General features: G+C 38.5%; 11 protein-coding genes and 1 non-coding gene across 15 annotated transcripts; 5 read left to right on the top strand and 7 right to left on the bottom strand.

Annotated features, from left to right (window-relative positions):
- Positions 1 to 3,192: 3,192 nt before the first annotated feature.
- Positions 3,193 to 10,635, top strand: LOC103946582 (autophagy-related protein 18f). 2 transcript variants are annotated; one of them, XM_048564138.1, is made up of 8 exons: positions 3,193 to 4,094; positions 6,593 to 7,057; positions 7,144 to 7,575; positions 7,835 to 8,062; positions 8,167 to 8,982; positions 9,092 to 9,258; positions 9,414 to 9,782; positions 10,453 to 10,635. In XM_048564138.1, exons 1-7 carry the CDS (start codon positions 3,816 to 3,818, stop codon positions 9,778 to 9,780), a joined length of 2,754 nt encoding a protein of 917 aa, XP_048420095.1. In that variant the 5' UTR covers positions 3,193 to 3,815; the 3' UTR covers positions 9,781 to 9,782; positions 10,453 to 10,635. The 2 variants fall into 2 exon arrangements, with proteins under 2 accessions (XP_048420095.1, XP_048420094.1); XM_048564137.1 differs by having other exon boundaries at positions 3,194 to 4,094; positions 10,387 to 10,635.
- Positions 10,636 to 37,093: 26,458 nt separating this feature from the next.
- LOC103946660 (disease resistance protein At4g27190-like) lies at positions 37,094 to 40,182 on the bottom strand. The gene is made up of 2 exons (XM_048564076.1): positions 39,359 to 40,182; positions 37,094 to 39,224 (listed from the first exon to the last, which is right to left on the bottom strand). The coding sequence occupies exons 1-2, from the start codon at positions 40,147 to 40,149 to the stop codon at positions 37,094 to 37,096; spliced, it is 2,922 nt and encodes a 973-aa protein (XP_048420033.1). The 5' UTR covers positions 40,150 to 40,182.
- A 7,942-nt stretch (positions 40,183 to 48,124) lies between these two features.
- LOC103946581 (probable galacturonosyltransferase 12) lies at positions 48,125 to 52,525 on the top strand. Its single transcript, XM_009357305.3, has 6 exons — positions 48,125 to 48,446; positions 50,337 to 50,389; positions 50,482 to 50,637; positions 50,807 to 51,397; positions 51,503 to 51,805; positions 51,918 to 52,525. The coding sequence occupies exons 1-6, from the start codon at positions 48,236 to 48,238 to the stop codon at positions 52,200 to 52,202; spliced, it is 1,599 nt and encodes a 532-aa protein (XP_009355580.2). The 5' UTR covers positions 48,125 to 48,235; the 3' UTR covers positions 52,203 to 52,525.
- Positions 52,526 to 52,568: 43 nt separating this feature from the next.
- Positions 52,569 to 53,954, bottom strand: LOC103946578. The gene is made up of 2 exons (XM_048564116.1): positions 52,893 to 53,954; positions 52,569 to 52,741 (listed from the first exon to the last, which is right to left on the bottom strand). Exons 1-2 carry the CDS (start codon positions 53,882 to 53,884, stop codon positions 52,738 to 52,740), a joined length of 996 nt encoding a protein of 331 aa, XP_048420073.1. The 5' UTR covers positions 53,885 to 53,954; the 3' UTR covers positions 52,569 to 52,737.
- Positions 53,955 to 54,556: 602 nt separating this feature from the next.
- Positions 54,557 to 57,514, bottom strand: LOC103946579 (transcription factor ILR3-like). Its single transcript, XM_009357304.3, has 5 exons — positions 57,226 to 57,514; positions 55,953 to 56,015; positions 55,409 to 55,486; positions 55,151 to 55,313; positions 54,557 to 55,054 (listed from the first exon to the last, which is right to left on the bottom strand). Exons 1-5 carry the CDS (start codon positions 57,342 to 57,344, stop codon positions 54,788 to 54,790), a joined length of 690 nt encoding a protein of 229 aa, XP_009355579.2. The 5' UTR covers positions 57,345 to 57,514; the 3' UTR covers positions 54,557 to 54,787.
- A 9,712-nt stretch (positions 57,515 to 67,226) lies between these two features.
- LOC103946577 (photosynthetic NDH subunit of lumenal location 3, chloroplastic-like) lies at positions 67,227 to 68,290 on the top strand. The gene is made up of 3 exons (XM_009357302.3): positions 67,227 to 67,598; positions 67,682 to 67,968; positions 68,045 to 68,290. Exons 1-3 carry the CDS (start codon positions 67,322 to 67,324, stop codon positions 68,141 to 68,143), a joined length of 663 nt encoding a protein of 220 aa, XP_009355577.2. The 5' UTR covers positions 67,227 to 67,321; the 3' UTR covers positions 68,144 to 68,290.
- A 117-nt stretch (positions 68,291 to 68,407) lies between these two features.
- LOC103946576 (kinesin-like protein KIN-14N) lies at positions 68,408 to 73,241 on the bottom strand. Its single transcript, XM_048564235.1, has 16 exons — positions 72,981 to 73,241; positions 72,675 to 72,819; positions 72,488 to 72,597; positions 72,285 to 72,404; positions 71,994 to 72,176; positions 71,437 to 71,646; positions 71,275 to 71,349; positions 71,000 to 71,146; positions 70,792 to 70,930; positions 70,593 to 70,702; positions 69,946 to 70,107; positions 69,600 to 69,814; positions 69,273 to 69,354; positions 69,046 to 69,150; positions 68,855 to 68,959; positions 68,408 to 68,765 (listed from the first exon to the last, which is right to left on the bottom strand). The coding sequence occupies exons 1-16, from the start codon at positions 73,170 to 73,172 to the stop codon at positions 68,586 to 68,588; spliced, it is 2,280 nt and encodes a 759-aa protein (XP_048420192.1). The 5' UTR covers positions 73,173 to 73,241; the 3' UTR covers positions 68,408 to 68,585.
- A 9,427-nt stretch (positions 73,242 to 82,668) lies between these two features.
- On the bottom strand, positions 82,669 to 82,741 carry TRNAA-AGC. The gene has a single exon. It is a non-coding gene; the product is annotated as a tRNA-Ala (tRNA).
- A 136-nt stretch (positions 82,742 to 82,877) lies between these two features.
- On the bottom strand, positions 82,878 to 85,547 carry LOC103946575 (21.7 kDa class VI heat shock protein-like). The gene is made up of 2 exons (XM_009357297.3): positions 84,699 to 85,547; positions 82,878 to 83,355 (listed from the first exon to the last, which is right to left on the bottom strand). The coding sequence occupies exons 1-2, from the start codon at positions 85,021 to 85,023 to the stop codon at positions 83,060 to 83,062; spliced, it is 621 nt and encodes a 206-aa protein (XP_009355572.2). The 5' UTR covers positions 85,024 to 85,547; the 3' UTR covers positions 82,878 to 83,059.
- A 3,174-nt stretch (positions 85,548 to 88,721) lies between these two features.
- Positions 88,722 to 96,205, top strand: LOC103946573 (formin-like protein 5). The gene is made up of 8 exons (XM_009357295.3): positions 88,722 to 89,503; positions 90,068 to 90,788; positions 90,878 to 90,946; positions 91,042 to 91,582; positions 91,672 to 91,874; positions 93,170 to 93,405; positions 94,537 to 95,440; positions 95,587 to 96,205. The coding sequence occupies exons 1-7, from the start codon at positions 89,339 to 89,341 to the stop codon at positions 95,419 to 95,421; spliced, it is 2,820 nt and encodes a 939-aa protein (XP_009355570.2). The 5' UTR covers positions 88,722 to 89,338; the 3' UTR covers positions 95,422 to 95,440; positions 95,587 to 96,205.
- Positions 96,206 to 97,866: 1,661 nt separating this feature from the next.
- On the top strand, positions 97,867 to 101,385 carry LOC103946572 (probable U3 small nucleolar RNA-associated protein 11). 3 transcript variants are annotated; one of them, XM_018647312.2, is made up of 10 exons: positions 97,867 to 98,062; positions 98,333 to 98,421; positions 98,526 to 98,616; positions 98,738 to 98,829; positions 98,913 to 99,006; positions 99,096 to 99,175; positions 99,883 to 99,963; positions 100,787 to 100,886; positions 100,972 to 101,068; positions 101,156 to 101,385. In XM_018647312.2, the coding sequence occupies exons 2-9, from the start codon at positions 98,366 to 98,368 to the stop codon at positions 101,062 to 101,064; spliced, it is 687 nt and encodes a 228-aa protein (XP_018502828.2). In that variant the 5' UTR covers positions 97,867 to 98,062; positions 98,333 to 98,365; the 3' UTR covers positions 101,065 to 101,068; positions 101,156 to 101,385. The 3 variants fall into 3 exon arrangements, with proteins under 3 accessions (XP_018502828.2, XP_048420165.1, XP_009355569.2); XM_048564208.1 differs by having other exon boundaries at positions 98,311 to 98,421; XM_009357294.3 differs by having other exon boundaries at positions 97,870 to 98,062; positions 98,365 to 98,421.
- A 435-nt stretch (positions 101,386 to 101,820) lies between these two features.
- Positions 101,821 to 103,388, bottom strand: LOC103946571 (histone H2A.6). The gene is made up of 2 exons (XM_009357293.3): positions 103,136 to 103,388; positions 101,821 to 102,376 (listed from the first exon to the last, which is right to left on the bottom strand). The coding sequence occupies exons 1-2, from the start codon at positions 103,322 to 103,324 to the stop codon at positions 102,158 to 102,160; spliced, it is 408 nt and encodes a 135-aa protein (XP_009355568.1). The 5' UTR covers positions 103,325 to 103,388; the 3' UTR covers positions 101,821 to 102,157.
- Positions 103,389 to 125,805: the final 22,417 nt, after the last annotated feature.

Raw genomic sequence — 125,805 nt, 5'->3', positions numbered from 1 at the left:
AAATTGCAGGGCAACTTACAACTTGTTGGCTTTGCAACTTGCAAAGTTTGATTAGCAGGCAAAAAGTTAATTGAAAATAATTGGATGTAACTTGTGCAAGGCAAGTTGGCCAAAGATCAAATTTATATGTTTCCTTCTGTGCACACTTTTTTTATTTTTGTCGCTTAATTTACTTTGATTTATAATTTTTTTTAAAGGATAAAATAACTTACAACGAGGATCCTTACGCATCTGATTTTCAAACTTATCAAAAAAATTAATCTATGAACTATTGCTTGAGAAAAATTATTAAATCAAGTACAAGATATTGACTATAGATTATGTTGCCAAATTAGCTAAACCATCGGTAATCTTTTTTTTTTTTTTTCAAACGATAGAAAATTCATTAAACTCAAATGGAAATGTTTACATCAGACACCAAAGTATCAAACAATCATTTTGACTCAAAATCGATCCCATCTATATATGAAGGCCTCATTTCCTGAAACAAAAGAAGCCACTAGATGCACTGCCCTATTACAAACACGAGGAGCAAAAGGAACTTCTACTAACCTCAAATGCTTTCTATAAACACTCACTTCTCTAAAAATATGATTAATAATGTAAAATTACTTTGAGTTTGTTATCCAAAATATATAGATGTAAGTATGAAGAAAAAAAAATTAATATGGGGGTGGGGGGGTGTATGGATTTTCATGTATTAAATCAAATACTAAAATTTCATACGTAAGGTAATTATTTTAAAGAAAAGAAGGATAGGCAATGGTAATTAACACAACAAAATTAAGATATTAAATGGTAAAAGATGTGAAAAGAATCTTTTTTTGGGGGTGGGGGGCAGGAGAGAGAGAGAGAGAGAGAGAGAGAGAGAGAGAGAGAATTTGAACTGGTATATTATTATGCTTGACCTCCACGAAAAAGAATTGATCAACGCCTATTTTATGCTTGACCTCCAAGTAAATGAAATACAAACGGGTCATTCCCTTCCTAAAATGTCTTGCTCCGTTGGATCACGTCAACTTCCAATTTAGGATACGTTTCTTTATCCACTACGTTTACCAGAACACAAAATACTATAAAGTATTAATTAGTTAACATATTCATTAGTTTATTGTAGGGAAAAAAAACTAATATAAAGGATTTGAAAACTTTGAGTTTTAACAATAAGCACAAAATAAAGGGTAAAGTGAATAATACCAGAATTGATTTTTTAGTGTAAAAATGTGATTTTTTGTTAAAGTGAACAGTACCGTGGGCTTTTCGTTAAAACTCTCATTTTAACGAAAAACCACATTTTTACACTAAAAAGTCAATTCTGATACTATTCACTTTACCTTTTATTTTATCCTTATCGTTAAAAGTCAAAGTTTTCAAACCCGTTTCATTAGTTTTCCTAAAAAATAATGTGAGACATCAATATGTTATTTCAGTAGTTTTCTCCCCTTATAATTTCATTAGTTCACGTAAGAGAGAAAGTATGAAGAACAATACTTTGCTACTTACATGATGAGTAAGAATTTCTACTTAAAATTGTATGTTACCGATTCATAAAACTTTATGTTTATGATCAAAACCGTTCAACTACTTTGCTATACTTATTCATGTTTTTCGTGATATTTTTAAAAAATGTAGAATAAATAATGTGGCTCACAATTTCCATGGAGTCCAAACTCCAGAGGCTGCTAACAAAACATATACGTATTCTTCATGATATATTTCTTTTGTTCCCTGAATACAAGAAAAGAAGGGAACGAAAGTTAAAAAATAAATACAGAATTGATTACAGATTATTAAGTATTTTAATGATATCTTTATTATGATTGTGTAGCGCGTGCATGCATGAGATTTTTACTTATTTAACATGGAAACCACAATCACAATGTGATAGCATCTAATATAACATTTAATATAATAAAATTTATCGTTTGAACTTTTACATGATAGCGTGAGTTTGAACTTCATCAATGACTAATGTAACATTTAATCTAATAAAATCTATCATTGGACAATGTGAGCAACTCAAGTTTCAACTCCATAATAAAGATGAGGTCAATCAATGTCCCTTGGAGTATGCAAGGCACCTTCTCTTTCTTGCAAACAAGGTGATCAATATCTTAAAATTAAATAAATGCTTAATGTGTAGGACTAAACTTCCAGCGGGGTTTGAAGAGGCTAAAGACATTTTAGCCATCTCTGGCCAGAATCAAATGACATATGTCCTCTTAAAATTTTCAATCAGAACATTACTCGTGTTTTTACCTGCTTCGTGCCTCAAACCCAAGGCTTTTTTTATTTTTTATTGAATAATGTATTTATATCGGTTTTTCTTCTTCCCTATTACATCAATATTTCATTTTAAAGAAATTTGGGTTAGGCCATAGACAAAATGCTATGTATGTGATTCAAAACCTTACACATGAGGGAAAATACCAACACGTAGACACAATGCTAGTTACAATGTACTTTTATTGGTTGAAAAAAAAAAATCAATCTAACTAATGGGGAAGTTTAACAAAGTGATTTAAACCAATAATATTTAAAATAACAGATTTATACGTTCATCCCTTTCATATTCTCCAACAACATCTAGATACACTTAAAGCCACGAGTATTGCAGCCACACCTCTAACTAACATAGTTTCAAGCAAATGAACATTATGTGTCATCACAATTCCACAATTAACTCACAAAAATGAAAAGAAATCCTACAAAAAATGCAAAACAAAAAAGAGCAGTCTCGTTCTTTTGAAACTAAGTGATCATTTAAGTTTGAAAATGGATGAAAACCGTTTGACCAGAATTATAAAGTTCGTTTGGAAATACTTTTAAAATGACTTAAAGCACTTTTGTTGAAATTAAATTTGGATGGTTCCAAAAGTACTATAAATGTTTTTTTTTATTTTTTTTATAAGAAACATCGTCTATGTACTTTTTGCAGGAAGTACTTAAAGTATTTTTTCAAGATTTACTCGAATTTTTATTAAAAATTGATTTAAAATACATCTTCACCAAAACACTTCCACTCATTTTAAAAACTTTCAAATGAAGGGGGGCTGACTTGTAGAGGAGGTTGCAGTTGTTTTGGTTCAACTAAAACCTAACTTTGAAATGCCTTGCATGGATAGAGTCGTAAACGAATAGTCTCTTATTTTTATTATTTTATTTCCGAAAACAATGTAAAACAAAACAAAAAAAATACACACAAAAAAACATTGCCATTATCCGATCTCTTTTTCTCTCTACACCTTTCTCTCTCCTCAGACCTCCCACGGTTTTCTGGCGATTTCTTGGCGGATTTCCCTTCAAAAACCCTAAAATCCCTCCTTTAATCCTCTGTACAAATTCTTTCCATTTCAATTCCACCCATTCTTTTCTTATCTTTTTTTCAAATTTCAAATTAGAAAAGCCCGTAATTTTTTTATTTTTTCATTGTAGGAGTATAAGGAACCCCTCATTCTTCAGCAAAATTGTACATTTTTCCCATTTTTATTGTTATTTTTTTCAAATTTCAGCTTCTGGGTATTGAAGATAAAGTCCGTTCGGGGCTCTTTGTTTGTATTTGAAAGCTGTTACATAAGAGTTTCTTTGTCTTTTTATTGAGGAGACGACGTGGAATCAGAGGCGAAGGCCCTGTGTCTGGGTGTTTCCAATTTGGTTTGATTTGGGGTTTTATAATTTTGAGTTTTTGTGAAAATTTGGATGCCTTTTGGTGTAAGGAGGAGATGGGGACACTTGGGACCTAAAGCTTGTGAATTTGGGGCTGTTTCTTATTTGGGTTTTGCCTCATAAGTTCAAAGGGAAACAGCTCTGGGGTTATGATTAAGGCAGTTTTTGAAGAATCATCGGTTTTCGTGATCTGGGTATTGACTAGTTTGATCTCTCTGGTGCTGGGGATGAGGAATGATGACGGTCAGAAGCAGCAGCAGGGTGGTGTTCCTCGCCCCGCTCGGTCCAACAGCTTCATTCCCAACTCTTTTCGGGCCATTTCGAGCTACTTGAGGATCGTTTCGTCCGGTGCTTCCACCGTTGCGAGGTCCGCAGCTTCGGTGGCTTCCTCGATTGTGGAGAGGGATGATGATACCAACATTGATCAGGTATGAGTTGCTGAATCTTTGGTTTCTTAATTTGAAATTATAGGACTCCGGTTGAAAATTAGTTCAGAAGTGTAGAATTCAGTTCATTTGTTGTGTATATGTACAAGTATATGTTCATATGATGGTGTAATCTACTTTAGATGTTGCTACCTTTTGTGGATAGATAAATTAAACTTATTATGAAAATCTGGGAATAAAGTCTGGATTTAGTGTAAATTGGTTATTTTATTTTTATGAATACAAACTTTGAAATGCAGATTGAACTTGAAATAATATGTGCAGTACTTAAGTTGCCAAAATTGTTAGCTGTGAATACTTAGTTTCAATAGGTTGCATCTGAAGTTTTGAGCCTGAAAGAGAATGCAAAATAGGTTTGTGAATGATGAAAATTGTTTATGGAGTTGATGATTATTTCCTCAAATAATCAAAGGGATGAAAATTGTTTAAGAATGCTTGATTTGGAAGCTGATTGAATTAGGACGGTATTAATGTTTATACTAGTTGTGGAGCAGTTGCAATTCATTGGGAGGGTGATTGTAGTGGTCGAGGTTGTTCGGCATGCATTGCAAGATTTGATTCTTGTTGGCGCAATTTTTTTAAGGGTTTGTCGTTTTCATGTCGGGATACTGGATAACCTAGTAGATTATTTTGTAAATGTATCACAAGATTTGATTCTTGTTGACGCAATATTTTTAATGAATATTGTCGTTTTGGTGTTGGCATACTGGATAATCTAGTAGATTGTTTTGTAAAAATAGGATTCACACATATTCAAGATAGTGGCAGTTTGGGTTCATAGGTAGTTCAGATGCGGTGTTCGCAACAAGCTAATGTGATTTGTCGCTTGTTTAATGTCGGATAGCATAGGTGTGTTAGTCTGTTCAGTTGCGTAATGAGGCTCTACACGTGTATGTTTTGATATACATGTGCCTTATGGGAGGTATGGTGGGTACCTTTTGTCGGATTTGTGCTACATATTCCACGTGTTTGATTTCAAATGACATTAATTTTCTATTTGTTTAAGCTCTTTTCTTTGCAATTAATTATATTAATTTGGAAATATTTGGTTAAATTATTGAGCTTTGATTGCATCACTTCAATTAGATCATGTTTTCCATCCTGGTTGTGACAAAAGTTTGTGAATCTGGTCAGATGTAAAGGAAATTTTGTTGAGTAAGTCTGTTACAAGTGCACATCCTAATTTCGAGATTCAATAGAAAAACATTTAGTGAAGCATTTTTGTTCAATGCATGGAGTGTGGGATTGTGTGACTTAAGTGGTGTTAGATTATAGTTGTCATGGAGTTTTTTAAAAGATATTTTGCAACTAGCAATAATGTTTAGTGATTGGTGTAGTGGAATTCATGATAAGTATAATTAATATTATTTTATTGTAAACTAGATTTCATAATTCAATTGACGTAGCGGCTAATTATTTCAGTAGAAATGGAAATGCATCTGAAGTGATCATTCCTTTAAAGTAACATTGATCAGGAAAATGTCATTTTAAGGTAGTGATAATTGCAGCCAAACAGAGCCTCTATTTATCTTTTTGACGTAAATGATTTGTTTACAAAAATTAAGCCTTTCTGATCAGTATACATTTTATGATTTTTTTTTTTTTTTGGAAACATTATGATGAAGATGACATGCATATTTTTTACAAGGTGTAATAGTGATTCACTGATGGAGGAGTTTTGAACATTATACTTATATCTACTGTATTGAATCCAGAAAACATTATACTAACGGGTTTTTGCTCGTTATTTTTGTGCAATGCTACTCTGGAAACAACAAAGCAGTTGCATAATGAAAATATTTGATGCAAATTTCAGTGCCTTTTTTAGCGTTTGACACCCAATTTAATAGTTATTTCACATCAAACATGCCTGTGCACTAGAACTTGGAAGGAGCAATTGAGGTGCATTTGTTGTTAAGAAGTTTTGTGATTCTAGCGTCTATATAACAATTTAGAAAGTTTAATGTTTGTATAAAATAAATGAACAAAACATGAATCTCTGAATGGAGGTATGTAATTGATTGGAAATTTTAGCTTTTTGTTTATATGTTAGAAGTGGTAAAATGATATTTTGTTGGCACTTTAACCATTACATGTTTCCCATTCAACAGGGATACACATGATCATATTTTTTATTCTTGAATTCGATGTTACTCCATCAAGGTCTTTCTTTCTCTTTCAACATTTTTTCCGCCAAGGGTTATTTAAAAAGAAAATTATATAAGGCCTAAGAGTTGGTGTTAATTGTGCACTTTCAGGTTGATGACTCTTTATCTTGTTTTCTATAAATTTTTTCCATTTGTTTTAAACTTGGTTTTGTTACATTTTTCCTGTATTTGATTTTTTCATTGAACATTAGGATACTACATTCTTTCTTATGTTGATATGGGCATGACTTTAAGATGTACTTTTCCCATCTAGAGTCTTCAAAGTAGTAGAGAATGGAGTTGACTTTTCATATATCTTTTGAATAAATAAAGGTGAACTGGGCTGGCTTTGACAAGTTAGAAGGTGAGGGGAATGACACTCATCAAGTTCTCCTTCTGGGCTACCGTTCTGGATTCCAGGTTTGGGATGTTGAAGAAGCAGATAATGTCCGGGACCTGGTTTCCAGATACGATGGTCCTGCCTCATTCATGAAAATGCTACCTAAACCAATAGCATCAAAGAGATCAGAAGACAAGTTTGAAGAAAGCCGTCCATTGATGGTAGTTTGTGCCGATGGGTCCATTTCTGTGGGTAATATCATACAGGATGGCACTGCCACTCCTCACAATGGTGTTACTGCATACAGCCATGACACAGCGAACAGCAGTTTTGTGCCTACTGTTGTTCGGTTTTATTCTTTGAAATCTCAATCTTATGTTCATGTTCTAAAGTTCAGATCAGTTGTTTATTCAGTAAAGTGCAGTTCTCGAGTTGTTGCTATTTCTCTAGCAGCTCAGGTAGATACCTGTTTATGTAACGTTTCTCCATTATTTCTTATCTTCTGCTTAACCGGTATTTGAGTATCTAGTCTTGTGTATTGCAGATTCACTGTTTTGATTCCATGACATTGGAGAGAGAATATACCATTCTTACCAATCCGATAGTTACGGGATTCCCTGGTTCTGGAGGTATAGGTTGTGGACCTCTTGCATTAGGCAATAGATGGCTGGCTTATAGTGGAAGTCCTGTTGCTGTATCTAATTCTGGGCGTGTCAGTCCACAGCATCTGGAACCTTCTGCAAGTTTTTCTGGTTTTCCTTCAAATGGAAGCCTGGTTGCTCACTATGCAAAAGAGTCAAGCAAGCAACTAGCTGCTGGGATTGTAACCCTGGGAGACATGGGATATAAGAAGCTGTCCCGGTACTGCTCTGAGCTTATACCTGATAGTAATACTTCTCTTCAATCAGCGAATCCTGTCTGGAAAGTTAATGGTACTGTCAATGGCCAGTCCACAGACACTGATAATATTGGAATGGTATGGTACATATTGTTGACCTCAATTCTGTTTTCACTTGTAGTTGTAAGTTCACTTTTTCTTTTTTAGACTTTGACTGGAGTTCGTATATTTAGTGAGTTACCTTTCTAACTTTGCATGAGTAAATGCATGCGCATGCTTTGTTATATTGTATTTTTTTTTACCAAATCAAGTTTGTTATAAGGGTAAGTGATACTGTTCTGATCCTTTCATGCGTTATTTAGGTCCCCTGTGCTTATCATGTTCTTTGGTTTGTCAGGTAATTGTCAGAGATATTGTCAGTAAGGCTGTTATTGCCCAGTTCAGGGCGCACACGAGTCCTATTTCTGCATTATGCTTTGATCCTAGTGGCACCCTTTTAGTGACTGCATCAACTCAGGGGCATAACATCAATGTTTTTAAGATAATGCCTGGAAGCTTTTCTTCAACTGATGGTGGTGCATCATATGTACATCTTTACAGGCTCCAACGTGGATTAACAAATGCAGTAGGAGCCATTCTCATGTTTCAGAATTCCTTGTTGGGTATGCCATTTGTTTCAACAATCACGTGTTTGATATTAATTTCCTCTTTTTCATTTTTCAATTCCAGATTATACAGGACATCAGTTTTAGTGATGACAGCAACTGGATCATGGTTAGTTCCTCTAGGGGAACAAGCCATCTGTTTGCTATAAATCCTTGGGGAGGATTAGTAAATCTCCCAACTGCTGATGCTGGTTTTACCACCAAAAGTACAGGATTGGGAGTTACTAGATCGTCAGTTCGTTGGCCAGGTTTGCAAACACTTAATCAGAGAAGCCTTTGCTCAGCTGGTCCCCCAGTTACACTTTCTGTTGTTGGTAGAATAAGAAATGGAAATAATAGTTGGAGAGGCACTGTAAGTGGTGCTGCAGCTGCTGCAACAGGCAAGATGACTACCCTTTCTGGGGCAGTTGCTTCTTCATTCCACAATTGCAAGGGCAATGCTCATTATGTGGATCGCAACTCTTCGAAGGCTAAGTACCACCTCTTGGTTTTTTCTCCTTCTGGTTCCATGATACAATACGCATTGCGAATATCAAACGATCTAGATTCGACAGCTGTGGCTGGATTGAACACTCCTTATGAGTCGGGCCTGGAGGATGATGCAAGATTAGTAGTTGAAGCTATCCAGAAGTGGAATATATGTCAAAAGCAAAACCGAAGGGAGCGTGAGGATACTTCTGACATATATGGTGAGAATGGAAATTTTGACAACAATAAGATATATCGCGAAGGGAAGAAGAAGGGAAACACCATTTACCCTGAAGCTTGCAGTACTGTTACAAAAGCAAAGATCAGCCCTGAGGAAAAACATCAGTTGTATATTTCAGAAGCTGAACTGCAGATGCATGAAGCTCAAAGTCCAGTGTGGGCAAAACCTGAGGTATTTTGGGAGTTGGAAAATGCAAAATTGTGGTTATGCTTTCTTTTCATAAAAATTCTGTGTTTGTGATGTTCGACATGCTCTTTGCTTTTGTAAAATTGTTTGCCAGCTATACTTTCAGTCGATAATAGTGGAAGGTGTCAAAATGGATGATGAAACTGCTTCAGTAGGGGAAATTGAGATCGAGAGAATTCCAACTCACATGATTGAAGCAAGATCAAAGCATTTGGTCCCAGTTTTTGAATATCTTCAAACTCCCATATTTCACCAAACAAGGTGAGCTGAGGTTCTATGCATCCATTTATTATCAGCCCCTGGTCATGTCCTTGTTGCTTATGATCACATGCTCTCTCCATATATTATGTATGCTTCATCATGTACAACATACTGCTAATAATAATGTGTATGAATTACCGTCTTTTCTTATGCAGGGTTGCTTCTGTAGATAGCAATTTTAGTGGGCAACTTTCGCATCAGAGGTCTGGTGTATCTGAAAATAGCGGGCTTTCGTGCAGAAACAGTTCAAGCTCGCTTGACACCATGACTGAAAGTGGTGCTGGAGTGGCACAACTTGCTAATGGGATTGAAGAAACTGGACGGGGTGGTTCTCAGACGCCCATAGAAAGAAAGGGCTTTGTAAATAACAATGACAGCCCGAAGACAGAGACTCAGCTTGAGACTGTAAATAATAGAGAGAGCAGCTTAAACTTGGAGGCCCAACTTAAGTTTGTAAATAATGACATAGAAGGCCTGGGATTGGGGAATCTGTTTGGAGACAAAGGCGATGAGTTTGATTAGAGGTATGTTCCAATTACTGTTGTAGATTTGTTTGTTGAATATATTAGTAAGATTACTGAGTTCAGGATGATGATTTAGCCTGGGTGATCTTCTGCAAATGTCTTCATTGAATGAAGCGAGAATGATATAGTCAGTGAGGTGTCGTAATTTGAAATTAACGACCTGTTTACAAGCATGATATTCTAGGCATGACATTCATTCTCTCCCACTTGGTATTCTGTTTTTTTTATTCCTTCTTAAATTTCAAATCTTCTACGAAAATGGTTTACATATATTCTCAGTGCGTCACAAATTCTCCTGCTCAAAGGAAAAAACTATCCATCACGGTTTGTCATATCCTTAAACACACTGCACACTTTGTACATAAGGCGAGCGAGGCACTTGCCTACTTATGTACGCAGGCATTTACCGTGGCAATGCTGAGCTGTTGAATTACTGTTGGCTTTTGTAAAAATGAAATGTTTAACAAGCAAATTATATGCAGAGAAGCATGATTTTCACTCTTTCCCTTGCAACTTCTCACTTTTCTCCTTAGTCTATGGGTTTTTCATCGGTACCTTTCTGTGTGCTATTTTTCAGTCTGTCTTTGTTTTCTTTTGTTTTCAGGTGTGCAGATTTTCTTTACTTGTACTGGGAGATTAACACTGTTTATATAATGGGGGTGGCCTGCAGAGAAGCATGAGCAACAGGGGCTTTTTACCGATGCTGAATTGTGGATACTCTGTTGCGGTTTCATCTTATGTTGACGTTGTAAATAAGTGATGGTATGAATATATATTTCCATAATCAGTCATAATTTGTAAATAACAGCGTTAAGTTGGTATGTTCATTTCAATCTTGCCTTTTATTCGGCTAGTTTTACACTTTCCTACAGCTATTATTCTTGCTTGTTCTACTTGTGGTTTGCACTTGCAGGGCCCAATTTGTTAACTTAGGACAACAAACTGGGACTCAAAGCCTAACCAATCCCTTCCAATCCAATCCTATCCCTAACGTCAAATTCCATCTAGCTCACCAAACGAGTCCTTGGGACATTGGTCTGGCCAGCTAGGGCTTGTGAGGTTTTCAAAGAGGCCAGGACCAACCCTGTATCCTCAAATGGTTTGGAAGGTTGTCAAGTCCTTGATAGGGGATCACTTAAAGTAAAAGCTTTGAAGAATGCTTAGTACAACCTTTGTTAACTTCCAAGATTTCTCTAAGGAAAACCGTTGTGGCTGGCCGCTCCTTGGAAATTCTCTCGCCTGAACAAGAGAATGTGCCCTACTCATGCGGAGTTGGGAGTGTGCAAAAGATGTAGTGGTACGTGCCCCGAATTTCAGAGGGCTCCTAAAATTTTTCATCCTCCTATATATGACATGTGAGTATAAATATATCGTTAAAAGAAATTGGAGATAATTCAATTATTAAGAGTGGAAGGTTGATTTCAATTAAATTTGAATATTGACGGTTGAATTTTATATTAATATATCGTTAAAAAAATGTTAAAATTTGTATGAATATATTGCTAAAAAAATTATAATTTTTCAAACAAGGAGAGCTTTTTTATTAAATTCGCACAATGCCTTCGAAATGTTAGAGACAACCATGATGTAGGATTAGGAGCTTGTGCTTTTGTAAACGAAATAAAACCAACTTGTGATCGAGACAGTATTATTTTCAAGTGCTACGCCTGCCTAGTGTCACGGGATGACTCTTTAAGCCTTCCGCCCGTGCGGCACTTAGACTTGAATCCCTCGATGAACAAGCTAAGTAAGCCTTCGAAGCCTCGCTTCCCCGGATTGAATCACTAAGAAAGCTAAGATAGCTTGGAGAATGCTAAGATCACTTAGAAGATGGGAGAAAGGAAGCTTTGTATTGAAACTTAGGAGAGCTTTACAATTGCTTACGACTCTTGGATGCTTTGGCCAAATGGCCTTGCCTCCTATTTATAGGCCTAAGTCACCTCCTCAATGGAGGGTTCTAGAATTCCCTACTTACATCCAAAAATATCTAGTATAGTTCTAGATACATCTTGCCTAATCTAGATTATTCTAGGTGAGGCTTGAATATGTACACTTGTGTGGATTCTTCCGGAATGCCCTAGATTATCTTGAATGCTCCACCATGTTCTTGATTTCTCCGGGATGTTCCGGAAGCTTCCATGAAGACAAGGCTTCATGGGCTTAGATATATGATGTCTTGGGCCTTTTCTTTGTTTGTAACATACGGCCCGTGACATCCTCCCCCACTTAAGCCGTCGACGTCCTCGTCGACTCTTGCCTCTCGAACGTATCAATCAAGTCCTTATATTGCCATAAGGATGTCTCCTTCTCCCATGACGCTTCGGAGTATGGTAGCCCCTTCCATTTGACAAAGTACTCCACATGCTTTGGTTGTCTTGGTCGTACCACGACACGCTTGGCTTCAATGCTCTCCACTTCTTTGTCAAATGCCTCTGTCATCAAAGGGGGTGCTCGATGAGACTCACCTCGGCTTGGTTCCTCATTGTCTGCATGATAAGGCTTCAAGTTGCTCACATGGAACACCGGGTGAAACTTGAGACGGGGTGGGAGTTCCACGACATAAGCGGCCTTGCCAACCTTCTTGATGATAGGGAATGGTCCCTCATATTTCCGCAACAAGCTCTTGTGCAAGCCACGAGTACTCTTGTGCTGAGACGCGTTAAGCTTCACAAAGACTTGGTCGCCGGTTTGGAACTCCACATTCCTTCGTTTACGATCCGCCCATTTCTTCATCTTCTTTGAAGCCTTCTCCAGGTGAGCTCGAGCAAGTTCGTGGGCTAATTGCCACTCCTTAGCGGTTTTGAACGCGGCTGGACTATTCCCCGTATAGCCAGTCGCGACCGTGTTCGGGGTCAAGGGTTGTTGCCCTATAGCCAACTCGAACGGACTTTTCCCCGTCGACTCCGAACGTTGCAAGTTATAAGAGAATTGGGCAACATCAAGTAGCTTAGCCCAATCTCGTTGATTGGCACTAACATAGTGCCGCAAGTAAGTCTCCAACAATGCATTGACCCGCTCCGTTTGTCCATCAGTTTGGGGATGAAAAGCGGTGGAGAAGTCTAATTTTGAGCCAAGTAGCTTGAAGAGCTCCTTCCAAAATCTACCCGTGAAGCGAGCATCTCGATCACTGACTATGCTCCTCGGAACTCCCCAATACTTCACCACGTGCTTTAGAAACAAGCGTGCAGCTACTTCGGCTGTGCACTCCACGGGTGCAGGTATGAAAGTGGCATACTTGGTGAATCTATCGACCACGACGAAGATAGATCCACATCCATCAGACTTGGGCAAATGTGTGATGAAATCCATGGTTAAACACTCCCATGGTCTTGATGGGGTGGGAAGTGGCTCCAACAGACCTCCCGGTTGCCTTTGCTCCACTTTGTCTTGTTGGCACACAAGACAAGTCTTCACGTATGAATCTACGTCGTCCCGCATTTGTGGCCAATAATAAGCATCGCTCACCAAGGCCAACGTGCGGTGAGTGCCAGGATGTCCGGCCCACATTGAGTCGTGGCATTCCTTCAGGATTTCTTTTCTTAAGCTACCCCACTTTGGGACGTAGATTCGCTTGCCCTTGGTGTACAGCAAGCCGTCCTCAAGCCAAAACCTTCTTGTCTTCCCATCCTTGACAAACTCCACAATGTTTTTGGCTTGGACGTCATGGGATAACCCTTCTCGGACACGGCCCAGGAGAGGGCTTTGCGGCTTGAGTACCGTAGCCATTAACTCTGCTCGCCTACTTAGAGCATCGGCCACCACGTTCTCCTTTCCTTGCTTGTACTCTAGCTTGTAATCAAACTCTGCTAAGAACTCTTGCCACCTTGCTTGCTTAGGTGTGAGCTTTTGTTGGGTTTGAAAGTAGCTAGTGGCAACGTTGTCCGTCTTGATAATGAATGGAGTACCAAGCAAGTAATGCCTCCAAACTCTAAGGCAATGGACGATGGCGGTCATCTCCCTTTCATGGGTTGTGTACCTCCTCTCGGCGTCGTTTAGCTTGCGACTTTCATAGGCTATCGGATGTCCTTCTTGCATCAACACTCCTCCTATAGCAAAGTCGGAAGCATCAGTGTGCAACTCGAATGGCTTACTAAGGTCGGGCAACCTTAGTACCGGCTCCTCCATTAAGGCCTTCTTCAACCTCTCAAAGGCCTCTTGACACCGATCCGTCCATTCCCATGCCTTGTTCTTCTTAAGAAGGTCTGTTAAGGGTGCCGCTATAGCTGAATACCCTCTTATGAATCTCCGATAGTAGTTGGCTAGCCCCAGAAAGGATCGTAGTGTGGGTACTTTGGTCGGCGGTTCCCACTCTTGAATGGCCTTGATCTTGCCCTTTTCCATCATAAGTTTCCCTTCCTTTATCTTGTGGCCAAGAAATTCTACCTCTTCTGTGGCAAAGGAGCATTTCTCCTTCTTGACATAGAGTTCATGCTCCCGAAGGGTCTTGAACACTATGCGCAAGTGCTTGACGTGCTCCTCCAATGTCTTGCTATAGATGACAATATCATCAATGTAAACCACAACAAACTTGTCAAGATAAGGATGGAATACCTTGTTCATCAATGTGCAGAATGTTGCAGGGGCATTGGTCAGACCAAATGGCATGACTTTATACTCGAATGATCCATATCTGGTCACCATCGCCGTCTTCGATTCGTCTCCAGGGGCTATCCTCACTTGGTAGTATCCCGATCGAAGATCCAACTTTGTGAAGTACCTTGCTTCACCAAGTTGATCGAATAAGTCGGCGATCAACGGAAGTGGGTACTTGTTCTTGATGGTGATCTTGTTCAAAGCCCTATAGTCGATGCACAACCTTAGGCTACCTTCTTTCTTTCGTTGGAACAAGACGGGTGCACCATATGGGGACTTGGAGGGTTGGATGTAGCCAGCATCAAGTAACTCGTTGAGTTGCTTCCTCAATTCCTCCAACTCGGGTGGCGACATCCTATAAGGTGATTTGGAGGGAGGCTTAGCACCAGGCTCCAACTCAATCGCATGGTCAACCTCTCTCCTTGGTGGCAACTTCTTTGGCAGTTCCTTAGGCATCACGTCCGCAAATTCCCTAAGGACGGCCTCCACTTGTTTCGGCAAAGGCTCGTACTTCTCCTCTCCTTCATTCAACATTAGGGTTGCGAGAAATGTGGCCTCGCCTTTCTTCCAGGACTTGGCAAATTGCATTGCCGACAAGTGCTGGGTACCCTTCTTGGCTTGCCTTTCCAATGGCACCAGGCACGGTTGTCTCCCGTCGTCCAAGATACAGAAAATATTGTAGAAGGGAATGGGAAAGGCTCGTACCTTGTCCATGAACTCTAACCCAATGACTACGCCATAGTCGTCCATCTTGACTACAGTGAAGTCGATCTTTCCCTTCCATGCGCCAATGTCCACCTGTACATTGCGCGCAACTCCGACAATGGGGGTGGCAGCGGAATTTACCGTCTTCACGCTACCGGGCTCCTTTGTGACTCGGAGGCCAAGCCTTTTGGCTTCCTCCGACGTCATGAAGTTGTGTGTTGCTCCCGTGTCCACCAACACACGCGTCGTCTTGTCACCAGCCTTGACGTCGACGAACAATGATCCTCCCTCAACTTGAGCCTTGGGTTGTGAGAGGGTTGTTTGGATGGCATTCAGCAGACGGATGCATCCCATCCTTGCATCGTCACTCTCCTCGGGCTTGTCCTCCTTGAAGGCCATGGCCTTAAGGGCCTTCTTTTGTGGGCAGTCTCGCATCAGGTGAGGGCCGTCGCATAAGTAACAAGGGCGTTGCCAAGACTTACCCTTGCTTTTGTCCTGCTTGTCGGCTTTCTTCTCCTTCGGTTTGCTTGTCTCGGCCTTATCCCTCGGCTTATGTTCTCCCCCACTTTTCTCATGGTTGCTCCTCTTCCCCGTAGACTTGGATTCACCTTGGTGGCTTGATTTAAACTCAATCAAGGATTCGGCAGCGGCAATGGCATCAGACAATGTTTGCACATGTCTCCTTTGTAGTTCGAGTCTTGCCCAATTTTGTAGTCCACTCATGAAGTACATGAGCTTGTCTTCCTCCAACATGTTGGGCACCTCGAATAGCAAACTTACAAAGGCGTTAACATAGTCTTTGACGCTCCCCGTTTGTTTAAGCCACCTTAGTTTCTCCTTGGCTTCGTACTTGGCATTTTGGGGATAGAAGTGCAACATAAGATCTTTCTTAAATTCATCCCAAGTGTTGAGGGAGAACGTACCTTGTTCAATCTCCATGCTCCGACGACGCCACCACATAAGGGCATTGTCCGCTAAGAACATGGTTGCCGTTGAGATTTTGGACTCGTCATCTTCAAGCTTCAGGTACTTGAAGTATCGCTCCACGTTCCACACGAATGTGTCGAGCTCCTTTGCTTCCCTCTTCCCATTATAGGATTTGGGTTTGAAGGAGTCGACTACCTTGGAGTCCAACGCCTTGATTTCCCTCTGCCCTTGCACGAATTGCTTCACGACTGCTTCTTTACAAAACGCCACATCTCCCTTAAGTTCCCTTGTCTCCTTTATCTCTTCTTGAAGCGCCACAAACCTCGCCTCCATGTTGTCAAGGTGAACCTGGACTTCCCTCCGCATCTTGTCTGCCATGGTGTTGAGGGCGCCAAGGAGCTCATCTCGTAGCTCTTCCACCAAGCCACGCAGTTCATCCTTACCATTGTTCACCATGGTTTGGATTTCCTCCTTGCCGACAACGTCCTCATCAAGTCGAGTATCGAACTCGAGTATGGCTCCTTCCACCTTCTCGAGTCGCTCCCCCATGGTCTCCATCGATGCTTGCAAGTCCTTTAACTTTGGCTTGCTCTTGGCAACGTCTTGGACCTCGGCAGTACGCTCCCTTGGATCGGAGACTCCGGACACCATCTCTCCACTTGCCATATCTTACTTTCCTTCAAGTGATTCACGAGCTTGGCTCTGATACCAGCTGTCACGGGATGACTCTTTAAGCCTTCCGCCCGTGCGGCACTTAGACTTGAATCCCTCGATGAACAAGCTAAGTAAGCCTTCGAAGCCTCGCTTCCCCGGATTGAATCACTAAGAAAGCTAAGATAGCTTGGAGAATGCTAAGATCACTTAGAAGATGGGAGAAAGGAAGCTTTGTATTGAAACTTAGGAGAGCTTTACAATTGCTTACGACTCTTGGATGCTTTGGCCAAATGGCCTTGCCTCCTATTTATAGGCCTAAGTCACCTCCTCAATGGAGGGTTCTAGAATTCCCTACTTACATCCAAAAATATCTAGTATAGTTCTAGATACATCTTGCCTAATCTAGATTATTCTAGGTGAGGCTTGAATATGTACACTTGTGTGGATTCTTCCGGAATGCCCTAGATTATCTTGAATGCTCCACCATGTTCTTGATTTCTCCGGGATGTTCCGGAAGCTTCCATGAAGACAAGGCTTCATGGGCTTAGATATATGATGTCTTGGGCCTTTTCTTTGTTTGTAACATACGGCCCGTGACACTAGGTTGGTCGAGGTAAATGACCACTGCCGCTATGGCAAGCGAATAGGTTGCATCCCTTAGGCCGGTTGTGGCACTTGATCCGATCCCTCTCTCGACTCACAAGCAAAATCACCCTTCCCTTGTAACCTCGGCCAAGCAACAAGGACTCAATCATATTATCCTTGTAACCAATCGGTGAATCAAGCTATCCTTTCCTTTCAACCAAACAAGCCACCTTGAGTCCTCTTCTGCAGCGGCTACCTTGATGCCTACACTCAGTTTGCATTTTTTTTTCCACTGAAGGAAATAATCCATGAAAAACTTCCGATGTCCGTGCTGCCGCTGAGAAGCAACGCAAGTACGAAGAAGAAGAATAAAAAGCCATGCAGAAACAACAGGCGAAGGCGGGCGTACAGCAGCATGGATATTCTTGCCATGACTGGAAAGCAAGACAAAAGATTGGTAACGACGCTCGTAAGAACTTATGAAGGAGAAAAATAAAAGACATTTAGAAACAACTCTACATGTACGTATGGTTCTACATGTTTGCGAATTAGATAGTACAAAGTAACATGTTTCTGTAAATCTGCGTCGTTATGAATTTAGAAAGTTGATGCTTCTTAATTAAGCGTACGCGAAATTTATCATATCTGTTGAGCTTTTGAAATCCACATTCTTCACTTTTTCTGTCCGTCTTTGGCTTCTGGGAAACTCCTAGCCTTACTCTGCAGGATTTCGATCTCCCTGAGCAATCTCGTCGCTTCTCCAGCGGCCTTACACCGCTTACCGCAATTACGAAAACACCCACAAAATTTCTTCTTGTTATCGTTCATCACAACCACTCTTGCTTGCAACAAACTTACTTTACGCTCAAGCAGTTCTACTTCTCCAAACCACACTTCTCGTTCTGCAGCAGGTACCTTTCCATCTTTCTCCGTTTCTGATACGAACATCTCTTGCCGGAAATCGTTCCTAAGATCCTTAAGATGTTTCATCTCCTTCTCTAACTCGTCGAGGTTCTTTCAGAATCTGGCAGTGTCTATGCCGGCAGGACATAGACAGCCGCATAATATCGAGGCAGTTTCTCCGACAAAAGCACCCAAAACATCACCCACAATTTCCATGGCAGATGCTTAATAAAGTTCAGTAGGCAAGAACATGAGAAAATGATGCTTTGGATTCAAGAAATCTGAGCCAAAATTATACAAATACGTATCCAGAGTCGCCATATCTTCACCTAAACCACGGGAATAGAAATTCGTGCAGAAGAAACAAACCGCTCTAATCACTAAGCCATTTGCCGTTTTCCATTTGAAGTTTGACTATTCATGCAATCTGTTTTGTCATTTTTGGACCAAGGGCTTTACCATATGCCACTTGTTCAAGCTGCATGAGATTTCTTTTTCTTGGATGTTCAAGTTCATTACTGGAGAAGGATTCACCTTTGAACCGGAATCTCTATAGAGTATGAGTGGACTACTCTTTTTTCAATTTGACTAGAAGGTACCTGAAGTTGAAGTTTCTTACCTTTTTGTGTTGTTGTTTGGGCCCAAAATAATATTGTTGGGCCGAGTGTAGGTTTGTGCTTGGCCCAAAGCTGGGTCAAAATACTATGGGCCGCCTGATGATCCCGGGCTGTTTGGCAGGGATGGTCGAGTCCTATCGCAAGGAGTACTTCCAGATAAACAAAGAAGATCGAGGGAGTCCTGGTACAATTAGGATTCTCAATCAGCAATGAATAAAGCCCCAAAGGGGGGTGAGTTCAAAGTCCTAATGGGAGTAGGGTTGTTTGAAGCAGAGTTGGAACAAAGCAAGGACTCCCAATCTAGGTAGAGATTTAATTTGATCTCAAGGAGTTGGTGCTATAAATATAAGAAATCATGCAACAATGAGTGACCTTCAATTCAACATGCAATTGCCCTGCACAAAACCTCTCAAAACACCTTGAGATTTTTCCCTTTTCTTTTTCCGTTGACACACCTTCAGTTTGGATAAACAGCATTGTGGAGGCAACTGGCGAACACCTTCAATTTGGATAAACAGCACTGTTGCCGTAGAATCAGCCGACCAAGGAGCACCTTCAGTTTGGATAAACAGCACTGCGTCAAGGCCGACTGGTTACCTATCCAAGTCTCGGCCGAAAAGGGTTTTCGAATCCTTATTGGCAGGGGTCACCTTATCAGCCCTCTCGGCGAAGTAAGGTGTTATGAGTTATGACATTCGGCGTATCGGGCGTCGAGTGATTTTATGATTGGATATTCATAAGTGAGTTGTAGAGTTCGGCATTCTGATGGCCGAACCACGTTCACCATCAAGATATACATCGCCTTTGAATATTTGTGTCTATATAGTCTGGTGTCGATTCGACGTGCTTATACTCTTACGAATCATGGTGACCGAATCGGGCACCGACGATTTGTGAACTTCGCAGAACTAGCAGCCTCGTCTTCAGGCTCTAGAACCCAAAGACCGAGAGTGTTCCTTCCTTGGTCGCAGTCGCAAGATTAAGAAGTCAGCAACGCGCTCAACGCGATAACAACAAATTTTACTCCTCGGTCGAGCTCGACCGACGAGTTGGCACGCCCCGCATTCGACCGAAGGACTTAGTTAGCTTATTAGTTATTTGGCCTGCGTGCCGCGTAGGCTTTGTAATTTTTAAGGTCAACATTTTGGCACACCCGGTAGGACCATTGTACTAGACCTTCGGAGTTCATGACCATTGAGACACGGTCCGTAAAAAAGAAAACAATCATGGGAAAGTCAACTGACTTACCAATGCAAGGCCTCGGGCAGGATTTGCATCAAGCGAAAAATCTGATCATTGTTGCGCCGCCCGAAGCTACAAACGCGACACGCTGAGATAATGAAATCTGTCTAGGTGGACAACCTCGCAACCCAGAAGTTCCTAACCAAACAGCAGGCATTTTCGTTGAAGGAATAGTGGAAGATTGCGATGAAGATGGTGGGGAGGGTTATGATCCACCAACTAGGTCGTTTCTTCGGAGACGACTCGATGAACAATATCGACAGATCGAGCAGTCGATTGGTCAAAAGATGAATGATTTACTAGACGCAATACGAAGCAATAGTGACACACAGACCAGGATGCTTGAACTATTGGTTAGTAAAGCTTTTGAAGATGGCCAAGTCGGCCAACCTCGGCAGCCTTCTTTTACAAATGTTCCAGTACAAGCCGAGAAAGGGTCCGCTCGGCTACAACCAATCGACTTAGAGAAAAGAGGCGGACCAGGCAACAGATCTGATGGACCAAGCTAGAGAGAAGAAGCATCATCCATCAACTTGACCGAGGTCCAAAGAATGATCGACTCAGCCCTAAAAAAGGGACCGAAGTTTTCAAAATTCATTCATCCATACCCGGCTTATGTAGAAAGGTTCGAATACCTGCGAGGCTTCAAGATCCCCGATTTTAGTCTGTTTGCTGGAGAATCGTTTTTATCCTCGTTAGAACATGTGGCTCGATTCACGGCGCAATGTGGAGACGTCAATAGTGACTTCCATAAACTACGGCTGTTCAACTTTTCACTAACAGGGTCAGTTTTCGTTTGGTACATTAATCTCCCACCAAACTCTATCCATAGTTGGGAGGAATTGGTCGAGAAATTCCATGAACAATTCTATCGACCAGGGATAGAAATGTCCGTTTTATCGTTGGCTAGGATGGCTCAAGCGTCTGACGAATCTCCAATGGAATACTTAACAAGGTTTAAGTCGGCCAGGAATTGGTGCCGAATACCTCTCCCTAAAGTTGAATTCGTCAGAATTGCCCTAAACGGTTTGGATGTGGAATATGAAAAGAAGTTTCTGGGGGCAAATATCCAAGATATGTACGAACTTGCTCAACACGTTGAACAGTATGATTATTTGCTCCGAGAAGAGACGATATCGAAGTCACCATCCCAGGGAACATTATATAAGAATCCCACAGTTAGCTATGCGTTGGCCGAAAGCGAGGACCCCCAGTATGCCAGTGTGGACGCGGCCGAGATAGTGATAGATAAACCTTACGTCTACAAGGCATTAGCTCAAGTTAGTCCCAAAGATGCCAAAACCCACTCGGCCACCAAAGAGATGAGTAAAACATTGAAAGTTTACACTTTCGATATCACCAAGGCTGACCAATTGTTGGTAGCAAAAATCATCAATCTTCGGCCAGGACACAACATCCCCAAGGCCGAAGAATTGAAGGGTAAAACATATTGCAAGTATCATAATTCCAACAAGCATGCCACAAATAATTGCGTTGTATTCCGGGACACGATTCAAAATTGGATCGAGAAAGGATAACTAAAATTCCCGGAGAAACAGATGGCGGTTGAGGTCAATCCCTTCCTCTCAACAACAATTGGTATGGTGGATACTCATCTCCCTAAAAACAAAGGAAAAGGGAAGGCCGAATACGTCCCGGTGCAGCATGTCCATAAGCAGAATGGTCAACCAAGACTGAAGATTGATTTGTTTTCAAATGCACCACCTACAGAGCCCTTAGGGCTGACCATCAATGAACCTATGACTAGTTCGAGTTCCAAAGAAACTCATGAATCAATGGTTTTATGCGACCATTGTAAAACACCAGTTGAACCTAAAAAGAAGACATTTTCGACACCAACTTCAGGCCCACCATCCACGACCTTTACAAAATCGCCAAAGGAACTCAGTAATGGTCCACGACGCCAAGTGTTTGAGAGACTCGGCCCATAGGTACAAACAAAAGACCAGGCCCCGGTCAGGCAGCGTTTTAACTTTGATGCATCTTTCTATAACGAGGATTATTACTCACACAATGCCAACAGTTCGGGCTCGTCAATCGATCGAAAAACTTTCAAACCGCCCAGGACACCAGACCAACATTGGTACAGTTACAATTCTCCAACTGGCCTATATACGGTGTTGTCTAAATCTCAAAACGTCATCGCCAGCGGATAGATTGCATGGCTCCGCGACAAGAAGCACATGCCAACCCTGCAACCCGGTGGCAGCCAAAAGAGGTCGTGGGAAGCATTGACGATCGGCCGACCCTGACTATCATGACCGAATTACTTGAAGGGAAAAAGGTAGCGGCTCGTGACTTTGAGACCACCATTGAAGAGTCCGAGAAATGCATCAAGCTCATTCTCTGGCCTAGGGAGACGAGAGCTCGTCTCAAGCATTTTAGACAAGAGGCCGAAAGGAAACTTTCTCTGTTACCACCGCTAGAACCGTTCATCAAGATACAGCACAATCTACACCCTTCATTCTTCGGTGAATTCTTGGAGTACATGCGGGAGTTTCATAAGAAATATTCCGCCAATGACTTATACGGATTACCTAAGGCGTGTTAGGAAGCCCTCAACCTAGCACTAACTTGCCCCGATGCTGAGCAAATTATCCAAAAAACCTCCGACCCAGCAATGAAAGCTAGATTCCAGCTTATACGGTTGGCTCCGGTCCTCGGCTTTGAGGTCGATCCCTACACAGATATCGACACTGCCGAATTACCTTTTTCACTCGAGGACCTTCAGCATTTGTGATATCATTTCAAAGTGTTTTTGGCTGTATCTCTTTTTGGCTTTACAGCCGATGAGGAAAAACGGGTGGCGCATTGAGACGCATATCTGGACATAAGGAACGCTCCCATCGCAACGAAGAACGAGCCCGTAAAGTACTACAAGAACGAAATAAGTCTTCGGCAGTAAATACGTTCGAGGAAGATAACCAGAATAAGATAAACTCAGTCAATACGCCTCAAGAGCCGGTTTGTGCCGAGGCACTAAAAAGTCCGATTGAAGATGCTTCAACGACTGATACTATGATTACTTCTGTGGAAGACGACGACCACGACCTGATAGGTCCCTCGGTCCTCGAACATATGGAGATCAGTATGGTCCATGTCCTAACGGCTTAGTTCCAACCAAGCACCCATCAGTCAAATTTCTTAGATGAGGACGTAGTTGTCGAAGAAGCAAGACAAGTGGATTTCGTCGCAAACGACGACGATGGGGAAGTTCGAAAAGGAAAAAACCTTAAGGCAGCCTTGGCCGAACTATTTCCCCATTCCCCCTCGATTAATCTCCAACATCTAAAGCCGTTATACGTCACTGCTTATATTGAAGGGTTTTTCATTTCTAAGGTGCTTGTCGACTGTAGAGCTACAGTCAACATCATGCCGATGTCCGTCATGAAAGCATTACGCCGTTCTGATGACGAGCTTTTTCTGTCAAGGATAACAATGAGCAGCTTCATCGGCGACAAGTCTCAGACTAAGGAAGTGCTTTCGTTGGAAGTCAGAGTTGCCGGTCGTCACCACATGACGGTGTTCTTTATAATTGACTCCAAGACTGACTATAATGCATTGCTCGGTCGCGATTGGATCCACCAAACCAGTTGCATTCCTTCATCCCTATACTAAGTTCTCATTTTTTGGGACGGCAAATCGGTCGTGGTGCACCTAGCCGATAATCAGCCATTTGAGACCAACATGATTCAGGCTCACTATTACGATGATCACGTCGGCTATATCACCTTCTAGGGTTTTAACGAGGATGGATGGCCGACTAGAATTTCAGTACAGAAAGCTATCGAGGTAGGCGCCAAGACTGTCCAACAGGACTTGGCGAGACTAGGCTTGGCAGATTTAATTATCGATGCTGATGATTGACGCCACCAAACGAGAAATGCGTCAGGCAGCAGTTTCGTTGACCATGGAACGTTTGCTGGCCCATTGGTATGCTATTGCTAAGCAGCCACATTCCGGTACAAACTTAATCGAACTTTTGGCCAAAGCGGATGACGACCCTGTTCTATCTTTCGACAAAGTTCAGGCCGCACCGACCGAACTCAAAGACAATCAGCCCAAGGTTAACGACCCATTGGAAGAAATCAATGTCGGCACAGCCGATGATCGTTGACCATTGTTTATCAGCGTGTTACTACCACCTTCTATGAAGGTCGGGCTTTGCAAATTGCTTCATGAGTTTAAAGATCGTTTCGTGTGGAATTATCATGAGATGCCAATCCTTGACCGTAATCTCGTCGAACATGAGTTGCGCATCAAGGATGGGTGTAAGCCTTTTCGACAACCTCCACGCCAATTCTCGACCGAAGTACAACTTGGTATAAAGGACGAATTAGTTCAACTTCTAAAAGTCAGGTTTATTAGGATCGCTCGATACATCGAATGGTTGGCCAATATCGTCCCGGTGTTAAAGAAAAGTAAAGCCCTCTGCATTTGCATCGATTTTCGTAATTTAAATCTGACCACTCCCAAGGATGAATACACAATGCCAATCTCAGACTTACTAATTGATGCTGCAGCCAATCATAAACTGCTGTCCTTCATGGACGGCCATGCCGGTTATAACCAGATCTTTATCGCTGAAGCCGACGTCCACAAGATCGCCTTCCGCTGCCTAGGGGCACTCGATACTTACAAATGGGTTGTCATGCCATTTGGCCTCAAAAACGCCAGCGCCACATACCAACGAGCCATGAATACGATATTCCATGACTTGATCGGTACGATCGTAGAAGTTTATATCGATGATGTGGTGGTAAAATCGAAAAGCCACCGAACGCACCTAGATGATCTGTGGCAAGCGTTCCTCCGCATGTGCAAGAATAATCTAAAAATGAACCCGGCCAAGTACGCCTTCGGTGTATCGACCGGTAATTTTTTAGGGTTTTTGGTGCACAATCACGGCATTAAAGTCGATGAAAATAAAGCTCGTGCAATCATTAGCGCTCCAACCCCAATAACCAAGAAGCAGCTCCAGTCGTTGCTCGGGAAGATAAATTTTCTTCACCGTTTCATCGTCAATTTGGCCAGCAAAATGAAGGCATTCTCTACGCTCCTCAAACTTAAGGATTCCGACAAGTTTGAATGGTGTGAAGAACATCAAACGGCATTTACGCAAATCAATGTGTCCCTTTCCACACCACCCGTACTAGTTCCACCTTATCGAGGCAAACCTCTCAAACTGTACATTTCGGCAGCCGTTGAATCCATTGGTTGTCTCTTCGCGCAAGATAACGATGTTGGACGTGAACAAGCTATCTTTTATATCAGTCATAATCTGAATTCGCCGGAGCTCAATTATTCACCCGTCAAAAAACTTTGCTTAGCTTTGTTTTTCGCTGCATCAAAACTTCGGCACTACATGCTCCTATCTGTTACGTAGGTTATTGCCCAAACAGATGTGATTTGTTACATGCTTACTCGGCCTATCGTCAAATGCCGAATTGGGAAATAGACACTAGCTTTATCCGAGTTCAGTCTACAGTACGTACCCCAAAAGGCCATCAAAGGCTAAGCTATCGCCGATTTTTTGGCCCAACACCCTTCTCCTTATGGTTTTGGGGGCAGCGACGTCGAAATCGGCTTAATCACAACACGCGATAATTGCTGGACTATGCATTTCGATGGTTCCAGTACTTCGACCTTGACTAGTGTTGGTATTGCCATTTAATCACTCGACCACAACCGCTAGTATTTTTCTCTCAAGTTGATTTCAGCTGTACAAATAATCAAGCCGAGTATGAAGCTCTTATCATCGGCATCTACTTCTTACACGATTTACGAGCATCCCGCGTTCTCGTCCTTGGTGATTCTAAACTAGTGATTAACCAACTCAACGGTGTTTTCCGTTGCATGAGTTGTACTTTGGCACCCTATCACATGGTCGCCACCTATTTGGCCGAGTCGTTTGAACGGATCACATTTGAGTATATTTCGCGTATTTGGAACACGGATGCCGACAAACTCGCCCAAATCGCCTTCGGAGCACAATTCACGGGGGGCAAGCTAAGCTGGGTAACACCCACAGTCCTGCGATCGTACCAGCCTTGGTCAATCAGCAAACTCTCCAGTGCAATCACGTGATACGCACGAGGGTGATGTCGTTATCGTCGTTACTATCGTTACTGGAATGGGGAGACCCCGTAGAAATATGTACTGTTGAGACACTACCAGACGATTGGAGAAAGACGATTTTACGATATCTCGATAACCCCGATGGGAAACACAACCGGAGAACGAGGGTCCACTCCACGAATTACGTGTCATACCAAAATGAATTATACCGAAAAGGTGAGGATGGGTTACTATTATTATGCCTCGGAGCACAGGAGGCTGCCCAAGCGATAGCCCAGGTACATGAAGGAATTTGTGGAGCTCACCAATCTGGATGCAAAATGCACTGGTTGCTTCGTCGACACGGTTACTTTTGGCCAAGTATATTAAAGGATTGCATCGAATATGCACTGGGATGTATAGCGTGCCAGATTCATGGACCAGTGTAGAGAGCCCCGGCCGAATTACTCCACTCAGTTACTAAACCACGGTCGTTCAGGGGATGAGACGTAATCAGCAAAATCACACCATCGTTGGGGGCGGCAAAACACACGTGGATAATAGTAGCAACCAACTACTTCACTAAGTGGGTCGAGGCAAAATCATACGCCGAACTAACAGCCAAAAAAGTATGCAATTTCGTAAAGGAAAATATTGTGACCAGATTTGGTGTTCCAGAAACAATCATAACCGACAATGGCACAATCTTCACGGCCGACAGGTTTAGGGAATACACGGCAAATCTGAATATCCGACTTGAGCAGTCTACTCCGTTTTACCCATAGGCAAATGGGCAGGCTGAAGCAAGCAATAAAGTATTGATCGTCATTCTCGAAAAAACGATAAGAGAGAGGCCTGGGATGTGGCATTTAAAGTTAAACGAAGCATTATGGGCATATCGAACTTCACCCCGGTTGGCCACTGGAACGACTTCTTACGCGTTAACTTACGGACACGACACTATGTTACTAGTCGAGCTAAGTATAAACTTATTACGAGTGATCGAGCAGAGTAGTTTGTTTAGTGCCGAATATAGTCAAGCTATGTGACAAGAATTAGAAGACTTAGAAGAAAATCGGATCGACGCGGATAATTTATTAATAGCACAGAAGAAAATTACCGAGCGAGCTTATAACCAATGCGTTAGTCAAAAAACGTTCGGGGAAGGAGAATTAGTTTGGCAAACGGTGTTGCCTGTTGGGATTAAAAACCCCAGGTTTGGCAAATGGTCGCCAAATTGGGAAAGGTCATTCATTGTTCATAAAGTTCTCGGCAAGGGGGCATATCATATCAGAGATCGAACCAGTTTAATTCATAAATTGCCGATTAATGGAAATTTTTTTAAAAAGTACTATCCAGTCATGTGGGAAATGCAAGAATGAATACCATTATATTAATGAAAAGGGGTGAACAGATACATTCAAAAGGCTCTTCAAAATAACAAAAAATTTCTAGGGGGTCGAAGGGAGGAAAGTCTTGAGGGCAGCTTTCAACTTCAGCCACTTCACTTCGCTCAAAATTATCTCAGCCTGCCTCGTCTTCTTATTAAGCTGCAATTGCTGAATATGCCTTACGCCGGCAGCGAAGGCCGTAAGCTGAGCCCTATTCACCACGAAGTCTCTCTCAAGTTCTGAGAGAGCAGCAGCGGACCTTTGCTATTGAAGCTTAGCAATCTGACGCTGAAGATCGGAGATCCGGCGATCAAACTCGGTCAACTGCGCCTTCTTTGTTTTTATCGACTCCACCTCTGCCCGACCAGCCTCATGCGCAATCTTGGCCGCCTTTAAGCTGTCCTCGGCCCGTAAAGCTTGTTCAAAAATAGTGAAGTGTTGCCGAGTCCGCTCCAGAAGATCAGTAAGATAAGCGATATTTGTCGGCAAGGTCGTTCAAGCACTCCTCAACGGAGTCAAGACCCTTGCATTGGAGGACTTGGGAGGCAGAGAGGGACATCAGCTCTTGTAGCTTAACAAAAGCTTGGGCCTCGGGCACGGCCTCCACTGGTTCGGCAAGGGCAGCAGATGAGCTGACCACACCAGTCGTGCTCTGAAGAACAGCATCGAGCTCTACTTCCCACGAAGACTGCACATAGAGAAAAATTCGTAAGGAAAAAAGGAAAATAAGATGTGAAATGCATAACAAAGGGAATGTGTTTCTAGATAAAGTGCATGACAAAGGGAGTGTGTTTTTAGACTCACCACGTCTTCGGCCGAGACGACGAAGAAGTCACGGGTGTACTCTTCCCACCAGTCCCCAAAGGTGTCAGTACCCAAAGATTCAGAAACGGTTGGTTGGAGCTAAATTTTTTTACACTTGTCCTAAAACTCTTGTTTCGTTGTCTTGCACTCCCACTCGGAGGAACCAGAAAGACGTCATCGACTTAAGAGGGAGCGAGAAGTGAGCAAGGGTACTGGGCAACCTTGGAGGTAGCCGAGTTGTCGAGCGGCGAAATGGGGATGGTAGACCTCCCAACTAGCTCGGTGGGCGTCGTAACCAAGGGGAAGGTCGCCGGTCAATACGAACGACCCCCAGTGTTGACGAAGATCAGCATCCTCGATCTCACCCCATGCTGTCTTCGGAAGCCTGATCGAGGTGGGGTATTCCTGACGTCGACACACCAGGAACTCGTCGTCAGAAAGGACGTCTAGGCCGAAGAAGTATTTGAGGACTTCGTTGGCCCGGTGGGGAGGCGCTGGTCGAAAGGCCAGTTGAGGACTAAGCGCTGCGGTAGGTTGGAAAACGGGGACTTTGGGCTGAAATGTAGAGAAATAAACCTGTAGCCAAGAGTTGGAATACCCAGAGGGGTCCGTTCTGGTAAGGGCCGATTTTGTTGATGGTCGTTTCGGCCAAACAACAGAAGAGATTGGCAAGGATGGCCAGACTAAGCGCCAAGGAGTGACCGCTAGCTAGGGCTTGAGCCACCGGCATATTCTTGACCAAACACTTGTTCGACCTGGTACAACAAATGAATTTGTCGTACCAGTAGAATAGGAGGCTTCATGTTCTCCCTTCCTAATACTCTCTTCGCCTCGGCCGGCGAAGTGGAGGATAAAGTGTTGTAGTTGAAGAAGTACTTATATAGCTTCTGAACCTCTTCTTTCGAAGGCTCTTGATCCCCTTGGCTGAGTGTTTCGATGGCCCGTTCGTCAAACAACACTTTTAGGTTGAGATGTGATGGCATCCGGAAAGGGCAGCATCGATTAGGAGACCAGACGGGGAAGTCCCAAGGATAGCTGAGATATCAAGGACGGTGGGGCCAAAAGGACCGAAAGGAAGGATCATGGTGTTGGTAGCCGAATACCATAAACTTAGGGTCGCCATGAGTAGTTCTTTGTCCATGATGATTTCCATGGTCGAGAGCCTGATGGCGTCATGAATGCCGAGAGCTCCCCATTCTTTGCCGAAGAATGCTTTCATTCGGTCGACCCAGGCAGCCCAGGCTGCAGTGGTCGAGGGCCAAGCTCCTTGGGCCCGTGCCAAACACCACTTCGACCAGTCAAACCCCCACAGCAAGGGTGTCAGGCACCATTCCTTGAGGAGGTTAGTGATGCACGACAGCACTGCATCTTTGAATAGTGGCCTCAGAATTTGGTGAGTGATGGCTAGGTCGTTTTCGACGCGCAACGTTTTGATGGCGCTCCGGTCGATGAAATCCTTACATTTGTTGCACTCGTCGGAAAGCTTAGAGATAAAGGAGGCCATTGATAAAGAGTAAAAGGTTTGTGTGGGTTAAAAAGGGGGTTTAGGAGAGATGAGCTTGAGCGTTCGTTGTTTGAGCAAGCAGGAATGGCGAAATGAAGATTTCAAAATCTCTGAAGGCGTGGGATACGAATGAAAGAAATTTGGGTATTTATAGGCGTCTCAGAAGGAAGATCAAACGTTTGGTATTCGAAAGCACTAGAGTTTGAATTGGGGGGAAAATTAACCGGGAAATGGCCAATCATTTCAGATATTTTGGGAACCTGCAAGGTTAGGATCGAGGTTTTCAAAGATCTGGGATGCACGATTGCGTGCGGCAGCAGTTTTAATGCATTAATGAGGAAGAGACGCTTCGACGGACGCACGTTTTCGAGGACCATGATTGAAAGTTGTTAGGATTGGCAGAGAGTCGACACGTGGCTGTACGTTGGGAGTAACGAGGATAGTGCAGTCATATCCCATAAATGTGCATGGTAGTGGTTATCAAGAACAATTAAGTCTAAAAAGCAAAAGATGTTTCCGCTTCTTCAAGGTCGAAATCCGACCACAGATTGGCAGTTGATGACCTTAGAAGTGAGAGAGCAATGTTGGGGCCCAAAATAATATTGTTGGGCCGAGTGTAGGTTTGTGCTTAGCCCAAAGTTGGGTTAAAATACTATGGGCCGCCTGATGATCCCGGGCCGTTTGGCAGGGATGGTCGAGTCCTATCACAGGGAGTAGTTCCAGATAAAAAAAGAGGATCGAGGAAGTCCTGGTACAATTAGGATTCTCGACCAGCAATGAATAAAGCCCCCAAGGGGGTGAGTTCAAAGTCTTAATGGAAGTAGGGTTGTTTGACGCAGAGTTAGAACAGAGTAAGGACTCCCAATCCAGATAGGGGTTTAATTTGATCTCAAGAAGTTGATGCTATAAATACAAGAAATCATGCAACAATGAGGGACCTTCAATTCAACATACAATTGCCCTGCGCAAAACCTCTCAAAACACCTTGAGATTTTTCCCTTTTCTTTTTCTGCTGACACACCTTCAGTTTGGATAAACAGCACTGTGGAGGCAACCGACGAACACCTTTAGTTTGGATAAACAGCACTGCGTTGAGGCCGACTGGTTACCTATCCAAGTCTCGGCCGAGAAGGGTTTTTGAATCCTTATTGGTAGGGGTCATCTTATCAGCCCTCTCGGCGAAGTAAGGTGTTACGAGTTACGACATTCGACGTATCGGGCACCGAGTGATTTCATGATTGGATATTCACAAGTGAGTTGTAGAGTTCGGCATTCTGACGACTGAACCACGTTTACCATCAAGACATACATCGCCTTTGAATATTTGTGTTTGTATAGTCTGGTGTCGATTCGACGTGCTTATACTCTTACGAATATAATCACGGTGACCGAATCGGGCACCGACGATTTGTGAACTTCGTAGAACTAGCAGCCTCGTCTCAGGCTTTAGAACCCAAAGACCGAGAGTGTTCCTTCCTTGGTCGCAGTCGCAAGATTAAGAAGTCAGCAACGAGCTCAACGCGATAACAACGAATTTTAATCCTCGGCCGAGCTCGGCCGACGAGTTGGCACACCCCGCATTCGACTGAAAGACTTAGCTTATTAGTTATTCGGCCTGTGCGCCGCGTAGGCTTTGTAATTTTTAGGGTCTACAGTTGTATGTGATAAATTTTGTAGGCCCAACTTAGTCCGTCAATAACGTTATTTTTATCGTGCTAACTTAATCATAAATTACTAGGTGTTGAATTTTATTACAAAAGGAATCGACTATATTAGGGGTGGAATACCACATTATGGACTATGGAGGTGATCTTAGGTCTGGACCGGTTTAGTTCAGTTTGGTTAAAAGATCAATTATTTATTCTTTAAAAACTTAACCGCAAAATTTGGTCAGATTCAGTAAATTTCTAGCTCAAAGGTTTTTGACATTTAGATGGAAAAACCATGTTTTTTTTCTTTGGAATAAAGAAGGTATGCCACCACGCGTTGACGACTAAGTAATCTCCCCTTAAATGCAGATTTGATACGACATGAGGTGATATGGTACTAAATTTTGTTTTCCTTGGATTTTTCAAGTTGAATTGTGAGCAACTCTGACCCAGAAACTAGATTAATATACAAGTCAACATGGACCTTTCTTTTCTGATTTTGACAAAATCAGAAACCAACATAAATTTTCACCGGGAATAGAGTTCATTTGACTTTTGTGCAAACTTCGACCATGAGGACATTCTTTGACAACGAATAGTGCAGACTTCGACCATAAGGACACTTTTTGACAACAAATAATACAGACTTCGAAGAGGAACTGACAAGGAACCAACTAATATCCAAACCAACATAAATTTTACGGTGAACACGATAAGCAAAATCACCAAAAACAACGAAATAGACCCAATAAGAGCTGATAAGACACGAACACAAAAATAAAATAGTCACTAGGATATACTCCCAAAAATCCTCACCAAGGAGGCACTCATAAAAAATACTAAAACTAAAAAACAAAATCGTGGCAATCCATGAGAAGAGGAAGGAGGAGGGCTTGTAAAACGGGAGAAAGGTTGCCACGTGCTTCAAGTTGAAGCAAGGGGCCGACGACTAGGAATGTAGGATTTTGGAATGGGAAGGAGAACAATGGCTGCGAGGGTTTTTTTATGAGTAGTTCAACCGCATTATATAGGTTTCATTTCTTTTTTGTGTTTAAGATAAAAGGGAAATACATAGGAGAAATGAGGGGTATGAGAAGTGGAAGAAGAATGATCAGAGAGATGTAAAGAAATGTATAAAAAAAGAGATACAAAAAGAAAACTTAAAACCAAAAAATGTTTTAATTTCCTTTTGCTGACCATGTTAAGTTATATTAACTTTCAAGTTGTCCGGCTCCACATCATCATTACGGAACAACTCTACCAGCCAAAGTTGTCGGCGTCTTAAATAGCGAAATTCCACCAGCATACAACGGTGTTTTTATCTATGCATTACATTGCAAGCAGCTAACAGACTACTGCTACAAACAAGGAGATGAAACCGATGAACTGTTTCTGGAACTTATTCTAGGACTTGCTCACCACCTTTGTATGCGTCCTCATATCGTCATGCCAACAAACAAGAACATTTTCGATTACGTTAAGAGAATCCAACAGAAAATACATTTACTATACAGCAACTTGTGCACATTAATATCATTGCTATTATAAAAGAAAATGGATGGTTGGGTTCATAGATGAAAACTACGTACACTCGAAAATGAAAAAAAAAACCTACAAGAATGATCTTATCTGCACGATCTTGCTATTTAAGACTTCTCCAACAGTTTAAATCTCCTCTGATCTCTTTAATAGTCACCGCAGCATGGGCTGCGAAGGGAAGCTTCACCACCCCGGGGCAGTTTCTCAGAGCATCCCCAATCAGAGGCTCTATATAGGGCTAGAAAAGTGGTAGATATAGCCCAATTTAGAGCTCTGAGGAATCTTTGGGGCTCTGAAAAAAAAATCTCTCTCAATGAGGGACTATACATCTTTTGGGCTCTATATGGAGCTATATATTTTATTTATGAGTGATTTGATTACATGGTAAATTTATTTTGTCTTAACTTTTCTTAACTTGATTTTTGAACGTGTTATTTAACCTAAAAAAATTCAAATTCTGACAAAATTAAATTTCATCACTTATGCACTGTTGTAGGCTCTTTTATCTCAATCTCATCCGTTGGTTTGTTTCTATGAAATCAGACAAGATACAATTTCATTTCATAACAACCATTGGATTTGATTATCTTATCTCAATCTCATATGTTGGCTTGTTTCTATGAAATCAGACAAGATACGATTTCATTTCATAACAACCATTGGATTTGATTATCTTATCTCAATCTCATCTGTTGGTTTATTTCTCTAATTGACACATACTCCGAAAGAAAACAAGATTTTCATTTCATAACAACCATTGGACTGGATTATCTTATCACAATTTAGTTATGTTATTTGTTTATATATTCGGTTTAGCTCTCTAAACTACCAATATTAAGTTTCATCACTATTTTATGAATTTTTCAATCTAGAAAATTAAACACAAAGCACTGCATTTTTTTTTTTCTAATCAATCACACAAAAAATAGTCGTTGTTTGAATGTGTTTTCTTAATCAAACAAACGGTTGAAAATAAAACCTTAAAATCCTAAATAGTTGAATAATAACCTTAAAATCATGTTTTGGAATTAAAAATGGGGCTTACCCATTTCTAAACTAAAAAACAAACAAAAAACCAAGATTAGGCCCTCAATTTGGTGTGGGTCACCCTACTTTTTGGGGCTAGATGTAGCATAACTTTTTATTACCCAATGATTGAAGTTGCTAGCCTACGTTGTGGATGTAGCCTCATTTTCCAGCCCATTGGGGATGAAATTTTTCTTTAGAGCTACAAATGCGATAGCCTCAAGGGGGATAAAGCCCCCATTGGGGATGCTCTCACCACTATCCTCTCTAGAGCTAGCATTTTCACTCCCAGAAAGTAAATGCGAGAGCCTTCTTTGAGCGTACTAAATCAGGCTTTCAATGAAAGCACCAATTTGTGATAGCAAAAATGTGCCGTTTTTAGTCTTGACGAATTTGTTCTTGCAAAACAATAAACACCTTTGATCAAGGACCAAAGTCACACACACCCACGAGGTTGGGAAGGGGTTGGTGGGTGTTGTCAATGGATCTCCAATGCCTACGTCAGTATCTCCGAAAAGGAGTGTTTAGCGTGTGTATGTGTAGTCAAAAGTTACCATAATATGGTGGAGATGAGGTATTTGTAGGGACACAGTTAGCCATGGCAAGGTTCTGCCCTACACATGGCGGCTTTCCATTGGTAAAGGTAAATCATATGCAGGAATGGATGAGGAAAGAATAATCTTGAAGATATTAATTAGAAGATAATATCTTGGGATCATCAAGTAAGTATCCTTTATTTGTTTATGATGAGAATTCCTTACTTGTTTGAGTTGATCGTCAGTCAATAATGTATTGAAGATAATATTTTGTGATTAATTCTCTTCTTATGCCTTTGATTTTTCCATGCTAAGAGCAGAGCAGTTTGATGATGTCGTAGTTAGTTGCTCAAGCCTCTAGGGATTTTTGAACTGCAAGTGGGAATATTTGTTGGCCCAACTTATTAAATTAGGGCAATCTTTTCTTCTTCGGGAAAAAATCCACGTGTCGTCTCCAAGATTTTTGGAATTATTTTTTGATCCATGAATAACCATTTTTTTGTATTTATTTTTAGTTTTCTTAGACGAAACGATATCGGTTTATTATTATATATATATATATATTAATAATTGATACAAACTTTAACTAGGTTATTCTAGATAACGTTAATAGGTCCTCAATCCAAAGAAACTTCAACAAAACATAAAATGCCAACTTGGCCTAGTTGCCACCGTACTGGTGGATTTGAGGGCCAAACATGCTCGGGAATAGGCAAAAGAAATCATCCAAGTTTTGAAATCATCCTTACTCAAACTTCGAAGATATAGATGACACTCTAAAACCTAATGAACTCCATTCTCAATATAAGAGTCAAACACATCATATTTTGGAACTTGAGAAATTCTATGCACAAAAACTGCAATATAACAAACATGAGGACACCTTTTGACAACGAATAGTGCTCCGAAGAGGAATTAACAAGGAACCAACTAGTGTCCAAACCAACATAAATCTTGTGCTCAACACCATTAGTGAAACCACTAGAAACAACGAAGTAAACCATGAGTAGTTGATAACATGTGACACAAAATTAAAATAATCACTAGAATATACTCACAAATATCCTCACTAAGGAGGCACTTATAAACAAAAAATACTAAAGCTGAAAACAAAATTGCCCAATCCATGAGAAGAAGAATGAGGAGGACTAGGAAAACGAGATAAGAAAGGCTACCATTGGCCCCAAGTCGAAACAAGGGACTAGCAACTATGGAGTTTTTTGATATAGGGTTTTGGAATGGAAAGGAAAGATCGTCTTAGGTTTTTTTTTTAATGAGTAGTTCAACCACATTATTTAGTTTTTAATTTTTGTTGTTGTGTAATAAGATAAAAGTGAAAACATAGGAGAAATGAGAGAAATGAGGGAAATGAAGGAAATAAGGGAAATAAAATTCGAAGGAAGAATGGTCAGAGAAATTAGAAGAAATGTATAAGAAAAGAGATAAAAAAGAAAACTTAAAATCAAAAACTATTTTAATTTATTTTTACTAACTATGTTAAGTTATATTCACTTTCAAGAGTTTGTTTTCATCACTTCTTGTTCGTTTCTTTCCTTCATTTCTTCCATTACCCTTTTTCATTCTTCATTTTCCTCGTACACTCATATCTTAAGCACAGAAAGTGAAGAAAAAAATGATTACCAAACATGCCATTTGTCTTTCAGACCAACTAATTAGCTTAAGCCAACTTCTCTAGTATCATGCTGATAATAACCTTCAAATTCCACAGGGTTTGTTTGTTGTACTGAATAGGCTTGGCTTTGGTCTTATTTAAGGCTCACATTTTAAATGGCTTAGAATAAGACCTGCTAGCAAAGGTGTAATGCTAATTAATCTAATTCTTAATTAACTTCATACGTGGTTTAGGTTGAGACTGGAGTTAAATAGCCTAATCTTAGTCTTAGTCTGTTCAATTAAACACCACCTAAAATTTCTTAATCTATGCGTGTGAGACAAGAGTAAAGCTACATATGTGAATTAGGCTAGCCGGTAAAATAGTGCGTGTGCTCCTTTTGCAGTAAAGTTCAAATTCTCGATACTCATATATTTAAAGTAATTTAAAATATTTTCTTGTCAACAAAACAAACATGTAACATAATTTTTTTCCTTTTAAAGAAAACGCACACACTTTATTTATCATCTCAAAAGGTACAAACTAGGGAATCCACCAGTATTACAGAACAAGTTTACCAGCCAAAGTCGGCGTCTTAAATAGTGAAATCCTACCAACAGACAACGATGTTGTTGTCTATGTATTACATTACAAGCAATAACAGACTGCTGCTACAAACAAGGAGATGAAACCCGTGAACTGTTTCTGGGACTTATGCATCCTCCCATCTTCATGCCTATAAACAAGAACATTTTGGATTACGTAAAGAATCCAACAGAAAATACATTTATTATACAGCAATTTGTGCACATGAATATCATTGCTATTATAAAAGAAAATGGATGGTTGGATTCATAGATGAAAACTACGTAAACTCGTAAATGAAAAAAACCTACAAGAGATGAGGCTATGAGACAATTTCTTTACCTATTTAATCCTCCATCGGCTACACTGCGGTGTCTGCACACGCTTGGAATCGTTGCTGAAGACTGATCTTATCTGCACGATTTTGCCATTTAAGACCTGTCCACCAGCTTAAATCTCCTCTGATCTCTTTAATAGTCAATGCATCACGGGCTGTGAAGGGAAGCTTCACCACCCTGGGGCAGTTGCTCACCACAATCCTCTCTAGAGCTGACAGTTCCGCTCCCCTTGAACAGATAGTACTTAAGCTTTCCATATCCCTGACTTCTATGGTTTTCAACTTTGGAATCTTTTCATAGAACTCTCTTGCGATAACCTGCTTCATCCTCCTGCAGTCACTCACCTTGATTTCTTCGAGGTTTGAAACCAGTCGAAGTAAAGAAAAAGATATGAGGTTCTTTAGAAGTCGACATCCCTCCACCTTGATGGTCTTTAAGTTTCCAAGGGATCTTCTGGGGACTATATTGTCCAACAAGGTTGCTAAGTTATCCAGATGACTCAGAGTTAAGTGCTCCAAATTTGGCAATGTGCTCCGAATTGTTGTTTCGCCGACTAACAATGTAGTTATGCAGTCACAATTTGATATGGTGAGCGACTTCAAATTTGGCAAGCCACACACACTCTTGTTAGTAATTATATCAGATAAACTACTTATACCTCCACATGTGAACAACTCCAGGGCACTTGCTGTGCACAATAGCCCCTCTAAGCCTCGTTGCAGGAGGTCAACCCCTCGAAGGATGACTCTTTTCTCATGCTGAGTCGGTAGATAGATTGAATTTGGACCAATCTGTATGGTGTACTCCTTCAACCTTCCAAACCATGGACCGGCAGAGTCTAAGGCAACGCAATCAACTGTGTTTAGCCTTATGTGAACAACAGAAAGTCGCGGCAAGGATAATAACTCATCAAATGCTGCTCCTCTTCCTGCATTACGCTTCACATCCCAGTTATAACCACTGAAAGACATGTCTAAGACTTCAAGACTAATTAATCCCAACATGCTTCCATGTGCGATGACTTGTAAAAAGCGAGTGTGTGACAAATTGAGATCTCTCAGATGAATCAGCTTGCCCATGTCTTTCGGAAGCTTTCTTATTCGAGTTCCATAGAGATCGAGCACTTGAAGTTTATAAAGAGCTCCGAGTGGGGGTAGGATTTCTAGAGCACGACAGTCTCTTAAGAGAAGAGTATTTAGCTCCCCTAGCTGAAGAATAGAAGAAGGCAGGGAAGTTATTAGAGTGCTACTTAAATTCAAGAATCTTAGCACTCTATGTTCTCGAAAGAAACCATCAGGGATTCTATTAAAAGGATTACAATGCAGGAACAACACAGTTAGGTCGGATCCCCCAAGCAATTGAGCTGGCAAACTCTTGATGGAATTGCTCATAAACGAAGCTCTTCTGACCGATTTTTTCAGCTTTAGCATTCCTTGCACTGGGCTGCTGAAAAACCCTGTTTCTTTCTTATTTGAGGATATCCAAATGGCAACCTCCCTCAATATACTGTGCATCTTTACGGTGCCAATGCCTTCACCCTGTTCTAACATGCAACAATCCTTCAAATATTCAAGTTTAGCATGCCCATCATTGATGGACTCCTCTAAAGTTTGACGTTCCCCAATAATTCCATCAGATAACCATAACAATATTAGTTCCCTTATCTGAATTGAGAAATTTTCCGGGAACAGCGAACAAGATAAGAAGCACGACTTATAAATCTTACTTGGCAGTGCATTGTAGCTCAATTGCAACCGCAGATACACCTTGTCCAAGCTCCCGAAGTGTGGTTCGGAAAGCCTCAGTTGGCAGAGTGCATTCCTCCATAGCTGTATCATTGTTTTGTCTCTCATGGACTTCCCCATAGTCTCGATAGCCAGAGGCAAACCACCACATTCCCTAGCAATTTCTTTAGCTAGAGGATTTATGTCTTCTAACTCCACTACATTTCCTGCATTCTGAGCAAATAAACTCCAGGACTCTTCTTCAGTCAGAAGTTCCATCTTTAGTGCTTTATCGGTCATCATTTCCCTACACACATCAAGATTTCGCGTTGTCAAAACGATCTTACAATTTGCTTGGCCATCGCCTTGTGGTATCCCCACGCTGTGCAAATCAATTTTCTCCCAAACGTCATCCAGAATGAACAGGAACCTGTAGTATATAATCATCATTGAGCTTTGCCATCATGAATTAGGAAACCAAATTCTGTAACTAAAATTAACAGGAACATAATATTAAAGTGAATATATAATCAAGACCAGAAATGAAGTTAACGTTAACCTTACCTCTTTCCGGACTTCAATACTTGCTGCAGTTTGCTAGCTCTACGCTCGATGCTCTCTTCTGCATTCAGTGCTAAATTCAACCTCTCAGCAATTCGTGATTGAACCTTTTTCATATCCAGGTCATTTGACACAGGGACCCAAATGACCATATCAAATAACTCCCTGCCAGAAGATTCAAGCTGATTATTCAAGGTTTTCACTAGAGTAGTCTTCCCAGAACCGCCCATTCCATAAACAGAAATCCTTGTGATCTCTTTAACAGCCAAAAGTACCATAAGCTGCTTTAGGATCTCTGGTGCTTTCTGACCAACAAGAGATGGCGCCAGAATATGCTCAACAGCTATATCACTTGGCTTCCTATCTTCCATAGGTGGAAGATTGCACGACTCCTCAGTAAGTTTTCTCACCTCATCACACTTCTTTGCTGCAGCTTTGCTAAGTTGGTACTTGCGGCGCATGTTAGAGTCAAGCATACACCCCAGGCCACAGGGAGCATCAATGGGATCTGCCTCCAAAAATAGCCTGGATTCATGTTCAATCCCTTCCACCTCACGTTCGATCTTCTCCACCATTTCAAGCCAATCCATAACTTGCCAAGGGGGGTGCTTCCCTTCTAATCTTGATAAATTGACCTCTTCTATTCTTCCATCCTTGCAGCGAGAGAGCTTCTGCCACTCATACTTCAAAGTTTGGATGTTTTTCTGGAACTTTCTCAGGGTGGAAAGCAGCGACAACGTGAAGTTGCCGACACACCTACTAACTTCAATGATAGCACCCACAATTTCTTCCATGGTTTCACAATACTAGTACTTGGTTTTGTTTTTTTCTTTGGTTTTTCGGGGTTCCAAAGGGACGAAAGGACAATAGAGGGCGGGTAGATACACCATTGGAGTTTTGGGAGTAAATACTGTATTGGAGTTATGGGAGCTCAGTAGTTGGTTTGAGATTAGGATATAATCGTTGTCAAGCATATGGCTTTATAGCCAGTTTTTCTTTGGCCGTAATGTATTAGAGTCTCAGAAACCTAGAATAAGCAACACAAAGAGAAATGAAAATCATCGAGGGACGATAGGAAGCAAGGAAAGAGAAGGACACACGAACAAGAAAAAAACTTGTTTTCTATGACATCTGATATAAAGTTCAAACTGAGGAAAGTGTGATTAAACTTCCTGCTCGACCTTATTAACTCTTCTTAGTTTACAACAATGTGAAGCATGTCTTTGTTTTACCCGGCTTCCCAATATTCAAACAAGGACAAGTCGAGTATGTATCCCAGGTTCCTACGGCAACAGACAAATATGTTCTCCATCTCCTAGTGGAAATCATGAAATTTGTCCATATTACTTCCCGTCCATACTGTGGGAGATGTGGAATGGTGTCCCGAGACTGCGACAGAATCATCGGCAGTGCATATAAATCGTAAAACTAAGTAACCATAAGCCAAAATTTTCCAGGTTTATTGGATGACTGATCCATCATATTTCTGGTTGTTGAAATGATTGTAGCTACACAGCACCAAAGAGACACCAGTGTAAGGACATGCGTCTTTTTTTGGACCGGTCTCATGCAAAACAAGGATTAGATGTAGTTCCCCAAACAACAAGAGCAGCTTAAATATCATATATAGAAGAAAACAAACCTTCACATACAGTTCAATGAGTGCATAGTTGCTCAGTGGTGGTGAAAATCGCTAATTTCCATTAGATCAGTTTAAATTCCAAGACTTGTGTAGAAGATATATTAAATCATACTCATCTAATGACTACATGTTGGTGAGCAAAAATGCACTCTAGAACAATTGGTCTTGATTAAGTTTCTTCTTCGAAATGGGGTTTTAAGTGTTTTTACTATGAAAGGAATTCTTAGGGGCTTATATTAATAACAACCATAGGTTCAAGTTCAACCCTAATATAAACTCCGAAGTCCACAACTCATTTATCAGCAAACTACTTGTACCACTTAGTTGAAACCTGAATTATGTCCTAAGTGTTGAGAATGAGTCCCGCATTAAGGGGAGGAATGATCTTGCATGGGTTTATAAGAGGTTGGGCTACTCACCATATTGCCAACTGGTTTTATGGTGGAACCTCAACTTTCTTCATGGTATCAGAGCAGGTTGTCTCACGTGTAAAGTTAAACGGCTACACATGCTTCACATCACCTCGTTGTGTTGTCATCATATTAGGCTTGAAAATTCGCCACACGTGAGGGGACGTGTTAAGAATGAGTCCCACATTGATGGGAGAAAGGACCTTGCATGGGCTTATAAGAGGTTGCGTTAATCCCCATATTACCAATTGTTTTTATAGTGGAACCTCAACTTTTTTCACTAAGAAGTTACCCTCCCATTTTTTTTGTTGGAGGAGGATTCTCTCCCATTTTTTATAGAGATAATAAGATAAAAAGCAATGTGTGAGAGGAGGAGAGGGAAGGGGATGAGAATAGAAGGGGAGAATCCTACTCCTTTTTTGTTAGACTTACTACTGCAACTACCAACGACACCCAACTACAAATAAATACACCCAACAAACATGATTTTTGTTAATATTTTTAAGGTTTGAGATTTTCTAGTATGCACCAAATATATAGTTGTACACCTCGGCATCCTTAACCGTTGGATAATTTTTTTATGAGTAGAACACTTGATAATCATTTCATTTTTAATCTTTATTTTTTTTTATTACAAACAATAATTTAACTTATAAGATGAGGGAAGGTTTGAACCGGGACGCAATAGGTTGAAGAGGAAAACCCTAAACACCATACCAATCCACCACTTGCTTCAGTTTCATTTTTTTAGTTCACTTTTTGGTCAGTTGTTGGAAAATGAAAACTGAAAATCATGGCCAAACAAGTTTTCATTTCTTTTTCTACAAGTGAAAAGCGAAAACGAAATGGTTATTAAACGGACCATAAATCTTTAACTACACATTAAACCATATATTAATCCGATACATACAATACACGATAGAACAAAAATAGAATTCATTATGACCCCTATAGAATGTTAAAAATTTGCAAATTAGAACAATACAAAGCAAAAGAAAATAATACAGCTGAACCGGGTCAGTCAACAATGACTTGAAACCGGGATAGCCATAGTCATACCAGAGAACATGTGCAGAAATGTAAAGCAACATCCCAATGCCGTACGTAGAATCCCAATGTCGGGACTTGTCATTTGCAATCAAACACGCCAGCAGCTAGCAGTTTGGATCATGGATGGACCCATTTTGTTCGGAGGAATGTACCGAGGGGTGTAAATGGGGAGATAATATTATTCGTGCTCAAGTTCGAAACCTCATGCTTAAGACCGGCTTCGATAATAATTCAAGCTCGAGCTCGGCTTGACTCATTTGTAAACTAAACATGAGCTTTTGATTGGCTTTTCTCTACTCATTCTTTAAACAAGCTCAAGCTCATGTTTAGTTCGACTTAATTTTCATAAAAAATTAATAAATAAATTAGTAACAAAGTGTTGGTATTAATATTGTAAGTGTATGAGCACAAAATAATAAGATAACTACTTAAAAATGATTGCATATTAAACGTGAGCTCTTGATTGGCTTTTCTCAGCTCATTCTTTAAATAAGTTCAAGCTTAAGTTTAGTTGGACTTAAGTTTCATCAAATTCTAATAAAATTATCATAATACCAAGCTGCTGATATTAGTATTGCAAGGATATGTGCATAAATAATAAGTTGAATTGCATATCCAACAAAAGTATATACGAGTTAGTGGCTTGTAGCTTACTTGGTTAAGAGCATTTGTTTTTGCATCTGAGGTTTCATGTTCGAATCCCCCTTCCCGTAGTTTAAATGTATCTAGTGTAGATTATCCTATCATTTGTTAAAAAAAAAAGATAAAAAGATACGAGTGGTTCATGAGTTTTGTGAGCCGAATGTACCAACATACCAAAGCTTAAGCTGTTGAAGATGTGCCCTAAAGGCTAATCAAGAGATAAAATTTTATAGGCACTTCACATATTAAATTAATTAGTTTGATCTAAGAGCAAAGTTTATTGTCATCTCATTAAATGTTATACGCTTAAATAATAAGTCTTAAGGAACATGTAATGGAGAGGATAGATTCACGAGACTTTTCTTTCTCATACACATATTCTAAATGTTCCTAATTATAGGATTGTTAATTGGGCATTGATAATCCGATAAGATTAGTACATAGTATGTCTTCTCTCTTCAAAAAGCGATTGATCTCGAGTCATTGGAGTAAAAGATAATAAGGCAAGTATGTAGGTGTTTAATAAAGAGTGATTTCACTGAACACGATCAAACAGAAGTTCTTGTACTCATGTGATATGAGGACTCACTAATTAGGATAACGCAAAATTGTCCTTTGACTTGAGACACCACAGTTGTCTTGTTGATATATCTTTGGTAAATCGATGATGCGTCATAAGCCTAGGGTTTGCTTAGGGCATTGTTGGGATATTGATTTATTCACAAAGGCATGTGAATGTACAACAAGAGATCTCTAACTTTCAACTATTGAACAAGAATATTCTATGATATGATTCAAGCGTCTCTGGCCATATCACATGAATATGATTTAGGAAGTGTATTCCAAATCAGATTCAAGAGAATCATAAATAAGAAAATCACATTGAATAATAGATATGAATAAACTATCAACCAAACAATGTGATCAAGAGTATTGATTTAGAGAATGATCGTATTTCATTGTAATTTCAACTGAATAGGTTCTCAGCTTCTTATGCTTATTTGGGGTAGCCATGACATACTACTAGGTATCATTCATGACTTGTGGAAGTCCTGAAGATTAGAAATCACTAATCTTCATTAAAGAGAGAATTGAAAAAAAGATAATTTTCAATTCACAATCAATTAGTAAGAGTTCTAATCGCTAATTGTCTCACTAATTAGAACCTAATAAACTGTACACTGTGTAAGGTAGAGATTAAAGAGTACAATAGAATTGAGTAAGTGCAATTAAATGATTTAATTTTTTATTGCTAGGATTAATTAATAAGTTCATCAATCAAACGAATAGGTTCATATTAGACCTTGAGTTAGTTTGGACATTGAACCATCAAGTTCATTAACTTAAGTTGTATGACAAACTGAAAGTTAAAAGGCATAAAGGCCCAATGGCCAACTATAGAAAGAGGGGGTTAGGTTTCTCATTTAGTCACTCAAGTTTGAGGGACTATAGAAGGGGAGTTATAACCTTAGCCTCACTATAGGGTTTTGTTAGGCAAAATTGTGAAACATTTCTCTCTCATTTTCTCTCTACAAGGCCGGCTTATAGGAGAAGATTCACTAGCATCAATCTTCCTTCTAGGTTACTTATCTCCTCTTCTCATGTCTCCTTAGTAAGGAGAAATTAGAGGTTCCCTCACTTGGAAACTTTGGAGATTCTATTCATCATGAATCCATGGAGAAAGAAGTAAAGGAATGAAAGCTCTCTCTTGGACAATTAGCATTTGCGTATGCAAAGAGAAATCTATAAACGTATAATGGATTTTCAACTCTTTCTTGTAAATTTGAGTTGAGTCATTGTTTACCACACTACTAGGCCTTGAATTTTACGGTTAAAAATTATTTGAGTGCGTATGAACATGCTTCTTGATAGGGATTTTACTACCTGCCAAAGTAGGGATAAAATCACACAAAATACTTGTAAGAGAACAAGGTTGTTGTAGTATAAACGGCTCAAGTAAGGTTGTTTTCCGCTAGGATTATTTAAAACAATTTATGAAAACCCTAATCCTAGTTAATTATCTGAAAGTAAAGATTGGAAAATGTTGATTTCGAATTTAAAAGTATTAAAAAAAATTTAATAAAAGTAATTTAGGGAAAGCAACTAATAACCAATTAAAAAGGAAACAAAACAAAGAGAAAAGATTTTGAGAAACAAATTTGGAAAAGCACTAGGGTTCCACCGTCACCCTAACAATCCTACGTAGTTCTTCTAATTCCTTATGAATTACACATGCATATTTTGAAGGTTAGGTTTTCCTAAAGTATGCCCTATTTGGAACCCCCAATATAGAACGTATATCTAACTTGCAACCCGTCTATGGCTTTCAGATCGAATGTGAACATGCAAGACTCATTAAGTTTTGTGAAAACCTTTTGAAAAACCATGTAACTCGTAAAATGTGTTGTCCATGCTAAGTAGTTACACATGTTAACCACAAGAAGCCTTAGTTTATTTTAAGGACAGCCTTCCACCAAAATTGCATCAAATTACTTTTCTAAATATCCTAATGTTCGTGAATCACTAAGACAAATAGATAGTTTAAAGCACAGTGATTAACAATCCAAAACTTGCATGCATAAATTCATAAGAAAATTAAAGAGACTACATATTCTTGCTAAGGATCATGGCCTCACCCTAACAAAAATAATTAGTTACACATATTCATAATTAAAATCAACATAATTGTATTAAACTAGAAAAAAAAAATGAAAACACCTGAAAGTATAAATCTTGAAATCTCTAAGCTCTAGCCAAAATCTTCTCCCAAAAGTTGCATACGTTCTACCCAAAAAAAAAAACCCTAGGTTTGCCAAAAGGCTTATTTATACAACTCTAATTAAAATCATCCTAGTAAAAGGTCTTAGAATAAAACTAGGAAACCTAAAAACTTGAAATAAACTAGGAAACATAATCCTAAATTAACTTGGTAAATTCACCTAGAAATCTGTATAGCCATGTTTTGGACCCAAATCAGCTCCAAAACTGGCCCAAAATTGCTGGATTTAAAGTTTAAACTATTCTAAGTAATTCTCCAGAAGGCCACGAACTCATCTGAGGTCATCTTAGGCTCCAAAAATGTAATTTAAGCCCAGAACTGTCACTTTCCAGTAATGCGCACTGCTCCTTTATTTAATCGTCAGAAAATAACCGCTTGGTAGAAAAATCCCAAATTTTGACACATAAACATCCTCCAATTTGAACCACTCCAAAATTCGTCTATTTAATCATGTTTTTCTTCAGAAGAAGTTGAATGTCCTATATTGAAAATATAAAGCAAAATATCAAAATTCTACCAAAATAATTACCAAATTATACTAAGATTAAGGTAAAATATATAATATAATATTGACTCATCATTTCTGCCTTATAATTGTTAATAACTCTATTTATGATGTTCAAATGATCTTAATTTTGTCAAATTTTCCCTTCAAAACCTCAACTCATTTTTTCCAACGATCCCAATATTTTGGTCAAGCTCAACTCGTTCAACTTAAGGACTGAGCTTGAACGAGCTAAACATGAGTCGGCTCAAATTGTTCGAGCAAATTTACAACCCAATTATGTTACTGACTAGATTGTTGATTGCTTTACATGCATAGGTAGTGTCAACCTCTATTCCAGAAGTAGGCGGAAAGACATTCACAAGTATTGGAATTATTGGATAATTTGTTTCGTTCTCCCATATGGCATTTGTATTTGCTTTTATCATCCCTTTGTTTTTTCATGGGACCAATATACATTAATTTGCTATCATATTTGGCTTATCATGAATACCTCCAGGAAGTATTGTTATATTTTAGATGATTTATATGTGGATATTTAACGACAAAATAAATAAATTTTTTTTATTGACGAAGATGGATATAACCGTTAACATATAGAAAATCTATTACTCGGTGGATATGGTTATGGATAATCCTCAATGGTTAATTTGCGGTTATGGATATGGTTAGTTTTCTTGGTTATGAAGATGGATATAACATTTTCGTCTCTAAACCGAATCTTTGCCATTCCTAGTGATTAGGGATTGCATCCAAAGTCTTCCTAAACAGAAAGGAAAACTAATGGAAAAAAGTTTTGAAAACTTTGAATTTAACAATAAGGACAAAATAAAAGGTAAAATTGAATAGTACCAAGATTGATTTTTTAGTGTAAAAATGTGGTTTTTCGTTAAAGTGAACAGTAATGAAAGCTTTTCATTAAAAATCCCTAAATAAAATTACCTTGCCCAAAAGTGTGCATACTATGTGAAAGGAAAAGATAAAAATAAATACCATCTATGAGTTTTGCAATAAAAGGTCCTATTTTCCTTTTCTGTTTGCAATATGTCGGGTGCAAATAGAAATACTCTTAACCAAGACTGTTGCAGTTGGTAGTCAAAGGTTCAAACAATGACAAATAGGAAAACTAGCAATGAGGCAATTACAAATTTTTACAAATTACAATTGCTTGAAAATAAATATATATATAAGTATCAAATGTTCCTGCAATTTCACTCCAACAACCAAAAGCCCATAGAGAGAGAGAGAGAGAGAGGAAGAGTCATTTTCCATGTAGAAGCCCAGTTCTGTCAAACACTCTCTTTCTCACAGTCCAAGCTCTTTGAAACAAGAATCTCATGTGGAGGCAAAGCCAAGCAAACACCAAACCAAACATTGAATACGTTAATATATTGTATTACATATATATATATATATAATCTATATATAATTAAATTTGAAACCTCGAATGAAAAAGTGAACACTCATTGAATGCTTTATTATTTTGTTATCTTTTATAATTATAATTATAATTTTGTTCTCTCATCTCCCTCAACTTCCCTCCTTCAAAACAAAGCCAAACCCCCAAAACCAGAAAAGCAAACACGACCAGTCCCATGTCTCTGTCTCTTTAACAACCCTCTCCTCATATATCTCTCAACATGTATAATAATACTATAGCCCAAAAACTAAGCAAGGTTAGGTAACAGATAGCTACCTTAACACCCCCTCCCCCCCCCATCAAAACCCTTCCTTTTACACGACATTGCTTCTTGCAATTCTACTCTGTCCTTGTTTGCCTGATCAGACTGGAATTTGCCATTTCTCACCCAAAAATTACAACATTTTGGGTGTCCTGAGCAAAACAACAAAAATGCAGCTTCACATATCACCCAGCCTGAGGCATGTCACAGTGTTTCCGGGGAAAGAAGTGAGGGAGTTCATCAAGGTGAAAGTCGGGTCGAGGCGGCTTTCGTACCGGATGCTCTTCTACTCCATTCTGTTCTTCACTTTTCTTCTCAGGTTTGTGTTTGTGATGACTGTTGTGGATACCATTGACGGAGAAAGCAAGTGCTCTTCAATAGGTATGTGCATGTACATTCAAACCTAATATTATTCTAGCAACTTTGGTTTCAGGGTTTCCGATTACCAACCTAAATAATTTATTAGCGAATTCGTGTTTAAATGTGCAGTTCATATTTAGAATTTAACAACATAACATGTCGAAATTAAATACAATCTTGTAGATAAGAAAATAGTTCCTATACAAAAGGTAAAGAACAAAGTACATAGTTAAGATATACATGGGAGACTTATCATGGGGTGTTCAAAGTACTTTGTTATTATCTAGGTTTCATGTACAAGGATGTCATTTTCTGTCTTGAAAAAATCAATTGCAGGCAAATAATAATACAATAATAAACTTTGGTGATCGACAATTGGCTTGTTTAATTTATTAAGTCTTTGGCAACAAACAATGATCTGCTGGGGAAAAATTATTCGGATAACAAAGATTCTAATCACTATATCAACAAGAGGAACTTATAACATTTACCTTTTTATTTTCTTTTAGAGATATTTGGAGTATTAGTTTTTTAATTTTAGTTTAATTGGAGCTTCAGTTTCTAAAATTAAAAGTTATGAGTATTGGTTCTTAAACTAGTTAAAGCCTAAATCAATAGTCTTTTAAGTAACTACGTTACAATTTTCGTAAAAAAGAAAAGAAAAGGATTAACGTAGAAAATAAGGGATCAAAATTCTAAAAAAATTATCCAGAAAAAAAAAATCATTACTTAAAGATGTGACAAGTGTCAAGCTCCAATTAGTATAAAGTTTCAAGAACAATCCTACAATTTTCTCTTGCTTTTGGTCATGTGCTACCCAATCTACTGAACTATGCCAAATTAATTAAAAGTAGGAAGTTTTACTTATAGAAACAAAAATACAAAATACATTTCATAGAACTCCATTAGTTTTGAATTATTTTCAGGAGATAAAATCTCAAACCTCAACAAATCTAGCCAAAAAATAAGCAAATCAAAATATTAAAATTTCATGACATCACCTATCACATAGATATTGCTCCTCTCTAAAATAATAATAAAATTAAAAAAAAAACTAGTGTTTCTCGAAAATATAGTCCTATAATTTGTATATACGAGTAATTGTACCTTAAAAGTATCTCTAATTATTTTAAATGGTACTGTTATATGCAAAGGCTCAAAGCTCCATTCAGGATATGATAAATGTGCTTCTTGCAACTGTTGTCTCTGCAGCATAATAATCTATCCCAACACTAATTTTCATTTTTTTAACCCATAAATTCCGAGCCATCAGATAAATAGCAGAAGACAGCAACCTGCACTCCCTTTTATTTTATTTTATTTTCTTTATAATTAGGTATATCCTCAGTAATTTTCTCATTAAGTTTTGTTGAACAACTGAAAATTTCATATGATCTTGATAGTCAAGTAAATATGTGGAATGACAGACATGAATCTCATTTTCTTTATATACAAAAATTAATATAATCTCTTATTATATTTATTTATTTTTAAATAAATGTTTAAAGCTAACTTGGTTGATCGACGTAGGCTTGCTCCTCTTATTTTAATTTTTCTCCTCTTATTTAATTTTTCTTAAAATTACAAATTCTTATTTGTTTTGAAGTGTCTTATCTCTGTATTTTATTACAATAATAATGATTTGAAGCCATCCCACTCTGGCTGTAGGCTTGATCTTTTAAAAATGTTAATTTTCTTCATCATTTCACTTTTTTTTTTTCAATATTATTAACTAGTTAGTACTTGAACGGTCGTGTACAATTTTTTTTTTAATTAAACACATTAATTGGATAAGAGATCTCTCATTTACAAGTGAAGAACAACATCAATAGACTGTAATATTAAGTGGTAATTAAACACATTATTATTTATATTTATTTTGTAAGTCATAATTTTTGTTCTAATGATTAGGTTGCTTGGGGAAAAGACTAGGACCAAAGATTTTGGGAAGAACAGAATCAAGGGTAATTTCGTAATCCCAACTTCTGGTTGAAGAGATATTGTTTAATTACTTGATTTTATTTTTGTCTGTAACAATGTAATTAATTTCTGAAAGGTCCCAGAAGTAATATACCAAATATTAGAAGAACCCATCGGCAAGCATGAATTACAAGGAAGATCTGATATTCCTCAAACCTTAGACGAATTTATGGTTGAAATAAAGGACGGAAAATCAGACACAACGACCTTTGCTGTCAAGCTCCGAGAAATGGTACTTCTTTTCTCAATATTTTGGTTTTCCGAAAAGTAATCAATAACACGTATATGTAATTGGCAATAAAAATCTGATAACTCTAGGGTCGCCAAATTCCGACCAAATGATGTCTCATGTACTTAGTGCAAGAGTATCTTGAGTTAATAAGACAGTGCAAAATTTTCAGGTCACACTTCTTGAGCAAAGAACCCGAAATGCCAAAATCCAAGAGTATTTCTACCGGCATGTAGCGTCAAGCAGCATACCTAAACAGCTTCACTGCCTAGCCCTGAGGTTGGCCAACGAGCACGCCTCCAATGCAGCTGCTCGCCTGCAGCTCCCTTCTGCTGAGCTCGTCCCTGCCCTCGTTGACAACTCCTACTACCACTTTGTCCTTGCTTCCGACAATGTGCTTGCCGCCTCCGTTGTTGCCACGTCCCTTGTCCGTAACTCATTGCGCCCTCACAAAGTTGTCCTCCACATTATCACAGACAGGAAGACATATTACCCGATGCAAGCGTGGTTTTCTCTGCATTCGTTGTCACCTGCCATAATTGAGGTCAAGGCGTTGCACCATTTCGATTGGTTTACAAAGGGGAAGGTGCCAGTTTTGGAAGCAATGGAGAAAGACCAAAGGGTGAGGTCGCAGTTTAGAGGCGGGTCATCGGCCATTGTGAAGAATAATACTGAGAAGCCTAATGTTATTGCAGCAAAGCTGCAAGCACTTAGTCCCAAGTACAACTCACTGATGAATCATATCAGAATACATCTACCCGAGGTACCATGTTAACTATGGTTTAGTAGCGTTTACGACAGCTTATAATGCTTCTATAAGCTTATTTTGCCTACAATTTGTGCTAATCTACACTAAATTTCGATGCAGTTGTTTCCTGGTCTTGATAAGATAGTGTTCTTGGACGACGACATAGTAGTTCAAACTGATCTTTCACCGCTATGGGATATCGAAATGAACGGAAAGGTCAATGGAGCAGTTGAGACATGCAACGGAGAAGATAACTTTGTGATGTCAAAGCGGTATAGGAGTTATCTGAACTTCTCTCATCCTTTGATATCGAAGAATTTCGACCCCAATGCATGTGCCTGGGCTTATGGCATGAACATCTTCGACCTAGATGCTTGGAGAAAAACCAACATAAGCTTTACGTACCACCATTGGCTTGAACAGGTGAAAGAAGTTTCAACTTTATAGCTTTCAAATTTTCGCGAGAAGAATTTATCGAGATAATGCGTTACTATCTTCTAAATCATCCCATCTTATGATTCGTATCTTTATGCAGAACTTGAAATCAGACCTGAGCCTTTGGCAGCTAGGAACGTTGCCCCCCGGCCTAATAGCATTCCACGGTCATGTCCAAGTTATTGATCCGTTCTGGCACATGTTGGGACTGGGATATCAGGAAAACACAAGTTCCGCTGATGTAAAGAGTGCTGGCGTCATCCATTACAACGGGAGAGCAAAGCCCTGGCTAGAAATTGCATTTCCAAAACTTCGGCCATTTTGGGCGAAATATGTCGATTTCTCAGATAAATTCATCAAGAGCTGTCATATCATGGCAACCTAAGTTGGGTTTTCAGAGGAATATGTCGAAAATGTTGATGATAAAGAGTGCATTGTATATGAGGCAAAGGAAAACGAGAGAGAGTTCTTCCCCAATTCACGGCGTTCAATACTTCTTAATGCAAGATGAAAAAACAGCACCGGGCATCTGATCAGCAGGACTCTCTTCCCTCAGTGCACATTCCTTCACCTATCACCCTGTATTCCTCTTTCCTTTTTCCCCATACGCTGTGATTAGAACTTCCGGTCATAAAGTCTTGTTTAACAACAAGATGTTAGATGTAGAAAATGCAATAAAATGCAAGACAACGTACTTCTAAGACTCAATGAGAACTGCGACCTGACAAATGATAGGATACACGAGACAACGAGAGGGAAATTTGACAGTCCATAAGACAATAATGAGATGTTGGATTTCTTGACAACATCGAGAGATCAGATCCTTATAACTACATCGAACTGTGAATTGCTTGACTACGTAAAACAAGCTCTTTAAAAGAAAAGCATGGTCGAAGGGAGGAGAGCGTCATGATTCGGTTTTACCTTGTAAGCAACAAAAAACGTGACGCGAGCTCAGCACATGTAACAGACACACAAGTGAGTAAACTTACTCAGACAATTCAACAAACACCTTCTACACCTTCAAAACTTATCAATCGGAGATTATACAAAACAGTCATTGGAGAAAACTTACTTCTTTCCGGTCACATTCGACACCAAATCCCTGAAAAACTTCACTGATTTCGTCACGGGCGAATTAATGGCCATCAGATTATACAAAACGTTCTCAACTTCACCGATTGAAGGCCGCGATTTAAACGTCGAAACCATCTTCAATTCCCCTCCTTCTCCTTCAACAAAAACAGCCCATTTCTCACCACTCACAACCCCATCTCTCACGCACTTGAAAACCACTCCACTCCTGCTGCTCAAAAGCCCCTTCACCTCCAAACCCATGAACGAAAAAATCACCTCAAACGAATCCACGAACCCGCCGAGCTCGCCCAACTCCGCCTCCTCCTCGAACGCCCACCTGGGGTTGAAAATCACCACCGGCCTCGGGAACAGCAAATCAGTAACCGTTTTTATAACCGCCAGTTGGGTTCCCTCTGGCGCCAAAAACACCGCCACGTCAGCAGAATTCAAATTTCCGGTATCACCGTTGGCGATGGAGGAAATGTCCGAATGCTCAACCGGGCTCGAAGGGGAAGCCCCAAAGGCTTTCACTGCGGCTTCTGCGAAGGCAGCGTTTGACCATATGATCAAGACGTTGACTTTGGAGGATCTTCGTTTGATGGGAAGGTCTTGGAAGAGCTGGAGGGCGAGGTTGGAGAGGGATTCCGGGGAGTCGTCGGCGACGGGGATTTCGAGTCGGAATCGGGGTTGTTTAGGCTTCTTGAGCTTGGTGGTGAGGCGGAGGTTGTTGAGGGGCTTGGAGAGGGTGGCGGAGAGGCAGGTCTTGGCCTGTTGGATGGCGGCTTCTTTGGAGGTTGGTGGGGTGGGGGAGGAGGATAAGGAGGAGCAGAGTGGGGATAGGCGGGTAATTTTGGGTTTGTGGTGGAGGGTTGAGGGGAAGAAGATGTGAGAGTTTTGGTGGTGTATGGGAAATGGGAATGGGTGGGTTGGTAGTAGTGGGTTTGGGGTTTGGATGGTTTGTGTGTGGATTTTGAGAAGGTGGGAAGCCATTTGCGTTTTGACAGAGTAGGGGAAGAAAGCTGAAAGAGAAATAGGTACTTTGCCAGAAGCACTTCAAGATAAGGTTGTAAAAGCACTTCCACCTTTTGTTAACTTCTAACTTTTTTCTGCGATGGTTTGTTAATTCACCTTTCTAGTTTCTACCACAGCTGTAATATGATTTCTAATTCCTAGTTTTCTTGGAGAACTTCGATGTAACTGAATGCCAAATCAACGGTATTTCATATCAATTATACATTGTTATGTCAAAGTTACATGATAACGTGTAATCAATTTGTGATGCTACCATCGTCGCACCATCAGTGAAAGTAGCTCTTTATTTGGAGACGAGCAATGCAACTCTTATCTACATAGGAGCTCCGCTAGTGGGCATACAAACTACGAAAATTGGGATGGAGCCGTCCGAAGAGAAGCCCATCTTTTGAGAGCAAGTTACATGAAATAGATTCAACACCACGTACTATCACGATTTCTGTATTACTGGACCAAGACGCCACAATAGCAGTGAATCCGTTCCATACAGGTCCTCATCCAATCCCTGAGTCGATGCATAACATCATGCGCATCCTAATTTATACTGTGCTTGGTGCTGGAAAATTATACAAGGTAAACCCATTTTGCAGATCCACATAACTATTATACCTAAAAATTGGTAACGAGAAGTTGCCAGAATAACTTATTAGTTCATACGATTTACATGTAAATATTACCAGCATAGTACATAAAAAGTACCCAGGTTTCGTTTTGCAATTGCAGTTGCAAATACAGTCAAGTCACCCACCAAATTCAGTTAGTAGACAGTTAAACAAAAGTACACGACCGATGACTTGATAATACACTAGTTTGGGACAATGTTATCCCAAATCACCCCAATCAATTTTAGACGTTACCGACTTAAGCAACCGGTGGGCGGAGTACATGATCCTGCGAAGTATCCACCGCGGCAGGTGGCAAGAACTGCCACATGGCAACCCCAGGGTAGCCAATGAAAGGCACCATCTTGTTTCCGCGAGCTTGGCCTTGAGCAGTAAATGCAGCAGGAATTGCAGGAGGGGGAGGTAAAAAGCCGGGCTGGACATTCATGGATTTAAGTTGCTGTTCCAACTTCTCTTTCTCCAATTTCAGCCTCAGTTTCTCATCGCGAAGTTCATTCTTCTCTGCCTGCACAAGGGAAAAAAAGGTTTTGCACATTGTCACATCAGCAGTTTTTTTTATGTAAGCCGGTAAGTCCTATCAACTGATAACACAAAGGCTTACCTTCAATTCCTTGATCTTCTCCTGGAGGCCTGAATTTGTGTCCTTCAACTTTTGGGCTTCACCACGTAATTGATTCACCATTCGTACAGCATCAACCAAAATAGCAGCCTTGTCCGTCTTGGGGGGCCTTCCAGGCTCCAAAATAGTGCCCAATTCCACAAACCTATTATTGGTACGTGTCAAGCGATAAGACAAGCCTGCCCCAAAAGAGGGGACAGAAGGGGAGACAAATAAACGGCAGAGAAGAAAAGAGAGTACTTGTCATTTAGCCTATCCCTTCGCAACTTCTCCCTGCATGCCTTGGAGCTTGTTCCACTGCATGATTCAGTTCTGACCCTGCGAGGAGAAAAATGCAACAGACAGAGGAAGACAGCTGGAATAAGATGAATTTGAAATGAACTTACTAGCTTTGATCAACTCAATTGTAATACTAAAATGTAACTTCCAGGCAGTGATTTTCAAGACATGATAATTTGTCAAGATATGACATGAGGTGTTTTAACACGAAATTGAAAGAAATTAATCATCAGCGATTGAAAAACCGTTCATAGATGATCCAGACAACACTAACAAATAAGCATGCTTATTAGTGATTGAAGAGCTGATTACAAAATTTCGTATAGAATCCTCGACAAGGCTGCTGTAACACAAATCTATAATCTCTTCCACAGCAGCACAGGCATTCAAAAAAAGGGTCAAACGTGAGAAGGTATAAAGCGCAGAACAGAGTCAATGAGAACAAATTTTTTTGAGGCGGTTACACATTCTGATTTCTTTGATGAGAAAAAGTCAAAGTTTGTACCTCTTTTTTGAGCCAGATTCCTTAAGTCCCTCTGCATCCCCCAATGACCCATCAAGTTCAACACTACAGAATAGATAAAGTCGTCATAGAATAATAAATGAGCAACCATAAACACAACCCAAACTAAAAATGAATGAACAATACAAACCCTTGCATAGGACAAAGTAAACATTACGCAATAGAAAAAAGATCATGATACAAACATTCAAAACATTTCTGAACTCTATCACCTCCAACTGACCAAAAAGTACATACAATTAAACCAAACCTTTCTGAGTTCATCAACATAATAGATGCTCAAATAACGAATCCACAATGTAAACCAAGCCTCTGAAGCCTTCTGTAAACAGTCGTTCAAAAAATGGTCCAGCAGTACATGTAAAGGTCATTGCTTAACTTTATACGGAAATGCAAGAATATACACGTATATGTGTACCACTTGTCATCAGGAACCCTCACTGCAAAAAGAACTCAATGTTACCCCTAAAGCACAAATCCCCACCACTGAAGTCATCTTTGTCTCTTGGTAGAAAATAACCGAGGACCCCCACAACTCCAACCAACACTAGTACTCAGCAAATGTAATCCGCTAAAGTTACAATTCATAGAAAAAAATTTCAAGTGATCGAAACAAACTGACATGTTATCTCTCTCACAGTAACTTCCAAGAAAACTTCAAGTTAGTGGACAAGTACTGTTCGTCCCACAAATGTCTCGCTCAAATCCTATAGCACAAGCAGTTGGTCAGTAAAGCTAGAGATCCCTAAATTGTTGGAGAAGTCACTTCTTTGTTCTTACAAAAGCTGCTTTTTCCTTCTATTCAGCCAAACACCCTAAAAACGTGGCTGTATCGGTTAAATTCCATATTTTTTTTTCCCACCAACATAGAACACAGTACAATCTCAAGTCATTCAATCAGTAACCAGCTTGAATCTAAGCCTCTCTCTACACACATTTCCCAGTCCTAACCAGACCCAATTAACCAAACACTCAAAACCATAAGAAAAACCCCAAACAACAGATTGGGAATAAGACAAAAAAAAAGTATCTTGAAATTAGCAAATTCCAGCCACTCAGTCCCAACCCATGAACCAAAAAGCACCCAATTGTTCAGAGATTATCCAGAAACCGAAAAAATAAAAGCAGAATTGAAAACCCACAAAAATACCCTAATTCGTCTCAGTCAGATTAATTGCACAAAGCAGGAATTAATCAATGATTAGTAAAAAAATTACAATTGATTAATAAAAAATTACAGAAAAATTGAAAGTACCTGACACTTGACGAACCGGCGATGGGCTGAACTGGCCAAGCGAAGTTCCCTCCCAGGACAGGAGTATCGTCAATGAGCCCGTAATCGAAGAGCCAGTTGGTGTTTTCCGGGGAGACCATCTTTGGAGGCTGCCGGAAAAAAAAATGTTGGTTTTCCGGCTGTGGACTAGTCTACCCTCGAAACCAAAACCGGGGGCGGAGAAGAATCTGTGTGCTGATGATGATGATGATGATGTGGGGATTGATGGCACAGCACAGGTGGAGTGGGTTGTGTGCTGGGTGTGTTTCGCCTTCGTCATTGAACCAGCATCTCACTCACGCTTCGTGCTGGGTGCTGGGTTTGGGCCTAGATAATAATGTCATGAGCTTGGGCTTGGGCTTATTTCATCATGCTTTTATTAGTGTGTGTAAAATGAAGCGAAGTTTGAAACCCCAGCTAGGGCTGCAAAGTCCTCCATGCACACATAAAGATGAGTGATTTCCTTTAGAAGCTAGGGCAAAGAATTCCTATGAAGATAGAGCAAAGTTCTGTTCAAATCCCTCCTTGTAGACAAGTTCGAATCCCTCCTCGTAGACAAATTTGAATCCCCCATTGTAGTTCAGTTATATTAAGTAATGAATATCACTGTATCAAGAAAAGTATACTCTATTATGACTCAAATATGGTCTGAACTTCCAATTGATATGTTAAACAAAGTAGCTGAACATCTCTCACATCTTGATCTTTGTCACATTTCTGCGGTGTGCAGGAGTTGGCGAGGTGTTCCGGAATGGGTTCAACTGAGTGCAAACAGGCAATCATCACCATGCCTACATAGTGTGTCACCTTGGAGCAAGAAGGTCGATGGTAAAACCGTGAAGGCGTTAGAGCTCTTTGATCTGTCATCCAACTTATATATTGGAAGCACGCATCTGACAGGAGAAGAAGGGGAGGGTGTAAAAATGGCGAAGTGTATGTATGTAGAAAGAATCGATTTCCAACTGATTTGAACTATCATACATTTTACAATACTTTGAAAGCCTTATGAGCAGGCATACTTACACATAATAAGATCAAAACTTTACACCTATACTACATGAGGAGAAAGCTTTACACCGATGCCACATGCAGCAAAAGCACACATGCAGCAATATTAAAATGTTCTCCCTGCTGTCCAGGTGCAACAGCACAGCAACCACATGCAACCTTCCTTTCCAGAAGTTAATGTCCTCCCTTTATGGCAATGATGACTATAGTTGTAATGATGGCAGGTACATATACCCATGCTTGCCCACTAAGAATCTGCACTGCATGTGGAGCATCAAATCATGGAGTGGATAAACAATTAATACAAGGATTTCAACACTCCCCCTCAAGTTGGAGCATGAATGTTTTGAATGCCCAACTTGCTGAGAAGAGAATGAAACGATGCCTTTCCTAGTGCTTTTGTAAATATGTCGGCCAACTGATGTTTTGAAGGTGTGAACCTTGTTGCAATCATTCCTGAATGTAACTTTTCTCGGACGAAGTGACAATCTAATTCGATATGTTTAGTTCGCTCGTGGAAAACTGGATTAGCTGCAATGTGTAGTGCTGCCTTATTGTCACAGTAAACATGAGCTGGAGCTGCATGGGAGACCTGTAAATCTTGTAACAGATAATGAAGCCACGTAAGTTCACAAGTGATTGCAGCCATTGATCTATATTCTGCCTCTGCAGACGATCGTGAAACCGTATGTTGTTTTTTAGTCTTCTAGGAGATAAGTGATTTCCCCAAAAACACACAATAACCTGTCACAGACCTTTTAGTCGTTAGACATGATGCCCATGAAGCGTCACAGTAACCACTCAATTGTAAAGCATCTGTAGATGGAAAAAATAGACCTTGTCCTGGAGTCCCTTTGAGGTATTTCAAGACTCGCATAGCAGCTTCAAGATGAGGCTTGCGTGGTTGGTTCATGAACTGGCTAAGATTTTGGACAGAAAATGTGATATCTGGCCTCGTTATGGTGAGGTAAATGAGTCGTCCCACGATCCTTCTATATCTGGTTGGATCCTTTAATAATTCACCATCCGTTGGCCTTAACTTCAAGTATTGTTCCATGGGAAAATCCACTGGACATGCCCCTAATAGTCCAACATCGTCCAGTATGTCCAAAACATATTTCCTTTGTGAGATAGAAATGCCTTGCTGTGAACGAGCCACTTCAATCCCAAGAAAATATTTGAGAGGTCCGAGGTCCTTAATATGAAACTGATGATGAAGAAATTGTTTTAAACGTTGAATGGCCTCATGGTTGTTCCCTGTAATGATCATGTCATCAACATAGATAAGAACCACTGTAATGGAATGCGCAGTAGTGCAGGTGAACAATGAATAGTCTGCAGTTGATTGTTTGCATCCCACGAGTTGAATAGCTTGAGAAAACTTTGAAAACCATTGACGGGAAGCCTGCTTCAAGCCATAGAGGGATTTATGGAATCGACAAACCAAGTTCTCCCCCTGTCGACGAAGTCCAAGAGGTGGAGACATGAAAACTTCTTCGTCCAAATCACCATGGAGAAAAGCATTCTGGACATCGAGCTGATGGAGAGGCCAGTGGCGTTGAGCAGCCACGGCCAATAAACAACGAACAGTGGTAAGTTTGGCCACGGGTGCAAATGTTTCAGAATAGTCCAGGCCTTCAATTTGCGTGTAACCTTTAGCAACCAAACGCGCTTTATAGCGCTCGATGGATCCATCAGAGCGATGTTTGATCTTGTAAACCCACTTGCTGCCGATAGCACATTTTCCAGGAGGCAGGGAAGTGAGTGTCCAGGTATGGTTCTGTTCAAGTGCAGCAAGTTCAGACTGCATGGCAGCTTGCCAATTAGGATCAAGGTTGGCCTGAGCAAAAGAAGTAGGTTCGATGCTACGAGTGATATTATTGATAAACACTTGATGAGATGGTGATAAATGCTAAGGAGAGAGATAATGAGAGAGGGGATAGCGAGTACCTGACCGCGAAGAAGAAGTGGACGTGGAAGGTGCCGTGGTGACCTGTGAACAGTCATAATCCTTTAATAAGACAGAAGGTTGCTTGGGGCGGAGGCCACAACCAAGGGCAGGTGGTGGGGTAGAGCTGACAGGACGGGGAGAAGGAAGAGAAGATGGGGGCGACACAGGTGATAGTGAGAAAGGGACGACAGTTACGGAAGGTGAAGGAGGAAAAGTGTGCGGACTAGAGATGATGGGAGATGAGGGTTCTTGTGGAAAGGTGGAAGAATCTGATATGGTATCGGTGAGGGGAAGAGGAATGACGGGCACAACTTCATCAGGTTGGGTGTCGGGAGGATGATGAGCAAAAGGGAAGATGTGTTCATGAAAAACCACATCACGACTAGTAAAAAATTGATGAGTGTGAAGATTGTAGAGACGATACCCCTTTTGTCTAGAAGGGTAACCAACAAAGAGACACTTGTGAGCCCTAGCATCAAACTTGTGTTTAGGGGAGGTGTGTGTAGCATAGCAAAGGCACCCAAAAACCCGTAAGTGCATATAAGTGGGGGGGCGTGTGTAGAGCATTTCATAAGGTGTTTTTTTTTTTATAAAACGATGGTGGGTGTGCGATTGTTAAGATAAGTGGCAGTGAGAAGACTTTCTCCCCAAAATTTGAGGGGAAGGTTTGCTTGAAAACGAAGTGCGCGACCTACATTAAGGAGGTGTCGATGTTTACGCTCCACCACCCCATTTTGTTGAGGTGTGTGTGGGCAAGTATGTTGAAAAACAGTGCCTGAGTTGGCAAAAAATGAACGCATGGATATGAATTCTGCGCCATTATCAATGCGTACTTGTTTAACTTGACGCTGAAATTGAGTGTTGACATAAGCAAAAAACAGTTTGATTTTCTCTTGTGTTTCAGATTTTAAATTCATGAGAAAGAGCCAAGTAAATCGGGAGTAATCGTCAACTATGGTTAAGAAGTATTAAGCACCTGATGAAGATGGCAAACGATGCGGACCCCAAATATCACAATGTATTAACTCGAAAGGTTGTAGACTAGAAGTAGAACTTAAGGGAAAAGGTAACCTTGTTTGTTTGGCTACTGGACAGACATCACAATAAGAATCAAAATTAAAAGAAATATCAGGAATGGAACTAGATAAGACACAGGTTGGACCAGTGGAAAGGTGTCCAAGGCGTTGGTGCCAGACATTGGATGATGCGGATGCAGAAGCAGCAACGACCCCAGGCTTATTCTGTCGAAAGACGAAGTCTTCTGTGACTGGGACTAGGCAATACAGGCCATCACGCTCCTTCCCCAATCCAATCATCTTCTTCGTTGCCAAATCCTGTAAGAGACAAAAAGTAGGGAAGAAAATGATCAAACAATTTAATCCCCGAGTAACTTTGCTAACTGACATCAGGTTAACTCGAAAACCAGGGACACAAAGGACATCTTTTAGGTTTAAATTTGGAGTGAGTTTGATTGAACCAAGACAAGAAATTGGTGCTTGTGACCCATTTGGCAGATTGACAGAGGAAGAATGTGGTCTCCTTTTGTCGTGTAAATTAAAAGAAGAAGAAATGTGATATGTAGCCCCACTGTCAATAATCCAAGAATCTGGACTGTTTGTGGAAAAAGAATAGCATCGTGTATTAGGTATACCTGCTGCATTTGCAAAAATCTGATTTTTACCATCACCACGAAGAATAGCCTTGATTTGGTTGATCTCATCCACTGTGAATTTCAAACCAACATGTTCTTTGGTAGTGCTCGACTTGGCCTCTTTTTTGTGGGCATTATTGGCTGCTGCGCGCCTGGTTTTGTTGGGAGGCTTTACGTCCTTCCCGTGAAACTTGTGGCCAGGAGGGAATCCGTGAAGGTAGAAACAGTAATCAACTGTATGAGTAGTTCCATCGCAGTAAGTACAATGAAAATCCTTACCAGTGTTTGCCTTGCCACCATTGTTCGGCTTGCGAGGCTGCTTATTCCAGGTGGTCTTGGATACGTGCATGGTATGTGTAGTGTTACTTTCACCACCTTCTGCCACCTCTCTTTGTTTTTCTTCTTGTAAAGTCAAAGAATATACCTTACGAATGTTTGGTAGTGGCTGCATTAAGAGGATTTGTCCAAGAACAGCCGAATAAGAGTCATTCAATCCCATGAGAAATTGAATAACCTGTTCCTGTTGTTCTCTTTCATTGATCGCTTTCATCGTTCCACCTGTGCAGGCTGGAATGGTATTGTAGGACGCTAGTTCATCCCAAAGTCCTTTGAGTTTGGTATAGTATGCCGATATGGATTGTTGACGCTGTCGATGTTCAATGATCTCTCTTTTAATTTGAAAAATGCGAGAAACGTTCCTTCAAATCCTCCCATATCTCAGAGGGTGAATCCGTGTATAAGACGCTGCTCATCAAATCATTACCAACAGAACTAACGACCCATGAGAGGACCATATCATTGCACCGTTTCCAAAGGGAATATTTGGCGTCGGTTTTTGGCGGGGCTTTTATCGAACCATCCACAAAACCGAGCTTGTTCTTGGCGCTGAGGCTGATTGTCATCGCACGACTCCATGTGGAATAATTGTCACCATCCAATGGTTTGGAAACAAGGTGTAGACTCGGGTGATCCGAGTGATGAATGTAGAATGGATCAATGATGTCCATTGTTGTTGTGAGTTGTGGTTTGTGTTTAGGAGTTTCTTCGTCACTCATGATGAACAACGAGATCGAGCGGAAGCGTTTCAGGCACCAGGAAGGTGCTCTGATACCATGTAAAAATGGTGAAGTGTATGTATGTAGAAAGAATCGATTTCCAAATGATTTGAACTATCATACATTTTACAATACTTTGAAAGCCTTATGAGAAGGCATACTTATACATAATAAGATCAAAACTTTACACCTATACTACATGAGGAGAAAGCTTTACACCGATGCCACATGCAGCAATATTAAAATGTTCTCCCTGCTGTCCAGGTGCAACAGCACAGCAACCACATGCAACCTTCCTTTCCAGAAGTTAATGTCCTCCCTTTATGGCAATGATGATTATAGTTGTAATGATGGCAGGTACATATACCCATGCTTGCCCACTAAGAATCTGCACTGCATGTGGAGCATCAAATCATGGAGTGGATGAACAATTAATACAAGGATTTCAACAGAGGGCTCATTGCCAATGCTCGACTTCATTCTTCAAAACACGGTTGGTTACTTTTCTCAAAAGTCGAAAATTCGTCCAATAGCGGGAGGACAACATTCTTTTACTTTAATCCCTTCTGCAATCAGGTTCTGGAAATACCTCCGTTAGATTTGTACACGGATGAAAAGGCTTACAACCACTCCAACTTCTCCTGATTGTTTCATCCTTGTCCTAGGGGACAACATAAGATATCATCAAGGATATCGCTTTATAAGCACATAGAACTCGACAGAGAAGAGTTGGAGTTGTATACGTGGAAATTATGATTTTGATCAAACTGAATCTAGTAGCATATGTGGTTGGAATTTTATATTATGTCTATGGTGTGGGGATACTTTTTTTTTCATTTACCTTGGGTGCCTTCGATGTTTCACTTCAAGCCTAGAAACATTTGACATTGTATAACCTACGTGCCAAGACAACCTTTTCTCTATAATCCAGTGGAACATTATTTGGTTGAGTCTGATGGGGAGCTCTTATTGGCGGTTTATTGTGTCCAAAATTATCATCCGATTAGGTTTTGGTATGTTTTCCGGTTTGATTCATCTCCAAGTAGAGTTGAAAGTTTGGGAAATCAAGTAGTGTTTATATTCTGCTGGCCTAACCTATTCAAAACATCGAAAGCAATTGTGAGTCCAGCAGTGGGGCAGGCTACTGAATTTGCAAATATAGTTTATCGTAGCTTGGAGGATCGGTACGAGTCTTATACTACAAAGGTGAAGGCAGGTGGGCATTTCATCAAAAGTACTAAAGAGAAGGCTTGGTTTCAACCCCTTACATATGTGGTCAAGCTCAATTGTCTATCTAAATTTTATTCACCTATATATTATGTCATATTACGGACATTATTTTAACCTTTTTCTTCTTCGAGAACTTTTAGGAGTTTATAACATTGAATGATATACAATTTTGAAACATTTGATTGAGGTTTGGATATATATTAGAATTTGACTTCATTTAGGTAATGTTACTTGTTTGTAATATATTTGACTGGCATGTACATGTGTTTGAAAGCTCAAGTTGGCGTGTCTATCTCATACTTCGCGTTCGCATAAAAGAACACAAAGACAGAGAGCATGAGAGCAGACCAGCGACAGCCAGCAAATCTCAGCAGCCATAGACGCCTCTCTCACTTTTCTTTACTTCAAAATTTCAAGTCTCAACTGGACTTGCCAATGAAGAAAATGATATTACCTTTGTTTTAGATGAAGAAGATTTGGAATGAATGATTTCTTTTCGTATGTTTGTGAGTGGTTTGTGACTTGTACACTTTTGAATGATCTTTAAGATCATTATGGTGGTTGCTTCAGATTCGTACCTTGGATTTTAATTTGATTTGGAATGGTCTTGACTATTAGTTGAATTATATGTTTGTTTTGTGCTTAATTGTTTGAATGACAATGAATATTTGTCTTACAAGGTTTATATTTCATATATATTATGGTAACTTTAGGTACATGAGGCTATCATGAGGTTATCGTCTCATGCCTCGCCGGATCATCTTTGTGAGGATTTTGGGATCCTCCAATCACATCTGTTCATCGTATATCGTATGGTCAAAAATCATTGTAAATTTTTTTATTTAAAATTGAATATAAACAGTACCTGACAAAAATTGGTCACACGATGTACAATGAACGGATGTGATTGCGAGGATCCTCTCTCCTGTTGTTTGTGCTCCAGCTTTTGCATTCAAGTTTGAATTTTCCTTTCCATAAATTAGATAAATTTGAAGTAATTGTTCTATCAGTTTTCTCGCTTGAATGGTTGGTCCATGTCTTGCCCTTAAATTTATGTATGCTATCACGTGATTGAATAGTACTCATTTGATTTTTTGCTTCTGGGGACATCAAAACATATAAAATATTCACTAATCAATTTTCCTGGAAATATATATGGGCACATTACATCGGTATTGTACTTAAAGTTGGGTAAAACAGGATCGTTTAGCTGAAAGAATTTAAGCACATAATAAGTGGCATGGATAACCCTTAGCCCTTGTATTTGTCAAATTATAATGCATTGAACTTTTTTTCACAAGATTAGGATACAAGAAAATATATCCAAAATATTGGATGATATCTTTAAAAGAAAATTTCGAAAATGTAGGTCACATGGCCATCATAGTCTATTTGCGGCCTTATTAAGTTCGAATCATCTTCTCCATAGAGTATATTTGCATATTACTTTCAAGAAAAAAAAACAATAAATATTCGCCTTATGTGGCTCTTCCTTTAGTGGTCTCCTCCTAATTTTTGAAATGTTAATTATTATCCATTGATTTCTTAAATTCAATCGATCCAACAATCAAAAATTAAGAAAAATATATGAAAAATAAAAATATGTATGTGAATGGCGACATCCTTTTTGAAAACAATCCAAGTTCAAATTTCTCTTTTCAATTGACCAAAACTAAAATGTGTGCGTGCAAATGGAAAGGGAAGATGGAGTAATAAAAGTGAAATGATTTCACGAATCATTTTTTATCTCTATACACTTCTCTCTACTTTTTGGCAGTTAAATTAAATAAAGCCAAACAAATTAAAGGATAAAAATTAATGTGAAGAAAAAGAAAAGGAGTAGGATTCTCTCTCTTTCTAATCTCTCTCCCTTTTCATTTTCTCATATTTAAACGGTTGTGATTACGTCACGTCTACATCTTGTTTTGAATTTTTTATATAGAGAATTTTATCTCTATACACTTCTCTCTACTTTTTGGCAGTTAAATTAAATAAAGCCAAACAAATTAAAGGATAAAAATTAATGTGAAGAAAAAGAAAAGGAGTAGGATTCTCTCTCTTTCTAATCTCTCTCCCTTTTCATTTTCTCATATTTAAACGGTTGTGATTACGTCACGTCTACATCTTGTTTTGAATTTTTTATATAGAGAATAAGACAAAAAGAAGAGTGTGAGAGGAGGGGATGGAAGGAGATGGTAATAGGAGAGGAGAGAATCGTACTCCAAAAGCAAAATGGTTGGTGGAAATCATTTCTCTGACAAAACGCGTGTCCCATAATTTAAAAAAAAAATAATAATAATAATGAAAATGGCTTAAAAACTTTAAGTTTTAACGATAAGCACAAAAAAATGGTAAAGTGAATAGTACTAGAATTGACTTCTTAGTGTAAAAATATGTTTTTTCGTTAAAGTGAACAGTACCCGAAGTTTTTGGTTAAAGTTCCCTAAAAAAAAAAAAATCAAGGACTTGTGCCATAGTGGAAGTCAACCACTCTTGTGGTCGGAATAGGATCCCATCCGGATCCTAATTTGGGGATTCAAATAATTATTCAATCATGTCTGTTTATCGTACACTGTGCAGTTAGAAATCATTTTAAAATTTTTATGTAAAATTAAATATAAACAGTACCTAACGAAAATTGATCGCACAATATACGATAAGCGATCGTGATTGATTAATCCTTCTGATCCCCACAAAGAAGATCCGGAAAGAATCCTCGTCCCTTGTGGTCATCCTCACCTGAGTTGGAGACTCTCCTGCCCCTTTACCCCTTCCCCCCTCAGAAAATAAAAATAAAAAATTCAAAAATAACGAAAAACATAAAGAAAAGTAACCAATGGTCTACTAATATGGTCATGCTGTCACTAAGGTTCGATTATCACCAAAAACAAATTTAAACTACATTATTGCTAGTTCAGTGTGAGTCTTAACCCACTTTCCTACCCCTTAGTGTAGATAATATTATCATGCTAAGAATTTGTTTGTGTAATCTTCTGGTTCGGGCCCATGTGGGCTTAAGCATATATTGGGCCATGTATAATTACCAAATTATCCCTTCTACTTTGGATATCCTTCTGGTGGTCCGTAGCAAACGTGCAATTTGCACAAGGATATAGCTCAAATTCTTGCCAACCCACTCTCTGTTTGCTCAAGACTGCCATTTTCTCAGCCAATTCTTCTGCAATGTCTCGCCTGGCAAACTTAAAGGGAGTCTCCGAAACACTTCCTGTCATTCCAAGGTTTCCGAGCGTACAAACAACCCGAAAGAAAGCGAGCATTATTTGCTTTATGAGCAAGAAAAGTGATGGTTTGCAGGAACAGCCACTACAAACTACAAGAAGACTTGCATTAGGCCTTGCCTCTATTGCACTTGTTGGCAACTGCTGCAATGGTGTCTCTCTTGCTGAGGGCAACGGGTTCTGGCTCGACGACCCTCTGCCTGTGCCTTCTGCTGAAAACAGTAAATTAAATTTCGTACAGAGCAGTTTAGTGTTACAACATTTGCTGTATTGTCATTCACTCCAACCATGTGTTTTGATGCAGAAATTGCAAACGAGAAGACCGGAACGCGATCTTTTCTGAAAAGGGGGCTCTACATGGCAAATATTGGAACGAAAGGGAGGAAGTTCAGGCTTAAGAAATATGCTTTTGATCTTCTGGCAATGGCGGATTTGATTGCAAAAGATACATTAAACTATGTTCGAAGGTATCTGCGGCTAAAATCCACATTCATGTACTTTGATTTCGATCGAGTAATCTCTGCAGCTCCAGTGGATGAGAAACAGCCCCTTACGGATCTTGCTAACAGATTATTTGACACGGTCGAAAAGGTAACGTTTAAATGAACTTAATTCAGATTGTTTGCCGCTGGTGAAATGTTTAAATTCTTTTCCATTATGTCAACAGCTTGATGGTGCCGTGAAGCAGCGCGACCTGCTTCAGACAGAAACATACTATAAAGACACAACAGTTATTCTCCAAGAGGTCATGGATCGAATGGCGTGAATTCTTAAAATCTGTTCATCTGATAGAGCAAATTAGTCCAACTACAAATTTATTTGTACCGATGTGTAAGTTCACACTCTGTCAAACTGAATCTGCAAATGTAAAAGCATAGAACTTGTACATGATGGTTGAGTTATGAGTTTTCGAGATTATGACTACGAACACGGACTCTGTTTTCCGGTTCTAGTCAGTTTTACTTCATCGACATACAAATCAAGCATTACTACAGAACACTCGAGAGGGAAAATTATTGAGAAATGAAGCTCAATCAAATCACTAGTTGAATAGAGAATTTTCTGAGTGTACTGATGCACGCCCTATTTCTTCACTATACAGATAAGCCTATGTTAGAACCACTCTCAAACTTCGCTTTATGATACTACTGGAACATAATACAAACCACTGGTTACTTTAAATCAAAATGGAAATCTTCGATCAAAGATCAACCATAGCTTATACGTGAATCCGGAGGCCGCATGTTGGTCTGACGTCGTGGAACCCCAATATCACAAGCGTTTACCCGTGAAGCAAAGCGAAGCGAACAGAGTGATTCACCTGCTGAGGAGGGATCGGGAGAAATGTTTACGAACATCAATGTCTTTGAGTCTCCTCCTAGACATGGCTGGTCAAAATTTCACAAGAGTTAAGAATTTTACCTTTCAAGAAGATATGATGGGATGTTTTAAAAATAAACTTAAACAAGTAAACAACCTGAAGAAGATATGTAAGCTTTGAGTTCCGAAATGGTACGTGGTCCTCCTTCTTTGCCAAGGCAAATATTACGTCGCTTAAAGATGACAGACTTTTGTTGATGGCCTGATTTCAGGGGAAAAAATGATTACCATAAACGAAAAATAAGTAACATATAAACGAAATTGACTACAAAGGTTTTCATAAAATACCTGAGTTTCTTTCAGTCGGTCCCCCGTTGACCCACTCTTGGAAAGTCGTTCGCTCCCAGCAAGATCAATAAGATTCAAGACACCTTGTACTTGTTGTTCAGTGCTCTACGATGAGGTGGTAAGTTAAGAAAAGTAAGCACTATAACAAAAATATGAAAAAAGATAAAGCCAGAAAATTAATTTTTGCATACAGAAGAGTATCTGCAGAGAAAATGGATGTTGCCTACCTCATTAACACCAGATATTCGTAGTGTGAAAACAAAATGGCTTCTTGAAGATTCCTCGTTCATTTGAGTTTTGCCTACAGACCTGAAAGGAACAAAGTAGAAGATAAGTAAGCGCCTTTCTTTCAATAGCAATTTTCATCCTTTAAACAAAATCAGCAATTCCATTTTTCATTGAGTTAGAGTTAGAACCCCACCGTTAAGCATTATTACTGCTGGGGAAAGTTAAAAAGATACAGAAACATGCATTGGAAGACTAGTTATATGTTGTATTTAGACAACCAAATTTCTCCAACAAAAAAACAGGAGTCGATAGTTAGATATAGAAACCTGCTATGTGCAGCCCGTTCTAAGAGATATGAGACCTCTTTAGCAGTGCGCACATCCACAATGGTAAGATCAGAGACAAGAGTGTTCCCATTTGCATCGTGTTTGATTGTATATTGCTTTCCACCAAAACCATTTTCTCGCAACATATCTGAAGATGATCGATTGGGTGCTAACAGATCACGAATAGTTTCATTATATATTTCCAACATCGACACCTACACATATTTGTCAAACAAAAAAGAAAATTACATCTGAAATGAATATATTCATTTGATGCATTCACAGAACTAAACTAATTGTGTGTGTGTGTGTGTGTGAGAGAGAGAGAGAGAGAGATTCCCCTCACCTGCATCTCATATTTCCAACCTTGTGGTTGAAGAGATTGTCTGGTTTTAAAAATTTGTTCTAATGAACGAGGAATCAATCCTTTTTGGTCTGGATCTCCAGGCTGACCCATCATGGTATAGGTTTTCCCTGATCCTGTCTGACCATAGGCAAAAATGCAAACCTGAAACAAGAAGCCACTATCATCAGGCTAAGAGTGCACAATTCAAACGATGAAGGGATATATAAAAAACCAATAAAGTGAATGCAAAAGAATATGCACGCCTAACCAAATACAATATACACTCCTAATTCCTAAAGACGCAAAAGCACATACATGCAAGCTTATGCACCAGATACATTCATATATTGCACTGCCAATACATCAGGTTATCAATTTGTAAAAAAGGAAACAAAAATGTGATAACATTCGAACAAATATACAGGATGCATCTATCTTCACATATTGAATGAAATTTTTTTTAAAGATCATAGATGAAGCATATAGTATACATGCATATAAAGTTAAATGTTGCTACGAATTGAAAGCTTTTCTACCAAAACTAATAAGACAAAGTTGGAAAGGAATTGAGAAAACTAAACGATAAAGGCATTGCTTTGTATGAAATGAAAATGGTAACTTAAACAAGATAACAAAGTTTTAATCACCTTATAACCATCAAGAGCACTTTGTACAAGCTGTGAAATGTCTTCAAACACATCTTCTTGTGATATTTCAGGCATAAAAACTTTGTCAAATGTGAAAGAATGTTTTTGCCCTGATGACAAATACAGGCAATATGTGAGTTTGAATAACAGAGAATAGGACAGCCTAAAAGAGAAAGCTATCTACTATTGCTTAACAGACCAGGTTGCACTAAATCAATGCCCCGTCCAAGAGCATCCATTGATGTTGGATAAGAGATGACCTTCCCTTCAGGGCTTAAGTCTTCATCCGCCAACAAAGGTCGCACTCGACAGAATACACGGATGTTCCCTTTTAGTTCCTATAGAATGAGAGAATTTATAAGCTGAAAGAAAATGTAAAGATAAAAAAGTTGAGGCAAAAGATTTACCAAGATAGTGTTGTGCAACTTTTTACGCAGCATTTCTCCTTCAATAAGTTTGAATTCTGCATCTGCCAGGCGAGTCTGTAACTCACTAATAAGTTTCTTTTGCCCTTCATATTCAGTTCTTGTTTCCATTGTAGATAAGTCGGACATCTAGAAGAAAACATATCTATACTTAGCATGTTCAATCAACATGATGAATAAGTGGTTCAACATTGCCTTCCACAACAATGTTGATAACCCGTATTATTCTGAGTCACAAAAGAACCAGATATTATCACCTGTACTTTCTCCTCTGCAATCATTAGTTGGTCCTTCAATGTCCTTATCTGGTCACTCTGAGACAGACATCTTACCTGAAGAATACCCACCACTATAGCATGTTAATAAACACTATCAGAAACAAAACCCACAGAACTACCAGATAGAATTATATAAATGACCTCCAGTTCAGTGTATTTTGATCTGAGGTCATCCAGCTCAAAACTAGATTTCTCGGTGGATTCTTTGTACATCGTATATTCAGCTGTTAGGGTCTGCACTTGGAGTTTATGTTGATCCCGATCACCTCTCACTTGTTGCAATTCCATCCTAAGGGATGCAACTTCATTTACCAGAGCATCCCTCTGCTTTATAGCATCATCTTGAGTTTGCTGTATGTCATCCATCAAATAAAAGTTTGAAACAGTTCATTTTCAGAGACAAAGATTTGAAAGAATATGCGGGAAGGGGAAACCCAACTTTAAATTTCATACTATTTGACCCACTTCTTACCCATCTAAAATGCACTGTAGACACAAAAGTCAGAACTACAGAACAATGTACGAACTTTTTCAAGAACATTTGATCATAATGGGAATCATACAACATACAACTAACACCACCCTATATAGAATTTTCAATAGATGCCTACTTAGGAGAACACGGAGGTCAGATTTGTAGATGCATAATAAGAGAAATTCCTTATGCAAATAAAAACAATTCAAGATAAGAAACTCACTCTGGACACTGAAAGCTGACCCCTTAACATGCTCAGGTTCTCCACCATACTAACTTTTTCCTTCTCTACACGCTTAAAGTCTTCCTCAACTGTAGAGAGGTCGTTGTGCAGTTTACTGTTGTACTGCTGCAAGCTTGCAATGTATTCTTGCAATCGTTTGTACATATCATTCAGTGAAGTTATCTGCAGAGCTCCCAAAAGAACAATTTTCAGATTAAAGCATTTGTAAGGAAACTCCATACCAGTCAACATGGAAGCAAAAGAAGGAAAGGAATGCATATTCTACTTTACCTTCTGAGTAGCACTTGAAAGCTCTCTTTGAACTCTCGCGTGCTCATCCGAGAGGGATTTTTGTGATCGCTCAATTTCAAGTCTAGCCTCTCTTTCCCTAGTGAGAGATTCCATTGCAGCCTGATAGACATATTTCAAAAATTGAATAATCTACAGAAATTAATCGAACTCATCCACAATGAACATCAAACCCACCTACTTACCATCTTATCCAACTCTTCTTTCGTAAATTTCTCTTGTAAAGAAGCATAGTTTTTCCTGAGCTCCACAATAATCGAATTCAATTCTTCTTCCTTGTTTTTCAGTAAGATCCCTGCAATCCAACAAACATAATTACTCTAGTAAACAACTTCATTGAGAATTCAAACACACAAAAGATGTTATTCATACCCATTTCATCACGTTGCAGCTTTGACACTTGTACATCATTTTCTAACTTCTCGCGCTCTAACAAGTAGCTTTCCTCAAGCTCTTGGAACCACTTTATGCAAAGTTTCAGCCTTTTAACATACTCACTTAGTGTCTCACATTTTTCCTATATAATCAATTAACATAAAATTCCATAAGGTTGAGAAATACCCAAAACCCATCTCAGGTAAACTAATCCAAAAAAAAATCAAAAAATCATTCATTCAAATTTCTGAGAGTAAACAAAATTAATAATAATAAATAAAATTAAGAAGTGAAAGCTCAGACCTTGAGACTGAATCTGTCCTTCCTTTTGGGTCTCTCATTCAACAATGCGCCAACATCCTCTCTGGTAAACTCAATACCACCGCTCTCAGAACCGGCATTACTCGCCGGAGCGCTGCTCGGACCCAAGTCCTGGCCCCCGTTCACCACCGAGAACGCGTGCCGGACCCTCCAATTTTGCGCAGTGCCCACCATTTTCGCCACTTTTCAGATACCCACTTCAATACTTCATCTCACCAACCCAACACTTCCAAGAAAAAAAGCAACAATCTTCAAGAACAACCCAGAAAAGAACGGTGAAAACAAAAGCAACCCAAAAGTGAAAAGTGATCCAAACGTTTCGTGCGTGCGAACTTAGGTGCCCTAGCTCTCTTTCTGCTGAAACCCAGAAGGAAAAATCCACCAAGTAAACAAATTGGAGCGCGGATTCCAAGAACCCATATGTGACAAACAAATGGGATGGGGTTGTATTGTATCTTGTGGGAAATGAAGCCTACTAAATCTCTCTCTTGAAAACTATTTGAATAAGCAGAGAGAGAGAGAGAGTTCAGAAAGTGATGCTGTGTGGGGCCATGGATTGCATTCAAAGCTAACAGTAAAATCTCAGCCGTTGCTTCACCGAGCAGGAAGATGGATGATCTACAAGCAAGAAACCCAGAGACCGCAATATAATTTGAATTCTTTATGCGTTTGTTGTTTCTCAGGGAAAACAAATCTTTACATTTTTGTATTAAATTTAAAAAAAAAAAAAAACAGTAAAATTTCGATTTTTGTAGTGATTATTTCATTTAATCATTGGCCGTTGCTTGTTGGAATGGGTAAGGTTTGGTTTTACTGCCGTTTGTCGTTGGTATTTGAAAGTTTTTGAATTGCGGTACCAGGCGCCCAATTTGATTTTTAGGTTTCATGCACTTTTTTTTATGGGTCATTTTAGTCAGGTCTCTAATTAATCTAGTTGTTAGAATAAGATTTTATTTATTTAAATAGTTTGATCAAGGTTTCTAGTATCATTTAAAGGATTTAACTCATGTATTTGTGCATTCGATATTCCACAAATTATGATATTTAAACAAATCCAAATAATATTGTTACAAATATAACAATTACTTAAAAATCAATAATAGAGCAATTTGTTCTTCACATAGTTCTAGCAAAAAATATATATATCCACGTAATTATTAATAGAGTGCAAGTAATAATTTCTATATTTTAAAATATAAAATAAACACACATAATTAGCATGGGGACGTTCATAAAAAATATTGATACAAATTAAATTTAAAATGAGGGTACATATTAAAATTCAAAACTATGGGTACATATTAAAATTCAAAATTATGGGTACAAGTTAGAACTAAAAAGAATATTGTTATAAATTTAAAAAAAAAAAAGGATACAAATTATAAATAGAAATATATGAAGAAAAAAAACTAAAAATATTATATTTGAAAATGATTAATAATATTTCAATTTTAAATTGACATATAATGACTTGTAAAATAATTTAATATTCAAATAATGACATCAATAAAAGTCAAGGGACCTTGATCAAAAATTAAAAAGGAATAATGTTTCAATCAATGAAAAGGAGAAATGAGGGATGGCAACCTAATTTATTCTTTTTTTATTTTAACTACATTTTTTGGTGTAAAAAGTGATAACAAATGTGAGGTACTTGCAATAAAATTCAATTTGTTAAAGAGGCATTTAGATCTTGGTCTAAAAATCAACATAGCTATTAGGTTAAGTCCGGCATAATCTTTTCACCACTTTTATTTTTTTATAATAAATTTATATTTTTTAAAATATTATAAATAAATTCAAACTTATAATTTCATGCATCTTCTATTTTCGAAAAATCTACTTAATATCTTCTAACAGCAAACTAACATAATAACATAAACTAATATAATAACAAACATATTAATGTATATTATATATATGACCGAGATATGAAACCTGACTAAAAAGTATAAAAACATAATGTATCTACAAGTAAGACACATTAATCTAGATACAGATTGATTGTAGAAAATAATATGTCATATAGGTAGATAAATACAATTAACCTTTGATATAGGTTGATTATAAAAATTAAAAATCACACCTATGAATTGGGGGTGTAGAGCATGAAGGGAAATAAGAAATAACAAAAAAAAAAAAATATATATATATATATATATAATAATTAGAGAGATAATTAGAAAGAAATTTAATTCTTATAGTAAATCTTATCATTAAATTCAAGGAATTGCACTTATTTTAATAAACTAAACTATTCCTAATATTGGCTTAAAAAAATGGGACCTATATCAAGTTTTCTCTTGTTAAATTTGTCGGCCGAAGGATGAAAAGTGACATGTATAGTGTGCACATCAGTATTCTAAAAACCCTGTCTAGGGTAGTTTACTTTCCGTTTAGGCAATAGGTAGTTGATCACCACTACGATTAATCCTATGTGTTTAAAAAATGAGAAAGAACACCTAAACCTGTCTAGCCACCTGCCTAGACCACCTAGGTCACCACTCTTACTTAGACGAAAACTAGATAATTTCTGTTTTGCATTTTATTTATTCAATAAATTGTGAGAGACATGTCGGATATTTGAATGAACACTCATTATATTATTTGTCAGATATTTTAAAAACATTTTCAAACGAGCTCTGATTGGCTTGATTAAGTATGTTTTTTCTATTGTAGATTGTATTAAGTCGTTTGAGGTGTTACTTGACTTTATTTTGGACGGTCTATTGAAAGACTGTATTTTGCAAGTCACTAAAGTACTCCTAGTGGTGAGGATGTAATGTGAGTATGTTAGGTTAAAGATTCAAAACCGTCCAATTCAACAAAAAAAAAAAAAAAAAAAAAAATTGGAGGTCAAGTTTCTAGTCAGCCTCCCTCACTGGGCACATTTTTATCCTCTTTATTATAACTATCGCGCATTGTAAAAATTATCTCAACAAAAAATATTAGTAACTTGGCCTAACTTATATTTCTACATCATGGTTTGGTAGGGAATTGAGCTATAGGTACGGTTAGGAAACCTACATATAATGATTATGTAGTATTTTATCTTTCATCAAATTTAAAACACAAAGAATCATTAATAATTAACCCAATAATTCAACTTTAGATGATAATTCTTAGATTAAAGAAACATTTGGTGCAACTAATTTCTTAATTTCTTATAGTAATTGTCATATTCTTGGCAACCATATATAAATAAATATATATGTGTGTGTGTGTGTATATGTGATGATCTCTTTTGATGTAGCTGAAGCAACCAAAGGCCAGCTCTGGCTCCCTGACTTTCCACCCAGATAAAACCTTAAGAATTTAAAAAACTGTATTTATCTTTTTCCCTTGCGTCAAATGAAGGTCAAGTATTTCACTTTTATAATTTTTCCCGGAAAAGCTTTTCTACCAGTTTTCTTTTGTAACAAACAAAGGGAGACAAGTTCCCATCATGCATGGTGGTGTGGTGCAATTAGCTGTGTTGGTAATATTGCTTTTTCGTTTCTTGGTGTTCAGCTGCATTCTCGTCGGTCACTTTCTGATGATAATTATATGGTCCTTTTCTGGAAGCTTCTTTAATAGCCATCTTTTCATTTTGCCGTCGTTATGATGTATCAGTTCAACAATATAATATCATGTGTTTACCGTCATTATGATGTTTGGCCAATAAATATAATATCATGTGTTTTATGGATATATTGCTACTATAATGACTCGAGTCCAATAATACATTGCATTATTTATTCAAGATATCATGATGCTAGTAAACTCGTTCTATATAATTAAGCTACTCTCATAAATTAGCAGATTTTCTTCAATAATACGGGAAATGAATGGTCAAGTTTGAATTGTGAAAACAATATTTTTACTTATTTGCCAATCTAATGAATATAAAGTCAGACTACCTAGTAATCTGAACTATTGAAGACTTATCACGTAAACTAGATCTCTCTCTCTAAAGATAATATGCCAAACGTGCATGCTATGCTAATGTTTTATATAATGATTAATTAAAAGAAAAAGATATTATATTTCAAGGTAATATATGCGCTATCATGATTCATGATGACTTTTCTTGCTTACAAGCTGCTGATTAAATATGGATTAGTGACTTTACCAAATGGAATAAAGAGGTAATTATGTTCTTTCTGTCTATTTTGATGTTCATAGCTTGCCCTTTTAATTAATTAAGTAAAATGTAATCACTAAACACACTAAGGCATCATAATGTCATGCCGGTGCACCGTGCACATCAGTCAAATTTTAAAATATATACACATAGAGACTTTGGAGATTATGAGATTTATTTAAGTGTTAGGTTCAATATATCGATCGATCTTAGTTAAGAATGAACCCACTGGTCAAAATTCAAATTGTGTTCAATTTATCAAATTTGAGATTTTTTTTTTCCCTTGTATCTGAGGTTCTATACGTTCTTTCTCTTTTCTTCTCATTTTCAAGAGGGAAAAAAAAGCCTCAAAAATCTTATAAATTTATTTAAGAGCTTATTTGTTCGATGTTCATTTCTCAATAACAACTAATAATGTTCATCTAGGTATGGCTTGGCTTGTTTCAAAAGAATGCATTTTGTGCTGAAAAAGAATATATTGCATGTTAAATTACTTACTCTAAATAAAGGGAAGTCGTGAATAAAGAAGAGAATGAATGAATACGGTATGTAATTTAATAATTAGTGAGCATTCACGTGATATAACTTGCTTTGTCAATGGTGAATTGCGTGTACGTGGTCAAATAGTAAAGAATTAAATTTATATGATTGATTAATTACTAATTAGTAAAAATTAATGAACAATGGTGATATATCTTAATTCTTAAACATAAAGTACCCTATTTCCTGTATCTTAATTAGTATAATTCAAGTAAAAAAAATTGACCAAGGGAGCAACAACCTACTTCAACATAACGTAATAAAGATTAACAATAAAATGTCGTTATGATTGCTGGGGACCAAATTTGCATGTGTAGTTTGTTACTATTAGCAATATATATACATATATATATATATATATATATATATTTGTGTGTGTGTGTTACCGGAAACCAAAAATAAACGCATCTACTTAGATTAAGTTATATTTAATTAAGCCGTCTGGCTTGTATTATCAACTATGCATATTTTTCTTTTTGTCACAAAGAAGAAGATATAGTGTATATAATTTCTCAATCGTTTATATAAATCACACCCTTTAAATTTGAATTAGTTTTTGAAATAGGATATATAGCTTTAATTTTTTCATATTACAACATAATAATTTTTTCATATTACAAAATAAAGCATTGAAAATTTGAAATTGTATCAGCTTACATTTTCCGCATAATTGATAGTTCTATTTTCGTAAGTTGATGATATTGTGAGTGTGAAATTTGTATATGAATTGACATGTAAATCACATTTGCACCATTAACCAAAAACTCATTAATTTAAAAACTTATGGTGCAATGTGAGAAAATTAAGACTTTATAATTCATCTTAAAACCATCTCACACCTGAAAAGTGTAAATTGTAGTTAACCAATTTTTTATCTATTTTCTTGTCGACCTAATATTTGTCTCTTATTGTTGTTGGCAAGTATTTATTCTTTTGTGAATGCCAACTCGAACCCTAATCCAATTATCCAAGCATTAAATAAAATAAATAAAAAATTTCTAAATGCTTGGGCGGCTGCAAACTCCAATGAACTGATTGACCATAAAAAACTTGTTTACAAATCATGGTCATCAAGCTTGTGCGTTGTACGGTGTCCCATGATTTTTGGATTACTTTGGAGTGTCCGCCTGCATGAGATGAACAAATCATATCAAAGATTCAAGAGAAATGCTAACTTAGATTTCTTAAAATAGGACTCTTGATCACTATTCTAAAAATTCATGCCTAACGCCGTCTGGGTCCTGTCTAAATGCTAGGGAGTGGTGACCGCTTTGATTAATGTTCAAACGTTTGAAAATTAAGAAATTGCACCTAGACCTGCTGAGGCATCCGTCTAGCACGCTTAGACCTGCCTAAGCATCAGCCTAAGTTGCGACTCACTTAGAATAAAATAAATAACTTTCATTTTGTATTTTTTTTTCTTCAATAAATCTCTTACATTTTCATTTTTTTTCTTCAATAAACGCACATTATATGCTTGTTCTCTTTGTTTTCATTATGTTCCAATACTTCATAATATATATGTCATTCTATTTTGTAGTTTTTAATGAATACATATATTTTAAATATAAACAGACATTTATTTACACAAAATATAGTAGATTTACTTAAATCCGCCTAGCCGTCTAAGCGCGAGGCCCCAGCTCGCCGCCCGACTAGCGCCTAGCATCTTTTAGAACCTTGCTCTTGATGGACTGTCTGTTACCTCATGTTTTTAGCATAATGTTTTATTATCTTAGCACAGAAATTAATATTAAATTATGAGACGTGACAGAGAATTTATGGAGTTTTCACTTTAAGAGAGTCCTTTTTAGTATTTATCAAGATTCAAAAGACACTAAAATATAGCAATAGCATTCTTAAATAGTAAATAAAGAACTTGTCAGTGTATTTAATATGATATGCACAAAGTCAATTGAATACTACATATAAACCACCCATTTCTAACAACAAATATGTTACGAAACAAAAAGGGGATTGCTTAGTATAATACATATATGTTGAATTAATCAAAATGTTTGAGTGGTGACATATCTTGTTGATTGAGTCTTCTTATTTTGTCGATTTGGTATTAGTTGAACCGAAAACGTAAGCTTCAACGAGAGGCATCTTATGTTTGATCGCCGACATATGGCATCATAGACAATCGTATGAGAACAATTTAGGGTGCTATTAAATACAAAGAACTTCTTATGTGTGACTGCTGATCTAATTGATAAACCATAAAATTTGTCCGCTTTAAAATTATTATTTGATTGCCGCTAGTATTGGTACTCCTAATTTTGGGAACTAGGTCTTCTTCGGAGCAGTTTTTTGGAACCCTCCGAACAAAATATTTAAACCGTTCACATAAAATCGTACGGCTCAAAGTGAATCCCTCACCCTTTCGCTCACTCCCTCATCTTAGAAAGGCTCCACGACTATCTTTCAAGTTTTCTTATTTGCTTTCCCAGTATATTGAGAACTGGATTTTGCTCAGAAGAAAAAAAGAGAGAGAGTTAGAGGCTTGAATCTTCATAGAAATGCAGATCTGATGAAGATGGTGAGAGGAGAAGGAGACAACGACGTAAGGAGAGAGTACCTGTTGTAGGAGTGTGGCATGTTTCTTTTGCTCTGGAGAGGATCTGCGTCCCTAATTTGTTCTCACATCCACATTTTTTTTTATCACTTGTTTTATTAGTATAATATTATAAAGCAACTAACTAGTTACATATTGATATGGTCTTCCATCTGACTCAACTTAGAGTATGCTTTACCCAGTCTAATTACAATCGAGTTTTTATCATTCACAACTAAGGTCCAAATCCATCTCCTTGATTTGTAAATTCAATCCAATAGAAAGTTGGCCTGGTTTGGGTTTTCATGATTTGTTAGTTTTAGATGTGTTTGCTATGTGGGTTTATATTATGTTGATTGGGCTTTTGTGGCCTAAATAATGTAACAATAAAATAACTCCGCAATTCAAACACTAATCATTAATTGTCTAATACCACGGCGGAACAGTCATCTGTTGTCATGGGACGTTACAAAAGTTGATGGTTATTTACGTGTTAAACTTAACAGTTATGTACTCTCACATTTCATGATAAAAGATGACGATTATTTATGTGTTTTAAACTTAACAATCATGTACTCTCACATTTCATGATAAAAGATGATGATTATTTATGTGTTAGACCTAACAATAATGTGTTCTAACATGACATAATTAGTTGATATTTATCTACTTGTTAGACCTAACAACTACGTGCTCTCACAAACGGTACTTAATTAAAGTTTACGGTTATTTATGTGTGAGACCTAACAATCTTGTACTCTCACATTTCATAATAAAAGTTGAACATGTGTTAGGTTTAACAGTCACGTACTCTCATGGTACGTTATGAGTTGATAAAATACTATATATTTTACCATAATTTTAGTATTAATTTATTAGTTATTTTGGTAGAATTTTGATACTTTATTTTTTGTATTTTCAATGTAGAACGTTCGACTTCCTCTGGAGTAAAACGTGATCAAATGGATGAATTTTGGAGTGGTTCCAATTGGAGGATTTTTGGGTATTTTGAAGGTCAAAATAACATATTTTGAGGAAGATTCCTTATGAGCATTTGTTAAGGACGTCTCAAGCTTTAAAAGAGACATTTTGGGACCAAATCAGAGTTGATTTGGTTAGTCAAAAGTTTGATTTTTTTTAGAAGTCCGAATTTCAGTTCAAATAGAAACCTTTTATTTGCTAGTTTATTATTTTATTATGTTTCCTAGTTGTATTATAAGACCTTTTCTAGGTAGGGTTTTATTTTGTAGTAGTATAAATAAGGCTATTTAGCTAGTAGAAGAGGTCGTAGTATCTTGGAGAATTTCAGACTTTTTACCTATAAAGTGTTTTCTATCTTTGTTCTTAATAATATTTTGTTATATGATTGTTCGTAATGAATTTCCGTTTGTTAGGACGATGCATTGAGCATTAGCATGAATATGTAGTATTTATTTAATTGCTTATGATATTATGCATGCATGCCTTGAATTATTAATCATTGTGTTTAAACTGTCTTTGTGTCTTAATGATTCGCAACCATTATCATGTTTAGATAAGTAATCGGATGTAATTTCTATTGGCATGTGAGGAATGCTTCTTGTGGTTAATAATTGTAAGTTCAACTAAGGCGAATGACACGTCTTAGGGGTTACATGGTTTTTCAAGGGTTTTCACAAAGTGTAATAGTCATGTATATTTATATTTGATCTAAATGTCATAGACGATTAGATGTTTGATATACGTTCTAACTTGGATGCCACAAGTAGAATATGCATAAGGAAAACATAATCTTCAAAGTTGCATGTGTAATCTATAATTAATTGGTAAAACTACATAGGATTGTTAAGATGATGGCGAAACTGTCATTGTATCATTATTTTCTAAGATTGTTTTCTTTCAAATTGGTTTCTTTAATTGTTTTTATTAAAATTCGTTTTTGTTATTTTAAAATTCAAAATCAATTTTTTCCAAACTTTGTTTGAAATAATTAGTTAAGAATTACTTTAAATGCAAATTATTCAATTAATCCCTATAGAAAACGATATTGCTTGAACTGTCATACTACGATAACTTTGTACACTTACAAATATTTTTTTAAGTGTTTTTATCCCTACTTTTGCAGATGATAAAAATCCTATCAAATGTATATTTGAATTAAGCAAAATTTTTGTCGATTTAATCAACATCATATAGTTTCTCGTTCCCTTTTCTTCAGGCTAAAACAGGAAGGAAACAACCTCACATTTTTTTGGTACAAAGAAAGAAAATAGGATTTTCATCAAATTAAAAAAATAAAAATAAAAAAATAAAAAATAGAATCACATACCTTTGCATGCTAATTTATTGTCGTCTAACTGAAACTCCCGTCTGTGACTCGCTAACCTTAGCGTCGTTTACTATTTGTGAGCTAATTCATACGACAACAAGCTAATAGCCGTCTGAATAAACATGAAAAAAGGCAAAAACAGTGGAGATGCGGGGTATCGATCCCCGTACCTCTCGCATGCTAAGCGAGCGCTCTACCATCTGAGCTACATCCCCATTGCTTGTCACTTTTCCTTTTTTTAATTATAATATCCTAAATAATTACACTTAGGAGAGCTGCTGAAACGGGTTCACTGCCACGTGACATTCTGATATAATAATTCTATATTACATGAAGAAAAACATATAAATATTGCTGTATTATTGGACTGAGATATTAAGATAATGGTAAACTTGTTTCATGTAAATTATTTTTTACGATAGATGTAAAAAAATGTTCTGTTGTATAAAAATACATCATCATATCACACATATCTATACTATAGGTATGTCAAAATTTAAGAAGTCACAAATATTATGTTTAGGTTTTTAAACTCACATTGGATCTTTATCTTTTGCATTGTCATTAGAATCCAAGGGTTTGTTGATCTTGTGAACTTTGAGTTCCAAAAGTAGGTCATTAGTGAGAGAAGCCTCTATCCTTCTGGAATCAGCATCTTGTGGGAGCTCCAGCCTCCGAACATAACCATGTTCCCACCAATTCCCACTTCTCCAATCCTTCGTGCTCTTCAAGGAGTTGGACTCTCCTCCTTGCTGCTGCTTCCACTGCCCACTTATTTCCACCACTTTTCCATTTTCGGCATACACTTGAACATTGTTTTTCCCTTCTCCTGTTTCACCAAACCATTACACTAGTGATTTCGGCTTTGAGAAATGAATCCAAAAACATCGGATCTAGGGTAGAATACTCTTAATATTTTAGCTACAAGTTATGTGGATCAAAGATTTCGTTTCCCTGCTCTCGTGAATTTAGTTTATAGTTAAAACCTTTTTGGACCCTAGGCCTTGTCCCTCACTCTTCATTTATATGGAAAGGGATCCTCCTCGGATTCCTTTCTCTTAATCCATAGAGTCCGGGGATCCGAGCCGTTGGAATTTTAAAAGTTATAATAACTTTAACCGTTAGATCAAATTTCAATGGTCCGGATTCCCGGACTTGGTGGATTAGGAGGAAGGGATCCGGAGAGGATCCCTTTCCCATTTATATAACCATAATGAGTCTGATAAGGCTATTGGGCTAGTAAGTTAGGCTGTGAAAGGGGCAATATAACTAATTAGGGTTTTTTCATTTTGACATGATATTTAGGGTCGTCTCTAAGATTGCAAGAATCATGTGTGAAATTTATAAAAGGCCTCATCTTAAGATCAGGTTTCCAAAAAAGTAGGACAATATATTGATACTAGAAAACAATAGCTTAAATCAAAATAAACTTTAGGACTCACTGATTGTAAGTTTAGAAATGTCATTAATTAATAAGTAAAAAGAGCTAGAAATATAACATTCCCTAAATAATCATAAGTAGTTCAATCTTAAACAACTAAACAAGAAAAGGCTTCAAAAACTTAACTTTAAAGTTTCCCTTGAATATACAACATTATTATACAATAAAATTGGGGGAAAAAAAACGTTTTTTAGGGTGTTGTTTTAGAAGGAAAAAAAATTACAGTTATAAGGAGTGCATAATGAAATTTTAAAGGGCTAATAAAAGTAATTTTGGGGGTCTTTTGCGATTGCACTTTTTGTTCTCTCCCCCCCACCTTCCCTATGATGATATTTTAAACTGATTATAATTCATCGAGTAGGAGATTTAAATTTGAGTGCAAAGAGACGAGTAATGTGCCTTAATCAACTGACTTAATGCACGTATATTGATTATTGATCTAAGATTTTATGCGTTTGATCCCATATGATGTACCAAACCCCCTCCCCCTTTTAGAAACCAAAAACCCCATTCAATATTCATTCATCCTTATAACTCATAATTAAGCAACCTCACCTCCTTGAAAATAAAGTCTTCTCCCTTTGTCTTAAAAGGGTTATTCATGAATTAAGGAGTAATCCCAGTACTTGCAGATGCAGTCTTCTTGGTTCATTAAATCTAAATCATAATTAGGAAATTAAGAAGTCTAATTTCTGAAAAATAAATATTTTAAAAGTAGTTGAAAATTTTACCTGGTAGTTCTACTTTTAGGACATAGTCTTGATCTGTTTGAAACCAATCAACACAGGTTTGGCCAGAGCTTCTGAGACCAGACAGCAAGGTATCCGACTCAAACTCCCACAACGGGAAGGCATCAGAAGGATCAAAAAATTTCCCAAACAGCAAAGGACAGAAAAAAGATGCACCACCAAAGACCTTCTGCACCGTTGGATTTGTGCTGCCTTGAGCCATGAATCTTCTGAACACATCTTCTCTCAATAAAACACACCATTTCTGCGGAGACTGATCGTCTCTTACGACTTCGAGCTGCTTCCTAGTAGTAGTAGTAGTAGTCATTGGAGAAGATTGGAGGAGCTAGAGAGATCAACTTTTGAGTGTATGGTGGAGAGAGGTTAGAGGGTTGCTTGGTGTTTATACTGAAGGAGAAGAACTTTTGAGAAAAGTAGAGCACAAATTCCCTGCCGAGAATATTTTGGAGGGCTGGAAAGCTATTTGGAATATTTTCTTTTTCTAAATTTTTTCTCATTGGTATGAAGAAAATAATTATGGCAGCCCCAAGGCTAAGTACGTAACATGTTCTTCTTTTGTTTCAACCAAAGTTGGTTTTTGTTCTTTGGTATACAAAACAAGATGTTATGATCCATTTCTAATACTATTTTGTAACCATAGATGAGTGCCGATGGAGTAATCACTACATCAAAATTGGTTTTTTTTTTTTTTTTTTTTTTTTGTCACAATGCATGCCTTAAACTGAATCTAAGGCGCACAAGAAGTTTATGCTAAAAAATATTATTAATAGCATGGATAATTTGCACACCATAGACTACACACGATAAAATGACCAATTTCTTGTAGCATGAATATGTGTTAGAATGCGAGTGTCCAATTTAAAATAAATTGACAATAAGTGCAAAGATTTTAAATCTTCTCACATGAAATATTCTCTAACACACAACATTTCACGTCTATCATTTCCCATGGATATGTAACACATGTTTAATTTATAATGAGTGACGTAGAAGCGCACGTGGTCGTTATATTTTAGACGTGTATAAGTACATGCTGCCATTATTATATTAGAGACTAAACCCTAAACTGTAAACACCTAAACTCGCTTTTGCTACATCAAATACACCCATTGTGCTGTTCTCCATGCAAACTACCTTTCTTTTCCATCTAAAGTGTATTAAAGTTCCAATAAGGGAGTTTACCTTTGCTTTTTAGATACAAATATCCCGATCTGGTACTCATTAAGGTTGTGGGAAAGGAATATTTGTCACACATTTACATCTGTTGGGTGTCTATCTCTCTCTGTCATGTAAATGTAAATGTGAATGTTTGCACTTCTTCCCATAAATGTAAATGTTTGCACTTCCTCCCATAAATAAAAAAAGCTTTTGTGGAGAGCTGCTATTTCCAAAAGCAGGATTACTATCTACATGATTGATGCTGAATTTCTAAGCCCACTGGGAAATTCTGGGGCAACTTTGGATAGTGCGTGGGACACAGCCACAAAGGGTGGTGCAGTTTATCATGAAAGGTGAGGACTAATAACTGCTGCAAATGCTAGAATAATTGACCCTGTATTGTGATTCATGATCTTCATCCCCCACTGACTGAAGTATGATGGGAGCAGCTAGGATAAGGCAATTATTTCCGGTGCTCGATAAGGCAATTATACTCTCTGCTTGGAACATAAAATTCAGCGAGTGGAGCAAAGTAATCTATTTGTAAATTCTTTTTCTTCTTGTTATTTCTCGATAGGTGGACGGACATAGTAGCGCTTTTATTAAAGTTGAAGATAAAAATAGATATTGACTTACTGCCTAATTGTGAGAGCTCATAACTCTTGCAAGATAGGATCCTAATTGACGGGCTTGATACAAAAATTTATTTATTTTATTTTACTCAATACCATTTCCTAACTGGAAATGGCATCCTCTTAAACAGATAATGGTGATTCTTTTGTCATTTGTGTTTTGACATTAAGATAAGTATGTAAGTACGTGGTTAGATACTGCACATACTCAATCGAGTTCTTGCATGGAGTTTTATCAACATGTCAAGTAAGTAACTCTCTAGTTGTAATAATGCAAATTTATCCTTAAACCTAAGTTATCATTGTTTGTCATGCGGATAGGTTTGTGATTTTGTGATTCTGCATTACACCTCCGAGTAAGTCGAATACTCACAATGTTCTAAAAATCCTTCAGCGGGAATTTAAAGTAATTTTCGATAACAAGTATTGAAAGACTTAGGTTTGGATCTTTAATGTAAATGGATTATCACATTTGAGGTTGTATTACGCTGTTGATGAGATTGAGAGTATTGGTTGCATGTCGTCTAATATCCTAGTGAGTAGGGTATTGGGTTTTTACCCATGTGTCTTGGATCCCGAAGTCCTTGATCCCTGAAATTATAGTAATAGTTTTGAACTCTTCCTCTTCTCTCTATTAATAGTAAAACTAAAAAAGAAAAATTAAAAAAGAAAAAATGAAAAAGAGTAAGAGTATTGGTTATTCGAAAATTATTGTATTGCATTGTAGTTCTAGCTGAATAGGTTTTTTTACACCTGTCCTAAATTGGCTTGGGGGCTACGATATCCGGCTAGGTGTTGCTTGTAGTCAATGAGATATCTTGGAGTCATAACTTATCATTATCATTTAAGGTAAACTAAAATAAGTTTTAATTCGTTAAAATAATCAAAGAGTCGAATTAATCTCATTACCTTGTCAATTAGAAACTAACGGATCGAACAGCCAATACGAAAGCTAAAAGAAATATGTTCTAGTGATATAAAAATTAAAATGTAAAGTACTAAGATTTGAATAAATAAATAAATTAAATTTATTATTCAAATGAGACTATAAAAGTTTAGAAAATAAACCATGTTTAAATTGGGCCTATGTAGGAATTTGGGTTAAATGAGTGAAAAAGGCCCAAACAAGGGCCCCTAAACCCTTGGGTTAAACCATACTTTCTTAGCACTTGGGAGGTGTCAAGAGTTAAGTGGTCTCTCCCTTGAGATCTTCTCGAAGATTGCCGGTGGATTAAACAAAACCGTTCTCTTGAAGATTCGCTTAAAAGACTATTATATATCAATTCTGATTTGAGTACCTGGGAGGACCAAATGTAGATTAGCTACAAAATTATATGAGTTTAGATTTAAAAGTTTAAAATATTATCATACTTTCAACTGTTGTAAGGAATCAACATACAAACATAGTTATGGTTTAAACCAACCATTGCATGTCTATTTCGATGAGAAAATTTTAAATTGCAACTGCATCTCGTTCAACTCTAGTGTCTTCGACGCTGGAAGGTGTAATTTTTATTTTTATTTTTATAATGTTTACATTAAAAAAAAAACCTAAGGGGTGAGAGAATAAATTGGTTGCAAACTCATTATTTTCAAAATTCTCATCTAAGACCTCTTACGTATAAATGAAGATGAATATCAGTAGACCATAGTAATTAATCGCACATCAAATAAATCGGTTAAACGTATCATTTCAACTTCAAATTCAAAGGGTTATCTCATGGTATAGGATTATATGCGTCATATACGTGCTAATATCTTGCACAATTACATTAACGTGTCGACAAGATTTTGACGAACAAAAACAAGTCGACAAGATTTTGACGAACAAAAACATGATTATTTTGTGGTGTTTTCAAATAGAGTTATCATGTTGTGTCAAGAATTAACACTTTTAAATTGCATGTTTCATTTTAAAAAGTACGTTAATATTTTTTATCAATCATTTAAAAAAAATATTAAAATGAGAAAAATGATAACAGAAATGCTATACTCTAAGTTTATAACGTCATCAAAAAAGGAAAAACTCAAATTTCAATGTCATTTACATGAAATAAAATTAGTGGATAAGACAATGATAATATTCCAATCTGGACACGCACACACGTACTGTGGTACAAGAGGGGGAATTTTCTACCAAAAATTTAAAAAATTAAAAATTAAAGGGAAAAGGAAAAGGAAAAGGAAAGAGACGAGAAACGTTCCGAAGAAAAAATAAAAACTTAAAACCTTTGTCGACATGTTCTGGTCAATACCGCCAATGTCTTTTATACGAATTTAACAGCTGACAAAACATTCCTTAAGCTCCTCTGGGTGGATCTGGTCAGCATTATATAAGGTTTTCACACGAGGAGCCTTTGTTTTTGGCATTCCCATTTGACATTTGGAACCCATTTGGAAATTTATTCAATTTCAGGGCTTTTTCTTCAAGGAAATTAAGGTGAATATTGAAATTTTCAGCTCCCCATGAGCTATTTCTGGTCTGTTTCTTTCTGGGTTTTGAATTTTTTGTGATTTGGTTCAATATTTTGGCTGCTTTGAAGAAGAAAAATTCTGGGTTTTCCTTAATTTTGGTGTTGAATATCTTCCTATTGTATTCAGAGTTCAAATTCTCATGAGAAAATATTTGGTGGGTAGGTGAAGATTTGCTTGTATTTGCTAGAAATAGGGATATTATAGGTGTTTTCTTGAGGGTAATCGAATTGGGTTGGTGCCAAATCGTGAAAGTTTGAAGCTTTTGTGTGGGTTTTGCGTGATGAAGGTGTTCTAGGGTTTTGGTTATGAGAGGTTTAGGGATTGATGAAATGAGAAGGATATTGAACGTTGAGAACGATGATCCGACAACAAATAAGTCTTATAAAGACAAGTCGTTCTATTGTTTTTGTTATTCTGCTGTGTGCTTCAGCATCAATGAGCTCAGAGGAGAGCAGAACCACAGAGGAAGTTTTTCTCAGTCAACTAGTTGATCCAGCAACTGGAAAGATTGATGGGGACATGGTAACACACTATATAACTCTTTTTGTTTCAGCTTGATAACTTATCATATTAGTGAGTTGTAGATTAATTCAATACATGATAAATTTGGTCATGTTATAACGTTGTTCGTTTTAAAATTTATATAGACGCATCTTATATAAAGATCACAAAAGTAGGGGAGCATCATATCATATTTGTGGATGGAAAAGTAGATTCAAAAGTTGGTTAAAAAGTCTAAGCTTTTGAGTTCGTGGAAGTCCGTGTGGAGCTTATGAAATGTTTAAGGGACGAAGCTATTTTTTACTGAAATTTATATTGATTATGTTAATTTAATGAGAATGTTTGGGGGTAACTTATTTCGATACCAGAAGTAGTATTTGGCTTAAGCAGTGCCTTGGTAATTTTAACAAATTATATATTGCAGATACAAGGCCTTACCAGAGGACAATTTATATGAAAAATAATACTTTGATGTGTTTAAGCTTCACTTTCACCAGCCTTCACCAGTAAAGTTTGTATTCTTCACTAATATGCTCATTTTTGCAAAAGTTGACACTAAAACATATGAAATTCTATGGCCTGCAGGCACAACTGTTATGGATAAGTTGCAGGGTAGATTTGATCCATTTGACGGAAGCTATTGAACATCTTGACTTATGGTTAGCAGATGAAACATCTAGTGGCACAGAGGAAATTAATTCAAAAACTCGGTTATTGGGAAGAGAAGAGTTTCAAAATCTTATTAATATCCTGCATCCTGAAGTGAAACATACTCTTTCAGATTGTTTAAGAAAACATAATCTCTTGTTCAGTGTCTCTGGAGAAGAGGGTGCCTCTAAGATTTGGTATGCCAAGTATATTGAGTCCCTATTTCCCAGACCTTATGTTCCAAGAAGAAATTTGGCTAGTGATTTGCCTCAGAGCATTCTTGATGTACCTTCTCCAGCCTCTGCACCAAGATATTCTCAACGTAGTCCAGCACCATCTCCTGGTCTAGCACCTTCCACTCCTCAAAGTTCTAGTCCTAGGTCTGCACGCCATTCTCGACAAGAATCAGTTTTTCCTTCGGATCCCATAAATTCGAGTCTTCAAGCTTCAGGGCCAGCTTCTGGTTCAAATATACAGGAACATAAAGGACGAAATGAACGTAAAACAATTGTTATTGCTGTTATTATAACTGCATCAGTAACATTTATTGTTGCAGCATTGCTCTTTTTATGTTGTACTAAAATCTGTAGGAATGGGAAAAAGGGTAGACAAAATGATGAGAGGCCCCTCCTTAGCCTGAGTTTAACTGATTCTGCTGGTATAATTCTCGGATATCTTGTTTATATTATCTTCAGTTGTTTGGAGCCCTTCCATTTTGACATTTCTTTGAAATTTTTGATGTTTCAGGTTCTTCATACAAGTCTTATGCTATGGGAAATTCAATGAAAGAAGAGAAGCTTGACCATCAATCATTAGGTAATAACTCAAAGTCATCTCTGGAAGGCCTAATCTTTAATAGCATTTTCGCATCGAGTCTCATGTTCTCAATGCTCCACTAAATAAAATTGCAGAATTAGGATCCCCTGGAGGTGCTTCCAAGTTTGACACGCCCAACAATATCAATGGACCAGTACCACCTCCTCCTGGAATGTCTCCTCTGAAGCCCCCTCCTGGCAGAGCAAAGCTTCTCCCTCCTGAACCACCTTCTTCTTTTAGGCCTCCTCCCAGCAGGGCTAGTCCTCCTCCTCCGCCACCTGTACCTGCTGCTTTAAAAGCCCCAGGAAGTGCAGGTCCTCCCCCACCACCTCCTCCAGCACCTCCTGGTCCTCGCCCCCCACCACCTCCTGGTCCTCATCCCCCACCACCTCCTGGCTCTCGCCCCCCACCACCTCCAAAGAGTGGTGTTCCTCCTCCTCGGCCACCTCCAGCAATGGCTATTGGTTCAAAGGTAGCTCGACCTCCACCTCTTGCACCAAAACGTCCACTGGATGCTGGATTGGAGGCTGATGGTGATGCTCCTAAAACCAAGCTGAAGCCCTTTTTTTGGGATAAGGTTCTAGCAAACCCGGATCACTCAATGGTTTGGCATCAGATTAAATCAGGATCGTTCCAGTAAGTCGCAGTTTTCTTACCTTTTCTTCTTTGTGACCCATGAATCATTAGATATTATAAGCGTCTGAAAACAATGTGATTCTTTACAGGTTCGATGAAAATATGATTGAAACTCTCTTTGGGTATAATGCTGCTGATAAAAACAAAAATGAACTTAATAAAGAGTCTTCATCCCAAAATCCTACGCCCCAGCTCATTCAACTTATTAATCCCAAAAAGGCACAAAATCTATCAATTCTTTTGCGGGCATTGAATGTGACCATAGAAGAAGTCTGTGATGCAATTCGTGAAGGTAACTTCTCTCCTTCTTTCTTTCCATGGCATTAAATAATATGCAAGTATTGTCCTTTCCTCATTTTACAGTGTGTCAAAATAAAATGTACTAGAAGGGAAGGGATGTATGAATTTCCTAGAGGGAAGCCTGCAAGTTAGTAATTTTATGAAGTTTTGACTTAGGTCGGTTCAAGTGGTAGATGCACTTAGGGCTAATGTTACTCTGCAAATTCTTGGCGAAACATTTTCTTTGAGGAGTTACTTGTCCACTTATCTGTACAGCATGTTAGTTGAAACAAAATTAACCTAGTGCTTGTGGAGTAAGAAAACTTCTGAAGATTAGGGGAAGGAAGTGAAGGCTGAAGGGCTTGTGCGACAAAGTCTGTTATTAGGATTTGATGTGTTTTGATTTACTTGATATACCTTTCTTTCTCATTCACGCAGCTTGGAAGGCAGCAATCTTTGATGTAGTTGTGATTTGTTGTTTTTCTGTTGTATTATCTTTAAAATTTTGTGGTAGAGTAGACTAGAGATTCTGTACATCTTGATGCGTGGATAGTTTGTTCACTCTGCTTATGATTATGCTTTTTATAACCATTTCCCCCTGAACTGTTTGTCGATAATCAAATTGGTCACTGAAATGCATCATTATGCCTCCCAAACTCAGGGATTATGCATCAATGTACCCCACGGCTTCTGATCCATTAGTTTTTCACTTAAAAATTGTCAAGCAGCAAGCACATAATGTAATTTCAGGGCTAGAAGTAGAATAGTTTTTTTTTTTTGTCGAAAGTAGTAGAATAGTATATTAGACCCTAAATTGAAGATTTACAAAGGACATATCTGTCTCTTTTTCGCCCCCTCCTCTCTATCACCCTTTCTCGCTCCTCTTGTTCTTCCCACTCTAATATATAGTCAATGTACTCTAACATGCTAAACAAACGTTACAAAAAACCTAACTGAACTAATTAACCATGTAATCAAACACTGTGGACTAAGAATAAAAAGCATTGTTTTTGAAACCCATAAGTGAAAACTGCCCTCAATATTTGGTCATCTGCTTTGCATGTGATCGATTTGAACAGGAATTGAAGGATCAGAAGTCTGGAGCCACCTTTATGCATGGTACAAGACTTCAAGGGTCACATTGATGCAATTGAAAGTTGGGGGACCACTTTGTTTATGGGAGCATCTTCTCAAAATTCTTGAGGGAACATCTTGTCTGACTAATAGAATAACATATAAAGAATTCTTAATAAAGACTGTTTCTACAGTCAGCCATTAACATACGTTTAACTTTCTTAATTGGATCAGGAAATGAGCTTCCCTCAGAATTCTTAGAAACTTTGTTGAAGATGGCACCGACACAAGAAGAAGAACTAAAGCTTAGACTGTTCAATGGTCCACTTTCTCAACTTGGGCCCGCTGAGCGGTTCCTGAAAGCTTTGATTGACATCCCGTTTGCTTTTAAGCGATTGGAAGCATTACTTTTTATGTGCACTCTTCAGGAGGAGGCCACCCAGCTTAAAGAGTCTTTCGCAACCTTAGAGGTACTGTTTCTGAACTGCATCATTTATATGATTTTGCGTGTCATAGCTCATCTACGCATGCTTTTAATTTTCTTAGATTAACTTCTACTTGTTCAGAAAGTGCTAAAAAGAATTAATAGCTACCTAAATTATGTTTATACAACCTTAACAAACAATTAAACATAGAACACAGTGCAGATCTATGTTAAGCTAGCCTCATATTTTCTCCCACCCTCCACAAAGACGGTCTTTTGAGCTGTGCGAATTGTCAGTTGATAATGGAGAAGGAACTCCCCTTGTTTGAAAACCTAAACCGATAAAGAGCCAAATGCCAATCGCAAAAGAAAAATGTACAGTTGAAATAGCATGAATAAGTCTGATGTAACATGAGAAAAATGAATGCCATGATTGCAAAGTACAGACGGGATTGGTTGCCGCTATGCACATGTGTTGAGAACTTTATGTAGTGGCAGACCTGTGGTCGCTTTTGTTTCTGGTGGGGTTTGGACCCCAACTCTTGCTTTACTTCATCTACAATCTCAAATGATAAATGTCCCATGACTGCTATTTCTCCTTAGATGAGACTGCTGAAGAGATTGGAATATGTTCGCAGATATTTTGTACAGTCTCTGCTTATGGTTGAAGTTCACATCACTTCTTTGATGACGAGTTTATTCAGATTTCATTTTTATATTGCTAATGATATTCGCATGTTGAAGAAAAGGACAATATCATATTAAAACTATCTGTTAGATAGCTTTCTTGAGGTGAAACAATATCATATCTATTAGATATCTTAGGCTTAGTCATATCAGCAATGCTGAAGGCTCAAATGCGCCAGACCATACTGTCCTTGGGACGTCAGATATGGTATCTATCTGCATCTTGGGCACTCTTGGAGATATGGTATCTATCTGCATCTGGGGGAGACTCCTGGAGATAATCTGGCATGAGGGTGTATATGACTACTTTTACAGCATATATAAAAAATGTCTTATGATTTTATATTAAAATGGGGTGCAGTTTCTTGTTTTTGTAACGTATCATTTTTTTGTATGTGCATGACATTGTCTGCGAGTGTTTTTTGGTCCATATCTTGAAACGTTGCTCTAAAAAATATCTAAATCATGTGGCACCTCATTTCTACGGCAGGTTGCATGTAAGGAACTGAGAAGCAGCCGGCTTTTCCTCAAGCTTTTAGAAGCTGTTCTTAAAACTGGAAATCGCATGAATGACGGAACATTTCGTGGTGGAGCACAAGCGTTCAAACTTGACACACTCTTGAAATTGTCAGATGTTAAAGGAATAGATGGCAAGACAACGCTTTTGCACTTTGTTGTTCAGGAAATAATCCGCTCTGAGGGTGTCAGAGCTGCTCGTACAGCAAAAGAGAACAGGAGTTTCTCTAGCGTCAAAACAGATGATCTCCTTGAGGACACTTCCAATGAAACAGAAGAACAAGAACACCATCGCAGTCTTGGACTTGAGAAAGTTTCAGGTTTAAGCAATGAACTTGAGAATGTTAGAAAAGCATCTGTTTTGGATGCTGAAAGCTTAACAGGAACTGTTGCCAAACTTGGTCATTCACTGATAAAGATCCGGGACTTCCTGAACACGGACATGAAAGATTCAGGGGAAGATAGTGAGTTCCATGAAACACTGAAGAGTTTTGTCCAGAATGCTGAGGTTGATATCACGGGTCTCCTCGAGGAAGAAAAGAGAATCATGGCTCTGGTGAAGAGCACCGGTGACTACTTTCATGGGAATGCAGGGAAGGATGAAGGCTTACGACTGTTTATTATTGTCCGAGATTTTCTAATAATGCTAGATAAGGTTTGTAGAGAGGTAAGATTGGCACCAAAAAAGTCGACAAAAGTCCAGAAAAAAGAGACACCTTCCTCTGATCCCGGCCAGCCTTCAACAATGCCATCTGCCTCCGATCTTCGGCAGCCTCCTTCTCCTGATCTTCATAAGCGGCTTTTCCCGGCAATCCAAGATCGACGAATGGATCATTCTAGTTCAGATGATGAAAGTTAATTGATTTTATTTGGAGAAGGTATGTTCTAAACCTAGTTGAAGAAAGATAATCTCTCTTATATTGTATAGAGGTTCAATCCATGTGTGCGCGCGCGTGCAATTTAATTAGTAAAAAAGTGAGTTAAGGATACCAAATAAGAAATTCTTGTCTTTGCATCTTCTCAGGTGACCATCACTGTACAATTTCGACAACAAGTGCTTTCTTGGTTCTTCTCAAGATATCCATATCCATTGATCACAGAAGGATAAGTGAAAGGGAGTTAAGAGTTGAGCCTGCGGACTATGCCCTTCTCTTCACAGTGGAATTTCACTGGATTGAACCTACGGTCGCTTTCGAAGGTACCTCACCTACTCATGGCTGACTCTGTACATCAATGACTCGTCACTGATCAGGCGGACGACAGGACTAGAGTCGCAGAACACCAATACTGTACAGAACTGTGGCTGGTCATCATTCAAAAGGCGAACAATTTCTTGAGTGATTGTAACTACTGGACCTAACATCGCCATAGTACAGCAACCTTTGTTGTAAATTGGTGTCCTGTTGAGAATGAACTCATGACAAAACAACGTTATTGCCTTCAGAAAGCCCAACGTCCGCAGCAGCGATTTAGACTAAGTGATTTTTTTCCTATTTTTTGTTCTTCCACCTGTCATTATTTGTATTTTTTTTTCTTTTGTTCATAATTTTGACCTTTTGGGAGTGAAATGTGTAGCAAGGTAGTTTTGTTATGTATAGAATTGTTCAATTTACTCTTGGGAATGAAATTTACTGTCGAGACAATGCTTGTAAGGAACGATCTCATGGCCACGGGAAAGACGTCCTATCACGAGACTATATCACGTGATGCGTGATAAAAGAACAAAAAGGTATACAAACCCATGACAAGAAAAGAAAGTGTATGTGCGTCTTTATATAATATAGAGTGAAGTGTCAATTTACTCTCTGAATTATCTCTTCAGTGAAAATTAGTTTTTTGAATTATTTTTTCAGCAAATTAAGTCCTTAAATTTATTAAAAATTGATAATTTCATCCTTACTATTATATTCAAAGCTATTTTATCTAATTTTTCATCAACTTAAGTCACTTAACACATTTTAGAGTGTGATACCGACATTTTCTTGTCTATAAGACCCTAACATTTCATATAAGTTATGAATCTAACGTTTAATTTACCCTCCAATGTTAACTTACATGATTTCGTATGAAAAACTACTAATTTACCTTATAAAGTTAACTCTATACATTATTTCTTTATGAAAAACTACCAATCTACCATTCAATGTGTATTACATGTAAGTAACATGATTTAAATTAACAAAAAATTAAATATTGTAATTTCGAATATAATATTAAGAACTAAATTGGTAGTTTACTTTCTTATATAATCACGTGACCAACTTGATCGCGTGAAGAGTGATGAGGACAACCATGACTCCTCAATTTCTTTGATGCATGTGCCATATTTTTCAATTAAAAATAGAAAAAAACAAGAATACCCTAAATTATAAAGCAACTGTACTAAAGAGGTATTATAGTGTCATTTAGTATTATAGTTTAGTGGTATTATTCGTTACTTATAAGTGATAGGCCTTATGTTTGATTCTCGCCAAATGTGAATTGCTAGCTCATCATGAGGCTAAACCCACCTCTTCCTTCTGAGTATAAAAAATATTGTTGGTTAAAAAAATAAAAAAAAAGGAGGCATAGTGGACTGAGAACCATTTTTCTTGAGGTGGTCGGAGAATTTTCAGGTGAGAATATTTGACATTCAAGAAATATGTGAACGTCCTTTCCAATCTTGCTTGCGAATGATCAGAATCCTCGATTATGTAGTTTTGCCTCTAAGGATTAGTCATACGAATAAAAGTGGATCAAATTAGAAATAGTTGTCGGTTCACCATAATTACTCGGTACTAATAATTATGATGTTTTTTCAAATAAAAAGTAAAAAAATTATGTGCAGACATAATCAAATTGGTTTAAAATGTATTATTCTTTCATGTCGTAAATGAGTAATATTATTCATACCATATTTTTATATCATATTTTTATATCACAATAGGTTACATCTGATGTAGACAGCCACATCATTTGAAAAATTTGCAAAACCTAATAAAATGAAGGAGAAGGACTGATAGTATATCACAATCACCATTTAATTAACTAGTTTTTCTTAATTATTAGTTTATTAAATAATGAACTAAATTTAAAAATTTGATTAATTCAAATGATATGACTGTCTACATCAAATATCATCTAAGATGATATGAAATTATAGTACAAAATTATGGTATAAATAACATTAATCATCGTAAATTAATTTAATTTATTATCGCCCTCAGCCTAAAAAGTAGAAAAAAAAAAAGGCGTGTGGAAACCCAATTTTACCAAATTACATCTGAAAACACACACCCAGCAGCCGTAGGCCGCCCCACACACAACCACTGCTCACTCCTCCTTAGTTGTAATCACCAATTCTTTTACCCTAATCATTTTCTAGGGTTTTAGTCTGCGTGTTCCAAAGGCCAGTTCTCCATCTAGGGTTTTGCCTGCGCTTTAATTCCACCATCTGAAGAGTAAGGAGGGATTCGGAATTCCATTCGGCTGCTCAGGAATCCCAATTCTTCATCGTCAAGGTTTGTTTCGCTTTAATCTTTATTATTGTCATTCATCTTTCAAATTGCTCAACTTTAACAACCTAGTTGCTGCTTAGATTTTAGGATTTTAATTTAATTCAATTCAATTCAATTGTTGTAGTCGACGGGTAAAGATTTGAGCTCTTGGAACTTACCCAAGAATTAATTTCCCTAATTGTTCGACATTGTGGTTTATCAAATTTTGTTTGACATGGTTATGAATATTTGTTGTATCTGTAATTCCACAGCTTATTAGTGGTACCTTCGCAGTTAACTTGTGGTGGTTGCTTTGAATTATTCAGCATGTCGTCTTTAAGGAATGCTGTTAGCCGACGGGCTCACAAGGAGCGAGCTCAACCGTGAGTGACCACATTCCTTTTTGCTGTTAGACTTTCGGATAATGTTGTTTTGCATCAGATGATGGGATTAATGTTTTTGTGTTTTGGGTCCAAATTTTTTATAGGGAATCGAGGAAAAAATTTGGGCTTCTTGAAAAGCACAAGGACTATGTTGAGCGTGCGAAAGCGTATCACAAAAAGGAGGAGACTTTACGGGTAGATTTATGATGGCTTTGTTGTTTTTCTCGGATTTCGTCATCTATTAATAGTCTGGTAATTTAACTTCCTATATGGTATACATCTTAGGCTATGTCTCATCTGTCTTTTCACTCAACAGATACTGAAGCAGAAAGCCTTCTACAGAAACCCAGATGAGTTCAACTTCAAGATGATCAAGACACGAACTGTTAATGGAGTCCATAAATTAAAGTAACATAAAACTCTCGTTTACTCTTCTATATCGTTTTCCTTTTTCACACTTGCTACTCATGTGATGTGGATTTTTACTACAGGAGTCAGGCAAACAAGTATACTCCAGAAGAGCTCATGCTTATGAAGACCCAAGATATTGGATACATATTTCAGAAACTGCAGAGTGAGAAAAAGGTTATAAATATATATCATGAAGCTATGGTCTACCAGTTGGCTTTATGAATTTAACATGTTGGTTCTAATTATGGTGTTAATTAATGCAGAAAATTGAAAAGTTAACTGCGACACTGCACTCTCTTGATAATCGGCCTTCAAGTAGACACGTTTACTTTGCCGAAGACAGGTTTGAGCTTCCTTCACATCTTCTATCCATGGAGAATCTTAATTCTGAATTAGTGGATTTTTTTAATTTGTAATTTTTCGTTGCTGCTGTTATTTGTAATCAGACTGGATATGGTGAAAGACCATTTTCACCATTTTTTGGTTCTTTGTTGTCCCTTATTATCCACAGAGGTCTGTTTCCATTGTTCTAATTGATTTTGTTATGTATATTTTTCATGTTCATTGAATTGGTTTTTTCATCAGTAGGCAAAAGTATCTAGAGTGATTTTAACCCTTTTTTCTAAGCAAATACACAACATAAAACACACATAAACACAAATACATATCTATTGTATTACGGCCCCGAGAAAGGGGACATAGAAATACAGTGATACAAGGACTATAAGCGTGCTATTACAAATCTGCAAACTACCTCCATTCTGGCCCATGTAGTTATAGTAGAGTAGATCCTCATGGCTTCAACTGGGGGCACTAGGCTAATTTCTTAGTGTTATTAATTTTTTCCTGGGAAGACATTATTCTTCAATTCTTTCACATGGGGATAAGACCTATAATGTTATAGAATTCACGGGAAACCACTCTGGGTGAAAGAGTTGGGAAGGAAAGTAGTTTCTTAATTTCACGTTATTTATGTTCCCATTTGCCAAATATGTTTTATCTTGTTTTGCACATTTAAAAAAATCTATTGTTAATTATTTTTTTTGGCAGAGAGGAGGCTAGAGAAATTCAATCACGTTCAAGAAGTGGAAAAATGCCGGTTTCTGAGGACATTCCTGATCATATAAAAAGGTAGAAACAAAATTTTCAGTGATAGAGGACAGATTGAGGAGTTAGGTTTATCCTGGAAGTTTTGGTCTTTTGATTTTCATCAATATTGCATCAATTATGCATTTCTATGCAACGATTATGGTGATAAGATCTTGGCATTATTGCTATCTAAGAATAATTGTGCAGTGATCCCTTTGCACTTTGCATGGTTGCATTCTAAAAGTAATAAGATTACTTTGTGATACCAGGCCATCAATCGTGAAGTGAATTGGACTAGAATGTTTCGTAATAGAGAAAAGGTTCTAAGCAAACCTAGTCTCTTAATGTTTAGTCTAAAGGCTGCAACTTGGCTTTTATACTGTATGTGATTGTGATTTGTGATTATGCCAACTGACCTAAAAGAGTATAAACAAATATTAATGGTTACAAGTATATGGCAAAAAAATAAAAAAATTATCTCGCAGAAGTTGTTCTGTATATTAAGTTATTAACCGGTTTGATAAACAGCTCTTTGCTGCTATGCCAACTAAAGCCCAACTTTGCATGGGATAAACAGCTTTTTGGCAAAATTGAAATTGAAATAAATTAGAAGTTGGTCCGAGGCCCAACTATTTAGGTGCTAGTTGGAATTGTATTTCGGTTGAGAATTTCTTTTTATGCTGGTTTTGTATTCCTGAATCCTAGGTAGCTCACTCATGTTAACAAATTCATGTTATTCTTATGCTACCTTTCAATTTGTGGAATAATTCTTGCATCTGCCTTCCTGTCTCATTGTCAGCAAGGATTCTTGTAGCGTGATATCATTATTTTGTTTAAGTCTTATATTGTCGTCTTCAATGTGCAGGAAAACAGCTGGTTCCTACAGAGAGCTCGAAGCAAGGAGTAAGAGAGTCAATGAGTTGGAGAAAATCTATATGGATATGGCAATGCAGAAGGAATTAAAGGTATTGACATCTAAATTTCTTTGCTTAGTTCTGGGAGTTTGGTTGTCCGTGGATAGTTTTGAATACATTTCCGTCTAAATTACAGAAAAAGGGTAAAAAACGCAAACTACGTGAAGATGAGATTGTCTCCCCAACATCCAAGCCTGTATTCAAGTGGCGGGCAGAGCGGAAGCGTTAAAAAGGTGTGTGTTGATCCATTATTAGCTTTTTTTTATCAGTTAATTATCGTGCAATGGAAATCACTCACTTAAGTCGGTGTGTTTTTGCAGGAATGAGGCTGCTAGTGATATCTAGGCCCTGGAAAGAAGTACGGACCTGATGTACCGCAACTTTCCCATGTAACGGAAAATTTGATCTACATATGAACATGACACAAGTGGTATAGTCATGGATATTTGCTCTTTTTTAGGGTAGAAGCATTTGCGTTTTTTGTGACTGCTAGTCAGATCGTAGCAGGATTTATAACAAAACTAACAAAACCAAAGCCGTATTCTGTTCATGGTACTCGATTTAAGATTATCGTCGTTTACTATGAATTTTTGAAGTTGTGAAGTCTGTTGGAGTATGATATTTAAACTGAAACTTTCCACTGAGTAGTGACTACTGAGGTATATGGTGGTGGAATGGCTGCTTGATCTAGGACCAAACAGTTGTTGCAAAATCGCCCTTCAATTGAGTGCTAGACAAACAAGGATGGCAGTGGCACTTGGGTTTCATCGCGACTTTATTACATAGGTTCGGAAACAGGACAATCCGGCTCGAAAACGATATGGTCAAACATCAACCATTAAAATGAGTTGTCACCATGGCAGCAGCGTCGAGCGCTTCATCGACATGAACACCTCAAGACTCCGCAGTCTTGACACCGTTTTAACGGTTTCACTATCATGTGAAGTGCAAAAGATTTCAGGTGAATAAATTTCACTACCACGGGTACAAAGTAATGAGAATTCCATAGCACAAATGAAAGAGTGAAAGCTGAGAAACAATACAGCACAAGAATCATACGATGCTCAAACTTTGAAGCATTGTCATTACGCATTTAAACCCACAAACACATCCAAAAAAAACAATACAAACGACATTCCCACAAAAATCTTCTATCTATCAAGAAGCTAGAAGATGATTATATTCACAAACATTACGAACCTACAACCCCTAACCCTAAAACCCAACTACATTTCCAGAAACAGAGACCCCAATAGCCTACTTTGACCTACTGGGCAGAACTAACATATTAGTCCGGCAAAGATCGTCATTTTGTTTTGAATCTAAGAGTCATCATCACCACCGACGTTCTTGGAGGAGGCACCGGTCTTCTTTGGGAGCAGAAGGTTGTGAATGTTGGGCATCACACCACCATTTGCAATTGTCACATCCCCAAGAAGCTTGCTGAGCTCCTCGTCATTCCGCACAGCTAGCTGAATGTGGCGCGGCACAATGCGAGTCTTCTTGTTGTCTCTTGCTGCATTGCCAGCCAATTCCAGAACCTGTAAAATCAACCAAATTGAAACAACATTAGAATCAAAACCCAAATTTGAAAGTTGAAAATCAATTCAGTTGCAGAATCATAACTTCACCAAAGAAAACCCTAACCGCAATAACATCTAAATTGGAGGGGAAAGCACGTTGAGGAACAAATTCTCATTAAAATCGGTATGGTTCGACCATCAATAAATTTCAATCACAGTAGTCCAACAACCTTACAATTAAAAATAACCATTTTTTTTTGTCAAACAATTAAGAATAACAATAATTGCAATAAAATTATCCTAGTGAAAATTTGATAAAATAAATAACCAAAATACAAAGAACCCTAATTTTTAAAAATTGAACAATGCCTCAACAATATCGACCTGCAGATCATAACTTAAAGATTAATGGATGAGGAATTCGATTAAATTAAGTTCATAGCCCCCTACATGAATACGAAAAATAAAAGAATACCAAATTAATTCCGCCAAAAATAAAATAAATGAATAATATTATTATAAAATAAATTAATTCAATGAAAAGAAGAAACCTAGATCCAAGATCCTAAATTTGGTTGATCAGGAGCAGATGCAGAACAAATTAGCAAAATTTCACATTTTTCATGTTCTATACGTAATTTCTGCACAGAATTACTAAATTGAAACAAACTATTTCCTAATTAGAAACCCTAAACCTAGATTTACAAAAAAGGGAGAAAAAAACACATGCAGATACAAATAAAGAGGAATTAAAAGATCGAGAAAGAGGGGTTATACCTCAGCGGCAAGGTATTCAAGGACAGCTGCGAGGTAGACCGGAGCTCCGGCACCGACACGCTCGGCGTACTTTCCGGCTTTCAGGAAACGGGCAATACGACCGACCGGAAATTGCAGACCGGCCTTGCTGGACCGCGATGTGGCCTTCTTAGCGGCTCCGGATCCCAAAGCCTTCCCACGACCCGCCATTGATGGACCTCCAAGAACAGTTCGAGAAGTGATTGAGAGACAGTTAGATGCTATGGAGGAGCACTGAGGTTTTTGTAAGGTATTTATAGGGTTGGGATTTGAATGTGAGCCAATGGGTTGAAGTACGCGGATCGAGGATGGAAGCCGTCGATTAGATGATTATGGACGGCGGGGATTCGTTGAGCTAGAGAGTTTATAACCTTCTGTTCTGGTTACATTTTGTTGAAGAGACGAACCAAAATAGGCAACACATGTAACTTTCATACACATACGTACATATAGGCACACAAATAGATATGTATAGGAACAAAGCTATCAAATATAGGGTACATAAGTTTGTACGCACACAAATTATGTGTGTGTGTAGAAAATCTTTGTGAAGTTCATACTACATCGAACTTCAACGATCTGAATCATTTATTTTGTAAGCTTCGATTAATAAAAAAATCTTTACAAAAATTGAATTCAATCTGAAACTATTTGCCTAAAACACGAGAAAGAGACTTACATGCAAAAATTATAAACCTGTTCGGTAAGTTTTAGCCATAAAACATAATTTTGCATAACTAAGACGGTAAGTTCGTAACTATAGATAGATAAATATGAAAAAGTTATAGTTATGAGTGGGACATAAAGAGTATTTCCCCTATCTCTAAAAGAAATCATGATTTTTATGTAAATGTAACTCTCTTCATTACAGTAACAAACTAGAAAAAGTGTGCATGTGTGATGCTACTTATGTTTAAAACTGTATAAAACATGCAAATAATATATATAAAGTACAACTATACTAGGTATTCAATGGTGGGATTTACAACTCTATTTATAACTCTTTTGCAAGAATCACATACTTGACAAAAATTCGAACCCCTAGATCCGAAATTAGCAGCTGTGACAGGTGTTGAAGTGGAATTGGAACATGGAAGTTCCAACTCACTCTGCATTTTATTAACATTTTAAGGTACTACCTTCATGAAATGAGAAACCACTTAACAATTAAGTCCACGCGCAAGCTCCAAGAATTTTCCAAGTTAGAAGAGATATAGCAATCCAATCAAACAATCCATAATTATATGCAAAATCAGAGACATATAACAAAACTCTTAAAACTAAATCAATTGAATATTAATGTCAAGATAATGCATCCAACAGTCGCCTATGCAACAATTGTGATGCAAAATTGCACTAATTTAGAAGACTAGAAAAAAAAAATTGGAAACGAATCACAATAAATTTAGGAAAATTGAATTCGTTTTTACAGATAAAAAAGTAGAAACTTGAAACAATGAAGCATAATGGTACTTACTTGTTCCTTGTCCAAAAACGTCGGCAGCTATTAGAACCTGAAAATTTCCATAGGTACAAAACTTAATGTCAATGCCCATTACGAAAGGGAGACAGATTGTCTACTCTTCTGTTTGGATGACATTCTCATTCTTTTCTATTTATGCGGTTACAGTTAAATCACATTAACATTTTATATTCCTATTGTTTTTTGTCTTATTATCTGAATAAAAAAAATCAATATAAAATGTTGACATGGCTCAACTGTGACTACACAAAATAAGAGGGGATGAAAAGGGCACCAAACATGAGGGCAAACAATCTGCCTCCGTGCCCTTCCCATCTCCTCCTATTTGTACGGTCACGGTTAAGTCACGTTAACATTTTATATTCTTATTATTTTTTGTCTTATTATCTTTATAAAAAAAATCAATATAAAATGTTGAAACGGTTCAACTATTACCATATAAAATAAAAAAAGATGAGAAATGCATCAAACAGGAGGACAGACATCTGCCTCCTTACGAAAGATAGAGGAACTACAGCCGTAATAGAGTACTCGAAACCGAAATAGTAAGATTACAAATCAAAATAACAGCAAAAGTAGATTAAAAAAAGAAAAAGAAAAAGGAATCTACAAGGAATCTGGTTTTGTAAGTATGTGGATTCTTTACTATAATTTAAACACCACATGTATACTGACACTTACTATTTGATTAACAGTAAAAGTACTATTGTTGGGAATAATCGAATGAAAAAGATGATTTACACTATTTAAGGCAAGTATTTTAATCAGGTGGGCAATGACCACACATTAAATTGACAACTCAAATAATGTTATATTATTTGCATACACAGGATGAGATATATGAGAATGTAATAATAGAATAAAGATTGTCTGCCTTCCAACTTCTAAGGTCCTTTCGTACCTTCCTGTTTATATAGTCACGGTTAAACCATGTTAATATTTTATATTACTATTCATTTTTTTCTTATTATCTCTGTAAAAAAAAAAATATAAAATGTTGACGTGGCTTAATCATGACCACACAAAACAGAAGGGCACGGGAGGGCATCGGAAGTGGAAGGGCAGACAATCCTTGTCTGTAATAATATTGTCTACAATATAAGTGGCTTTTGATTAATGAGTGCACATCATAAATTCCGTATGCATGCTTTTAAGTTCATAGTATACTCCAGTCAGGTTTGTGTTCATTTGACATATGATCTCAAAACTTGCAACAAGTTTTCTTTATTGTCTAATTGCATTTTTTAAATCAAACGAAATATTAATAAGGTTGAGTTCATAGTTTGATGCATGTTGATTACAAAATCGCAATGACATATATGAATGATTGTTGGATATACGAAATTACATGTACAATTGCAAAACATTGTGTATTGTAAGCTGAGATGTTAAATATTGTGGAGTAATATTGCAATACACAACTACTATGCAATACACAATGATAATGTGGACTACTGCAATACAAAATTCTACTAAGAATTCGATTCTGGGTAAAGATTCACAGTAAAGAAATATGTCTTCATGTTCCCATCGCAACCCTCTGCATCTAAGTTCTATACTCAATTCATGGAGACTATGAAGAATGCATCAATTAAGGGAAAATAATTGCAATGTGCATAGGGGCTGTTATTTTCAAGATTCTGTCCATCAAGCCTAAATTTAGAAAAAAAAAACAATTAAACAAAAAAAGGGAAATAAATAAAATAAATACCAGATAAATCAACATCTCGTTTCTGGTCCCATAAAATCAGTACATTAGCACTCCCTGCAAAACCCCACAATCAGAAAATCAGTATATTAACATTGTACATTAAGTAATCCCCAAATTTCCAGCCAAAGGAAAATTAATACAACTTCTTCAAAACATAATCAATAGATAAGAAAATCAAAATTTCTTTATAGGTAGTGAATATGAAAAAGATAGGTAATAATTAATAAAAAATTTCTAAAATCATAAAGACATACGAGATGGGGAAATTTAAATAAATGATTCTGATAAAATGAAATCACATAAAATGTTCAGTGAACAATTTTTCAAAAACCTAGAATTTAAAGGAAGAATTCTACAAATTATGAAAAATTTACTAAAATCCAAAAATTTGAAGCAGATGCTTACATGCAATAGATCTAGAAGCTACTTGATGTAATAAGGAATCGATTGAGATCAACCTCGAGGATGGCCTTTGCCAAAATCGTTGAAATCATCATCATCTGTCACTGTGTACTTAGTGAGTTGCGGAAAGAAGAGTGGGAGGGAAGCGAGAGAGAAATGAGAGAGAAGAGCAGGGAGTCAGAGTCGCAGTCGGGGAGGAGCGAGAGGGAGAAAGATAAGGAAGAAGAAAAAAAATGAAGTGTATATGTATTTTATGAGACAATAGCCGAAGAAGTAATAACACAAACTTGGCAGGAACAAAATGGAAAGCACACAAAATCAACCCAAAGCAGCAAATGGCAAAACGGTAAATATATAAAAATAAATCCAAATCCACTGTAGCTTAAAACTGGTGCCAATTTCTCCCCAACTTTAAACTATAGTAATATGAAACAACCTTATGTCGATGTAGTCTAAGTTTGCTTAACCCTTGATATAGGTATTGTCAATGCAAATTTCCACCGTCTTCAGTCTTGACGAAAATGCACCTGCAAAACAATCAACACCTTTGATCAGAGACCTAAGCCTCACACACCCATGAGGTGGGGGGGGGGGTTTAGGTCAACAGATCTCTGATGCCTAAGTTAGTTTCTATAAGAAAGTAAAGTGTTTAGAGCTTTTTTAGGGTTGCAAAAGCTCTCAAAATTTGTAGAATAAGGGGTATTTATAGGGCTAAGGCCGGCCATATAGTGTTGAATGGAGAGATATTCTCTAAATATTCCCAAGGTATTAAATAGGAAATAATATCTTGAGATAATGATGTAATTATCCCTAATTTATTTAAATTAGAATTACTTACTTGATTGGAGACTTGGAGTCAATCTTCAATTAGGAATGCATTAAAGATAGGATTTGTGTAATTAATCCTTATCTTTAATTCCTTGCCAAGGGCAGGTAAGCTGTGGGTAGTTGTATTCAGCTGCTGAGACCTCCAAGGGCATGAGCTGCGCGTGGGAGCATATGAGAAGCATGCCCATTTATTAAGGGCAATCTTGTCTTTTTTTGAATAAAAGTCCACGTGTTGCCTCTAGAGTATTTAGGATTATTTTAGGCTCCACAAATGTTCCCACACCTATTGTGTTGCACGTAGGAAAATGATTGTAGGTGTAGGAATCCCAAGCTGCTTAGGCTTGCAGAATTGTTTCCCAATTTGCAAGGTGGGTTACTTCAAGGCTACACATGTCAAGATCAATTTCGAAGAGTTGTTTCGGATTTTCTTGAGGCGTACAAGCATGCGATTCTGTCAGGGGTTCGAGTTAAGTGGGTGAAAGATGATAGCGGTTATGAACCATGCGGCGATGGTGCATCTGCTAGGAAGAGGGCCATCAAATTCCATCCATATTACTTTGTGTTGGGATTCACTTTTCCCATGCCGCGTCTTTTCCAGGTGGTAATCTATTCCATGAAATACGCATTTGCTCAGTGCTCCCCAAATGCAATTCGTGCGATGTTGGGGTTCTCAAACTTGAGCAAGTTCTTTGATCTTGGCTTGGCCATTAATGAGTTATGGTACTTCTTTGAGATCATCCACAAGGAAGGTGTGAGGCAACTGAAGTCTCGTCATAGGCTGTTCGATGCTTCTAGCAAAAGTGATCATGAGTGGGTGAGAGACACCTTGGAGGTGAGTAGAGAGTGGGAGTCTGACTCTTCTCCTGAGCTACGTGTCCTGACTACCTTTATCAATGGTAAATGAACTACTTCATTCTTATCCTACTTGAATTTTCGTTGAACTGCTCCATGATTCAATTTATTCATCGCTTTTCCTATTTTATGGAGTTTAGCTCAACTCCAAAAACTTCGGCAGATATGAAGAAAGTACACATCGCCTTGGGCATTCCTGCTAAGTACTGTGAGTGGTGCTGGCTGCTCAGTCCTCTTAGTCGAGAGAAGGGTGGCCTGCCTCTGAAGGAAGAGATAAATCGAATAAAGGACGAGGCGTTGGTTTTCCCGATCGTTGCTGTAGATCTTGCTGCCAATGAGGGTGGAAAGAAGAGATCTTCCTCACCTGCCTATGAGCCTTCGACTAAGAAGAAGTCGATGACTTTTTCTGCTGCTTGCGGGAACTCGTTTGTTGTTGAGAAGCTTGTCATTGATTTAACTTCCCCCAAGAGGGTAAAGATGACCGTTGAGCCTGAGCCTGAGAAACTTGCTACTCCAAAGGTGACCGCATCCATTGCTGAGAGACTTGCCTAGCGGAAGAGTTCGATGGTGTCTCTGGTGTCCGGGTTTGTATCGAAGCATCCGTTGGGAGCTAATTCTAGCTTCACTTCTGAAAGGCTCACCACTATGAAGAGCGGGAAGGTGGATTCTACTGCTAAGGTGGCATCTGGGCTTGCTCTTCTTTTCATGACTGACTCGTATGCTGAGAAGAGGAAATTTGCTTGCATGAGCAGTTGTGAAAGATCCACCGAGTCTGAGGTTAGAGAGTTTCCCGAAGTTTGTGCGCTATTGGAGGCTGACTTGCTTGAGAACGTCGATGCATGCGCCAAGTTTGTTGACAGTGTTGGGAAAGTTGTCGTCTATTCAGACGCTTTTGCGAAGCGTTCTGCCTACTCGAGGAGGTTCTCTATGATTGCTACAATGCATAAGACTTTGATCTTGGCAGCTAAGTCTATACGCGTTGATCAGGGTGCTGTCAAGTGTACTAAAGAGGTCGAAGTGGCATTGGTGGCTCAGTTTCGCTCGGCTGCTGAAAAGATCGAGAAGCTCAAATCTGAACTCTCCGTTTTGAAGGGGTCTGATGTCTCTACTCCCACTTCTTTGCAGTTGGAGATTGCTTATCAGAAGGTTGCCCATTTGAATGTTAGGCTTAGTACGACTCAAGCAATGTTGGAAGATGCAGAGAAGGAAATCAGTCGTGTTCCTCTAGTGGTCAAGGACCTTGAGCGTGTCAATTCAGAGCTACGATCTTCTTGCTTTGCCAATGACGATGAGCTTATCTTTATGCATACTGAAGTGTCTTGTCTCAAGGAGGTTGCCAGCACGCTTGAGTCTAAGGAGATGGATCTACAAGGTGCACTGTCTGCTAACAAGCACCTGAAAAAGGAACTGGATGAGCTGCAAGGTGTTCACATGGAGCTTGTTGAGGAGAATGTGCAGCTGAAGAATGAGAAAGCTGGTCACAAAGTGGCACTTGCTTCTTGTCAGGCCGATTTCTACAAGCTTGGCTATGTAGACCATCTTGAGGGCAAGCCGTCAGATTATGAGTTTTCTGATAAGGACTTTAAGACTTTTTCCATTTCTGCAGTTGATCTGCTTGATTTCTTGTTTGAGGCTGCCTTTAATGGAGTTATTAAGGGTTAGGCAATCCAGGTAGGGGCGGCTAAGGATGAGCTAATGGAAGCTTTAGCTGCTGGGAAGGGCACGACTATTGAAGGTGTGGCAGTCAAGGAACCAGTGGTTGCGCAAGCTGTTAAGGAATAGTATTTTTGCTTAGACTTATGGTTTTTTTTCTTTTTCCTTTTTGTTCTGCTTTGCTTGAACTTTGTTAGCCTTCGAGCCGGTTTATCAATTTGCTAGAAATTTAATGAACAACTTTCCTTGTTTTTGCTTCATCCTTCTATTTTACCATGTCTTTTGCGAAATTTTACCGTAGGACGGACGACAGGGTGAGCTACTTCAATGAAGCAGTTGATCCCACGTTGTCACTTAGGTTTTAGTTTCGGCTTTAGGGCTTCGGGAGCCTTGCCTGCTTGAGGTGTCTTGCAAAACTTTACCATGGGATGGGCATTTGAGTTGGCTACTTTGATGAAGCAGTTGACTCACACGGTCACTTTAGGCTTCAATTTTGGCTTTTGGTATTCTAGAACTTTACCTGCAAAAGGAAGAAATGCGGGATTTCCAACTTATAGAGCTGGCGACCGAACTCGTTGTCTTCATAGGAGGCAGGCGAGTTCGCGTAACTACTATAATTGTGAATCTCAGCTTTAGGTAGCTTCGTGAGCTTTAGCCTTCCCTGGGCATGGTGCGAGATTTTTTACTTATAGAGCTGTCGGCCGGACTCGTGCTTCTTGTAGGAAGCAGAGGAAGTCCGCGTAGCTATTATAGTCGTGACACTTAACTTTAGTGGCTTCTTGAGCTTTGGCCCTCCCAGGACGTGTTGCGCGATTTTTAACTTATAGAGTCATCGGCCGGACTCGTGCTTCTCATAGGAAGCAAAAGAGGTATGCATTTCTACTATAGTCATGACATTCGACTTTAATGGCTTCTTAAGCTTTAGCCCTCTCAGGGCATGTTGCAAGATTTTTTTACTTGTAGAGCCGTTGAACGGACTCGTGCTTCTAGTAGGAAACAAAGGAGGTCCGCGTAGCTGCTATAGTCGTAGCACTCGACTTTGTCCCAGCAAAACTTAAACCATAGACCATCGGCCAGAAGTGCTGCTTGTAAATAAGCAGACGAGTCCGCGTAGTCATGGTAGTTGTAAGTTTCGACTTACAGGCTGCCTTGGGCTTTTAGCCGTCGGGTTATCAGCCAAGTGTCTTACTTACAGAAGCAGACAACCCGCCTAACCACTTCAGGCATCATCCCTGGCACTCCGAGGCATTTTTTGGCGTGAGGTATGGGCGAAGTCACTCCTCAAAGGCCATATCGTTTCGAGTCGCAACTTTGATCCTGCAGGTCATTTAACTAGTATTGCAACACTTTAAAATCAAGCCACTTCATGAAGATTTGCGCGTCGAGGACAGACCATCTTGCCACGTGAACTCTTTCATGGGCAGGGGTCCTGCACTTAGCGTCTCTTCCGATTAGAGACCTGGGATCCCATAGAATTGCATCCTTCAGTTGGCTAAGTCTATTCCAGTGGAAGGACTATTTTGGCCAATTCTGGGAGTCGTCCGGCTAAGGTAGTCGCTGATATCAGGGCAAACTGATCAATCGTACCACCCATCCACGTCTAGATATTCCGGATACGCCATGTTTGAACGTGCAGAGGGCGTCTTCTGCTTGTCATAGGGGTGGTTATGTTATGTCTGCAGGGCAGCGTGTATCTTACGCCATGTTTGCAGGGCAGCGGGAGTCTCACGCCATGTTAGCAGGTGTCTTGCACCATGTCTACCGGGCAACAGGTGTCTTCTGCTTATCACGATAGTTGGTCAGTTTGTTTATGCATTTGGCCCAAACTTGCGAATAATTCCTTCAATCTTCATTAAGGATAAAGGCTTTTATTAACTTTGTTCGTAGGCAGCAATGTCATAACAACTGATAATTCTCGGCATGCAAGGTCTTGTCTGTCTAGCTGCTTGAGTCTTCGAACTTTTTCGCCTTAAACATGGTCCAATGAGTAGTGGGAGGTCGGTTCACACGTAGTACTTTCTTATGTTATAAGCATTCCACTGCTTGTCGATTTCTTTGTCTCTCGTAGTGGTGAGGTGTAGCTGCCCCTTCTGCCTGCTCGGCTGATTTTGTATGAACCTTCCCAAGCTATCTTTTTGGAGCCTTCCCTTTAGGTGGTGATGAAGGCTTTTCTGAAGACTAAGTCTCTGATGTGATATAAATTAGCACACAAATTAAACCATATAATTTAGACGATTGTAGTATGAGCAAGTAGGGATCGTTTTATTTTGGGATTAGAAGGGATGCTAATCAACACAAACTAAACTTATAAACTGAAAACTAAGTTAAAATAACATTAAAACAATGAGGCGGAGATTTTGGACGAATTTAATCAAAACAAAAGTAAAGGGCAACAAGTAAATTAAGTTGTGAATGAAATATGGGTGAGAGGATAGCTAGAAGATTTTTCTCCACACATGAAACATATGCATATCAATTTTCAGTTATTATTTCTATAAATCATGAATGACAATGCCCCAAATTAACTGTGAACTGCACAAATTAACTCTCAGATTTTCCTAGGCTCATTGAATTGGACTCAGCGATGCAACCAAATTATTCTTCTTAAGTTCCCTAACTATGAAAAGCATGATAGAGATACATCTCAAAGATCATAAAGTTCTGTGAAAATCATAAGCATTGACGAAACATTCGTAACTATGAAAAGCATGATAGAGATACATCTCAAAGATCATAAAATTATGTGAAAATCATAAGCATTGACGAAGCATTCATAACTATGAAAAGCATGATACTCTTGCCAAGTTGTTTAAATAGGGCAAAGGGCACGGCTGAACCCAAGGAGAAAAAAGATTAGGGTGTTTGAATTATCTTAGGACTCCTAGAATCAGATGGGAATTATTTAGAATGTGATAAAGATTCATTTTGCAGTTGGAAATAAGATGAGATAATGTTGGATGAGGTTATATAAGATAAGATAAGACTGGATAAGATGAGATAAGGTTGGATAAGGTTGGATAAGATAATGTTCCTCTCCAACTAGGATTCCTCTTTCTTGTATAATTCATTGTCTTCCAAGCCTCAACTTTAATTCCTTCAGATCTTAGCACATGTTAAATACCAAAACTGTCCATCCCATATTTTATCCACGCGTGTTATCCAATCCAAGTCCAAAACTGCTCCAAATTGCTCCATTTTGCCATTTATTGTCATCTTTAACAATTAAACCTACAATAATACGAAAATAACTCAAATTTCCAAAATAAATATAAATTAACAAAGTAAATGCAACAAAATAAGATAACAAAGTCGCATAAATATGCTCCTATCAGTCTCCTGGCTGGAACTGCCAGATTTTTGCCCATTTGTTCTAGCTGTAGAAGAGATGCTGTTGATAGGTCGCAATGCGAGTAAAAACCTTTTTGCGCTCTTCCTCTGCCAGCTCTAAGTTGGTGGCCATCTCCTTTTCGTTCTACTTGAGGTTCGGCAGTATAGTGCTGATGCTTGGCACTATGACGTTGGGAGGAATGATCGCCTCAGAACCATACGTCAGGGAGAATAGAGTTTCACCGGTTGCTCGCCTTTTGGTGGTGCGATATGCCCATAGATTATCGGGGAACTCATCTGGCCACTTGCCCTGAGGGTCTTCTTAAGATAATTGAGGATGGTCTTGTTAGATGCCTCGACCTGCCCGTTGCCTTATGGATATCGAGGCATGGACATTTACTATTTGATGCCATATTTTTCGAAGAATTTCGCCAAGTCTTTGCCCATGAACTGTGGACCATTGTCGGAGATGTTGGAGTGTGGGATGCCTAAGCAGCAGATGATGTTATTTCATATGAAGCGTTCTATGTCTGTCTGGGTAGTTGTGGTCATGGGTTCGGCTTTAACCCATTTTATGAAGTAGTTGATCATTACGATCATTATGCATCTGCCCCAAGTAATAGGCGGCATTGGTTCTACCAAGTCAATTGCCCACTGCATGAATGGTCATAGGCTCGTCTGTAGGTGGAGTTTGTTGGCAGGTAGTGCGGGCACGGGCTTGAAGCACTGGCAGCTGTCGCATCTTTGTACATACTCCTTAGTGTCTTGATGCATGGTTGGCTAATAATAGCCAGCGTGGAGAGCTTTTTGCACCAAGTAATGGCCTTTAGAATGGTTTCCACAGATGCCTTCGTGGATTAAGCTAAGAATCTTCAGGTCATTGGAAGGTGATAGGCAACGAAGATGTGGTCCTGAAAAGGATCTTCGAATGAGCATGTCGTTCCATATGTAATAACGTGATGCTTTCATTTGGAGCTTTCTGGACTCCAGTCGGTCTGCGGGGAGTGTTTCATTAACTATGTAGTTGATGATGGGATATGCCAACTCGAGGTTGTGCTAATCTGCACCACCTCAACTGCTGGTTCCTCATCTATGCTTGGTTTTTCCAAGTACTCGACTGGGATGAAGTGCCTGAGCTGATGGTTTAATGCGGAACCTAGGCTTGCTAGTGCGTCTGCGTAGGCATTCTCTGCTCATGGAACCTGAGTGAGTGTACGCCTGGAATGTCACTAGCAGCTCTCATACCTTCTCGAGGTATCGGGTCATCTTTAGATGCTTTCTTGCATATTCCCCTGATGTTTGGTTGGTGATCAGCTGGGAATCAGAATAGATCGCGAGTTTCTTCACTGCTAGGTCTTTTGCCAATCGAAGACCTGCTAGTAGGGCTTCATACCCCGCTTCATTGTTTGATGCTTTGAAACTCAGAATGATCACCTGTTCAAGCATCAAGCTGTTTGGGGTAGTGAAAACCAAGCCTACTCCCAATCTTTAAAAGTTGGATGATCCATTGACTTACAAATGCCAAAATCTCCATCAGGTAGGGCAGGTACGGCTATGGCATGCTCGACTGCCTCGGGGGCACTTTCGAGCTGTGTTGCTGCATAATTTAGGCTTGGGGTGAATTCTGCTATGAAGTTTACCAATGCCTGGGCTTTTATCATTGTGCAGGTTGGTATACTAAGTCCTATTGACCAAGTTCCTCACTTGTTGAGAAGTATTTGGACTGTGCAAAATTAATCGTAGTGGGTAATGGGTCATGACGATGATCGGATGCCCTTGAAACTAGGGTCTGAGTTTCTGAGCTGCAACAACTAGTTCCAAAATTTGTTTTTCAATCTTGGGGTATCTGGCTTCCACAACAATGAGAGCTTTGGATATGTAGAATAAGGCAATTGGCCCTCAGCTCTTCTAGTATGAGGGCAGAGCTTACTGCTACTTTTGATACCGTCAAATAGATGTATAAGTTCTCCGCTGCTTTCGATTTGGATCAGTAGGTAGGTTGTGAGAAGAATCGGCTGAGTGTAGCTGCTCGTCAGGTCAGACTTTGGATCTCCTTTAGAGTAGTGGGGGACTTCATATACGAGATCGCTTAGATCTTCTTTGGATGTGTGTTCAGCGTAGCCTGACCACTGCTTAAGGTCAAGGAAGATGTGCTCGGCTTCTTCTTCAGGTTTCCATCCTGATTTATCTACCAGGGCATTGTTGGCCTTAATGCCATATTCCTGACCTTCTTGCTGTGATTGCTATTGGGCGGACATAGAGTCGTCATTCTGTACTTCAGCTGTTACTGTTGAAGCGAAAGATTTCTTCTTCAACTCCTTGAGAACCTGTATAGTGCATCACCTAGACATGGCCTGGTCACCTTTTATCTATTTAATTGCTCATCCCGAAATGTGGAATCAGATTTTCTGATACTCAATCGATGTCATAGCTCCAATCTTTACTAGCCAGGGTCGCCCCAATATCCCATTATAAGGAGATGGGTCGTTGATAATCTTGAAGGTCTGCGATGAGACAATCGGTGGACTGGTTATGTCGAGTGTGATAGTGCCAATAGCAGTTGAGGTGAGTCCGTTGAATCCAGTTAAGACCTCTGTTTTGTGTTTGATCGTGCTTTCCAGGCCCATCTTTTGGACGATTGATAGTTGTAGGAGGTTGACTGAGTTGTCGTTATCCACTATGTTTATGTCAATGATGGTGTGGGCTAATTGTACAGAAATTACTAGGGCGTCGTCGTAGGAAAAGTATACTCCCTCAGCGTCCTGCTCAGTGAAGTTGACAATTGGTCCATGTAAAGCATCTACAGCTTGAACTTGATTAACCGATCTCGCTTGTTAGATCTTTCTTCTTGGAGTTATTGGTGGCCCCCAGATGCTCGGATTCGGCAAAGATTCCGTTAATTAGGATTGTCTTAGTTGTGGGTTCGGCATCGGCATTTCCTTTTCGCCTTGGCCGGGCAGCTGGTCTGTCGACATACTGGTCACACTTACCTTCCTTCATAAGCTGCTTAAGGTACCTTTTCCATATGGTGCAATCATTGGTTACGTGCCTAGGACCTCTATGGAATGCGCAATATTTGGTCTGGTCCATCTTAGAGGTGTCGCCCCTTAAAGGTGGAGGCAGCTTGAACCATGGCTTGTCCTTAAGGTTGTGAAGGATTTGGCTAATTGGAACTAAGAACTTGGTGTATGTCTTGGGCGTTTTGTCTCCCTTTGCTGGGGATCAGTCCCTGCGTTTGTCTTCTGGTCTACTTTTGATGTTGAGCGATTTATCGCTCACCTTCTTCTGAGTTGGTTCTGCGACTTTGCGTAGCTGCACAGGCGGCTTCTGGGAGCGCTTTTCTTCATCTCAGAGGGAGTGCTTTTTTGCCAAAGCGTAAGAGTTTGCCAGGGACAAGTTCTCGCCCATAATCAATTCTTCAAAAAGCAGGTGATCTGCTGAGAGTTTTTTTCGGAAAGTTGAACATGCAATGCTGTCATCGCATTGGACAATCTTTGCCTTCTCCACCTTGAATCTTTTGACGTAAGTGCGGAATGACTCATTCGAGTCATTCTTCATGTTGATGAGATGGTCAGACTTTTTTTTGATTGCGCGATAAGACAAATATTCCTTAGTGAAAACCAAGGAAAGTTCGCTGAAGTTCCAAATTGAGCGTGGCAGCAGGGTGTGCAATTAGTCTTGCACCTTGCCTTGGTGTGTTGTGGCAAAGATCTTGCACATAAGAGCATCATTGTTGGCGTAGAGGGTCATGGCACTTCGATAATGCATCAAGTGTCTGTCCGGATCTTCATCTCCTCTAAACGAGTTGAATGTGGTAGGTTGAACTTTCGCGATGGCTCCTTTGCTCAATCTCGTTTGTAAAGGGTGACCTGCTCAGGTTAGCCACGTCTTTATGGAGGGCATCGTTGTTAGTGTCAATGTGCTGGAATCTGCACAACTGCTCTGCTATGAAACTTTCTACTTCCTCCTAGATTTGCGCTTGATGGGGGCAGCGGAGCCTTCAGGTTCCCCCAGTGATGACTTGTCGATCCACATTGTTCTTTGGCATGTTCTGCTAGTCTATGATGCGGTTACGGTGCACGTGGTTCATGTTTTGATGCCCGCCGTTGCACTTGGTTAGGGCTGTCAGTGGAACTCGAGCTGTACTGCTTTTATGCTATCTTCTGGGCGTCATACGGCTGCCTACTCCGTTGCCTTATAGTAAGATCTCCTTGTGGGCCTAGCCTCGTGTGGACGCTTCGCCTGGAATGTCCCGAATGCTTGTTAGAGTGTAGACCCAACCTCGAATGCACACTGACTTGTGAACCGAGTCAGGAATGAACGCTTCCCTGTGCATTTAGGTAGGAAAAGACATTTCCCCGAGGGCCCAAATGAGAGTGCACACTACCCGAATACACGATTCATGGTGGGCTGAGTGGCTCTTTGCCGGGAAGTTGCTAGAATGAGTCACGTTCTTCCATCTTTGTCCTACTTCAGGACACCTCATCTAGGGAGTGCTGCATCTCGATGCGCTCGATGAGTTGGTTCACCAAGGTGGTATGTTGTGCGAGGGCATTCATCAAATTGGCGACCTGCTAGGGTAGGTAGTGTTTACCGTTTGGATTGGAAGAGTATGGAAAATGGGAGTCTCTAAGTGTAGTGGAAGTATAGTGGATTGCAGGTACAATGCTTGAGCCCAAAACAGGTATTCCTGCAGAAAAGTGGGGTGTAAGTAACCTTGAATCAATCGTGGGACCTGTGGTCGGAATCTGGATTGCTAGAGGTGGCCTTATAATAGATTGGGCTGTGAGTTGGGTCGTCGAAGTGGGTCACGAGGCTCATTGGGTCTGCGCTTGCTCGCCTTGGGCCTGCATAGCCGTGGGCCCTCATAGTCGCTGGGCTGCCACATATTGGCTTGATGGCTGGGTGACTTAGGCTTGGGCCCGTTGAGCTGCCTGGCTGGCAACAGTTGCAGCATTCTGGGCTCGGGTTTAGGCCTGCTGTGCCGTTAGCCTGTTATTGCAATGGGTTGGGCCTGTTGTGCTATTGTGGCAGCTACCAAGTTTTGGGCTTGCTATGCTGCTGTGGTAGGGTGCGACGTTGCAAGGCCAGTAACGGTGGCAATGGTGTCATGGCCTAGTGGCCTTGCCGTGGCTGCTGGGCTACGGTGGTAGTGGCAGTGGCATGACTCTGCGGCGGTGGGGCTTCTCCTACCGTCGCGTTGAACCTTAAGGATCTCCATCGTGGGGCTATGTCCTCGTCTCCACTCTCCGGTCCAAATCCTTGCAAGTATGGGGTTCCGTTCGTCGTAGTTTCTGAATTTCCTACCATTGTATTCTTTCTCCAAGAATTGATCAAGAAACTTTTCTAGGAAATATTAATTGATATGACGTTGAGAAATTCAACGTAAAAGAAAATTCAAGAAACAAATGCGAGAGACTTCTTCAAGTGTTTTGAATTCGCTCTCAATGAAAGCACCAATTTGTCGATGCAAATTTCGCCGTCTTCATTATTGACGAAAATGCAATTGCAAAACAATCAACACCTTTGATCAGAGACCTAAACCTCACGCGCCCACAAGGTGGGGGGGAGGGGCGGGGGGTTAGGTCAACGGATCTCTAATGCCTAAGTTAGTTTCTCTGAGAGAGTAAAGTGTTTAGAGTTTTTTTAGGGTTCCAAAAGCTCTCAAAATTTGGTAGAATATAGGGTATTTATAGGGCCAGGGCCGGCCATATAGTGTTTAATGGAGAGATATTCTCTAAATATTCCCAAGATATTAAATAGGAAATAATATACTGAGATAATGGTGTAATTATCCCTAATTTATTTAAATTAGGATTACTTACTTGATTGGAATCAATCATCAATTAGGAATGTATTAAAGATAGGATTTGGGTAATTAATCCTTATCTTTAATTCCTTGCCAAGGGCAGGTGAGCTATGGGCAGTCGTATTTAGCTGCTGAGACCTCCAAGGGTATGAGCTACGCATGAGAACATCTGAGAAGCCTGCCCATTTATTGAGGGCAATCTTGTCTTTTTTTTAATAAAAGTCGACGTGTTGCCTCTAGAATATTTGGGATTATTTTAGGCTCCACAAGTGTTTTCTTGCCTTATTTCATTGTTAAACCACTTCTAGAATTAATTAAATTAATTTTTTTTGTTTATTTAATTATCTGTTTTGGATATATATTTGTATATATATATATATATGTGTGTGTGTGTGTGTGTGTTGGAGTGTGCAATGGGTAATTATTATATTATTAAAATAACTAAACTTGACTGACAAAAGTTGTATCAAGCATATGGGCTTGCTTTCTAAACACAAAAATCTCTCTCTCTTTCTCTTAGTATAATCAAAACCCTTATCAAGTGTATAGCTTCCATCTGCTCTTGACTACCCAGTTAAAAAATAAAAAAAAATAAAAAAATAAAAAACAATTTTCATGCAAAAATCGAATCGGGCCGAAACCGAAAAAAAGTGAACCGAACTGAACAAAAATTTCGGTTTTGGCAAAAAACCGAATAGTTTTAAACCGAACGCAACCCTAGGTGACATACCCCGAACGAAGTCGAGGCATGCTAGTCGACATCCGAAGGTGACGTAGCCAAAAAAAAAAGTGATGTATAAAATATGGATAAATTTAAACAAAAGCTAGAATTTATTTAAACTAATAAAGAGCGTGTGCAGTAGTGGGAAGAACCCATAAAACATAAATAGTTAGAGCATAGATGATAGTACGACATAAGTAGAGCAGTTGAATCTAGTTACGATACTTATTATACAACCAGAAATAAACTCTTACATTTATTTGGGTAGATTTCAGAATTGCCAGAGATTCCTCCTATGCCACAGAAGATTCAGCTAACTAAGTCCTGGAAGGGCGAAAAATAGAAAGTGTGAGTGGGCAAAAACAAAGGTTTATGAAACACATTTATTTTCTGAACATACTAACCCCTCGTTGTAAAACATGTATAGTTTCCAGAAAATCATACTACATATAAGTATGAAACCAAATGTAATCCATCAATAATTCCAAAAACACAATAAATCATAATATCTCAATCGTGGCATAAGAAAATCAAGTGCTCATCAATCTATGCTAACACACGAGTTCATGCAAAGAAATTTTGACTTGAACAAGACTGAGTGTAATAATAATATACGCTCTAGTACTACAATCACGTGAAGACTGGTGCTAGACGCATCACATACGAGTCCTAGTTGCCTATTGCAACATAGGACAAGACTGGCACCTACAATGGATCCAAAGTGAGCGTGCGGTGCAATGTGAACATACACGTGAAGCCTGATCCTGACCCAGGCGAGTACTACACCGGTGCAAGCATGCATGATGAGTAGGTAAAATGTATATGAACATGCCATGACCATTAATAAATCTCAACAATATAATAGCACTTTTAAAATGAAATAAAACATGGCATGATAGATATAATATTAAATCCAAAAGCATTTGTGGAAACCATAAACTTTATATATATATATATATATATATATATATATATAAAAACAAATGCCCACTCACTGATACGTAGTCGAATCGTAACCGCCTAGCCTTGCTTGACCTTGTACCTCATCGGGATGCATCGCATAAGCTGAGAGGTGTGCCTCATCGAGAATTTGTTTCTTCAGTTCTTCCACATTTGGTACATACATTTGATCACCTTGCATAAGCACATCGTCAAGTCTTCGAATTCTGAGATCTTCCAATAGGGGGCATGATGGTAATATTGCACCATCGGGATCACTTGCTTATCGAGACAACAGTGAGTTTTCGGTGTTGCAGGCTGCAGACTGTAATATCGATAACTTATTCGTTAGATTTGTTAAGCAAGTGGGCAAGTAGGCCCGTCTACGTATTTATTGTTTGGGCTTAACCTAAAGACACTACACGCATATCTTTGGAGTCTGTGACACTACGAATACGTAGGTAAAAAATTTTCTATTTTCATTTTTTATTTCAATACAATTATTTTAACTTTACGTTATTACATATGTATTTTTGACGTGATGTTATTATACATATACATACATACATATATATATATATTTTTTTTTTTTACCCTATGTTTTATAAAGGTATTATATTATAGTATTGTACCGAAGGAGAAGGAAAGTTTGAGTTTGGAGGCATGAAAGAGGAATCATTGCAATCTAATCGTGATAGAATGACATTCTCTTTTATGCAACCGCTCTAACTTAATATCTTCTATATATATATATATATATATTTTTCAGCTATCTTTTCACTATTTTAGTATAGCAACTTATTTCAAATTTCATGGATGAATTTTTTTTAAGGTAGGTAGATTGTAACCCGTCCCTAATTTTACGACTTTATTAATTTTAAAAGAGTGAATTGACGATAATGCCCTGGAGATGAGATTGTTGACTTTTGTTAATCATCATTTCGTGATGTGTACGAGCTAGTATTTTACCGTATTCTTAAAGTACTCGACGGTGCGAATGCATTAGCGCAAGCGGAATCAAAATCGAAATTACGATGAAGATTTTACAAAACTATGAATTCAAAAATACTTTTGTAAAAATTTCTATTTTATATTTTATATATTTTTATTAATTATTATATTCATATATTATTATTTTAATATTTTATGTGGGGATATTTTAATTATTTTAATAATATATCAGGCCTAAGGGGCCCACACCCACATTAAACTCTCCACTATTCTTCTACCACATGGTTTCCTTCCCATCTCTCTAAACTCTCGAACCCTCTCCTGAGCTCTCCTCCCTCATTTCTCATCTCATCTCTCTCATCTTTCTCGTCATCCCCCTATAACCATCGGGACCATCACTGGCACACTTCCACTCCGGCGAGCATTGCCACCACAACCCAAACTATCACCTCATCCCATCTCTCTCCCCAAGCCCAAAAATTTGAACTAAACCCTCGGGCCCGCACTCAAACCAGAGAAACAGAGGAAACTAAACCCTCGGGCCCGCACTCAAACTAGAGAAACAGAGGATGGAGAACTCCGGTGAGTTCTCAAATTTTTTCGGCAAGGTAAGACTCGAATACCTTTGGTTGCTTCCTCTTTGACATTTTGATTCAATTTTTGAGTTGTATACATGTTTTGGTGATGATCTAGCGCAGAAATTAACTCAGGGAGACTTCTCTTAGTTTTCCGGCGACAACCGTGATTTTTGCAGGCAATTCTCAGGCCTCTCCGGGCACTTATTTCACTTGGGTATGGTATATTCGACTCCCTCATCTTTTCATCTTTATTTTGGTTTAATTTTGGAATGAAATGGTTGAAGATCGAGCTCTATCAGAGGTTGGGAATTTATCCTAGCCAAACCAGCCAAGAAACCGACAATCGAACCTTCAACGGGGACAGGGTCGATGCCACCCCAAAAAAAAAAAAGCCTAAGCCCAAACTTGGCCCAAACCTATCCTAAACCTTTGGGCCAATGTTCCAACCCGACCCAATTCCAAATGGGCTCATAATGTTTTGAGAATATTCTCTGAAATATTCCTTGTGTTGACTTTTTTGAAATTTTCTCAGAAAACCTCATAAGCTAGTTTTAACATCCTCAGTCTGTTTTTGACATCCATTTAGTGAAATTCTAAACTTCTAACGTAGTTGATTGTCGGGGTGGCTTGGTTGACTTTTTAGGGTTAACTATTGACTTTCTCGTTGACTTTTTACAAAATTTGTCAAGGACATTTCTTAGCGTATTTCGACCCCCTGATTCCAAATCCGTACTCCATTTTTCTCAAATTTAATCACTTTAGTTGAATCTTACTTACGGGATCCAATATTATGTTTATGTGCGATTACTACCGGAAACTCTACTCTTTTAGCCCGAACGAATGTGACATCGCAAATATCTGTGAGTAGGTCTTTTCTTTTACGTAGTATATATATTATTTGAGTTTCCATACATATATTATTAATGCATTTTCTAAGTGATGCCATAATTAAATTGACGTTTTAAGAATTATCGTAAAGATGAAAATTATGAGATCACTATAAATCCTACGGGATGCATAGGTATGCATATTATTACGGGATGCTTTAATTATATTTACGATAATGAATAGTATTATGTCGACGTGAATTATCGATTTACTGTTGCATGATCATATTTACATTATTTGCTCATAGTGTACTGCACTGGTGTTAGTACTCGTCTGGGTCAGGGCCAGGGCCAGTCTTTCACGTGTATGTTCACATCGCACCGTACACTCACTTTGGTTCCATTGTAAGTGCCAGACCTGCCCTCAATTGCTATAAGAAATTAGGACTCGTATGTGAGGCGCATAACGCCAGTCTTCACGTGATTGTAGTACTAGAGCGTAAATCATTATTACACCCAGTCCTGTTCATGTCAGAATATCTCTGCATGAACTCATGTGTCAGCATATGTCGATGAGCACTCGATATGATATGGTTGCTTATGCAAGATAATGTGATTACGGACGTCATGTGTTTATTTAGGAAATGTTGTGATATATTGCATTATTGAGATATTGCTGGTTACAGTAAGTATTTTCATACTATACGTAATATGTATATTTTGGAAACTATACTTGTTTTATGGCAAGGGGTTATTATGTTTTCAAAAAGGTTTTTATAAAGCTTTATTTTTAGGCCCACTCACCCTTTTTTTTTGCCCCCTCCAGGTTTTAGTAACTGAGCTTTCGTATAAAAGGTTACCCTCGATGGTATAATTCTCATTCTATTTTTGTTGTACTTTACTTATACTCTAACATCACTTATGAACTAGGTTCATTCCCACTTACAAGTGCACTCTTATATTGAGGCACTTTTAGGTTTAAATTTATTCATATTTTCCACATCACTACACTTTATGGCTTCATCACCCTTCGATTGTTGACCAACACAGCTTGATTCGAGGTCCAGGTGGACATCCCAAGTTGGGTGTGTCAGTGGGCTTAACCTGACAATGGGCTAGCAATATACTTTAGCAATAATCTTAGATATGTAATAATTTATATGAATTCTTACATTATGTCGATATTGTTGAAGTTGTGCCCTAAAAGTCAATTTCGTAATATTGGAATTATGTAACAACTCCATTTTAATTAATTAATAAAAGGGTATGATTAATTTATTCATGAGTGTTGACCTTATATTATAGAGATATATACTATGAATGAATCCATATAATTTAAGATATGGAAGTAATGTCCTAAACAAGGTTAAAGCAGGTAAACTTGTAATCTGTTAATGCTGGGCCCATTCAGGCCCGCTTAGGGACATAGGCCCAATGTTGCGAAAATTAGATAATTGAAATTAGGCTCATTAAGTCTTGAATTTTTGTGCTCACAAGTATACAAAAGAAATGACAGTATAGCATATAAACACAAATATTGTTCCACATAGATCGAATTGATTCTAAAAATCTTACTAACTAAATTGAAACAAATTGTAATTGAGAAGCTTTAATGGAAAAGAGAGAGAGTTTGAATTAAACTAAAAATGAAATATGACTTGAAAATAAAATGTATGAAATAATAAAATTAAAAACATAAGAAAAAAGACCTAGATCATCCAAATTCACCATAACCAATTCTATTTAATTCCCTTAATATTTTATGCTCAAGTAAATCCCCGATATTGATGATCAATTTTCCCTGAATTATTCAATGGCCATGGCATCTGGTTGCATCAAAAGTATCCTTACTTGTTAACCCTCTATAGCATCTAGATGAATTTAAATAAGTAAGAACCCATTAAGCTCTATGGAAATCGTTGGAAAATCACACAAACCCTAATTGCAAGACATCTACAAATATGTGTTTATGGTATCAATTGTAAGAATCTAAACCCAAATATGGCATATACTCTAACTTGCATCAAATCTACTTAACAAAAATTTAGATGGTGATCAAGCATCTAAATAAAAATCAAGTGCATTACGATTAGCAAAAGATACTCAATAAGGAAGAAAAACTTGATAATAACAATGCCACAAGGCAATTAAGTGTTCATGGTTAGATACATCATAGCCCTAGAAAAGAAAGAAAAACCAAAGAAAACTCCTCCCTCTTTGCCCTTCCTTGCCGCAACCTCTATGTAGAATTGTGCTTTTTTCTTCTTCTAGTTGTTGGCTGGTGTCCTTTACAATGGAGAATCAATCTCCATATATAAAACACATGGCAAACTAGGGAATTAAAGGCTAACTGAAAGATCACTAAAACTCCACTAAACTCCTAAGCATAAAGGACTTTAAGTCCCTATCAAAGAAATGGAAAAATAAACGGAAATAATAAAACTAGAAATTAAGTCTCTCCTAAATTCCATTGAATAGTATCCCCATATTCATTTGATTCCAAAATTGTTGCAATCATATCTTCTTACTGTAATGCATGCCTTTGTGTAGTTAATTAGCTTCTTACTCCAT

This window comes from the organism of the source record quoted next, unplaced genomic scaffold (assembly GCF_019419815.1).
Source record: "Pyrus x bretschneideri cultivar Hongxiangsu unplaced genomic scaffold, Pyrus_bretschneideri_v1 Contig38, whole genome shotgun sequence".
Classification (NCBI taxonomy): Eukaryota; Viridiplantae; Streptophyta; class Magnoliopsida; order Rosales; family Rosaceae; genus Pyrus; species Pyrus x bretschneideri.
The sequence above is the reverse complement of the archived record's forward strand: the minus strand, read 5'-3'. Positions and strand labels throughout refer to the sequence as shown.

Excerpts from the sequence above, each read along its gene's own strand:
- LOC103946582 (XM_048564138.1), top strand. The coding sequence starts at position 3,816 with ATGATTAAGGCAGTTTTTGAAGAATCATCGGTTTTCGTGATCTGGGTA. Across the intron at positions 7,576-7,834 it reads ACACTGATAATATTGGAATG|GTAATTGTCAGAGATATTGT; the intron begins GTATGGTACATA and ends TTGGTTTGTCAG. Across the intron at positions 8,983-9,091 it reads CAGTGTGGGCAAAACCTGAG|CTATACTTTCAGTCGATAAT; the intron begins GTATTTTGGGAG and ends ATTGTTTGCCAG.
- LOC103946660 (XM_048564076.1), bottom strand. The coding sequence starts at position 40,149 with ATGGAAGAAATTGTGGGTGCTATCATTGAAGTTAGTAGGTGTGTCGGC. Across the intron at positions 39,225-39,358 it reads GTATTGAAGTCCGGAAAGAG|GTTCCTGTTCATTCTGGATG; the intron begins GTAAGGTTAACG and ends TATATACTACAG.
- LOC103946581 (XM_009357305.3), top strand. The coding sequence starts at position 48,236 with ATGCAGCTTCACATATCACCCAGCCTGAGGCATGTCACAGTGTTTCCG. Across the intron at positions 50,390-50,481 it reads TGGGAAGAACAGAATCAAGG|GTCCCAGAAGTAATATACCA; the intron begins GTAATTTCGTAA and ends AATTTCTGAAAG. Across the intron at positions 51,806-51,917 it reads ACCACCATTGGCTTGAACAG|AACTTGAAATCAGACCTGAG; the intron begins GTGAAAGAAGTT and ends ATCTTTATGCAG.
- LOC103946578 (XM_048564116.1), bottom strand. The coding sequence starts at position 53,884 with ATGGCTTCCCACCTTCTCAAAATCCACACACAAACCATCCAAACCCCA.
- LOC103946579 (XM_009357304.3), bottom strand. The coding sequence starts at position 57,344 with ATGGTCTCCCCGGAAAACACCAACTGGCTCTTCGATTACGGGCTCATT. Across the intron at positions 56,016-57,225 it reads GCCGGTTCGTCAAGTGTCAG|TGTTGAACTTGATGGGTCAT; the intron begins GTACTTTCAATT and ends TCTATTCTGTAG. Across the intron at positions 55,055-55,150 it reads AGAAGATCAAGGAATTGAAG|GCAGAGAAGAATGAACTTCG; the intron begins GTAAGCCTTTGT and ends TCCCTTGTGCAG.
- LOC103946577 (XM_009357302.3), top strand. The coding sequence starts at position 67,322 with ATGTCTCGCCTGGCAAACTTAAAGGGAGTCTCCGAAACACTTCCTGTC. Across the intron at positions 67,599-67,681 it reads TGTGCCTTCTGCTGAAAACA|AAATTGCAAACGAGAAGACC; the intron begins GTAAATTAAATT and ends GTTTTGATGCAG. Across the intron at positions 67,969-68,044 it reads TATTTGACACGGTCGAAAAG|CTTGATGGTGCCGTGAAGCA; the intron begins GTAACGTTTAAA and ends TTATGTCAACAG.
- LOC103946576 (XM_048564235.1), bottom strand. The coding sequence starts at position 73,172 with ATGGTGGGCACTGCGCAAAATTGGAGGGTCCGGCACGCGTTCTCGGTG. Across the intron at positions 70,108-70,592 it reads GTGCTCTTGATGGTTATAAG|GTTTGCATTTTTGCCTATGG; the intron begins GTGATTAAAACT and ends TTCTTGTTTCAG. Across the intron at positions 69,815-69,945 it reads GTTGGAAATATGAGATGCAG|GTGTCGATGTTGGAAATATA; the intron begins GTGAGGGGAATC and ends AAATATGTGTAG.
- LOC103946575 (XM_009357297.3), bottom strand. The coding sequence starts at position 85,023 with ATGACTACTACTACTACTACTAGGAAGCAGCTCGAAGTCGTAAGAGAC. Across the intron at positions 83,356-84,698 it reads CCTAAAAGTAGAACTACCAG|GAGAAGGGAAAAACAATGTT; the intron begins GTAAAATTTTCA and ends TTGGTGAAACAG.
- LOC103946573 (XM_009357295.3), top strand. The coding sequence starts at position 89,339 with ATGATCCGACAACAAATAAGTCTTATAAAGACAAGTCGTTCTATTGTT. Across the intron at positions 89,504-90,067 it reads GAAAGATTGATGGGGACATG|GCACAACTGTTATGGATAAG; the intron begins GTAACACACTAT and ends TATGGCCTGCAG. Across the intron at positions 90,789-90,877 it reads GAGTTTAACTGATTCTGCTG|GTTCTTCATACAAGTCTTAT; the intron begins GTATAATTCTCG and ends TTGATGTTTCAG.
- LOC103946572 (XM_018647312.2), top strand. The coding sequence starts at position 98,366 with ATGTCGTCTTTAAGGAATGCTGTTAGCCGACGGGCTCACAAGGAGCGA. Across the intron at positions 98,422-98,525 it reads CACAAGGAGCGAGCTCAACC|GGAATCGAGGAAAAAATTTG; the intron begins GTGAGTGACCAC and ends AATTTTTTATAG. Across the intron at positions 98,830-98,912 it reads AATGGAGTCCATAAATTAAA|GAGTCAGGCAAACAAGTATA; the intron begins GTAACATAAAAC and ends TTTTTACTACAG.
- LOC103946571 (XM_009357293.3), bottom strand. The coding sequence starts at position 103,324 with ATGGCGGGTCGTGGGAAGGCTTTGGGATCCGGAGCCGCTAAGAAGGCC. Across the intron at positions 102,377-103,135 it reads TTGAATACCTTGCCGCTGAG|GTTCTGGAATTGGCTGGCAA; the intron begins GTATAACCCCTC and ends TTGATTTTACAG.